The sequence below is a fragment of the Phodopus roborovskii genome, unplaced genomic scaffold (assembly GCF_943737965.1).
Source record: "Phodopus roborovskii unplaced genomic scaffold, PHOROB, whole genome shotgun sequence".
NCBI lineage: Eukaryota > Metazoa > Chordata > Mammalia > Rodentia > Cricetidae > Phodopus > Phodopus roborovskii.
In genome coordinates this window covers 2,944-127,355 of record NW_026126525.1, presented here as the reverse complement: position 1 = coordinate 127,355, position 124,412 = coordinate 2,944, and the positions used below count along the sequence as shown (strand labels likewise).

The window sequence follows — 124,412 nt, the reverse complement described above, 5'->3', positions numbered from 1 at the left end:
CCCGAATAAAATTTAATTACCCATACATTAACCTCATCCTGTGTATCTTAATCTGTGCATCTGTATCCTTGCTAGCATTTTTGTTTCCTTTTTGTTTTCTTAATGACAGCCATTGTGACTAGAGTGAAAGATTTTCAATGTGGTTCTGATTTGCATTTGTTATTAAAAAGACTGAACATTTTCCCAAGTAATTATTGGTCATTTATACTCCTTTTGTAAACTGTCTATTCATTTATCATTTATTGGTTTTATTTGTTCCTTTGCTGTTTAATTAGTTAGTCCTTTATGTATTCTGGATGTTAATCCCGGTCAGATAAAAGGTTGGCAGGATTTCTCACTCTGAGAAATTACATAGGCAGCCTCCTCACTCTGGTATTTCCTTTCTGTGCAGAGGCTTTTGATATGGCCCCACCTGTCAGTTTTTCCAATTACTTCCTGAGGTATTGGGATTTTCAGGAAGTTGCTACCAGTACCTGCATCTTAGATCCTTTCCCTGTTATTTTATTGTCTCCAAGTTTGTTAAGGTCTTTATCCCACTCCCATAGTGAACAATAGGGATCTAATGTCAGTCATCTACATGTTTGGATAAACATGTAGTACAATGTGTTAAAGAGGCCATCTTTCTCTCCTTTCTCCCTCATTTTCCCTCCCTCTCTCTAGTCCTCCTACCTTCCTTTTTTGTACATAGTGCTTTGTCTGCATGTGTCTATGTACCAAATATACACGTGTCTGCAGATGGTTGTGATCCTCTATGCGGGTGCTGGGAACTAAACCTGGGTCCTCTAGCAAAAGCTTTTAACCTCTAAGCTTTCTCTCAAGCCATGGCCATCTTTCTTACACATGCTTTGGTCGTCTCTGTTGAAAGTCAGATGCTGCAGCCATGAGAGTTGACTTCCCATCCTCATTTCTAACTCATCACCTTCATATCTGTCCATCTATGGCAGTACCAAACTGGTTTCTATATTTTGAACTCACAGCATTATCCAAAATTAAGGCCTGTGATAGATGCCTCCATCATTACTTCTTTTGTTCATAATGAATTTCATAAATGTTTAAGGCACACCAGGAAACAGTATCTTCTATACACGACTAGCCTTGCGTTCAAGCCTGCAGGCATCAAGCCAATCATAATTCGAGACTGGCTGGAGAGAGGCTCACAGCTGAGGAGCTGCTGGCAATTGCTGGCTCCTAGGGCTCTGGCCCATCAGGCTTCTCATGCTCCAGTGAATGACCTTACCTGTTGGGGGTAAAGAGGGCTAGGAGGGGGATTCAGTCAAGCAGGGTCTGGGAGGAAGTTGGCTGGGCAGGGAGGAATAAGGAGTAGATCAAAATATACATCTATCAACAAGGCAGTGGTGGCGCACGCCTTTGATTCCAGCACTCAGGAGGCAGAGGCAAGTGGATCTCTGTGATTCCAGGACAACCTGGGTCTACAGAGCAAGTTCCAGGGCAGCCAGGGCTACACAGAAATCTTCTCTCTCTCTCTCTCTCTGTCTCTCTCTCTCTGTCTCTCTTTCTCTCCTCTCTCTCTCTCTCTATATATATATATACACACACACATATACACACTCTAAAAATACACAAAAATACATTTAAAATAATTTTTAAAAGATGTCTCACCAGAGGTGAGTGCACTACTGGATCAGGGCTGATCCCTCCTAGGGTCTATGAACACATGCTGCTGAGTCATTTTCCTGAAAGCATGTACTTGTTGCATCTCTTCCAGGAAAGATGATTAACCTCAGGTTAACCGAGAGGCAGCAGAGTATGGTAAAGGTATGGCATTGAGCCGGACTGGTAGGTGCTGGAAATTATGGCTTGGCTTCTCTGTGCCTTGGTTTCCTTATCTATAAGCATGACAAGAGTTGTAGCACCTCTCCCAGGTATACACTGGTTTCTTCAAAAAGGCCACATTCAAGCTTCCAGATCGGTTCCGTTTCACTGCCTGGGCAGAGCTCTGTGATACTGTGGAGAAATGGAGTATTGTGAATTGAAACATTAGTATATGGGACTATATGGGCACTTTGGCAGCCACATACTATTGGTCTCTGACTCTAACTTAGCATTTTTGTGTTTCTATTAAGCAAAACTCCAAAGTATGTTAGATTTTACAGTCTGATCTCCATTAAAATTTTCCTTTTTGCAAGGGGCTGGGGAGGCTCACTGTTTTAGAGTAAAGCCTGTCATGGGGGGGGGGAGGCAAACTTTTGGTCATGATGTTTATTCACAGTGATAGGAAGCAAACTAAGACACAGTTCTGCTGCCCATTCTACTGCCTGGCCTTCCTGGTCCCCCCGTCCCCCGGGGGCCTTGTTACAAGCCTCCATGACCCTAAAACTCATGCACTTGGTATGCCCACAAAATCAGCACCACTTGGATGATGCCAGCTTTTGCTGTCAGCTTGAGATATACTCAGGCAACCGAGGACCATGGCTACAACAGCCTGTGTGTGGCTAAACCAGGTAAGACACTTCCCTATGTATCCCTGTTTGTTCAGGGCTTCTTTTGTATAGAAGTCTGCCAATGAAAGTTTTCCTTAGTAAACTGTGTATTTCCTACATCTTTCTATTCTGTTCATTGACATCAAATTTCACTATAAATCTGGCTAAAGGCCGTAATAGCCACTGCACATTCTGGATACAATGCTATCATGAAATCTCTTTTGACAAAAAATAAGTTGAATTCAGCATCTTAAACTGAATTTAAGACGCAAGGACATGGGCAGGAACACAGGTGGATTCTCCAGAATGTAACCAGAATAAATGGCTTGAAGGCCAGCTCTATCAGCATCTTGGTCTTCTGAGCTTCCAACAGACTCTGATCCATCTCTGCTTATTGGACTTTAGGACTCCCTAGTCCAGACTCTTGCATGTTTGTCCTTTGTCACATAAATTAGTTCTTAAGTCCTACGAATTCACAGCAGTGGCCAAAGTTCTGATGATCAGTCTTCTGTATTAGTTAACAGAAAATAATTCAATAAATAACTAATCCATTGTTTGGACCAAAACATCTGAGAGGAGAGATTTCCTTTGTTTGTTTGTTTATTTTTTGTTTTGTTTTGTTTTGTTTTTTTAGACAGGGTCTCTGTGTAGCCCTGGCTGTCTTGGAACTTGCTATGTAGACCAGGCTGGCTTTGAACTCATAGAGAGATCCACCTGTCTCTGCCTCCCAAGTGCTGGGATTAAAGGCATGTGCCACCATTTCTGGCCTAAGAAAGGATATACCTTGGTTCTGTATTAGTTACTTTTCTGTTGCTGTGATAAAATATCCTGGGAAAATTAGTGTTGTACTTCAGAAGTCTTGAAATCCCATTAAGAAAATTATGGTGATGGATGGGAGGACAAGGAGAAGGAGGGGAGAGGAGAGGAGAGGGGAAAAGGTGTGCTGGCTGGCTGATGTCAGCTTGACACACAAATTAGTTAACTGAAAGGAGGGATCCTCAGTTGAGAGGATGTCTCCATAAGATCAGGCTGTAGGCAAGCCTGCAGGACATTTTCTTAATTAGTGATTGATGGTGGAGGGCCCAGCCCACTGTGAGTGATGCCATCCCTGGGCTGGTGGTCCTGCATTCTATAAGAAAGCAGGCTGAACAAGCCATGGAGAGCAAGCCAGGAAGCAGCACCCTCCATGGCCTCTGCATCACCTCCTGCCTCCAGGTTCCTACTCTGAGTTCCTGTCCTGACTTTACTCCTTGATGGACTACGATGTGAAAGTAGCAGCCAAATGAACCCTTCCTTCCCCAAGCTGCTTTGGTCATGGTGTTTCATCACAGCAAAAGTGACCCTAACTAAGGCAGTGTCTCTCTAGAGTTACTGACTGAAAGGATCTAGTGTGTGTGTGTGTGTGGGGGGGTCTTCTATGCAGAAACAGCCTGAAATCTTAGAATGCAGAGTTCTCAAGGAGCATGAAGTCTAGTCTATACTTCCAAAACACCAATCAAGCAAAACAAAACTCCTTCCAGACAGGAAACAGCATATATCCCTTAAGAAGTAGATCACGTTTAGAGAAAGCCTTGTCTTCTTGTGTGTCCCAGGCTTGTCTCAAACAAGTGGTGGGATTAAAAGCTGGGGCCAGCATCTTCAGTTTGTGCAGTGCTGGGGACTGGACTCAAGAGTTGCATGCTAGGCAAGTAAGTACTTTGCCAGCAGAGTTCCATCTCCAACATGAATGTAGAATACTGTACCTAGAACCAGCAGAGAGAGTGTGACAAAAAAACCCAAAGGAAACATGAAAAGGATTTTGATGGTTAGTCTTTCCAACTTGGTTACATTTTATAGTGCCTGTGAGGGTGTTCCAGAGGACGAAAATTCCCCATGGGCTGTGTCCTGAGTTAAATAAAAAGCAGCAGATCACCCAAATTCATCTCTGTTTCCTGCTGAGGGTTGAAACACAACTCCCACTCCTGCACCATGATGCTCCCACCACGGACTGTCCCCTCAGACTGCAACCCTAAATAAATCCTCCTTCTTCAGTTGCTTTTGGCAGGTGTTTTTAGCCATCAAAAAGGTAACCAACATGGTTGACAACACCAAGGGAACTTTGTAACAAGTTATAGCTGCAGTCAGTGGAGCTGCAATCAGACTTGCTGATTTTGGTCATAGGTTTCTACTTCTTGCTAACTTTTCAGAAAAGGAATGAAATGACCCGGAATTTGGAATGTATTATAAAGAGGAGAAAAAAAAAAAGGTCTCTGATTATTAGCTCTAAACTTCTGGCAAACTTTTTAAACCCTGTTCTCTAATTTCTTCACCTATAAAGTTAAAATGATACTGTTGTGAGGATTAAATGACTCAACATATTCAGAACATGGGATGATAGCACACACCTATAACACTTGGGAGGCAGATGGGAAGGTTCAAGTTGGAGGATAGTCTAGGCTACATGGTGAGCTCATACCTCAAAAAGCCAAAGGCGGGAGGGGAAGCACCTATCTAAATACCATGTGTTATTCTAGATTAGAACCTGGGATAGAAAACAAAATTTATAAACAGACATTAGTGGAAAATGCAAGCCCGAATAAAGCCTGAAGCTCGTTAATACTGGCACACATCACTAATGGACTGTGGTTGTGTTAGACAACAAGTGGCTAGTGAAGGTGGCAAAGTCTTGTAAATCTAAAACAATTTCAATAAAGACAGCTCAATGGGTAAGGGTGCTTGCCAACAAGCCTAGCAACCTAAGTCTAACCCCAGGACTCACATAGTAGAAGAGCCAATGCCTGCAAGGTGTCCTCTGTTTTCCACATATATTTAAAAATACTAATTAAAAACAAATAAACCAGACCAGCATGAATTTCAACAGACTGAAAACTTGGTAGTTCAAAGAACAAATTAACAGAATGGGAAAAACTACTAATTGAATGGGAAGAATATTTGCTAAATTTGAACGACATGTATCTGACAAAGAAACTCATATACAGAATACATAAATTAGTCTTACAATTCAACAGCAAGTGGCAACCAAGGCAGGCAAATTAGTACACATATGTACTGCTGGCACTTGGGAGTTGGAAGCAGGAGAATCAAGAATTCAAGGTTGGGCCATGTGGTGGTGGCGAACGCCTTTAATCCCAGGACTTGGGAGGCAGAGGCAGGCAGGCAGATCTTTATGAGTTTGAGGCCAGCCTGTTCTACAAGAGCCAGTTCCAGGACAGTCTCCAAAGCCACAGAGAAACCCTGTCTCAAAAAAAAAAAAAAAAAAAAAAAAAAAAAAAAGCACTTGGGAGGCAGAGGCAATCGGATCTCTGTGAGTTCAAGGCCAGCCTGATCTACAGAGTTCCAGGATAGGCTCCAAAGCTACACAGAGAAACCAGAACTCTGCCTCAAAAACCAAAAATAAACAAATAAAAAGAGTTCAAGGTCATCCTCTTCTTGGAGGCCAGAACAAGGAAAGACAAAAGTCAAAAATGAGACAAACAAAAACCAAACTAAAAAAGTGTGCATGGGGGGCTGGAGAAACAGCTCAGGGGTTAAGAGCACTGGCTGGTCTTCCAGAGGACCTGGGTTCAATTCTCACCACCCACATGGCTGCTCACTACTGTATGTAACTCCACTTCTAGGGGATCTAACCCCTCAATACAGTCACTCGTGCAGGCAAAAAAAAAAAAAAAAAAAAAAAACAGCAATGCACATGAAATAAAAATTACAAAAAGAAACTGTGCATGGGTAATTGCACTAACATCACTTACCGTAGCAAAGAAATGATAACAAATGGCATGCTCATTAACTTATGAGTTGTTAAACAGAATGCGGTATGCCCACACAGTATAACAATGGAAAAGGAAAGGAACAATGGACACAAGCACAGATGAACCTTAGAGACACGGTGATGTAGCTCGTGAGACAGCTCCGTGGTTAAGAACTCTGCTGTTCTTGAAAAGGACCTGGGTTAATTCCCAGCACCACACAGGGCCGTTCACAGTCCCCTGTAAGTCCAGGTCCAGGGGATCCGATGATCTTCTGTGGGCACCTACATGCATGTGGTACACATAGGCTCAAGCAGGTACACACACCTACACACAGAACAGCTGAGACACACAAGCTGAATACCGTGTCACTCCATTTACAGGAAGCAACCAGCAGGGCCAGACCCATGGACACAGAAAGCATCGAGAGGCCCCTAGTTTGATTCCCAGTGTGATTCCCACAAGGTGGATCACAACTGTCTTTAACCTAGTCCCAGTAGATGTGACCCTGTCTTCTGGCTTCTGAGGGCACCAGGTGCAAGCTTCATACAGACATACATGCAGGCAAACCCACATACACATAAAATAAAAACTAAAAAGCAATCTTCAAAAAGAAAGCAGATTAATGATTGCTAGAGAGAGAGGGAGGAGCAGAGGAGGAGTGACTGCTAATTAGTGTGTTTGTTTTTTCCTCAAGGTGATGAAATACTTTGAAACTACATAGTAGTGATGGTTATAAAATCTGCATATAAGCTAAAAACTAAGTGATTGCACGCCTCAAAAAATTTCTGATGTGTAAAAGTGATCACAATAAAGCTATAATTTTTATAATGTACCCACATTGTTGTACAAAATAATACTAATCAGCAAAGAAAAATGCCCTGGGTTGTATATTCAGGAAAAACAAAAACGAAAACAAAACTTAACAAAATACAGTGGAAAGTCAAGTCAGATGGGACATTCAATGGGTAACTATTTACTGTGTGGCGTGGACGGACATTGGCTGTCTCCTTTTAAGGAATTCAGCCAGTAACAGCAGCTGCCATCAACCCAGGGTTTCCTTCCTGCTGAGCCTTTGGGCTATGGACTGTGGTGGGCACTTTGTCTCCATTCTCACCAGAGAGCACGTGAAGAGGAATGGGAAACTTCTCCAGTTGTGACAAACAAATAAACAACTCTGGTTTTAGAGAAATTAGTGAACCAAACAGAAGGTTGTAGGACCCAGTTAAATCAGGGTTAGGGGCTGAGAACCAGGGAAACAGCAATACCTCTCAATTCCCCAAATTCCCTTACTGGTGCTGGAAGCCCCACCTCCCCAGGACACACCTAAAACAAAACAAAACAAAACCCATTCCCACACAAAAGGGAAGGCAGTCTGCAGAAGGGAAGAAAGCAGGACCTGGCTTGAACCTTTGAACTGGCTACATGTTGACTGTGGGCCTGAATAAACTTTTTTCGTCATACGCTGTATGTTTAATGTCATAGTGCCTGACTCTAATTCCCATCACTTCACCTGACATTTTCAGTTCTGACAACAGCTCAGCCTCTTCTGCGGAGGAAGAACCCCATGGTCAGGGAAGACACGGGGTTCCAAGCACAGCAGCAGAGGCGGGGGCAGTTAGAACCTTCCAGGTGCATTTCAACTGCCACAATGCCTCCCACTCCGGAGCCTGTCATGTGTACAGAATGCACTTCCTGTAAAACAAATCAGAAACATCTCTGAAATCAGCCAGCATCTGTCCACTCTCTGCTTAGTAAGGATGGTCTGAAACAGTGGCTATCCTTGGCAATGTGGGAGCAAGGGCAGTTGTAGCCACAGCAGCAGCTTCTCTGAGGGACATCTAAGAAAGGTTCTTGGAGCCTTATACCTCCCTCAGCACACAGCAGACTTAGATACATTTCCAACACATTGGAAATACAGTAACAGACCCAATTAGGTGATATTAGCATCTACACAGTGAATGAGACACACTGTGTAGTTGCAGCTGGGACAAACTTCAGAAGAGGTCACCACCTTAAGTTGTCTGGTACTCAGTTGCTTTTTAGGGCAGTCTCCTGTAACCTAGACTGGTCTCTTGCTATGTCGTAGAGGATGACTTTGAACCTGTGAGCCTCTTCTTCCCAAGTGCTCAGAGTCTAGATTTGACTACCACATTAGTTTATGAGGTGCTGGGAACGTGGCCTAGTTACTTTTCTATTGCCTTGACAAAACACCAAGATCAAGGCAACTTATAAAGACAGCATTTAATTTGAGGGCTCACAGTTCCAGAGGGTGAATCCATGACCTCCGTGGTGGGAAGCATGGCAGCAGGCAGGCACTGTGCTGGTGCAGCAACTAAGAGCTCACATCTGATCTGCAAAGCAGAGGAAGGGAGCCAACTGGGAATGCTGTGGCTTTTGAAACCTCAAGGCCTGCTGCCAGCAACACACCTCCTCCAACAAGGCCACACCTCCTAGTCCTTCCACCAATTTCAAACCATGCATTCAAATATATGACCCCAAGGGGATCATTTTCATTCAGACCACCACAAGATGGGGCCCAGAACTTCACACATACTAGGCAAGAACTATACCAACTGAGCTGTACCCGCAGCCTGCTGGCAAACCAGATTCAACCTCTGAAATTCTGTGGAGTTAATCTTACAACATACCTCTGTATCTACCATGCCATGTGAGTGACAGGGATCTGGCCTACCTTCATCTGCTCAGCAGTGGCTTGGGCCGCATCCAGTGATCACACAGCCCAGAGGCAGGCCAGTTGTACTGGAATTTTGGGTTTTCCATTTCAGTGATGTTATTTCATCTTCCTAGAAACTGAGGTTAAAATTAACTATTCAAGTATTTCTTTAGTCCCAAAGTGCTGATTGAAGGGCACCGCACTGTGAATCTCAGAGGCAGATGGGACATTCTTCCCATTCGAGTAGATAAAGAGTTAATATGCAAACAAAGGGTTAAAGGCACTGGTTAGGCAGTATTGCAGAGAAGCTAAAGTTGAGGGCCAGTGAGGCTGGTCAGTGGGTTAAGATGGTTGATGCTAAACCTGAGGACCTGAGTTCAATTCCCAGGACCCAGAAAATGGAAGTGATTTCTGCAGGTTGTCATCTGAACTCCACATGGGTACCGTGGAATGCAGGCACCATCCCGCCAACAAATATAAAAAGCAAAAGCTGAGGACAGGTCCAGAAAGGGCTTCCGGGAGGTGAAGGACGTGTGAGCCAGCCCTGTGGGACCTGGAGGGAGACATGTTGGAATGGAAGGCCCTGGAGGGGCCACTAATTTTTCTTCTGTGGTCTGGAGGCTAGAGACAGGAGGGTCACTGGAGAGCTCCAGGTTGTAGGAGAATAAGGTAGACACAGTCAGAACATCCATCCTCCATATGCACATCAGATACACACACACACACAAATGCAGGTACATGCATGCACATGCGCACACACACAAATGTACACATGCATTCTGAGATTTGTCCAGGTTCAACCAACACAAAACTTAAGCACCAGTTTCTGAATTATTACCGCTGTTGAAGCATTAACTCATCATGTAGCTGAGTGAGTCCTTGAACTTTGTCTGCACTTCCAGAATGCTTTTACGCCTAGCTTTTCTAAACACGTTTAAAGTTTCATGAATGCTATATAAATTCTGTGACTTCAGGTTTTATTTTTCCTTCTATACGTTATTCATTTATAAGCTGACTTTACATTCTAAACACACCCAGCATTTGAGTCATTTTGGCTCAGTGTGAGAAGGTACAACCCCTGGTCATGTGTGCAGGTGGCTAAGGTCAACACCACCAGCTGGGGACCAAGTGTTCAAACAAGTGAGGCCACGGTGCACATTTTTGTCTCCAAACTGTAACATTCTGCCTCTGGCCTCCAAAGGCTCATGGTCATTTCTTAAAGAAAAACACATCCAACTCAACTTTTCCCCCCATCCCCCAAGACAGGGTTTCCCTACATAGCCTTGACTGACCTGAGACTTAATATGTAAACTAGGCTGGCCTTGAATGTGCAGCGGTTCTCCTGCCTTTACAGAAATTACAGGTGTGTGCCACTACTCATTGGCAAAAGTCCCTGGAATACTAACTCCAACACGGTTCAAGATCCAAAGTCTGTCTTTTTTTCCTTAGTGTGAGCCACTGTTAAAACAAATTACATATTTCCAACATACAATAGCATGGTGTATATTCTCAATCTAAGACAGGGGGATAAGGTCATAGCAAGGAGAGATGTGTCAAAGCAAGACCAAGACTTTGCAAGGCAAATATCAAACCTCTACCTCTGTGTCTACCATCTTGGATTTGGTGGCATCACATGGGTCCTAAGAGCTTAGGGAGAGCCCTCAACCCACCGTCCTATGGCCTAAAGTAGGCTTATCATGCATACCCAAGCTCCATTCAGCTGTTGATGGACAGCAGTTGCTGTCACCTTTTAGCCATTGTGAATGCTCTGCTGTGGACACTGTGGACTTGAGCATCTGAGTCCCTGCTCCAAGAATTTATCTACAACTGCTGGGTTGCATAGTAACATTGTTTAACTCTTTCCAAAAGTACTTAACTGTTCTTCATAGTGGTTCCAGTATAGACTCAGACTCCAATTTTTCCACACCACTGCTAACCTTTTAGTTATTTTCCTTTTCTTTTTTCAAGATGGGATTTGCCTCAAATTTCTGGGCTGCACCTTGCTTCAGAACCCTGAGAACAGGGATTGGTACATGCCTCCATGCCTAGCTCTTTTTCTTTTTGGATAGCCATCCTAACAGATGTGAAATTGTACTACTGTGGTTCACATTTTCTTTTTCACTACTAGAAACAGATTCCATTTCTCCCTGTGTCTTCAAAGGGGTATACATGCTCTTATGAGGGACTCTTGTTGAGTTTCTTCATAGGCATCTAAATCTCTAAGTATTTCTTGACCATAGTGACTTTCATTCTCTGTCCTTTGTGACAATGTCGGAAAGCCACATCCTTTATATGGCTTTAGGGACAGCCCTGACTAGGTGCTGAGGAAATGAAGAAAAAGACAACACAGAAAAGCTGGGGCCAAGTGGACTGGGCTCTTTGATGGACAACCCTCAGGGGCCTGGCAGCTCAGCATGTTTATCACATACAGTTGAACAGAGAGGCGGGCTGTTACATACAGATGAAGGACATACAAATGAATCAAGAGAAAAGCTTTAGAACAGTCTCTGTGGAGAAGCCATTGAGGCCACAAACAACTAGGGTAGGAGAGGGGGACTAGGGTGGGCATTTTCCGTATACAGTATCTGCACCCACACTTGGGTCTGGAGGAAGATTTTTGCCTCTTCCCTGAACCTCATACCACGCAGGAAGGAGCTTGACCTTTCTCTTGTGGTCTGAAGTTGGGGTCCTTGACAAGGTTGTGTCTTGCCAACAGCTCCTTTTCACTGGGGACTTCACTCAGGGTGCCCTCCACTCCACACACCTGGGGATGACCTGCCTCAACTGCAGGTGTGGGTGATACTGGCATCTAGTGGGTTGAGGCTGCGGATACTGCAAACATCTTACAGTATGCAGGGTGTCCTGCAACAAGGATCACAATCTAAATGCTAACAGTTCCTAGGTAGAGAACCATGGATTGTAACTCTTGTAAACTTCACGTATCTTCATTAAAGTGCCACAATAGCACATTGCTGCTTCTGAATTAATGAAACTGACACACATTAACACTGCAGAGGTCACGAAACACATTCTGTGTGATATTTAAAACCACATATTTGAATGTATTACTAAATCCATTGGTGATGTTTTCAATAACCTAAATTACATTTGTGATGAAAATAACTGCCACTAATAATTAAAACAAACACCATGTTCAGGAAGGAAACAAGTCTAGACATCTGGCTGTCTATGAAACTGAAAATATCTACTAGACGTCAAACTCACCCAGACTTCTTGGCACTCTGTATGTAGAGCAGATGGATATGACAACCCCACTGTGGGACAGAGACCTCAGCAGCACCAATCTTCTCTGTGGCCAAATGTTCTTCAATAGTTCTTTGACCCTCCCTTCCCTCTTAAAATGAATAATTTAAGGAATTAAAGTCTTGTAAAACAAGAAACTTTAATTATTTAAAGCAAAGGCACAAGTAAACATTTTAGGTTATCATACAGTGTTACAATAAAAAAAACAACGGTACAATGAAATACAATGAAATTTATAACTTTGCATGTCCAATGTATCTCTGTGTTTTCTCTTCTCTGAAGTGAAGAGGTATACAGATCCATGGAAGTAATGTAAAAATTTGGATTTTAAATAGCATCTACCCTACTTTCAATCACAAATTTTGACTAACCTTAGAATTAAAAAGAAATTAATTTTAAATTAATTTATAAACTTTTAAATTAATTAATAAACTTTCAGGCTAAAAACTCATTGCTTTAGTAAGGAAATTATTGATTCTACAAATGTTGGCCACCAATGTCCAATAACCACGCTAGCCATGAAAAGCTTACAAAAACATAATTGATATCCTTAATTTTTAAAAACTTTAATATTATAGTGCATTATGCAAATGGTAGATGAGGAACCAAATGACTTCTTATGATGCCAGGAGTAACATACTTCAATAGCAGCAGACGTTATTTTCAATCAAAGGCACTGGCTGGAAATGAACAAGCTGCACTGTGCTAATGGCTGGGAAAGGCTTTTTTCCAACATAAACGGCCAGATAGCTGGGATATGATGTTTCAATCAATGGGCAAATGCTGAGTATCAGCCAATTGGCCAAACAATATAAAAACAAACCAAAACAAAAAAATCCAAACAACAAGAATCAAAGTAGAAGTCGTACAAAACATTCTCTTTGGCCTCATTTTTCCATAAAAAAATGTATGCACTGATTTTGATTTTGATAAGTCAGACTTAGGGGTGGCTCAGGGGTAGAGAGCTTGCCCACCGTATGTAAAACCCTGGGTTCTATCCCCAGTAAGGGGGGGGGATTCTGTTGAAGTGCTTCTTGATCCTATTGTCTAGGCTTGCAGACTAGTCTATGTCACCTGGAGTGGCAAGGGTACCAGAAAGGTTGCTATCCCAAGACTGCAACGTTTTCTGTAATGTCATCTCATGTTTACTCCCACAAAACATCCTTCAACTCCTCAATGAAATAAAATTCATCAGTAGGACACATCCAACGCTTCAAGGTCTTCAACAGTATGTTTATATCAATTTTAATGAAATGGAGCCAGTTCAGGGCACAGTATCCTACTGAACCCTAGCACATACAAAGATTTATGTCTAAGGTGTACATGAATTAAAAAAAAAAAAAATTTAAGACAAAATGTTACTATGTTACCCAAGCTGGTGCCCTTTTCAAGTGACCTTCCTGCCTCAAGCTTCCCAAGTAGCTGGAACTGTAGGTATGCACCACTGCATCTGGCTTGACTCACAGACCTTGAATGGATGTTGCTTCTAATTTTCTACTATACAAATCAGAAGAGCATCAATGAATTGAGATTTAATGACCAGGGTTCTTTTACACCTAGTTCCAAACCAGAAGACATCCTAGGAAATTCTCTGGGCTTGCCTGTCTTTTGGTGGTGCTTGGGACTGAACACAGGGTCTTGCTATCCTTCTAGCCCCACTGAGGTTTCTTGATGAAGAGGGTCTAGGTTAAACACACACACCCACCCACCCACCCACACACACAAAAACCACACACACACACACACACACAAAGAACAAAACAGGGCTACAAGCCCTCTTCCTTCACTGGGCTACTGACAGCCTCTTGGACAACAGTACTGGACCACAATGGAGAACCTTTGGACTAGTCTCTGGCAGTGCTGTCATCGACTCTTATTGAGACTTGACTGCAAATGCTAAAGAACACTCATCTAAAGGAGATACTTAGAAAACTGATTTAAATGAAAATTATTTAAGTAACATTGCCAGAGAGCAGGGAGCTGAAAAACTCAGATAGACCTTTAGAAGTCTAGAGAGAGATCTGAATTAATAACCTGCTAAGTAACTAGCTTGTAATTATAGATAAACTTAGTGGGTGCTCCGGATGCAGAAGGCATGTTTCCAAGCTAGGCCACCCTTGCTGGGAAAGCCTAGCTCACAATGCAGCATAAGGTGTTACATAATTTTAGAAAGAAAACTACTTTTGTTTCTTCTCCATTTTGTTAAATATTTTTCTTTATGCAATATTCTGTACAAAAATGTATTTCCACACATACTACATTTTATCTTCCTCTATGGCTCAGGCTACTAACAAAAAATGACATGGAAAACATCCAGTCATCACAGGCTGGCAACCTTTCCATGGGCAAGCATTGTTTCTCAACTTACAAATAACAAGCATTCAGTTTTCTAGAGAAAAAGTATAAATACAAAGCAACAACTAAGAAGAAAGGGCTCTTATGGCTTTATCTGTCAGAAACTAGAGAATTTAAACACAATTCTCAGATTCCCCCCCCCCCCCATATATATTTGCTATGCATCTCGGAACTTACCTAGTGCTAAATCGTATTAAATAGATTAGCATGAAATAACATGTGTTGTCCTCTCTTTAATCGTGAAGCTCATTGGTCACAGATGGAATAAAGGGCTTTGCCAGTAGTGTCTGAACAGAGATCGGTCATGAGACTGCAAGTGTGGAGTGCTGAGTAAAGGTTACTACAGCAGCTACAACAGTAGTGTCTGGTCTGAGTTTAGTTTTCTTTTAACCTGCTATTTACAGAAGTCCTGTTGGAATGCTGAAAGCAGTCACTGTCAATGTTCCTCATGTAAGAGGATGTCAATGCTGGGTGACAGAGATTTATAAGTATGTACAGAAAATACATCTGCAGTTAACCTGCTACTATTCTGACTAACACACACAAGTATGATACACATAAAATTTAAAAACTGAAACAAAAAAACCTTTCAGAGCAGACAATAATTTAGAAATTATACAGAAAAAAAAAGTTGTTTGTGTTTGACAATCTTCAATGACCTGCTGAAATTTTAGGGAAGAAAAAATTATCCTCAAAACACAAGTTAAATCACCTCTATGTTTTGGTCAAATGTCTAGAGACAGCAGCCACCTTGGAAACAAATTGATAAACACAAATGTACAGTTTGTTCAATGAGGATAAAATATTGCACAAGAGCAGTTTTGTTTAAAGAAAATCCAATTTCCCATAGTCCTGAATTTTAAAATGGTTCTTACATTTAGACATAGTAGTATTTTCTAAATAAGAAAAATTAATATTTTGTAATACTGTTAGAACCCCATTTACCAATTAGCATATTCCAGTCTACCATGGCAATGGAAATTCAACAAACATTTGGCAAAGACAGTCATATGAGGCTATAAAAATCAGACATATATGTACACAGGACAGAGGGATGGCCCCCAAACTCTCTTCATGTGACTGCTGCCCTAAGGCCCTCCAGGCTGTCACAGTGACTGGCAGTTGGTCAGACAGTAGTTGAATAGGGCTCTCTTTGTGGGGGCTGTTCCTTTGGAGCCCCACTCCTTTGAGTTACTAGTAAGCCATCTTCTGTTTCACTCTCACTACCATCTGCCAACGCAGGATTCAGAGATGTAGAGCCAGGTTTTCTGTGCAAAGGAAAAGCAAGGCCACTTTCCTGTAAGGAACTATCTATAAAATCTTCATCTGATGAGTGGAACGAGTCATCATCTCCTATCAAATGGCTGACGATGTGGATTCCATCAAAAGGTGGCTGGCTGGAGAAGTTCCTCTGGCCTTTTAGGCACCTGAGCTATTGAAAACAAAATCCAGATTATTAGATATAAAAAAGAGTATAATTTGTATTCAAGGAAGATGATGTCTTGATCTTTTTACTTACCGACATAATGATTTTGAATCCATTCCAATGGAACATAACTCATTTTAACTAACTGTACTAGAAAAAAAAAAATCTATGTACTAGATTTTTATTGTTCTCACCCTACAGATTAAGAAATGGAAACTTGAGAGGAACCTGCTAAGGTTTCACAGGTATAGCAGAGTTTCAATTTCAACTAAAACTTTACTGTACTAAAGATAATATGAACTCCATTTATATATCACCTGATTTCCACACACAGCACAGACGGTCTGGCTGCATTATAAAACATACTGTTCCGTCCCTGGTTTACTCTGAGGTGAATCACAGGTGGCGTATCAGTTTGCCAGCCTATCGGCTGTATTTCTAGAAGGTACAAACTCAAAGATAACACCCATCACTATTACACACACTCTCTTGAAAGCATTTTACCATAATTCCGAAATTATAAAAATGATTCAGAAATCATTAAATTTTGGGATCGTGGGGCTGGTGATATAGCTCAGTTGGCTGAGAGCTTCCCCAGCACACACAAAGCTGTGTGTTCTACCCCCATACCACATAAGCCAGGCTTGGTGGTGCATGCACCTGGTAATCGTAGCACTGGGCAGTGGAGGCAGGAGGATCTGGAGTTTTAATGTTATTCTCAACTACATAATAAATTTGAGGCCCGCCTGCAATATATGAGACTGTCTCTAATTACAAAGGCTGACACACACTGACACTCAAGTCAAATCTGGGGCACAAATGGCCACTGTGTGTATCATTTCTGCTTCTCTCTGCTGCACTTCAGGAAGCAGGGCGGGACTGGACTCTCAAGGATGTAGTTTTTTCCCCTTTCTTCTTTAGCAACCAGACTTCTGTTCTCTCCATAGAGATTTTCAGGTAAAAAAGAAAAGGTAAAAAGCCATCTTGAGTTCAGTGTTGGGAAACTGTTAGCTCTTCTAACTCTACACTACATTCCCCCAAAGCAGAGGTTAGCTGCTTCTTTGCTTAAATTCCATCAAAGCCCACACTTAGCACAACCATGGGCACAAACACCCTTACTATATATTTGGATACTAATCTTGCCCTTGAGAATTTATGCTGCAAATATAATGTTAATTTTGACATTCTTTCATCTGTCCTGCATACTGTCTTTTTTTCCCTATTTAAAACAAAAATTTTTTTAACAAAAAAATAAAAAAAAGCAAAGCCAGGTGGTGGTTCTCTGTGAATTCAAGGCCAGCCTGGTCTACAAAGCTACACAGAGAAACTCTGTCTTGAAAAACAAACAAACAAACAAAGCAGAAGAACAAAAACAATGAAATAGCCACCAAATATCTTGAGGATTAAAGGGCATGCTAAGATACACTTCACGTTCCTACCTTCATCACTTCTACCAACATTTATCCTTGTTCTCAACAAACTCCTAGTCACTATCTTTCAAATCTTGAGATAAAGGCAATGTGAAATAGGCAGGAAGTGTTAAAACACTTTCAAAACTAACGGCTCTTAGAAAAAAAGCCATCGCAGCCTTGCCATGCTGCCTCCTGGCTCTCCTGATGAGACTTCCAGGAAGAAATTCCCTGTTTGCATGTAACAACAGAAGAAGGGACACTGGGCTGGGTACAGGAATTATCTGGCCCAGCTATTCTTTCAGCTATAAAGAAACACCCCCATCTTACAGCAAGAGAAGAAAAGTATACAGAGGGACCAGGAAACTGAAGTAACATGTTGCCCCTTGGCACAACAGAGGGAACTTAAACTCAGCACCAAATCTTCAGCAAAAAGGCACAGAACACCACAACTTCTCAGGGTGTGCTGCCCAGAGCTCCATTACAACCGCCATGCTCTGATGCAACATCCCATCTCTATATTGCAACACATGATTTATAGCTCTGAGTTTTGGGTTCAGTCAGTTAATCTCTTCCTTTCTCTTTTTTCCCCCAGATCCCTCTGAGGAAATATTATGGAACACGTGTCTTCCGTCTTTCCTGGCTGTTACAGAGGAGGGGCGTGGCAGAAGAACCACAACTTCTCAGTTGTTTGGAAAGCTGTGGTTTTCCTTTGCCCTAACAAAACGTATGTTGTAGAGCTCTGTATCAGATGATGTAACTACAGAAAATTAACAATGGGCTGAGTATTCAGTTTCTTAACATCAAAGCTGATGCCTAATGCCTCTTTGAGAACTGCTGACATACCAAACCATAAAGAAACAAAGGTAAGAGACAATGTTGTAAGATTGAAGCTGCTCCTTACCTATCTCTTGCACTAAGAAATGGGCACTGGGTTATGATGAGGAAGGCCTACACAGGGACTGTAAGTGGGCACTTGGACAGGGAATTTTGGGGTACTGAGTATGATTTCGAAAGGGCTGTATATGCACAAATCCACTGGAAGGCTTAATCATGCCCAGGAGCTTTGGTAGAAGGCCAACGATAGGCCTTCTGCAGCATGGAGGCCCTGGCCTTCTGTTGAAAACACAGTATTTGTGAACCTCTTTACCAGGCTCTCAGAAGCTAACTAAAGTTAACAGACCATCACTCTTCCCAAGAAACTGATTTTCAGTGACCCACCCCTATCTAAGGAACCAAAATTATGGAATCTGGGTTTTCCTTGTAAATGTCTCAGGAGAGCCTGATATGTTCAAAGTGTAAGAATGGCTGTGGAGTTCTGGAAGTGCAGTTCAGAGACAGGATGCTTGTCTACTATACAAGCTTTGGGTTTACTCTTGAGTGACAGGAGAATAAAGGAAAATGAATGCCACTGCAGCAGACCCTCTGTTCAAACCAAATGGGGCTGGGCCAACTAGAAGCTACTCTGGCTGAGAAGAAACTCAATGTCAGGACTTGCATTCTTCCAAACAACAAGAACCTCCTTGTCTTGGCTGACATCTCAGTGGATGCCATCTTACAATGCACAGGTAGGTTGTTGTGAGCCAAATCATACCCTGGAGGTGGGTGGGACCAGGAGCATTAAACCAGCTGTTTCCTATAGTTGTCTCTTATGGGGACACAGGCCAGGCTTGGGAATGAATGTAAAAGTGAATAACCCCTGATGCACATCTTAAGTTAAACACTGCTGCTCCAGGCTATGTGTTCCCTTTGTGTTTCTGGTCTTATCAGATGGTCTTTTGGGGCAATCAGGAAATAAAAACAACTGACGAAACTATGTTGCTCAGATAGTCCTGAACTCATGACATTCCTGCCTTTGCCAACCAAGTGCTGAGAGTCACAGGCTGAATCATGATGTCTGGCTCTATGTGTCTTGAAAAGTACAAATAGTTTAAGCAAACTATTTGGAGGCTCGCTGTCTATTAATTCTTGGATAAAAATAACAAATATCCTTATGATACCAACAGAAATGCCTTAATAGTGAAATTCCTAGGTGAAATGAGACATAAGTTTTATAGTCCCTGATCTGCTTTACAGAACTTCTGAACTTCACTAAGAAGTAGAGTGGAAATAGAGGCACCATGACTCAATTTCTAAGTAAAGGAGTCCTTCCAGAAGAGTCTCAAGACCCCAAAAGACAAGTCTCAGATAGATTATACTACAAAGGAGATCATGATCAAGGTGCCTGACTCAACTATTGGTTCTGTCACTTCTCAGTCTTTTTGTTTTTAATTGAAAGTAAGTTTTTTCATACAATATTTTCTTTTCTTGTTTTTTGAGATAGAGTTTCTCTGTGTAATAGCCCTGGCTGTTAGTATTTATCTATCTGTACTGTCTGTCATTGGGGCTCTCACAGGTTATGCCCTCAACTGTAGTCACTAAGAGCATCACCTATGTCTATTCACTGTGTTCCCTTTTAAAAGAACCCTGCCCACCTCCCATCTTTCTCTCTCTCTCTGCTCTGCCTGTCTCTCCTTTTCCTTCCCTGCCTCACCTCTCTCTCTCTCTCTCCCTCCCTTTCCTCTCTCCCATTGTTCCTGTCCTGGAACTGGCTCTATGGACCAGGCTGGCCTTGAACTCAGAGACCCCTGCCTGATGATATGCATCGCCACAGCCTGGCCCTCATACAGTATTTTCTGATCATGGTTTCCCTTCCCCCAACTTCTCCCAGATGCTCCTCACCCACCCAGTTCTAGTCCTTCCTTCTTTTTAGAAAAGAAACAGGTAAAAAAGCAGGCAAAACAGATTTAAAAAAAAAAAAAATAGAAAGCTTAAGAAGAACACACATACACTAACATAAAAACAGAAACCATAATAAACAAGCAATACACCACTAGATTAAAAAAAAAAAAAAGGTGGGATAAAGAAAATGAGACAAAAAGTCAACACAATGCCATTGAGTTCATTTTATGTTGGCCACCTATTGCTGGACATTATACTTAAGTATGGTTAATACTAATTTCTCCTTTGCAAGTAGGTGTCAACTGCAGACTGCAGCTCGGTTGGGGTGGGAGCTTATGTCCACTTCACCCTCAATGAGACCCTGTCTGGCTTGAAACTGTGCTTGTTCGTCAGTCTTAAAACTGGACAGTCAAATATTCCCAGAGATGTAAAGTCAGCATCTAGAGCAACAAAGGACACCGGTGAAAAAAGAAAGCTACATACCTACAGACATGCACACTTACAACCATTTCATTCTTGTGAGGACATGATCTACATGAGACGCTGCCAGGTGACTGCCAAAATGGTCCGCATTATGCCTTCAGTTTTATTATAAATTTATTATATAAATAACATAATAACAAAAGACAAGTTAGAAAAGAAAGCAATTCCACAGTCCATATCCTGTGATAAATTTTAACATTTTATCATATCTTTTGAGAAAGACTCATCTCCTAGTCTTGCCATCTCTCTGTGGTTGAGTGGTACCTCACATAGGAAAGCATCCTAGGGGGAAATTTGAGCCCTGCCCCTAAGGAGCCACAAGTCCTTCCCAGCACACAGCTCTTGGAGCTGCCTGGTTAGTTCTCCAGGACCTATATCGAAAAGCACAAAATCCAGCACAAAGGTTCTATCATTCTGAAGAACTCTGACTTCCATGTTTAAGCCACATGCTAGAAAGGTGCTAAGGGTTCATACCCTCGGGACCACTTAGAAATTTCGTTTCTGGTTTGCCTTAATGTTTGCCAGGCTGGTGGTCCAAGTAGATTTACAGTCTTCACCTGACTACTGACTGTAGCTGAAGAGGATCTTAACCTTTGCCTTCACAGCTGTCGAGAATCAGAAGCGCAGGACAACACAAGGCATAGCTCATGCCTTTAAGAACACAGCACTGAGGGCCTAAGGAGACAGTTCAGTACATAAAGTATGTTGCCCAAGAGTGGGGCTCTGAGTTTACACCCCTAGTACTCATGGAAAAGCTGGATGTGGTGAAGTGCATCAACAGCACAAACAAAATGGGGGGGGGTGTTAGAGACAGGAGGGTTTTTGGAGAATCACAGCGCTCCAGGCTCCATTAGAGGCCCTGTCTTAAGAAATAAAGTAGGGAGCCTGGAAGGACAGCTCAGTGGTTAAGAGGTGCTGCTCTTATAGAGAACCTGGATTGGCTCCCAGCATGCACATGGTGGCTTACAACCATTTGTAACTTTAGTTTCAGGGGTCCCAACACCCTCTTCTGGCCTCCATGGGCATGAGGATGCACATAATATACATACATATATGCAGGCAAAACACTCATACATGTAAAATAGAAATATAAAAACCCTAAATATTAAGTATGCTTCAAAGCTGACTTGCAACTTGATCTTTGACAGTGCTAAAACAGACTACCCAGGAAAATTACTGCTCACATGCAACCCAACCAACGAAACAACAAATATAACCTGATTGCTAGACAAGGGCAGTGACACAGGCCTGTAATCCCAGCCTGAACAATAGTGAGACCCTATCTCACCCAAAAAATAAAAAGCTCATTACATTAATCATTCAGCTACTGAGGACTGAGCCTAGGACCTTGTGCATGATTGAGAACATATTTATGGATAGGTCTGATATTGGAGCAACTCCAAAAAAACATGGAGTGATGGTAGTTAAACATTTATTTTATCTGTTTTTGTTCCTTAGGCTACAGTGAAGATTTTAAACTCTGTTTTGAGCAATTCACATTCCAATTTAGTAAGAGAAAGTTCACAATGTTCACAATCTACACTAAGAAGCTGGTAGGACTCTGAACTGGCCCTAACTGTATCCACTCATTCACCTTTCACATGTTAGATGCAATTACCAGAAAGCAGTCAGGTGAGCACTATCGGGGACCAAGGACACTGGTTCTTACCTGGTGTGGATATCTTCACCGTGTTATGCATTAAGAAACAGTAAAAGAAAGTAAGGCCATGTAGAATGTATGTAAATCACACTATAACAATGAATATACTTACCACTTTAAAAATCAGCAAAACTTTAGCCTTGCATTAACAATAAAGAGATCAGAATTCAGGATTTTTTTAAAGCATGGAAACCCCAACCACTTGGCAATGGGCAAAGGAGAGTGGTAAGATAAATAACCAGCAAAGAATATGGCATAAAACACTTATAGTTAATAAGAAAACAGGAAACTGTTATGTTCATAGTCTGATGAATGCAGGCTATGACAGGAAACAGCAAGTTTCTAACAGCATGATAGTAAAAATTCAAACCTAAAAACTATTGCAATCACTATAGCTATTTCACATTAAAATCACCATGGAGATTTCAGAGTAGGAAGGGGCTCAGAGATGGACAGTCTAAAGCTCCATGGGACTGTATAATCATGAAGTGTGTTTAAGTGTGTGGAAACTTGCCTCCAGTTACTCTAAAAATCAAACCACTATGTTAGGATAAATTTCTTTTGTGAAACAAATAAGTGTCCTTATTTTAGTCTTGAAGCCTCTAAATATAGACCATGACTAAACAGCAGAGAAATCTGTGCTGAGAAAATTTGATCACCTGGGTAAGTAAGTGCCCACAGGGTCAAAAGAGATAACTTGTTCTCTATGTGTTTGCTTTCTTCTAGGCACATTATAGGATATCATTAACTTGTCAAATATTAGGGTTCATTTTTGCACTTGATTTTAAAGAGACACAAGTGATGTTTTCTCAATTTTGAGTCTGAACAAAGAATTCATAAAATTAGTAAGATATTAATAAAACATATTTACAGAGCATTTTATAGATAATGATGCATATTACTTCAAGTTAAAATATCTCTCCTGTGTGTGAACAGAGATTGCATTGTACAGACAAGTACCATGTTCTGAGATTCAAAAAAGAGGAAAGAATATTGGGTATTTTGAAAGACAATCAATCCACAACAAAGTGGAAAAAGCTATCCACACACCTAAAAAAACCCCTAACCAAATGAACTTTGATCACTACTAGAGAAGGTCTGAACTATTGAAGTGAGTCATGTGACGGAGTGAACTGCAAAACAGTTGCAGTAAGTTTCCAAGACTGAGTGAGTCACATCAGATTGGAAGCTCCATCTGTGCATGTGTGTGTGTATGTCAACGTCTGTAAAGCACCCACCTGTTCTGTGCATGTGTGTGTAAGTCAATGTCTGTAAAGCACAGTCTTTTCTGTACATATGTGTTTGTATGTCAATGTCTGTAAAGCACCAGTCTTTGTAAGTTGAAATACATTTCTGTAGGTGATACACAACACCAAGAATTAACTATACGTTACACTTCATACAGGAAAGTAGAGATGAAGCTCAAAAGTCACAGAAATTGCTAAGTTATAAACACTTTACTTCCTCTGCCTAAGTTTAGATAGTTTTGTGTTTTGTCTTTTGAGACAGGGTTTCTCTGTGTAACAGCTCTGGCTGTCCTGAGCTTACGATGTAAACCAGGCTGGCCTTGAACTCAGAAACTGAAATTGGTCTGTCTCTGCCTTCTGAGTGCTAGGATTAAAGTCATGCATCACCACCACTACTGGGCCTGAATTCTTTATAAAATACTTTTAATAGTTTTCCCAGATTTCAGAATTGAAAACAAATGAAAATGGGAAATGACTTGTTGAATTTTCTTTCTTTTTTTTTCCTTCAGCATTGCCAAGCTGATCTTCCCAATTCTGCCCTCCAAGCACAGGAATTACAAGTTTATCTACCACCAGGCTCTAGTTTTTTCTTAATTATCAGCTTCTTTAAAAAGCTATATGATACAAAATATTGTCTATAAATGTTTGTTTTCATTTAAATGGACTTGGTTATATAAAATAAATTTTAAAAAAATATAAAAAGCTGTATGACAGCCAGGTGCGGTGGCTATCTTACAGCTTAGTGAGTTCCAGGACATAGTGAGTTCCAGGACAGCCAGGGCTACACAGAGAAATCCTGTCTCAAAAAAAAAATCAAAAAGGAAAAAAAACAAAAAAAACAAAAACAAACAAAAAAAAAAAACTGTATTATAAACATGACAAAGATTAAAACTAGCAACAAGCACCCAAACCAAAAGATTTCCAGAGAACGCAAACAGGAAACCAATAAAAGTGATCATCTGGAGGTCATGACTTCTTAATCATTGTAAGTCAAAACCCTAACATGCAGTACTTAAGTAGTCTAAGTTAAAACACTAAGACACTTCACTGAAACACTAAGTAACTTTAGGCTTAAAAAAGAATTGGTATAAGGAAGTCATTAAAAACACTGAACATTTAAGAAATTGAAGATTCTATGTAAAAATGTATGAAATAAAATGATTTATTCACATTCAGAAGCAGCAAAGAGCTGTGCACCAGCATGTGAAAAGGGCAAAGAGTTTGGGATCAAGAGAAACTGATCCTGTCCACTTGTTTGCAGAGAGGGAAGGGAGGGTAGCCATCTACAGAAATTGTCTGTCATATATAGGAAGCTGCAAGCAGCCCCACAGACAAGCACAGCCAGCCTACTGCTGAGCATCTTCCTGGCAGCTGATGGATCTTGATAAAATTGAAACCATTAGCAATATTCAGACAGCAGTCTAATGCTGGTGGTAATAAGGCTAGGAATATATGAGGTTCTATGTAAATTTATGACCAGTCACAGGAAATAAATCACTTCACACTTGTTTCACTCTGAACTTTTAAGGCTAGATCAAAGTACCACAAACATTTCATTTGATTTAACCTTTAGCTGAAGCACTAAAAAACACTTAAACTGTTAGCGGTATGCCCTCTTGAAGCTTTTCTTTTCTATCTGAACTGAATTATGTTAACAGAAATTGCCAAAGCCACATGATGGGTTTTTAACAGCCCATCAAATCAAGCCAGTGCACTAATGCCTAAGGAAGGACTGAGCAAACCAGGCTTCTGCAGTCAGTGACCTTGTGTCCGGAGGACGAGCCTGCACATCTGATGTCAGGGTGTCTGTCACATCAACATACAAGTCCACAGCAGGAGCTAATGAAGAGGCAAGATGATGATGCCTGCGCTGGGTCGTTAAGGGGAGACCAAGGTGCGGGTGACACGGTGAGAGGCCCAGAGGCCTTAGAATGTGTTCTGTGTTGAGAAACTACACATAGTTTGGTGGGGCTGTATCTAGGTAGGTCTTGAGAGATTAAAAAAAATAATAATAACTAAGCAGGGACTAAACTGGGAAGAATTTCAATTTATGATGACCAATGACTTGATGAAAGCTATGAGAAACCATGGAAGCAGGACAGTCATGTCATTAGATCAACATAATCATGTGTGACAGTGCTTGTGACAATATAATGTACACTTCTTTTGTGGTTTACTAGCTTGATAGTAACATGCTGGTCTTTACAGTGTCTTTGGAATTGTTTGAAGTACCTTTCTGCTATGAATTTAATTCAACCACTAATTCCTATAAGGTACTGAGGAACAAAAAATTTCCCATACTAACACAGCTAGGGTGTCAACTACATACCTGGCACTGTTGCAGGTCCCAAACTGTGTATTTAGGCAAGCATAAACAGCCTAAATAACTGCAAATTAAATGGGATATGGGATGATAAACAAAGTTAACAGAAACTCAAGACCCAAGTCTGAGGAGGACACATTTCAAATATGAAGTGCCACAGTCTCCTTCAGAAAGTCAATACACTCAAGATACATGATATAGTTATGACTCCCTTTTCAAAAGATGCACACATCTCTACACACAACACATCTGTAAACACTGTAATAGGCCCAATTCATGTACCTCAGGGAATTTCCAAAAGACAAAGAATATCAATTTTCAAGTATGGCTATTAAGTCAGTCACCTATGGTGACACACACTATAATCCAAGAACTTGGGAGAGAGGATTGTAAGTCAGAGGTCAGCCTTGGTTACACAGTGAGACTGTCTCAAGAGTAAGGAAAAAGGGGGCAGGGCTACTGCAATACAGAGACCAGCTCACATATTTGGATAGGCTTTACTATATCCATAGAGTTCTATAGCCATCACCACAACCAACCTCAGGATATTTTCATTACACAAATAAACCAACCAATCACCACACCCTCTCAACTGCCATGTCCTTGTCTTCCTTCTACCTTCTCTTCAACCTCAGGTAGCCACTGATCTACAGCTGTTTCTACAAACTTTCCTCTCCTGTGTGTATGTAAGTGGTATCACTGAATGTGTGGCCTTCTGTGACTAACATTTTTTATACTTTTTGACTGTGTTACAGCACGCATCAGTATTACATTCTTTAGTTGCCTAGTCCCCTTCTGTTATATGGATATGATATATCTGTCCAGTCATCAGCAGACAGATGTCTGATGGTTTTACTTTATGGATGCTATAAACAATACTATAAACATTCATGCACATGTGTCAGTGTGGACATTTCACTTTTCTTGGATATAAAGACAGAATTGAAATTGGTATGCAGGGGGTAAGTATGTTTAGCCTTTTAAGAAAATAAACATTACCTTCCAAAGTGTCTGTACCATTTTCTCTTTCCACTTGCTGTGTACAGAGTTCAGATTTATCCATATCCTTGTCAATGTTTATTATCTGCTTATATGTTCCTGGTTAGTATGAGTGGAAACTTACTGTAATTCTGATTTGCATTTCCTTGATGGTTAGTTATGCTGAATATATTTATTTCCCTTGTGGGTTACTGACCATTTGTGGATACTTTAGAAGATAATTCAAAGAGATTCTTTACTTGCTTAATAAGTGAGGTATTAATCTTTTTATACTGAAACTGAAAGCTTTTTTGTATATTTTATCAGACAAATTTTTACATACCATCTGTGTGTGGGGGGTATACACAGGTATGCACAAGCATGTGTATATGAAGGCCAGAGGTCAAAGTTTACCTGTTCTTTATCATCTTGTTTCTGGTGTCACATGGGAGACTACAGCTTTAACGCAAGCTGTATTTCTTTCCCCAATAACATCATGCTTCAATTGAGAAAGTCAGGTACCAGACATACTCTACAGAAAAAAGCCTCAAAACCACTCTAGACACAGACTAAGTTGCTCTAATTTAAAATATGCTTAATACATTTAAAAACCAGAAAACATATATCTGACAACAGTAGTATACTTAACATATAAAAACCTCTGAAGCTAGGCGCTGGTGTCCCGCACCTTTAGTCCCAGCACTCGGGAGACAGAGGCAGGTGGATCTTTGCGAGACCAGCCTGGTTTACAAAAGCTAGTTCCAGGACAGCCTCCAAAGCCACAGAAAAACCCTGTCTCGAAAAACCAAAAACCAAAAACCAAAAACAAACAAAAAAAAAACCCTCTGAAAACTCAACTTTGAAAAAAAAAAACAAAACAAACAACAACAACAACAACAAAAAAACAAAAATGAAAAAAAAAAAGGGGGGGGGGTTCAGAATTGGAAAAAGATGCAGACATTTCCCCTAAAGACATAAAGGCGAACTGGGCTTTTCAAAGATGATCCACTTCTTTAAGCCATGCAAGGGACACTCATGAGAACCACTGTGAATCTCAAAATCTAAGAGACCAAGGGACAACTGTAAGTTAGAGGCCAGACTGTAGTGTTTATAGTTAGCAGATGGCCTCACCCCAAAGACAGATCAAGTGTTAGGAAGAAAGCAGAAGCCTCACAGACGCCTGGTGGGATGGCAACAGTTACAGCAGTGTGACACTGCTTCAGCTGGTAATCTGGAGTTGACTTATGACCCAACAAGTCTACTATAAAATGTGTACTCAAATTGTAAAGGTCCAATCAGAAGTTTTTATGTGAATATTTATAGTACCATTATTCATGAAAGTCAAAGGGGAATAAACCAATGTTTACCATCTAGTCAGTGGATAAAGTGTGTTATTCATACTTTTGAACATTAAGGAATATAAAAGAAAGAAATACAAACACCTAGGTGTCTGGAGAAATGGCTTAGTAGTTAAGAGCACTGGTTGCTCTTCCACGGAACCCAAGTTCAATTTCCAGCAACCACATGGTAGCTCACAGCTGTCTGTAACTCCAGTTCCTGAGGATCTGACACCTTCATACCAATGCACATAAAATAAAGTTAAATTAATTATAAAAAGAAAGATACCTATTATGATATGGATAACTCTTGAAATCTTTATGCTAAGTGGAAAAAGCCAGTTACACAGGACCAAATATTACATGCTTCTATTTGTATTAAATGTCCAGCATCAAGGAACCTACACACAGAAAGGGGGAAGAGTTGGAGGTAATGAGGAGTGACTGCTAATGATTACAAGGTTTCTTTCTAGAGTGCCTGAAGCGTTCCATGACTAACTGTGATGGCTCTGTGAATGTACGGAAAGTCCACGGAACGATGAACCATACATGGGAACACTGGAGCACACACAACGATTTTGATAAAGTGATGAATTACTTAAATAAAACCAGACAGTCATTTTGAATGTGTGATTCAAACAGAGATACTGGCAGGTAGGAAGTAACTGTCTACTTGAAAAGAAGTTTCTAACTGATAAAAGAAAAATCACCAACAATGTGACCCTTCTACTTGGGGTTCTTCCCTCAACAAAAGTAAGTGATGGCTGCCTCCTTCAGCTGCCACTTCAAACAGAAAGGAGATGCTGCAGTAGGAGCTTAGAACTTTAGGCTTATTTCTTCAGGAGCTACAACTCCTGATAATGTCGTTTTTAAACATGTAAGACATATTCCGGCTCCCCCCCCCCCCCCCGCCAGGGAGCACAAAACCTCCTCCTTCGACGAGGTCAGCATCCGACTCCTCTCCATCCTGAGACCTGCAGGCTGCTCGGTGAAGATTGGGTACTTATAACCACATGACCTCATGAATGCTATCTTATCATATCACAGGTTCCTCACACTGACCACAACTTAAATCAGACAGGCAGCAGAGCAGCAGAAAGTCTGTAATACATACATGGGAAGACATTTCCAGCTGTTCTGTTTGTGGGGAGAGAAAATTTGATTATCTCATGTCCAACTGCATCTGTGAGATACTGTTCATGAAAATCACATGATTTACTGCTTTAAAGGCCATTAGCCACAGCTGGAAATTTTGAGCTTTAGTAAATCTGGAACCAGAAGTTCTGCTTCTACTAAAGGTTTACCTGACACTTGTTACTAATTTGAAAAACAAAACAAAACAAAACAAACCCCAAGCACTAGTTTACTTATTTTTAAAAAGTAACATATAAAAATTAAGTTACTTGCTAGACATGAAAGTTCATGCCTTAAATTCCAGTGCTAGAGGGGCAAAGGCAGCAGATATCCATAAATTTAAGATCTAAAATTTTAGAAAATAAAATTTAAAAAATGACTAGTCATATTCTAAAATCAAAGTTCAAGAAACCAGCCCTCTTAATCTAAGATTAGGCATCATGAAAAAATAAGTGCCAAAATAAAAATATATAAACATTGAAAAAATTTTAAGATGGGGGCTGAAGAGATGACTCAGTGGTTAAGAGCACTGGCTGCTCTTCCAGAGGTCCTGGGTTCAATCCCCAGCACCCACATGGTGGCTCACAACTGTCTGTAACTCCAGTTCCAGGGGATCCAACACAGAGAAATATATGCAGGCAAAACACTAATGTATATAAGATAAAAATAAATAAACGTTGAAAACTTTTAAACACGAAAACCCAAATGTCATGTATTAAAGGTGTTAAGTGGATAATATTAACAAAACACCTCAAATTTAAAAGATTCAAACTGGCTCTAAGACTCTGAAACTCACTTTATGGACCAAGATTTCAAAAAGAATGGAATTCAAAATTGTCTCCAAGTACAAGCAAGGACAAGGACGTAGCTGCATCTGTGGATTTCGTCTTGCTTACAGAGGCTTTGCTTGGGTTGGGGATGTAGCTCAGGGTGGACAGGGCCTACTAACACGAAGGGGGGGGTGCCCTTATCCAAGTACTTTCTATGAAGAATCTTTTCAGTTCTGTGTCAAAAACAGTAAGCAGTGACGTTCCTCTCTGAGATGCAGAGGCTCTCACTCTGATTTATCCCCCACTTTTGTACTCCTTCTACTCCTTGCTGGTCTCTTTTGTAAGCTTTTTGCCTTAAAATATTTTCAAATATATGCCTCTCTATTTGAAATGTCCTCTCCTCCCCTTTCCCTGATTTTCTATTCTTTAATATACAGCATAAGCAGCCCCAGATTGGAGAGAGGCAGAGAGACAGAGAGAAACAGAAAGACAGAAAGGACATACCCTGTGTGCAAAGAGGTCAGTGTGTGTGTGTGTGTGAGACAGAGAGAACACACACCATGTATGTAAAGAGGACTCTGTGTGTGTGTGTGTGTGTGTGTGTGTGTGTGTGTGTGAGACAGAGGGGAGGGAGGGAGGAAGGCAGAGAGAGAGAGAGAGAGAGACCGAGAGAACATACACCATGTATGTAAAGAGAACTGTGTGTGTGACAGAGGCAGAGGGAGGGGGAGGGAGAGAGAGACCAAGAGAACATATACCGTGTGTGTGTGTGCGTGTGCACGCAGGTATGCACAGAAAGACCAGAAGAGGATGTTAGCCATCTTGCTTTACCAACCTATACATTACTCCTTTGAGAAAGGATTTCTTACTGAACCTGGAGGTTGACTATTGGCCAACAAGCAACAGTAAAGTCACTCAATGCTGGCGCTATAATCGTGGGGAGTGTACCAAGGTGTTTTCAGATGTTTGTATTTCACTGTATCACAGGGAATAGCTAAGAGCAGGCAGTAGCATGGTCTCAGGGTCGCTGAAGGGCTCTCTCGCCCTCATTCCATCTGCTAAGAACTATTATAAAACTACAGCATCAAATTTTTTATAACCTAGGTTTTTTTTTGTTTGTTTGTTTTTGTTTTGTTTTGTTTTTTGGAGGTAGGTTTCACTCTGTAGTTCATGCTGGCCTGGTACTTTTGGCAATCCTGATTCAATCTCAAGTGCTAGAATAGAGTCACAGATATCAGCCACTAAACCCAAGTTCCTAAGTTTCTTTTTTTCCCCCTTTCTTGTTTGGTTATTCTTTTGGAGACCGATTCTGTAGTTCAGGCTGGCTTCAGACTCAAAGTAACCCTGTTGCCTCAGCTTCCTGAGCAATGGGATTATAAATTATGCCTGTCCCATGTTTCTTAACCCTTACACTGCCACTCCAACTGTCAGATAATTTTAGTGCCATCTCTTAAAAAAAAAAAACAAAACACTAATAAACCCTGCTTTGGTACTATACACTGGAGCATACGTTCATGTACAACTCCCCTTGCCCTGCTCTGTCAACAGGATGCTAAATCTTTTGAAGAGTTTTATTTCACCCTTTAAATGTATTAGATCCAAACTCCATAGTCTCTAAATTGGCCACTAGCTCAGATTTTATCCTACTGACTGAGTTCCTTATTTTTTTTACATTTATCTTATTATTTTATGAGGTTTTTCCATGTATGTATGTATGTATGTATGTATGTATGTATGTGCACCTTGTGCATGCCTAATTCCCTCAAAAGTCAGAAGAATGTTTGGATCCCCTGAGGCTGAAGTTACAGATAGTTGTAAGCTGCCATATGGGTAGTAGGAACTGAACCCAGGTCCTCTGAAAGACCAGTTAGTGCTCTTAACCCTGAGCTACCTCTGCAGACCTATCCTAGAAATCTTAAGAAAATCTGTATATTCCCACGAGATTTCCTTGTTTTCCCTAAGTTCTGGCACCTTTCCTCTTGTTTTTTGATTTTAAATTTTTAAATGGTCTTAGCCCCTCCCATCAGACCCAATTTTTTAAAATTCTTATGAATTAACCCCAGTTTCTAATAAGATAATACCACAGATGCATACACTTCATTAACAAGTTAAAGTACTTGTAACTTACAGCAGGAATGAAATGCACAAACACACATAACTGGGCATATCTTCTTTTCATACAAGAGAATACAAACCTGAAAATGGTTACGATAAGGCAGCCTGTGTAGAATTACAGTTTTTCCTAGAATGTAGTAAATTATACTATTTTCTGAGGCAGGGAATGAGCAGAAAGATATATAGCCCTGAATATGGGAGAAAATAGAACTATCTAGCAGAAGTTTGGCCACTAGGTAAATTATGAACTCTTTATACAGAATATATTCAACAGTTAAACTGATTTATCTAACTCATCTGCGGTTATGCTTTTACTTGTTAAGTAACAGATTTGGCTAGAAAACAACAGTTGCCTTTGTCTAGAAATTCACCTTATCTTTAAGATTTTAGGATATTCCACTAAAAAATGAGAAATGTGCAAGTTCAGTAATTTTCCTTGTTTTGGATGAAATGAAAATCCAAAGTCTGTAGAAGGGAGGGAAAGAAGTGAAGCTAGGTTTCTACTCACTGGACATGAGAAGTGGTTCTATTTAATTCAAATAGGGAACTTTCTGTATGTCAATAACATGTAAGTCACATATATCCTCAGGGTTATAGAAGGAGTGGGGTGCTGTAGATCAAGCCTTTTCAAGGGACATTTAATTTGGTCTTACATATCAACAACTATGTAATTATGAGTAAGTTCCCTCACTTCTTCACACTAGGTATCTAGTGAAACCCTACATACATTTTAAAAAACACTTCAGGCCTAAAAATACAGGAATCTTAAATCTTGGCTTTAAGTATGGCTATAGTTTGAGTTTTACATGTTTCTCAGAGGTCCATGTATTTACGGCTTGGTCTCCAGGGATGGCACTAATGGGGGGTTCTATAAAACTTTTATGAGATGGTGATAGACTGAGGATGTAACTTGCTTAGCACCCATAATGCCAAACACATATACTAAGAGGATAATGGGAAGAGAATCAGAATAGTAAGAGATAGAAAGAGCATATCCAAAAGCCAGCAAGTGCCTAAGAAAGTAATTGTGAAAGTATCCCTAAAGACATCCTAAATGTGGTACCTTGACATTCCTGGCCACAAAAAGAAGGATTCTGTTCCACCACACATTGCTGGATGATGTGCTGCCTCAACAAGGCACCAAAGAACAAGAACAGAACCAACCAATCACTGACTTGTACCTATAGATCTGCTGAGCTAAAATAATTGTTCTGTCTTTACAAGCTCACTATCCTTAGGCATTTTGTTAGTGATGGAAAGTTGACTAACCTAAATAAATTCTAAGACAGAGTGCATTGGTAGGATGCTTACACAAGGCCTGGGTTTGATTCCCAGGTCCAAACAAATAAGAATGCAAAAACAAGCATTTTATATAGTGATATTATTCTAAATAAAATTTTATACATAGTAGTAATAATTAAACTTAGTTTTAAAACTATAATACAAGTTCTAAGGTTTATAAACCACACAAAACATTTAAGGATCTTAAGGTAATTTTCACAGGTACAACCATGATTGTTTGCTCTGTTCCTGGAACTGTTTAGTCTGCTAAGAAAAACTACTTACTTGCCCTGAGGCTGGCATGAGCTCCTACACTGATCCAACGAAAGAAAGGCTAATTTTAAGGGTACACTTCTTTGCAATTAGAAGCTGCTACTCTGGGAAAACTAATCTTTTTCTATGGTAAAAAAACAAATGACAACTTATACCTTACATATGAATTTTACATATTTGTTTGCTTATTTATTTATTTATCTATCAATTATTTTTGAGGCAGAGTTTCTCTGTATTGCTTTGGAGCCTGTCCTGGAACTAGCTTTGTAGACCAGGCTGGCCTTGAACTCACAGAGAGGTGGGAGTCAGCACCACATGGCCTTTATTTTTTTTTGGGGGGGGGGATACACGTTAATTTTAAACATTAAAATTTTCTTAGAAATCAAAATTCAAGCATTAGCAGCCATCAAAACAAACAGAAAAACTTTTTTTTTTTTTTAAATCCTTATTTTTGTTTCTAGAAATGCACTGATACCACCCATGCAGTTTGTGGGTAAGGCTATTCTTGGCTACTACTTTATAAACAAGGGAACATTCTTTGAGTCCCGCTGTATCTAAAAGGAAATGAAGACTTGCAACAGAAGGAACAAAAGAGGGAAGCCAATAAGAAGGTTCAGTAGGTGAAGGTGCTTTCCATTTCCACATAAGCCTGACCACCTGAATGACCCCTGGAACCCATGTAAAAAGGTCAATGGAGAGAATCAAACAAGCACAGACTACTCTTAAGTATTCCTGCTGCTGGTTTTGTTTGTTGTTTGTTTTTCTGCTTTTTGAGGCATTACCTCATTCAGCTCAGATTATTTGGTCCTCTTACCTCCATGTCCCAAGTGCTGGGATTAAAGGTGTGCACAACCATCCCAGGCTGAATATTCTGGTTCTAAGATCACTGTCCACATGAGTCCATTCTTTGTGTCAGGGTCTTTTATGTAGCTCTGAATGGTCTTAAACTTACTTTATAGCCTAGTGACCCTCATGCCCTGGACTCATATGGTTGGGATAACAGGCAAATGTCACCATGCCCAGCCATCGTCTTTAAAATGCCTGATACTGAAAATATTCACATGCAAATGGTTTTATCATTCATTTACAAAATACATTTTAAAAATTTACTTATTCACATGTCCTTGTGTGTATCTACTCATGTGCACACAGTACAAATGTCCTTGGAAGCCAAGAAAGTGTGTCATATTCCCTGGAGCTGGCATCATAGGAGGTGGCGAGCTGACCAGTGTGGGTGCTGGGAACTCTTACTCTCTAAAGAACAGCAAGTGCTCTTAACTGAATCATTTCTACAGCTCCTTACTAGTAAATAATAATAATGATAATGATGATAATAATAATAATAATAATAATAATAATAATAATACAAGAGAATGGAACTATCAGAAAATGAAAAACTGTAAAAGTACAAAGACGTACATGGTTTTTGAATCTTAAGTTTTTTGCTTTAAAAATTCTACTTTAATAACAAAGTGAGTGTACCTATTTACATATTAAGCACTTTTAGAACATTAAAATACTTTTTGATAGATTTTTAATAGTATCTTTGGCTTGTGTACATAAAAAGAATCTTAAAACGAGTATTTAACACCTATTTTGTAAGCAAATGTCAGCAAAGGCTTTGTTTATGGATTTCCTTTATTCATTCAAATTTCTAACTGCCGACTTAGTTTGTAACAACAAAAGATTCCTGTGACGTGTGATGATGTACCATAAAAAAAGAAAAATCTGTCTCTTTTGGACATCTGCAATCATGATCCAGGACAATCACAGCTCATGTGCTAATGACCACTCCTAAGAATTCAGATATTAGAGCTAATGTCTTTGTAAAGAGAAAGCAAGCTGGTTCAAACACGTGTTTCTTGTATTCTGCTTGGGAAAAAATTAAGTGTCCAATCCACGAAGCTGAGAATGGTACCACATTGAGAAGGCATTGTCCAAGATCAGTGATAATAAAAAGGAATCATCTGACACAGTGAGTACTCAGTAAGTACAAACCATCGTGTGCTAACCACCAATGTCTCCAGACATTTATTAAAAACAGGCTGCTTCATCAAGCTCACTATGGGAAAGGGTCACAATTATAACACGGATAGTGCCATATCTGCAGAGGAAAACGACTGTGCCAAGTTTCTCTTGAGATGTCTTTCAATAAGAACAAACATCAGTCAACAAAGTGACTGTTAACCATCACATAATCAACTATGATATTAATATTCAAATGAAAATTTCTATATTGAAACTCTAAGATTTAGCCAATTCTAGCATACAAGTGTTACCAAGGTCAGATTGATTTTGGTTATGTTTTTTTAAACTATGAAGGGCTGTATTAAAGAACATAAGTAAAATGTAAAAGTGGCACAGTATTTAATCCCCTTAGAAAAGATAACAGATCTGGACAATATGTATGTCATGTATGTATGAGTGCCCAAGGAGGCCAGAGGGTATGGGATTACCTGGAAGTGGGAGTTATAGCCTGTTGCAAGCTGTATGCAAGGGTGCATGCAAAAACTGAACCCAATCCTCCACAAGACCGGTAAGTACTCTTAACCACAGAGTCATCTCTCCAGACTTTACAGTAGTTATTTAACTTGGCTCTAGCTCTTTAACAAAACATTGTACCTGAAAATAAGTTTTCTCTTCAAATTTATACAAGAAACTGCTTTCAACATCAATAGTATGCGCGTGTGCACACATGCGCACACACACACACACACACACACACACACACGCACGCACGCACGCACGCACTCCCCCTTGTGCACGCATACATAGTCAATGAAGCACACCAATAATTCCAGTATTCCAAAGCCTGAAGGAAGATGAAACTCTGAAATGAGATGACAATGCAAGACCCTGTCTCCACAGCTCAATCAATATATCCAAGTTAAATCTCACATGAACAATTTTCTGTCTTGGTGAGAAAAACATTTTCATTTTTAGTCACATTCGACAAGCAAAATTGATTCCTACTGACTGGTTCTTTTAGGCTAGCTTTAGAAATATAATTGATTTATATATAATTTTCTTAATCCAACAATTATTAGTTTTCTTGTACTTTATGGGAAACTGTTTTATTTCAGTCAGAATTTCTTATATTTTTGGTTGTGAACCTAGCCTTTAATGGCTAAGCCATCTCTCCAGCCCAAGTCAGAATTTCTTAAGAACACACTCTGGGCACGAAGTTCCCAGAGGAAGGATTTGCAGAATTTTGATGGAAATAAAACACAAGTCATTTGTTGAAAGCTTAGTTAAAGGCATACATAAGATCCTGACCTTCTCAAATACCACTATGCATAATAGTAATATTGACAGGAGCAGCCCTGACAGGTCAAAGGAAACTGAACTTCTTTCCTCTTCAGTAGGAATTCACTCTAAACTAACTACCTGCAGGAAGTTATTTCACCAAACACTCAGACTTCAACTGAAGGATGTGAGGCCAGGAAAGGGCAATGCCCACACTTGTTCCTTTGAGGTTTAGCTTCATCTAGTAGTCAAGGGGTTTCCTTTCTTCATTTTAAAAATCAAATCAAGTTTATGCTATCCTCTCAAATCTCATTACTGTGAATATTACTTTACAAATATTCAAATATTTATCAATTTAAAATAGTAAAGACCAGAAAATTGACCTAAGCTGCACTGACAAAAAGACTCTCTCCAGTCACAATAGATCAGTTTAAATTATTTAAATTAGCCTAAGAGCTAATTTAGAGTCTAATTATGAGAAATTTCAATGGCTGAATGTCAAAGATTCTAGGTGCCAGTTTAAAAAGCATTCACATACTAAGAAATCTGTTTAACTGATGTTAGGCAAGTATCCTTTTTTGCAATCTCAGTAAGAACACCGTGAAGGGGGAGAAGACTTCCCCCCACCACTCAACGGCAAACACCAGTCAGTTAGGTGTAAGGAAATTTTAATATAACTGCAGTCTATTGAGGACGTGGGCGTTTTCAGATCACAATTAAAAAAAAAAAAAAAAAAAAAAAAAAAGAAAAGAAAAGATGCCAGGAATTGATCATTTTAAGTTACTAAAAGTTTAAGAAAGACAAATCATTAATATTTGAACACACAAATCTTTGCTTAAGAAGGCAATCTTCTAAGCTGCTCTCAAGTATAACCATGAGTTTTAGACAACAGTCAGCACGAAAGGGTTGGTAATAAAGTACCACACCAAGAGAGGAAGGAAAGGAGGAAGATGTGAAGACCAACATCTACCACTCACCTCATGAGTCAGCTCTGCTATCTGGTCCTTCAGTCCCCTAACATACTGGTTACAGTCGGACCTGTTCAGCTGTCCTTGCAGCTTGCCCTCTTCTTTCTGTTTTGTGACAACAGACAGGGAAAGTCACCAGACAATTGTTACATTGTGAACACAGTGCAACAGTTTAGTCAGCTAAATTCTGATCAAATCCATTCTATTTCTCTGAAAAGTAACTCTTAATGAATTAAACAGAACATTTCTAAGAAAAAAAAATGCTAATGAATGCTGACAAAGCAGACACTTCATAAGACATACCCCTAAAATAATTAGAAGTTAATGATTGAACAGGTCCTCTGATGACAAAATTACCCTTGGGTTTCAAGACCATTTATATAATTATTTTCTTATGCAGTTGTTTCTCTACCCAAACCATAAAAGCCAGTGTCAAGTCAAAAGCTGATGAGATTACCAGTTACACTTGAAATCTTTTGAAGAAACAGAAAAAAAATCCTCCAACTCTAGAAAGGGATAATTAGCTGTGAGACATCAGGAATATGCACTGGAATATGCACTGCTTTAAAAAAAAATGCTCTTAGGACTGAAGAGATAGCTCAGCAGTTCTGAGTATGTACTGCTCTTAAAGAGGACCTGAGTTCAGTTCCCAGCATCCATGTCAGGTGGTTTACAACAGCCTGCAACTCCTACTCCAGGGGCTCTGACATACCAAGCACTCTCTCTGGTCTCTCCAGGCAACTGAACACACACACCCCCATCACTGCCTGGTTTCCACTCACTTCTCTCTCTTTCTCTCTGACACACACACACACACACACACACACACATCCACCACCAAAAACCTGCACATATACACATAACCAAAACAAACAAAAGGGTGGAGTAAGTCTTTATGGTCTCCTGATCCTAGCAGTTGCTGAGTAGAGATGGGGCCATTTTCCAAAGCCACCACTATTAGGGGAAAAGCTGCCTTTTCTTTTTCTTCTCAGTACACATCCCCCAGCTGTCCTGAAATTTACTATTGGGACTAGGCTGGCCTCAAACTCAGAGGTCTCCTGCTTTGTGTCCCCAGAGCTGAGATTAAAGGTGTGTGCCAGCATGCCTGGCCAGTTTTCATATACCATGAAAGAAAAAGTGAACTTTCTAGAAAATAGGGTCCTTAAAGAGTAAAAAACAGTTTTTAAAAATATCCCCACAAAACCTAAAATTAGGAAGCCATGTGTGGAAGCTTTAAGTATTTAGAAGCTGTTAACTAGAGGTAACTGCTGAAACTAAGTCACACCTGAGACCAAAAGAGGACTGGCTTACTTTAACGGTGGCCATTTTAACAGTTTTTAGTGTAATCTTCCTATAACAGGCTGTACAAATATATGATCCAAATGCATGGACACACAGTTATTTTTGCCATACTACAGACAGTAGCATGCTGAATAACACTCAACAGAGCATCAAGGCCCATACTATGTTTTTAGAGATTTCTACAAGCCCCTGAGAGATGCCTTAGTGTTAACTGGGTATTTACAGGCTTTTAAAGTCAGTTTTAAAACTGTCTTAAGTATTGCCCCTTCAGAATAGAGTCACATGGAAGAACACTTTCCAGTGTAGCAATCCCTTCTGCAATCTTTCAAAACCACAAAATGATGAGACCTCAGACCCCTCCTTCAGACCTCAAAAGTGTATACAAGCCCACCTTCACTTTATGCCTATATACTTTCCTCAAATATCCTTGGCAGAAAGTAGAAATAACTGTTAACTGTACCAAAAAAAAAAAAAAAAAAAAAAAAAAAAATGGGTAGCTATCTTATAGTTAGGAACCCAGTCCCCCATCCTGCTTTCTCAGTGGAAACTTTGTTGCTATGATCACTTTAACTGAACTTGGTCTTTTCCTCAAATCCTTTTACCAAATTATTCCTATACATTGACCAGCCTGGTCTACAGAGCATCACAGGAAAGTCTCCAAAGCTATATACAGAGAAACCCTGTCTTGAAAAACCAAACAGAAAAAAAAAAAAAGAGGACCCTTCACTGGACTGACTCAAATGTAACTCACACTCACAACTTAGAAACCTCAGTTTGAGCTGATGGCTAGAGAAGAGACAAAATCAGAACAGCAGAAACACTACAGCAAAATCATTTCTGAAGTCTTCTGTCTTTTTCCATTTAAGTGAAACAATAGGCCTCTTCATTTCTGACACTTTTTTGGTAAAAATAGTAGCTAATACATTAGCCCTTCTTATTTGAGGTTCTTCAGGGGAATTAAGCTCCAACACCTACAGCATCATCATATGTAAAGTTTAATAACGCTTATGACACCTGGGCTGGTACTAACCCTGTATCACCCAGTCATGAACTTATTCAGATAGTTTTCTAGAGTCAGACACACTACCGTTGCACCACAAGGCCAGCTCAGATAATTTTCTGAATGGCTTAATTCTCCTGTGGCGCTCAGGTGGAGAAAGATAGCACTTATGCAAAAGATTGTTCATTCTTTGCAATTAAGTAATCAATACAACAACCTTGTTTGTTACTTTTACTTACTTACTGACTGACTGACTGACTGACTGACTGACTGACTGACTGACTGACTGATTGATTGATTGATTGATGCAGGGTCTCTCTATGTAGAGCTCTTGCTGTTCTGGAACTCTCTCTCTATAGACCAGGCTGGTCTCAAACTCACAGAGATCAGCCTGCCTCTGCCTCCCAAACACCGAAATTGAAGGTGGCTGCCACTAGGCCCAACTGATTTCTACAACATTTTAAAGAAAGTAAAGTGGTTTCACGGGAGTTAGAGACAGCTGATGCTCTTTTGGTTGTGATTTTACATGAGAGATGATGATACAAATGGGTAGGAGATTTATGCAAAGCTCCAAGCAGAATGTGTTCTGGATTTGTTCACAGGTTTCCATCTTTACTTAACATGTTTATTTCAGTTGTTGCTAACTGTACTGGGGATGCAATATAAGGAACTCAAGAAAATGCTACATCCCTTTGTATTTACCATCCAAGCCAATGATTCTGTTCCTCAGTCTTATAATTTAGAGCTGCATCTGATTTTGATCATCCCACATTTTATACATAACACAATTTATTATTTACAATTTATGTTTATATGAACAAGTCTGTGTATGAGTATATACTCATAAGTACATGTGCCCACCAAGTCCAGAAGAGGGTGATGGACCCCCTGAAGGTGGACTTAACCCCATGTGGATGCTGGCAACAGAACTCAGGTCCCCTGCAAGAGTTGTGCGTGTTTTAAAACTTGAGGAAATCCAGACAATTTTCAGGTCATACTTCGAAAATCTGTATTCCACAAAAATTGAAAATTCAAAGGAAATGGACAAGTTTCTTGATAACTATCACTTACCAAAATTAAATCAAGAACAGACAAACAACTTAAATAGACCTATAACCCGAAATGAAATAGAAGTAGTCATCGAAAGCCTTCCAACGAAAAAAAAGTCCAGGGCCAGATGGATTCAGTGCAGAATTCTACCAGACATTCAAGGAAGAACTAATACCACTACTCCTCAAACTGTTCCACAAGATAGAAACAGAAGGTTTATTACCAAACTCTTTTTATGAGGCCACAATAACTTTGGTACCCAAACCTCACAAAGACACAACTAAGAAAGAAAACTACAGACCAATATCCCTGATGAACATCGATGCAAAAATACTCAATAAAATAATGGCAAACCGAATTCAAAAATACATCAGAGAAATCATCCACCATGATCAAGTAGGCTTCATACCTGGATTGCAGGGATGGTTTAACATACGAAAATCTATCAACGTGATCCACCATATAAACAAACTGAAAAAGAAAAACCATATGATTATCTCCCTAGATGCAGAAAAAGCCTTCGATAAAATTCAACACCCTTTCATGATAAAGGTATTAGAGAGGTCAGGGATAACAGGAACATACCTAAACATAATAAGAGCAATATACAGCAAACCAACTGCCAACATCAAACTGAATGGAGAGAAACTTAAGCCAATTCCTCTAAAATCAGGAACAAGACAAGGCTGTCCTCTCTCTCCATATCTCTTCAATATCGTACTAGAAGTTCTAGCTAATGCTATAAGACAACAAAAGGAGATCAAGGGCATCCAAATTGGAAAGGAAGAAGTCAAACTGTCTCTATTTGCAGATGATATGATAGTTTACATAAGCGACCCAATAAACTCTACCAGGGAACTCCTACAGCTGATAAACACCTTCAGCAAACTAGCAGGATACAAGATAAACTCAAAAAAATCAGTAGCCCTATTTTTTTCAGACGACAAAGAGGCAGAGAAAGAAATCAGAGAAACATCACCCTTTACAATAGCCACAAGCAACATAAAGTATCTTGGTGTAACGCTTACCAAACAAGTAAAAGATCTATATAATAAGAACTTTGTGACTCTAAAGAAAGAAATTAAAGAAGATACCAGAAAATGGAAAGACCTCCCATGCTCTTGGATAGGTAGGATAAACATAGTAAAAATGGCAATCTTACCAAAAGCAATCTACAGATTCAATGCAATCCCCATTAAAATCCCACCACAATTCTTCACCGACCTTGAAAGGATAATAATCAACTTTATATGGAAAAACAAAAGACCCAGGATAGCCAAAACAACCCTATACAATAAAAGAACATCAGGAGGCATCACCATTCCTGACTTTAAGCTCTACTACAGAGCTATAGTTCTGAAAACAGCCTGGTATTGGCATAAAAATAGACAGGTAGACCAATGGAATCGAATTGAAAATCCTGATATTAATCCACGCACCTATGAACACCTGATTTTCGACAAAACAGCTAAAATTATACAATGGGGCAAAGACAGCATCTTCAACAAATGGTGCTGGCACAATTGGATGAGGGTGTGTAGAAGACTGCAGATAGACCCATGTCTGTCGCCATGCACAAAACTCAAGTCCAAATGGATCAAAGACCTCAACATCAATCCAGCCACATTGAACCTCTTAGAAGAGAAAGTAGGAGGTACCCTTGAACAAATTGGTATAGGAGACCGCTTCTTGAACATAACTCCAGGGGCACAGACACTGAAAGAAACAATTAATAAATGGGACCTCTTCAAACTTAGAAGCTTCTGTAAGGCAAAGGACACAGTTGACAAGACCAAACGGCAGCCCACTGACTGGGAAAAGATTTTCACTAATCCTATATCCGACAAAGGGCTGATCTCCAAAATATACAAAGAACTCAAGAAACTAGTCAACAAAACACCAAATAACCCTATTAAAAAATGGGGTACAGAACTGAAGAAAGAATTCTCAATGGAGGAAATCAAAAAGGCTGAAAGACACTTAAGAAAATGCTCCACATCCTTAGCTATCAGGGAAATGCAAATCAAAACAACTTTGAGATACCATCTTACCCCTGCCAGAATGGCTAAAATTAGAAACACCAGTGATGACTTATGTTGGAGAGGATGTGGAGAAAGTGGAACACTCCTCCACTGCTGGTGGGAGTGCAAACTCATACAGCCACTTTGGAGATCAGTATGGCGGTTCCTCAGGAAAATGGGAATTAGTTTACCACAGGACCCGGCAATCCCCCTCTTAGGCATATACCCAAAGGATTCACATCAATGCAACAAAGACATCTGTTCAACTATGTTCATAGCAGCACTATTTGTAATAGCAAGAACCTGGAAGCAACCTAGATGCCCTTCAATTGAAGAATGGTTAATGAAGATGTGGCACATCTACACAATGGAATACTACTCTGCAGAAAAAAATAATGGTATCTTGAAATTCGCAGGCAAGTGGATGGCACTTGAAGAAACCATCCTGAATGAGGTAACCCAGTCACAAAAAGAGGAACACAGTATGTACTCACTCATATATGGATTTTAGACCTAGATCAAATGATCACCAGCCTATAATTCACATCACCAGAGGAACTAGGATACAAGTTGTATTCTAAGAGATTCATATAAAGTCCCTCACAGAACTGGGAAGGGACAAGTCCCCCAGACCTCAGGTATAGTGGGGGGAGGACAGCTAATGGAGAGAGAAGTAGGAGAAAATGAGAGGGAGGAGAGGAAGGCATGTGCGACCAGGAGGATTGAGCCTGGTTAGGAATGGAAAATAGGAAAGAGAGAGAGAGAGACAGAGACAGAGAGAGAGAACATAAAAGAGGGAGCCAATATTGGTTTGAAGATAAAGTTGAACACAAAGAAAGGTCGAGGGAACTACAAGACTGCTCCCAATTAACAATCTCAGCTTCCGTGGAAAGGCTATCATAAATACCCTTTCCGGAGAGTGAGATCAACAACTAACTTCTCCATGGAGTCCTCAACTAATGCCTGTTGAAAACAGGAGCAAACACCCATACATAAACACTGAGTCAAACTAGAACCCAGAAGCAGATGGAGAGGACAAGACCATGCGGTAGAAGTACATAGAGACAGCTTACCTGAACAAGGAGGAGCTAAGGGCCACTAGACTGATAGCTGGGAAGCCAACAGGGGTCTGACTCGGACCCCCTGAATATGGGTCTCAGCCAGAAGGTCTGAGCAGTCTAAGAGACCTCAGACAGTGGAGCCAGGATGTATCCCTGGTGCACAAAAGGACTTTGCAAACATATCCCCCATGGAGGGATAACTGCCTTATTCTAGAGATAGGAGAGAAGCCCTAGTCCCTACTTCACAGGACCTGTCAGATCTACATGACCCCAACTGGATGGCATTCCCCTACATATTGTATTGTGGTGGGGGGTTGGGAGGGGAGGGTGTTTAGAGTGCATGGGAGAGGGTAGAGAGGGCAAAAGGGAAGGAAGGAGGGAGGGAAGGCTTGGGGGGAGGGAGGGAGGGAGGGAGAGGGAACTGGGATCGACATGTAAAATAATAATAATAAAAAAAAAAAAAAAAAAAAAAAAAACGCTTTGACTCCAAAATTTAAGTTGAAGAACAAGTTACTGGGGAAAAGTATTTCTATTTTTGTTTCCACAGAAAATGAAAAGATGTGGATTCCTTCCAGACTAATGTGGTTTGATCACACCAGACCGCCTGAAACAGAGTACAAGCTGATCCTACATTCCAAACAGCTGGACAAAACAGCCCTACAGACTACAGCTAGGATATCTGAATCTTCTTCGAATCCCCCAAGACAGCGCCCTTTACCAGCAGGAAGTAGTTTGGAAAGAACGACGCCCAAATTCCCAAATATTGTGTATAAATGTTTGTTTTCATTTAATTGGACTTTGTTATATAAAATTAAATAAAAAATACTCTATATGCATAAAAAAAAAAAAACTTGTTATGGTCTTACACATTTCTCATTGCTCAAAATTAAAACAAATTGAAATGAACAACTTATACATAATTCAAAATTCCCAAGAATACAGTTACACATTTTGTTTTCAGCCTTCAAAATATATCCTTATATGTACAGACACATAAGAATATTTTCACATTTATAACTACAAATTCATGCTTAAAATATAAATTTAAAACATAGGTCATACTCTATGCTTACTTATTTAATATTTCATATAGATTGTGCTATTCAATATTTTGAAAACATGGCATTTGATATTATAAATGTTTAAGTTAATTACTTTTTATTCACTCTATTTTTTAAATATTTCAAAGGCACAGAACAAAAACAACATAGGAAAAGAAAAGTGACTGGAGCATGCACCACTAAACTTCAGTGTGTTACCTGGCTTCCTTATCCTAAGGTCATCCTTGGCTCTACACTAACTCTACCTTAAATTGCTATCTTCTCAAAGTAGGAAAAAGGGGAGCCAAGGGGAGTGAGCAAGCGAGAGGGGCGAGGAGAGCGAGCGAGTGAGAGAGCAGGAAGGAAGAGTACACTGGAGAAGAGGCTGTGGCAAGGGGATGGTGCTCGCTGAGATGAAGCCAGTGACAGCACAGCTCTTACAGAAGTAGCCCCCCCAATCCCAGCATCCCAAATGGCAGCAACACTAGAAGAAGCCACTGTCACCCTCAGGAGACCAACTCAGTAGCTAGCAATTGCTCATCAGGTGACTTCAGCAATCCCTTGGTGTGCGTCTAATTTTCACAACCTATCATATTTACAATCTTGATTAAATAAGAGGTGAACTTCCTTACTAAGAAGATGTGAGTCCACGTAAAATTAACACAAATAAGATGATTAACCAAAGATAAGCTCTAAGCTCCTACAGTGTGAGGAAGAAGTTGAAGAACACAGAAGGACCTCAGGTTTGAAAGGCTTCAGAATCAGCATTAACAGTCATTTATATCCACTCTTGCCTAGAGGGACACTTGCAATGCAGAAACTATTCTGACAAGACGTGGGTCAGTCAGTCTGTTTAAAACAACTGAGTCCAAAGAGATTTCACCCAAGGCAGGTGGGTATCAGGGTTTACCTAAAAATAAATGTGCTAGAACAGTTGAGTTTTCTGGAGGGAAGATAGCTTCTCTCCGGGGCTGAGCTGTCCTGTTGCGGCTCCAGCCTCCAGAGTTGTCCTAGGTGGCCTGGCTCCCCAACGAGTCAGGACAACTTTCTCTTCAGGGCTGAGCTATCCTATTGCAGCTCTAGGTAGCCTGGCTTCCTGATAAGTCAGGACACCTTTGTAGCCCCAGAGCTGTAACACTCACACTTGTTTACAATAGATACATACAAGGAGACAAAATACTCATAAAATAAAAATAAATCTAAAATAAAAAGATGGAAGGATTTTCATGAAAAACAAGAGCCATCCAAAATATATGTAAAAATTCAAATGAAAAGGATGAAAGGAGCCATCCAAATTATATACATGAACTCCCCCCTCCCAAACCAACAAAACTCCCAAACAAATGAACAAAAACACAAAGGCTGAAGATGAACCTCAGTGGTAGTGCATCTGCATAGCACATGTGAGGACCTAGGTTCAATTCTCAGTACCACAAAACCAAATAAATACCAAACAAACAATAACCGAACTAAACACACATGTCCCCTGAACTTGTACTTACTGGACAAAAGGAATTTCCAAGGGAAAAAAAACAAAGCAAAACAAACGTAATATTCAATTAATTCTAATGTACACACTGGGTAACTGAGTGTGACTTGGAAAAAGAGTAACAACTGTTAACGCATGCAGGGTGAACTGGGGGGTGGAGGGATGATTAAGTAGCTCTGATATTACCTTCAGATACTTCTCACATATCAGCAGAATACCAGTATTGCAAACAAACTTGTCAAAGAGCTATGCCTGGATATTTGGATTTAATATTCGACTTAAGGAGATATCATTGATATTTTAAAAGTGGAAACAAAAAGTCAGAAATATCTAAAATGCTACTTAATGACAAATGTATAAATGACCTACAAAGTTTTTGTTTTTAATGTTTTACAAACAGGCTTTTATTTAAATATTAGTTTAAAGCATTTTTAGTAAAGACCCTCTTTCAGTATAAAAGCAGAATATATATTCACAATATAAAATATATTAAAGAACTACATAATCTAAAAAGTATATATTAATTTAATATCACTGCTAAAAACAGTTCATTTAATTATCTAGTGTTTAAGTTTTCTTCCAAGTATTTTTATGGCTTCCTACTTTCAAGTAGTGCCATATGTTTGTTTCTGATAAGCAAGTGGAAAATGTCAGCTACACCAATAAATTTGCCAGAGACTTGCACGCTTGAGGTTTTCTTTTGGTCTAGCTGATAACAACAGATTGGCAGTTCATTGGTTTACTAAGCAAAACTAATTGATAAAGAAAGAGGCTCAGTGTATCAACACTCATGCATTCACCAAGGAGACCTTGTACCCACACTTTTTGTCAGATCATAAGTGAAGCTCCAAAGTAGTATTTGGCAAGAGGCATGGATGCACATCCCATTAGCTCTACCATGAGAACATCTACATCAGGATTTGAACTAAGCCTTAAGCCAAAGAGTCTGCAGATGAAGCTTTTAACAAAAAGGTAAACAATCATTTCATTAATAATGAGTGCTTAAGTATGCAGGAGCAAGGAATAAAGCTTACTTTGAAATGCATTAGAAAATAAGAACACTAGAATGATGGATAGATGAATACCTGATAAAGCAACAGAGAAATTAAGTAAACAAAATATTAACAGGATGGAGATAGTGACTTATGTGTGCTAATTACACAATGTCTTCATTGTCTATTTTGTATACTTTATTATAAAAGTGTACAAAATAGGTGGACTTCTTAGAAGAAAGAAATCCATCTAATACAAAACAATTTGTCCCCCTTTCCTCATACCACTTGCTAAAAAAGAATACATGGTTTACACTGTATTCCCTTTACAGTGGAGAAAAATACTTACCCTCCAAAGGTTTGTTGACTTTGCACTTAAAAACTACCTTTTGTGCTAAGCATGGTGGCCCAAGTCTATAATCCTAGCACTTGGCACCTGGAAGCAAGAGGATCATTAGTGTAAGTCCAGCCGGGTCTAAACAGACTGTCACAGGGTGGGGGTGAGAGCTGGGAGTTTAAAACAGCTCAGTGACACAGCAAATGGCTAGCATTCAGGAAGAACACTAGAGATGGATCCTGGGAACATACAACAAAATAAATAAAAATCTACATCTTATTCCAGAAATGACTACTACTTTCATTGTATTTTCCTGGGAAGTTAAAATGAAAAGCTACAAAGACTAAGTTATCCCTTTTCTAAAATGCTTGTAAACATTTATTTTCAGTTTTTGAAATATTTGCATATGCATAATGAGAAATCTTTGAGACAAAACCCAAGCCACAACATGAATGTTATTTATGTATTTTTAAAATCTCTGTACCTTGGTTTGTTTCTATGGGACCGGCAACTGAGCCTCTTGTCTTACATGTCAGAGAGCTGCCCTAACATTGGGTTAGTCCCCAGACACTTTTGTTTTCATTTTCAGACAGGATTTTCTAAATGATGCAGACTGGACCTGGCTTAATCTATGGCCTAGGCCTGGAGCTTGTGATCTTCTGCCTCAGTCTCCTCATCACACCTCACTCATATACACCTTATAAACTCACTATTCACATGTGCTGGAAATACTTTTAATTAGATTTAATACTAATTGAGACCTGTCATGAGGTCACATGTGGGATTTTCCATTGTGTCATCTTCAAAAAAGTTTCTTATTTTAGATTTTCAGATTAGAGATGTTCAACCTGTATCAAAAATGCCCAGAGTAAGAAGATACAGAGAAGGAGTATGACAGCCTACTGCAATAATAGGTTCTGAGGGCTGGGGTGCAGCTTAGGAGCTAGGTGCATGTCTAGAATACACAAGGCCTGAGCTCAAGCTTCAGAACTGTGTTTTAAGAAAAGCAACCAACTCCACACACTAAAAGAGGTTTTAATTTCTTAATTTATATAGTTCAGTCGTCATACAGGTTAAGTATCCCTGATTTTAAAAAATCTGAAACCCAAAATACTCCAAAACTGACCTCTTTAAACATGGACATGATGCTACAAGAGGGACAGTCCACTTGTAAACATATGTAACTGTGGATGGCGGAACTCTATTTGTACACAGATACAAAACTCATCTAAAATAGCAAAGAAAGCAGAGCCTACAGAACCCTGGTTAACAGCAACTGGGATCCCAAATCAAAGATTCTTGGACTGCACTCTGCTTCTAGACTTCTCAGGTATAAGGGGAAATAAATCTTTATTACTTAAGCCAATGTAGGTTGGAGTTCCTTTTAGCTGCAATAAGAAATACACTCTCTGAGTAAGTATTCTAAAGTTATTGTTAGTAACAGAATATTCTCTTTCAATCCTGTTACCAGTTTCATTTCACATTGTTTCTGTTACAGTTCCTTCTCTACAGAGGTTAGCTCAATCTTGAACTCAAAATCTCTCTTAGTTAACTCAGCTTTTGTGTGTGTGTGTGTGTGTAACCCTGGCTGGTCTGGAACTCACTCTGTACACCAGGCTGCCCTTGAACTCAGAAATCCTTCTGGCTCTGTCTCCTGAGTGCTGGGATTAAAATCAAAGACTTAACAAACAAAACAATTCTCTGCACACACAAAAGCTTCAGTGTCTGTATATATGACAGTAAATGAAGGGGACTGTCTGTCTAACTTATTACATAATGGATTTCTGCAGTTAACAGTACAACACACTGATGTATTTGGATGGTTACTTTTCTAAAATGTGATATCTGATGGTCAAGCCCTGACTGCTTGCTGGTGGCCTCAGCCACACATTCACTGATTTTATCCCGTAAGCACAGGAAGCTCTAGTCAGAGGAAGCATGAGGAAAAGACAAGGTGACAGGATCCATCGCATTCTGACAGCTTACTGGAAAAAATTAACACATGCCAGTTCACCAGAAGTGAGAAGACAAGCCCATACAGTTATATGTAAGGTCAGGCAGAGAGTAAATGTTTTAGTCACAAGTACCTTCACCTGTATCTGTTGCACACCAACATACCATTCACAATTGAAAACTAAATGTGGTGCATCAATCAATGATGATAAGAATGTTTTAAGGTGACAAGAGTTTGTACATCACAGTGCAGCAAAACTAAGAGACAGCACCAAGCTGCTTTGACAAGTGGTTGGGGAAAGCGAGTGCAGTAGTTTTTGACATAACTAAAAATACTGGAGAGCTAAGAGAAAGAAAAGACAGGCACCTCAAACTTGTTTGAGCCTAGGAATTTAGCCAGACTGATTTTTAAGATAAATTTCAATGGCCTCAAAGGCCACTCTTGTTTGTTTCTTTATCTGCTCCAATGCTGGTTAGAACTTACCCTATCTTGCCACAGGAAGGGCACTTCCTTAGACAGGAAGAGAGCTGATTTTAAAAAGCTGTATTTCAATCTACAGTTTTAAAACTCCACACAATCAGATCAACAAGTTTGGTTTTTGGGATTTTGACCCATTACTTACTAAATGATGCACCAGATAGTGTTTGCCCAGGTAACAAAAAGCTCCAAGACCAGGAGGCAAAGAACATCTGCCTGAATTTCCCCTACCTTAGTTTTCAAAAATTTCAAACCAATAGGAGCACTGAGACACAACATCTGTGTGTCCTTTGGCAATATGCAATGAACATTTGTCTCGGTCGTTTTTCATATATATATATATATATGTATATATATGCACACAGACTTTTGTGACCCACTGGACATAATAGAAGATATTAAGACATTTACTACTACATACTTTTTTATATATTGTCTGAGGATAATGAATTGTTCTATATAACCTGGCCTTCATACATTACAAATCTCTAAATTAACAGTAATTCCATAATACCATTAAACCTGTTCCTATTTCAATTTCCCTGAAAGGACTAAAAAACACCTCATTACTGTCTAGAATCGAACCAAAGTTCGTGATAACAACTAATGCTTTAGTATTTTTTAGCCTTGTTTTATCTACAACAGTCCCTCTACATTTTTAATTCTTAGTTGCTAATTTTCAAAAGAGTCTAAATAGAAACCCATGCAATATTCAGTTGAAATGGCACTCTGAACACTAAAAAAAACTCCAAATAAAATGCTGTTTAAAATCATCTTTCAAAACAAAGAGAAACCAGAGTAAACCAAATATCATGCATATCAAAAGGCTGGTTTGGAGGCTAGACATGTAGTGTATGTCTATAATCCCAGCACACAGGAGGCTGAGGCAGGATTACAAATTCCAGACTAGCCTGGGCTACTAAGTATGTTTCTGGAGAGAAATGATTGCTATGTAGAGCAGACTGATCTAGACCAGAGATTTTCCTACCCCAGTCTTCTGAATGTTGAGATTATATCCATTTGCTTCCATGCCCAAATACCAATCTTTTTGTTGTTGTTGTTGTTGTTGAGTACCTGCCATGTACAAAATTCTTATTTATGTACCTGAGGGCTTTTTATTTTGTTTTTGAGACAGGTCTTACTATACAGCCCTGGATATTCGAGAACTTGCTATGAAGAGCAGAGTGGTCTCAAAATCACAAAGATCTACTGCCTGTCTTTGCTTCCTGAGTGCTGGGGCTAAAAGTGTGATTACCATGCTGCACAACTAATTTTTTAAAAGAAGATAATTCAGAGTCCCAAGACAGCAATGGGTACAGGCATTTGCTGCCAAGCTGCAGGGTGATTTCAACCCCAGGAACCCATGTGGTTAATTAAGAGAACAGACTCGTTGCAAGCTGTCCTCTGACCTACTCATAAAGACACAGCATATATGAGTACACACTTAAACATACCTAAAATATAATGATGAGATAAAAGTAGCTGGGGGAGGGAGCAGGCTACAAAGATGATGGGGAAATCTATGAACCAATGGGAGACTCTAGGCTGAAATTTAAATAATTAAAAGGAGCCAGCCATAGAATAAATTGTGAAGCAAAGAATCAAAAATATAAAAAGTAGCAAGAGCAACAGCCTTCATATAAAAAAATGGAAACAGCTGGGCATAATGGCACACACCTTTAATCCCAGAGGCAGGTGATCTCTGAGAGTCTGGGGCCAGCCTAGTTCCAGGACAGCCAGAGCTACATAGTGCTTTCATGTCTCAATAAATAAGTACAAACAGAGGAAAAAGAAGGCAGACATTGATGGACCTAACTTGTGACAGTGAATGTGGTAAGGAAGTACCAGAGAAATAGGCAGAAACCAAACAACCCAAGGACTTTCAGATAAGAGATGGAGTATGGCAGTTTTGCTGTTAACAGTTTCCTTTGTTGCTTTTCCTTTTATTTGGAGATCATAATTCTTTCTAACAATGATTATCTTAAAGTAACTTAAATACATAAGTATTTAAAAGTTACAGCAATCAGATCACTCATACACAGTAAAAGAGACATCCTAGGCTCTATTCTTTAACAACAAGCTTTCTATTTCCCTAAGAGGCAATATTGCAACATTTTTAATGGAGTTGACTGTAAACATTTCAAATTAATTTTAGGGAAAACTCACTGTATTTATAAAATGAATATCACATGTGAATTTATTTAAGCATATATATTAGTATATATATTATATATACAAATGTACATATTTATATATATTTTTTAAATATGTTCATGTGTGCTATTAGCCATAAAAGCCAGAAAAAGGTGCTAGACCTCCTGGAGCTTTAGTTCAGGTAGAGAGATGCCCAATGAAGGTGCTGGGAATCAAACCCCAGTACTTTGGAAGAGTGGGAGATGCTTTTACTAGTGAGCCATTTCCATAGGCCCCCAAGTGCGCTCACTTTTAAATGTATCAAGTATGTATGCATATATTTAACATACATGCTCATGAAACATTTGCAGTACATTTAACACATTAAATGGTAACATACTGTCTCAATTTAATATGTCTTATACTATTTTTTCTACCTAAAAGATTTAAAAAAAAAAAAAAAAAACCTCCAGAAAATTCTGAACTCTAACCATTCTCCTGAAGGGTAAGATTACCAATTGTTAAAAACATAGTAACTTGATTCAATTTCTAACACATGTACATACAAATACAAACTATAAAAATAAAACAAAATTATGGTGTTAAAAGTAATTTAATATCTAGGCATCACACACACCAAAAAATAAAAATAAAAACATTGTGTTAAAACTAATTTTGTATCTATGCATCTACATTAAGAATTCACAAAAAGGGCTGGAGAGACGGCTCACAGGTTAAGAGCACTGGCTGCTCTTCCAGAGGAACCAGGTTCAATTCCCAGCAAACACAGGGTGGTTCACAAGCATCTGTAATAAGCTCTGGTACCCTCTTCTTATGTACAGGCAGAACACTGCATACATAATAGATAAGTAACTCTTTTTAAAAAAGAATTCACATAAAGAAAGCAAAAGGCTTGCAAAATGCTCAGCGAGTGAAAGTGTTTGCAGTGAAAGCCTGGGTTTGAGCGTGGTAGCAGGAAAGATTGACTCTACAAAGTTGTTACATGTTCTCCACATGCATGTTGTGGTATGCACACACCCACATTAACACACACCCATGCACAATAAATAAGTAAATAAGTTTTTAAAAAGAACAAAAGAAATCTAAACCAAAAAAGTATAAACAAGCCAGGTGGTGGTGCCTCATGCCTTTAATCCCAGCACTCAGGAGGCACAGATCTCTGTGAGTTCAAGGCCAGCATGAACTACATAGTGAGTGCTAGGAGAGGCTCAAAAGCTACCCAGAGAAATCCTGTCTTAAAAAACAAACAAAACAAACAAACAAACAAAACAATGTTTGGAGACTATCACGGTAGCACAAGCCTGAATTCAGCAATCAGGATGAGGCAGAAGGATCTTGAGTCCAAAACCAGCCTGGGCACGCAAAAATCAAGTCTCAAAAGGAAAAAAGAAGGCTGGAGAGATGACTCAGCAATCAAGGGCACTGTCTGCTCTTCCAGATGACTCAGGTTCAATTACCAGACTCATAGCTGCCTGTAATTCCAGTTCCAGGTTATCCAAAACACCAATGCACATTTGAAAAGGAAAAAAAAAAAAAAAAAAAAAAAAAGCCTAGTGGTGGTGGCACACATTCCTTTAATCCCAGCACTTGGGAGGCAGAGGCAGGTGTTTCAGAGTGAGTTCAAGGCCAGCCTGGTCTACAGAGTGAGTTCCAGGACAGTCAGGACAGTTACACAAAGAAAGCATGTCTCAAAACAAAACAAAAAACAAAACAACAGAAGCATCAGAGTGTGAACTTGCAGTGGTTTACTAGCATACCAGCCAATGGTTTCTAGATTACATGTATGCACTGGTCACCCCACTGGCTTTCTGCTTTCTGAGCTTTCATCAAATGTCTGACATACAATCAAATTATTCACCTGGAACATAGTTATTAAAATATCATGCATTACTTTTAGAATTTGAAATAATTGCATAATATACCTTGACATTTTAGTTATATTAATTAAAATGAAAAACACTCCTTACAAGTAAACATCATAGCCCTAAAGGAAGTAACAGAAACAATTAGTAATCTCCCCATGTTCTTTTCATAAAGATTTCAAAATAAATCTAAGGTTATACATAGGATGTGGGTTTTCTCTGGGAGTAGTACTACAGAAGGTCTGTGGTATTAGCAGGGTCATGACACAATGCAGGTTACTTAGTCTCAAATGCAAGTGTAGAGCTTCCATTTTAAAGGTATTTTATATTACAGCTGCAGATGAAAAGCTCAGCAAAAGAGGAGGGTGCAGCCACGCTCTCTCTCCGGTGAAAACCAAACTCAGCCACAGAGCACTTTCAAAAGCTGTCGCTTTACTATTTTAAATAACACTTTAATGGCTACATTATGAAACTAGGTTCAACAGTCAGGAGAGGCCCCAGCTCTGCTTACAACATGGATGGAAGTTTGAAGTTCTAATATGTTATTTTCAATTCATCTATTAAAGTAAACGGTTTTATGCACTGTAGCTGCACATGAACTGACTATAAGACAGTTGACAAGTAGCACCCCGTCAAATGAACCGAGTAATACTGAAACGTCATGAATAACCACTAAACTTTAATAAGTTATTACTGATTTATAACTCAGCCTCAAGAAAAAATTAATCAGAACAGTAAATGTGGTAAGCGGTAGCCTCTCCATGACTTCAAGGTGACTCATTTGAAACATCTAAAAACAAATCACACTAATCTCATGTACAACTGATGAATCTTCAAAACAGTTTCCTGTAATTTAAAGTCATAGACACAAAATTTGAACAGTCTTTGAACAGTCTACCTGTCACTGTGATATATTTAGTTATGTCCCTAGTCTCCTTTGGCTGTGACAGTTCCTCAGACTTTGAGTGTTTTTTTTCATGGCTTTGAGCTATATTAGCCAAGTGTCTGCAGAATGTACACAATGGAATCTGTCTGCAGGAAGAGGATCCTGTGTCATATGCAAACCCTAATAACTAAATAGCAAACAAAGATGAATAGTCCCTAAACCCGGCTTTCTTTGTTGTGACATAGTTACAAACAAGCTATTTCCAAGTTTTAAAATGCCCAAAATAAAAAAAGTTCTGAAAGACAAATATTTTATTGTTTAATTAAGTTGTTCAAAATGGAAACAATAAGTAAATATACTTTGAGGGTCAGATGGAATCTTAGCAAACAAAGCTAAGACACAGCATTTATCACTTGCAGTGCAGCTATTAATTTAGGAAGTTGGAAATATCAATTACAAAGCTTTATGGTAAATTCCATGGTTCAGTATCATCATTGTAATCACACACAATTAAAAGCATTAATATTTTAAAGGTGATAGTAAAGACCTTATCACTTCCTTTCCATCTCTGTCAAAAGTGCACACTGCTCTAGGCACACTGATTTAAACCCAGATCCCACATTCACTGTCAGAACAGAATTCTGAGTGGGCGTTTTCTAAGCCCTCAGTGGTTGGGGTATTGCCCATCTGAGGCATCCCTAGAGGTTATCTGTTGGGCAAACTAGCAAAAGTGGGTAAATGCTACAAAATACCAGGAAAAGGACCTAGGCTGGATCTGAGTAGAACCATCCTGTTTTAAATGAATAGTTTCCATTATCTGTAACAAAGCAATACAAACTTAAAGGCTCACTTAGTATACTGTTTTTAAGGGGGTGTTTTCTTTTGTTTTGTTTTTTGATAAACCAACATGCTTCTTTTTTTAATGACCTATTCCTCAACTAACTGAGCTAAAATGAACTTTTCTATGATTTGTCCCACTACTTGAAAAGTAAAGATAGTTCTGTATAGTGTTAATGTAGAAACAGAGTTCAGGCAACATTTGGATCAACAGAGTGTAGTAAAGAGACCAGTAACAAGAGGAATGTTGGTTTCTGACCATTTCCCACCAATTTAATGACTGTGCACACTCACAAGCTAATTCTGAATGAGGTTTGGGTTAAGCATCTTATTAGGCTAAATGTTATCTGGTTGATCCCTCATACACTCAAATCCTTTATTGACTTTCCACATTACTCAGAGAAAAGCCAAAGTTCTTAGGTTCCATGTAACAGGTCCTATTTGTTTCTCAGACTTCCTCTTTCTCCCCACCCTACTCCCCTAGAGACTACTCACACAGCCTCCTTACTCAGGATAGGCCCTCATCCTTACCCTGTGAATGCTCTGACCAAATCTACACATCTTACTTTGTTTCTTATTATATTTAAGTGTGTGTGTGTGTGTGTGTATGTGTGTGTGTGTGTGTGTGTGTGTGTGTGTGTGTGTGTGTGTGTGTCTGCAGGTAAGTGCAGGTGCCCATGAAGGTCAGAGGTGTCAAGAGACTGAACTTGGGTCCTCTGGAAAAGCAGCAAGTGTTTAACACTAAGCTCTTGAGTCCTGCATACATTACTTTAAATCCTTCCGTATTTAATGTCCTTTCTAGTGAACCTACCCTAGTCATATTCTCAATATCTTCTTTTTCATATGGCATTTATCTTCTAAACTGCATACTGTGTGATTCACTCTTTCTATTCATCTAAGTTTTTTGTCTACATTAAGCTAAAGGAAGAGAAATTTTTGTATCCTGTTTGCTAATCCAGATAGTGATTTGAATACTGACAGGCACATCATAAACACTCCATAATCTTGGCTGAACTGAAGCCAATACCCCACTTAAATTCATAACTTAACCTGTTTTCACATGTACCACTTTTAAATGGAATCAACATTTAAGATCAAACCTGGTATTTCAAAAATAAACTGTTACGCTCACAGCAAGCTTAATACACTGATGACCGAGATGGCCAGAGATTAGAGAAACCCTGAGTGAAGCAGGAAGACTGTGGGGCACTGCAGCTTAAGCACAATGTATGCCAGAGGAAAAAGACAAGAGCTACAACAACTGTCCTGATAGGGGGAAGAAACAGGAAAACTTTAAGTAGTGAGCAATCATAATTGAAGGAGTTATTACAGGAAACAGTCAATCTACTATGAAAAAAATTTTAACTGCCCTAAAAGTATGTTCTAATACTAAAAAAAAATAATAATAATTTTTTAACTTACAAGAACTAAGTGTGGGTTCCCTTATAAATATCAATTCACTTTAAAATCTTTTATATATTGAGATTCTTCAACTATAAAGATATTAGCAATTCCTGTCTTATATGGTTGCTATGAAGATTAAACTACAGAATATACTAAGGAGTCAAGAACACTGGTGAACATGTACTGTGCCCAGCAGTATGAGCTACTAGTACTTTTGTTATTGGTGTGCTAGAATAGTTAAAGCTGCCAGTATGAATTCTACTTCCAAGTACAATAAATCCAGACACAAAACACTGAAACTGGGCATTACACTTTACAGAAATTAACTTGTTTAGCTCAAGGAATCAAACACCTCCCTCTGTTCTGCTGGCACTGGCATGCACACATAGACACACAAACACTTAAACAGGGAAAAAAAACAAAAACAAAAACAAAAAAACCCACCAAGGATTGGGCTGCCTGACATGGAGGCATGGGGATGCTTAGTTCTAATCACAATCTGGGGTTTTTGAGAGCCTATCTCAAAATGAACAAATAAACGTCTCAGAAAAATAGATGTGTTTAACCTGATTTAACAATATACAAAGCATACACATATGGAAACTTTACACAGTACTCCATAAACATAATTCAGCTGTGGTTGTATGTATCTAATAAGAATAAATATAACTTAAACCTATAATAATTAATGGTTTAAAAGACAAAGCAACTTAAAACACAGTAATCCATAAGAGTGCTGAGGGCTGAAGAGAGGGCTCAGCAGTTCAAAGCACTTAATATTTTGCAGAACTGGTTGCACTCAGTGCCTAGAACTCAATCAGATGGGTCTCAGCCTCCCTTAACTCTAGTCCCAGGGCATCATCAGACATGCAGTGTATGTCCACACACAGAACCAAAATACTCATGCACAAAACCTGTTATTTAGAGAAAAGGTTAGGCCCAGACTTGCTGCTGCACACATGTCAGCCCACCTGCTTGGGAGGCTAAGGTGGGAGAAACACAAGCGGGAGGGGCATAATGGAAAACTCAGAGCTTAGACCACTGTAACTTCATGACAGACTGACTGTATAGAATGCACATGGCCCTGGGGTGAACCCTTAGCACTAAAAAACCAAATACATAAAAGAGCTTTATCTGAGGAAGTAACAAGAGACTTGAATGAAGTGACATAACTACATAATGACTGCCCAAAGATTAAAATGACATACATGATACACTGATTTCTTAAACCAGATGCCATTTTAGAATTCAACATCGGATTTTTTGGGGGGAGGGGGAGGGTTTCCAGACAGGCTTTGGAGCCTGTCCTAGAACTTGTTCTGTAGACCAGGCTGGCCTTGAACTCACAGAGATCCTCTTCCTATCTCTGCCTTCCAAATCCTGGGATTAAAGTCATGCACAACCAACGCCCAGCTTAACATTTGATTTTTATAGACAGAAAATATATTGCTCTCAAATTAACACTGTGGCAGAATAGTGACTAGGCTACCAATAAACAATCATCATTCAGAAATGTAGGTAGTAATACATTTTAAAAACAGTTCCATGAGCTGGGGGTGGGTGGGAGGGAGTTGGCAGCACATGCCTTTAATCCCAGCACTTGGTAGGCAGAGCCAGACCAATCTCTGAATTAGAGGCCAGCCTGGTCTACAGAGCTAGTTCCAGGACAGGCTCCAAAGCAATACAGAGAAACCCTGTCTCAAAAAAGCAGAAAAAGAAAGAAAAAAAGAAAAACAATCAACAATAAAACAGTTCCAGGAAAGTTCAAATTCAACTAAACCAAAACAGCTCCTTCAAAAGTAGGAGCAGTATTATAAACAATTATATATGCCATGATGTCAAATAATAAGATTCAGGTGGGCTCAAGGGCTCCACAGTGGCTAAGAATCTTTGAAAATAAATTCAATAAATGTTAGCCTCATAGGTATGTGTGTGTGCGTATACACACACATATGTATATATTTTAAACTCTTTATAAAATGTCAGAGAATTTATTAACATAAGTATTTCTTCCTCTATTTCCTCTACCTATGTTTACAAAAATTAGTTTTAATAATTATATTAAAAAGCAGGTTTTAATTATAAGAATAACTGATTATGTATTATATAATCCAAAACTTAACTGCATGTTATATAATAATAAGGTTTATTACATGGAGAATTTGAGAGAATTTAGTTTGTGAGAAATTAACAAATGCCAACCCTGGTGATACACACCTTTAATCCCAGCACTCTAGAACCAGAGGCAAGAGATCTCTGTGAGTTTCAGGTTAGCCAAGACTACATAACATCAACTGGAAACATTAATTGATGGAAAAATACAAAATAGAGAGTCTTAGTCCCCCCACAATGGAACTTAAAACTGATTTGACATATTTCCACAACTGTGAATGTTCTAAAATATATTATATAACTGAAAAAGGAGTTTCATATGTAAATAAAAATAATCTTTTTTAGGAGGTTTTTACCCCTTTAAGATATATCTCTATATAGCAGCTCATGCTGGCCTTGAACTTTTAATCTTCATGACTCTCTAGAAAGTGCTAGAATTGCTGCCTATCTGTGAATCTTAATCTACAGTAAATAAATAAATACATTAAATTAGTATCTGTGGATCTTAATCTACATTAAATAAACAATTTACTCAAAATATTCTTCCTGAGTGAATTAACAGCAAATCAGATCAAGGGCACACAGGCCTCAGTCCTGGAAGACAACAGTATACAGCAGGGCACAGCAACCGGGAAGAACTCAAAAGCCCCAGAACAGCACTTTGGCATATAGGTGAGAGATAAAGGTGGAAACTGAGTTTGAGGAATAGTAAAATGACAAGGATCTCATGCCAAAGAGTTCTGATATGATTGGCAGTTAAACACCGCCAAAAAAAAAAAAAAAAAAAAAAAAAAGATTTTAGAAAGGCTGTGCTGGTAACTGCTAGAGAGTTATCTACAGTGGAGGATGGAAAAAGACTGGCTGGGAGAATTCTGACTACTTCAGACAAGACAGTCAGTAGATGAACTAAGGATGGGTAGGGGGAAAAGAAATGCTAGAAAAGGGCCAAAAGGAGGTTTGTTTGTTCTGCTTTCTGTAGCACTAGTCCACCCAGCAGGTAAAGACAGTGGCAGGGAAGTAACTTAGGGTGTAAAACAATGTTACTTGAACACCTTTACACATGCATGTTTGGCAAGCATTATAGATGGTAAGAAAGAAACACCTGAAGTTATTCCAGGCTGAAAATGTGCTAACAAATGGTCTAGTCATCAAGACTCAAGATACAAAGAAACAGAAGTGCTGTGGAATAATCCTCCATAAACTGTGAATATATATTACTCTCATTGGTTAATAAAGAACTGACTGGCAGGTTGCAAGGCAGGAAGTATAGATGGGACAACCAAATTAAGGATGCTGAGATGAAGAAGGGAGGAGTCAGAGGAGACACCAACAGGCACAGAGGAAGCAGGATGTGTAGAAGTAATAAGCCATGAGCCATGTGGCAGAGCACAGATAACAAACATGGTTAATTTAAAATGTAAGAGCTAGCTAGTATCAAGCCTGAGTTACTGGCTGAGTGTTCACAATCAATATTAAGTTTCTAATTGATGATTTGGGAGCACCTGCTGGCAAAGGAAAGCTCTGCCCACACAAAAGCTTTGGGGTAGAATAGAATAGGAAAACATCTAATTTCGTCGAAATCAGACGTAGATGAGTGGATAAAGATGTCAATGTATACAATGGAATGCTACTTAGCCTTTAAAAGGATGGGAGTTGTGCTAGCTGTGATTGAAGTCTGCAATCCTAGTACTCAGAAATCAGAAGCAAGAGGATCATGGGTTACAGGACAGCCTGAGCCATATAAACTTCTAGGCTAGTCTGAGCAACACAGTAACATGCTGCCTAGAAAACCAAAAACAAATAACAAAAAGAAATCTTGTCATTTGTGACATGGAGAAACCAATGTGCTCACTTATACTAAAATCTAAGAAATCCAACCTTATAGCAAAGTAACAGTACAATGATTACCAAGGATTTGGCACAGCAAGTTAGAGAAAAGTTTAAGAATACATAGTGCCAAAGCCTGACTACAATCTCCTGCTTTAGCCTCCTCAAGAGATTGGAGTACTATTTGCCACCATGTCTGACACACATTCACTTTTAAAAATCTAAATTTTGTTTTTAAAGTACAAGCACAAGTGCAGAAATATGATGAAGTGCTACTCAAAGTGAACTTATTATACTGTTAACAAAAGCAAAAACCAAGTTCTGTGCTAAGACTTTGGACTTCAGAAAAATAAGCTTTTATACAACAAAAAACATTATCAACAAAGAAAAAGGGTTATCTTTGGTGCTGAGATAATCTTTTTGTACACTATGTGAAGATAGTCTGTTTACCTCACCTGCCTAAGGCACCTTCTGATTGGTTTAATAAAGAACTGAACAGCCAATAGCTAGGCAGGAAAGGATAGGTGAGCTTTCTGGAGAGAGAGGCACTCTGAGAAAGAATCTGCAACAGGAGACTTGCCAGTCAGATGCAAAAGCAGTTGGGTGTATGTTACTGAGGAGAGGTAATAAGCCACATGACAAACTGCAGATTAATATAAATAGGTTAATTAAATTTGTAAGAGCTAGTTAACAAGCCTTAGCTAAGGCCAAGCTTTCATAATTAATAAAAAAGTCTCCATGTCATTATTTGGGAGCACAAAAAAGACCTGTTACACCTTGGTAACAGAAAGACAACTCAGCAGTTAGGAGCAAGGGTTGCTCTGGCAGAGGGACCCAAGTTCTGTTTCCAGAACCTATGTGGTGGCTAGCAACCACCTGTAGCGATCTGACACCCTCTTGTGGCTTCTGTGTGCATTACATACACATCGTGCATATAAGGTAGGTCACATACCCATATACATAAAATAAAAAATAAATCTTAGAAAGAACCCACAGGAGAAAATATTTATAAACCACATTATTTGACATGGGATTGCTACTGAGAACACACAAGTACCTTGTACATTTCATCACTGAGAAAATAAACAGATTCAAAGGTGGACAAAGCCTGAATGGACTTTTCTCTAAAGATAATACATAAATGCTAAGTATCAGGTAAAGGGATGCCTAGTACTACTACCCACTGGGAAACCACCAATCAGAGGAAGGAGGTGATAGCACCTAAAACAAGCTTCCAAGCTCCTGAAAATCAGTTAGTAGTGGTGAAGGTATGGAAAAAGTAGAATTCTTGTGCTCTGAAGGAAGGAATATAAAATGGTACATTTTACAGGAAATAACATTGTACCTCCACAAAAAGTTACCCAGAATTATTGTTCGACGCAGTATTTCTACATGATGCATAGGGATTCTTGTAGTTATTTACACATCTCCGATCACAGAAGCATTGTTCACAACAGCCCAGGCAGCTAAATGATGAGTGGATAATAATAGCCTACACACATGCAATGAAGGACACATGGTAACTTTAAAAGGGAAAGAAATTACAACATATACTACATGAATGAACCTTAAAAACTTCATGCTAAGTGAAATCAGCCTGTCACAAAAAGGACATATGTTTCACGGTTCCCAATAGAATGTACCTGGAGGGGTCAAATTCACAGAGGTAAGATGCTAAATGGTGAGTGCCATGAATATGTCTGGAAGCGTATGGTGCTGGTGGCCATACAACAGCATAAGTACTCTAATATCATAGAGTTGTAACTATTAAACATTTTTATGCTATGTATAAATAAAAACACACCTGAGGGCTGAGATTTCTCCGTAGGTAGAACATTTACCACCCAAGTGAGAAGTCCCAAGTTCAAGTCCTCAGCACCCATGTTAAGTGTCAGCTGAGCGTGGCAGGCAGGCAGAGAGGCAGGAGACAAGGTGTCCCTGGAGCAGGCTCGCTAGCAAGACATTCAACATCAACCCCTGTCCTCCACAGTCACCAGGAGGCAGATACCAACACACAGCAAGCAGGTCTGGTACACAGGGAGGGAACCACACCATACCTGGATTTCAAGCTCAGCAATGTGCTGCTGCAGTTCAGCCACAGCGGCTATGCTATCAGCTTCCCGGAGTCTCACAGCCATGACTTCCTCCTTGTTCTACAGCACCAATAAAACATAGTGATAAACCGGCAGAGTTTGGAACTGAGATTTTTCAGATTGTATGAAATATTAAGGTGCATAAACTGCACTAATATTACTCAGCTGTGTCTGAGACAGCACCTATAAGGAAGCAGTCAGCTATAAACATCCATACCCAAAAGGACAAAAAACAATTTACACATGGTCTTCTATCAGTTCAAATCAGGTGTTGCCTCCAAATGAACCTGTGTGAAATTTATGAAAAAAAAAAAATCTTTGGGATTCAGAGTGTTTGGATGAAACTGGGAATTATGGGCTTATAATATTTTAAGTGAAAACATTCAAACTCATTTATAGAGTAAAAATAATGTTAATACAGATAATATTCAGACACTTTATAAAAATGAAAAATAAAATGAACTTTATTGGTTACTCATCAACAAATCCTAAGCTTTAATCATATAAAACTTAGAGAAAACAAATCTAATTTATGTATATAAAGGACCGGCTTCTTTGAAAAAATTACAGTTATTACTGAATTATTGCACTCTAACAGAGAAATGTGACAACTACTAGGTGCTAGAATAACAATTAGTACACTAATATTAACTACCAGGATCTACAAAAAGTGGCCAAGAGGGCTGAAGCAATTTAGAGCTCACACATAAGGGGGCATCAGAGTTAGTATCCTCGGAACATTTTACAAGGTACTAATGAACAAATAAAACCTAAGTGGAAATCTCATATCAGTCTGCCGAGTCCTCTACTGTATGAGTCTTTATTCATTACTTAGAAAAATTCAAAACAAGCATCTTCATGGCCAAGTTAAACAGACACTTCAAAAGAACATTTTATTTTGTTAACAGGTGCTAAGACTATTAAATTCAGAAATACTGCTATCAAAATGTTTAAAGAAAACTGACATTCGTATGAGAAAGATTACATTTAGTTCTCTACTACAAGCAAATCACAAGGATGACAAGGACAACAGTATGGCAAATCATATGGGTATAACCTCATTGTGTACCCCTTTGTTTTTAAATTAGTCCAGTTCTACCTTTTAAAAGGGTCAATTCTTGAGTTAATACAATTGTCAGTACTGCCTACAGATTTCTTCAGTCTAAATTCTAATAGACATGAATATTTATTAGGATGTAATTTCATCTCTGGATTTTAGTGATACTGATAAACCACTCAAGCTTCACTCTTGGTTTGTAATGACACCAGAGGAAGCTGATGGAATTACAGCTTTATATGTGCTCTCAGAGAACCAAAAAGGCTTGCATACATGAAGGGCATGGCAACTACTAAAGCAACTCTGCTCTTACAGCACCCCAGCTTCCCACCAGTGATCTATTCTAAGACTCGGACTACACACATCTCTTTAGTTATTCTCACACATATTTATGTAGTCCTGTCTTCTACCTGATGCCCACCATCTGTCCCTCTTATTAGCTAAAGCTATTACATGTTCCTTTCATGAAAAAAAATTCAATTTATTTCAAATACTTGTAGTGATCTTTGAACAAAAAGCTTCATGTAACACAAATGATTAAAAGAATGGAAATTGTACTCATTTTTCTTAATCTACCTATACATACACATTCCTCTTTATCTCTCTGTCACCTAGAAAGCATATTAGCACTAACTGCTTCAACCTCTCCAATCACCTGCATTTCCAGGTAGATCATCACAAAGAAACATCGGAAAACCACACTAGTCAACACCACAATAAGACACAAACTTAATCAAGTCTAAGGTGAAAAATGAAGTGTCTTTCCTGCAATTCACCTTCTGAACAAGATAACCTAACCTTGTCTGAAAATTTAAGCTACATGTGGTACAGCCTGTGATCCCAGCAATGAGAGGCAAACAGAATAGAATCAATGAGATTTTGAGGTCAGTTTAGTCTACACAGCAAGCTCCAGGATAGTCAAGGTCATACATTAAAGGCCTGTCTCAAAAAGACAAAATCATGATAAATCTATGAAAGGCATCATTACACTTACCTTGCATTCAATCTCTGCCTGCCTGCGCTTTGCCTCACTTAACTGGGTAAGCAATCCTTTGTTCTTCACAGAAAGAGAATGTACCTTCTCCTGCAGACTGGTCACCTCTTGTTCTGCTCTCCGAAGTTGGTTACTATTGATCTGGTTCTAATGGGAAATACAAATAGACTCACTATAGATAAAAGACTGGACATTTTCAATAAATTTTTATCTGTAAATCTTACACTTTAACAGCCTTATAAAATATTATTTAAAATGTTTATTAAAAATGTAAAAAATATATAAAAACAAATCCTCAGTCTAGCATGCAGCACATATAATTCCAGTACTAGGGAGGTTGAGGAAGGAGGATCAGTAAGAGTTCAAGGACAGCCTGGGCTACACTGTGAACCTCAGGACAGCCCACACTACACACAGCAAGACAATGTCTCAAATATAAACATTTAAAACAAAAAAACTGAATTCTCTAAAAGAATATTAAATTCTTAATCAGCATAACAGTCAGACATGGTGGCACACATCTGTAATCCCAGTATTTGGAAGGTGGAGGCAGGAGGACCTAGAGTTCTAGGCTAGCTTTGTCTCTGTAATACAGAACATGAGGTTAGCCTACACTCATGAGACCCTGCTTCAAAACACTAGAAATACTTAAAGAAACAAAAATTTAAACCTAAATACACCATTTATGCAAAATAATATATAAGCTATGAAGACCTTCACACATGACCAAGGCAGGTATTTCTGAAACACTGGGATACACGTTGAGGAGATGACACAAACCTGAACACACCATCCACTGTGTCCTATATCCCCAGAGCCTAGTATGGCTTCTTCCCAAGAATGCAGAGTGGGATCCCTGCTTTATTTTCTGAGATAGGGTCTCACTGCATAACTCATGCTAGTGCTCCTGCTTCAGGGTCTTTGCTTGGCCACAGACTGCTTTCAAGTCTGGCTTTGCCCCTTGATGATTAAGAAAGCAACATCTCCAAGTCTCTAGTTTTCTTGCCCATATGAAAATCTTTACTGTTTTTTACTTGGATGTCTCCAGGACCAAATGAGATGATACATGAACAGCATATATGTGGCAAGATCTCTGAGAACGTGTGTTCTCCAATCTTGGGCAAGTTATTTAATCCTATCTTATTTCAGCATACTGGAAAATAGGTAGACATGATTGCTGGCCTCCTGGCTGTGTTAGAAAGATTAGATTATACAAGGAAGTCATATGGCAGAAAGATGTCTACAGGCACAATAAATGCTCAGTTGCCACTATCATCTGATTCACTCTATCTCTTTCTGTGAAAAATGGCACTGCCTCCAGTTTTAATGGGGAATAAAGTGGTTAATTCCACATATATGCTCCAAAACTTTCTTCCACTACCAAATTTCTTCACTTTTTCGTATCTTCTGATCACACTCAGAAGAATATTTATCAAGACCATCACCTACCATTACCTATGAGTCTATTCTTTCTCGGTTCACTTAATGAATTCTGACTACAAATTAAATGGACTTTATAGTACTGAGTTCAAAATGTCCCTCAACCTTTGCCTTACGTGCTACAACTGAAACAAATAACTATGCCTCAAATGGATATTCCTTCAATATAGCTGCAAAGAATCTCAAGATGAAAATGCTTCCCAAAACTAAATATAAAACCACATTTCAAGACTTAACTGTGGATTAAAAACAGTGACCCCCCCCCAAAAAAAGACAAGAGTATAGTTTAAGAATTCCTCATAAGGAAATTATATGAGGACTTTACATAAAATAAATGCTTAAAATTATTAAAAAGTGCTGGGCATTGTGGCACATGAATTTAATCCCAACACTTGGGTAGTAGAGGCAGGTGGATCTCTGTGAGTTTGAGGCCAGTCTAGTCTACAGAGTTACACAGAGAAAACCTGTCTTTTAGGGAAAACCTGTCTTTTAGGGAAAAAAAAGAAGAAGGAAGAAGGAGAAGGAGGAGGAGAAGAAAAAGAAGCAACAGCAGCAGCAGCAGCATTAGGCAAAAAAGAAATTAGTAGGAGAAACATCCAGAAGTGCCACAACGGGGCACACCCATCATCTTAGCACTTGATAGGCTCAGTCAGGAGGAGGAGCCTGCAGTACACAGAACTATTTTAAAACGAGAGTAGGGAGAAGAGGGACGAGTGAATTTGGTCAAAATACCTGTTACCATTTTTTGAGCTAGTGCCTTGCTAGTAGCCTGGGTTAGTCTGAAAACTCACAACCTTCCCACTTTTCCCTGCTGAGTGTTGTAATTATAGCTATGTGTCATTATGCTTGACTAAATTTTGCAAATTTTAAGAACTAATCCAATAAAATTTCTAAAGATCAATATAACTGCTGAAATTAATAATTCAATGAGGGACTGGATAGATGGCTTAGTAGGTTAAATGCTTGTCATGTATGACCACGAAGACTTGAGCTTACATCCAAGTAAAGACAGGGCATGGTGGCACATATGTAACCCCAATACTGGGGAGCTAATGGCAAGGGAGGACAGAGATTAGCTAACTTCTAGAGCTTGTTGGCATCTGGTCTAGCCAACAGGTGAGCCCTAGGTCTAAAGTCAGACCTACACCAACATGGAGTATAATATAGACACTCAAAGTCAACCACCATCCTCCATATTCACATCCAAACATATATAAACATGTACCCCCCTCTCTCTCACTCACACACACACAGAGAAGTCACCCAAAGTCAACCACCAGCCCCCACATGCATGCCCAAATACGTACAAACATGTCTCACACACACACACACACACACACACACACACACACACACACACAGTATGAAATACAACATTAGGCATACTGGAAGAGTTCATAAGACACAGTAAATAAAAAAAAGATGATCCAAAATTTCAGAACAAAATGTTTTTTTTAAAAACTGTGGTAAGATATGTTAATATTTGAGAAAATTTTACCCTTCCCCCAACAAAAAAAATATGAGTCTCAATTAGCTCAATTAGGGTTTCTATTTCTGTGAAGAGACACCATGATTATGACAACTTTTATAAAAGAAAACATTTAATTGGAGCTCACTTATAGTTCAGAGGTTTATTACGTTATTACCATGGTGGAAAGCAAGGCAGTGCAGGCAGACATGGTGCTGGAGAAGGAGCTGAGAGTTCTACATCTTGACTCACAACAGGAAGTGGTCTCCGAGACACTGGGCATGGCTTGAGCATATACAAGACTTCAAAGTCCACCTCCACAGTGACACGCTTCCTAGAACAAGGCCACACCCATTCCAACAAAGCCATACCTCTTAATTGTGCCACTCCCTATGAGCTTATTTGGGGCCAATTACAATCAAATGACTGCATGAGTAAGGCCTGGCTGTGTAAGGCTGTAATCCTGGCTACTCGGGGTATACACAACAAAGGTTGGTCAGAGTCTTAGAAATATATGGGCTGGAGGTAAGGGGGAAGCAGCTGATAGAGGAAAAAGTACTGACTTTACCTATCTCTTCCGAGGAAAGGAAGCTTTATCTGGCACAGGACTAGCATACTACTGTCTTTGGAAGAAGAGGAGGTAATATGTTCTGGACTGAGGACTACAACCATTGGTAGGCAGAAGCATTACAAGGCCAAACACCTCTGCTACAAAAGAAATGAAGGCTATACCAGAAAATGAGAAATAACCTTGCCCCTCCAACTCCCAGCAACAAGTAACATAGAATACTGCTGGAAATAGTCCCAATTCCGGGGTGTAATGCAGAGTGCAGGCATGGAGTTTCTGAGAAAAGTCCTCTGGGAAACCAGACATGTGGTGATGTTCTGTTTATGATCTAATAAAACTTGCCTGAAAATCAGAATGCGAAGCCAGGCAGTGGTGGTACACACCTTTAATCCCAGCAGCCACACTAGTTAGCCATAGAAACTGGGCAGTATTAGTGTATGTCTTTAACCCCAGTGCTAGAGAGGTATATAAGACAGGAGCAGGGTCTCATGAGGCATTCAGTCTCCAGTCACAATGAGGATTTGTGGAGACAGGATCGCCCTTTCCATCTAAGGTAGAGGTAAGAACTAGTGGTTGGCTGCTTTGCTTTTCTGATCTTCAATTTGAACCTCAATATTTGTCTCTGGGTTTTTATTATTTGTGCTACACAGCCCTCATTCTGAAAATGAGGTATTGCCAAAGGGATCTGAACCCTGTGGTGCACTGTACACAACCACAGAGCAAACCTCAGCTCAGCACATCTGACTGTATTAACTCAACTCTGCCACATGAAAGGCCCGCCAGGAGGAAATGTGGACCCATTTCTAGGCATCAAATCTACTTACCTTAGTTACTGCCCTATACAAGATACTTAATTGCTGCTATCCCCTGCCCTGTGCAATGACTATCTTTTTCAAGACAGCCAGTCTTTTTTGGTGTCTATTTGTTGGGGCAGATAATGAAAATTGATGCAAAAACTTGCAAAGCATTTAAAAATGCAAGGAAAAAATAAGAAATGTAACAAGAGACAAAACAATACACAGAAGCAGTCTTGCATCGGACACAGAAATTGAATTATCTCACAGGGAACTCAGCATAGTTATGAGAGGTAAGGGAAAGTGAGGTGTGTGCACAGCCATATCACCAATGCAATCAGGAAAAGGAGAACCCAGAAAAACACCTGCAAATGGAAAGCGTGTCTGAATTTTAAAATTGGAGAAGTAGATGTCAACAAGGTGGCTCAGAGGTTCAGAGTGCATGTCACTATTCCAGTGGACCCACACCGGGTGGCTCACAGTCACCTGTAACTACAGCTCCAAGGGATCCCATGCCTCTGGCCTCCAAGAGTACCTGTGCTCACATGCACATACCCATACACATATAGACGATTAAAGAAAACCTTGAAACTTGGAGAAATAAATTCTTCCTTAAATAACAAAAGACAAAGAAAATCATTTTGTGCAGAGGTGCACAAAAAGTCTTCAAAAACAGGTGTGACAATACCAACCCTGAATCTCAGTAACTGGGAGGCAGGAGGATGTCTGTGAGCTAAATGCCAGCCTGTTCTCCATATCAAGTATCAAGTTCCAGGATAGCCAGGGATGCATAAGAGACCCTGTCTCAAAAGGCCAAAAAAAAAAAAAAAAAAAAAAAGTGCATTTCACTAGGGCAAGCAACCAATTAAGACAAAATTATTCACATAATAGATATGACAATAATTGTTTAAAGGTGAGGAAGGTCAGAGAACAATGCCAGAGTTAATATGTATGAATTCAAAGCAGACAATCTGTTGCCTCTAACTCAACATTTATTTTTTGAAGGCAACGCTAATTAAAGATGCTTATTGTAAAACACAAAGCAACCACTAAGGATCTGCTTAAAGAGACAATAAACAAGTCACCTATGAAGATAAAGTCAAACCAAATAAATCCAAGACATAAAGAAAAGTAAGAAATAAAAGACTCAACAGACAGGAATTAAATAAAACAGAACCACACAATATAGACTTAGCAGGGTAATTATAAGAAACTGTGAAGTCATATTTTTGTAGTTTTATTAAGATAAAGCTCATTTCTAAAACCACCTCAAGTATACATTGAATGTAGTTGTTTTTAGCATATTCTGCATTTAAAAAACAAACGAACAAACAAAATTAGCCAGGTGGTGGTGACGCACGCCTTTAGTCACAGCCTGGTCTACAAGAGCTAGTTCCAGGACAGGCTCCAAAACCACAGAGAAAACCAAAAAATAAAAAATTAAAATAAATAAATGAATAAATAAATAAGCCACTTGTCAAACTCAATGTACCTATGTTTATCAGAAATGTGTGCACAAGTAAAGTAGAAAGACAAAAAGTAAGGCAATTATAGTGTAGTTTAAATTATAAGTACCCCAAACTTTTTCCAAAAACAGGAATGCATTTTGAGTGTTTCTGTGCATATGCTCTATGTCACATAGCTCTTTTAGTGCTTTGAAAATTCTACCTCAGTGTAACTGCTTTGCTTTTACAGTCATGTATTTTGTTCTACTCATTCAAAAATCACTATTCTGACAAGAGTTCCAAATGTGATCCAGACTGCAACAGTGTCCACAGCACAGAGGAAGAGAGAAGACCACACTCAATAAAGTCTTGGATAAAACACAAACATACCCATGAATGTTCAGAACAGAACTATTTGTGACATAAAATGTACATGTAACAAGAGGACAGCTGTCAGTAAACTGGAGTATACTCCACAGTCAAAGTTCGGAGAGTGTATTCAATGGAGGAATTGAAATTACACGCACCAACATGAACAAATCTCTGGACAGTGACCACATGTGTACTCAAGAGAATATTGCAGCCAATTATATGCCACTACCATTGTACCACAGCTTTATTTTTTTGACTTTTCCAAAATTGTTTTACATAAAACTTCATGATTACTACTAGTTCAAGGTCTAGCATTCACAATCCAGTGACTCATAGGAAAATCTAGCACAAGTCACAGCTACTAGTCCAGCACACTTTGAAACATAAATCCTATAGCAAGCCATTCCCCAAATTACTTAGCTATAGGTAAATGCCCTCTCTTGTGTGGGGTAGCAACTTCTCTCTCACTCTAAACTTAGATTCAGTTTCTGAGTCATATTTAATACATGTGTGATGCCTGACTGATTAGCTATCCATTCTTTAATGGCTGCACATGGCTTCAGATTTCAAAGGTCCTCCCAACCTCTTCTGGAACTTGACTCACCACCCCTCAGGTATATATACAAATATACATGTATATGTGTATAAATTTTGTTCATAAAAGTAAAACTTCCCGCAGGGTGGTAGTGGAGCATGTCTTTAATCCCAGAATTTGGGAGGCAGAGGCAGGTGGATCTCTATGAGTTAGAGGCCAGCCTGTTCTACAGAGCGAGTTCCAGGACAGCCAAGGCTACACTTAGTATAACTATCTCAGAAAACCAAATAAATAAATAAATAAATAAATAAATAAATAAATAAATAAATAAAGCAAGCTTTATACTATAAAATCTTATTTCTGCTTCTCAAAATTTTAGCATCTCCCATATTTTTAAATTTACTTTCAATAAAACTTTATTGAATTTCAATAAAACTTTTTTAGAAAGTAACTGGATGATATGAGACCAGATATGTTTATCCTAAAAACAATGCATATTCATATTAGCATACCTGGAATTAGCATACCATGGAATCACCATATTTGTTTACTAGAATTCAGAATGAGACATGAGTAAACTATGCCCCCTACAGACTGAATAAAATACTCTGAAAATCAGTAATATGCACTGTTGTCCTTCCCTATATATCCATGAATTCAAACTGCTAAGAAATGAAATTTCTTTGATTGTATCTGTACTGTACATGTGCAGACTTCTCTTGTAATTATTCCCTAAATAACCAAGTGTAACAATTATTTCTATTGCTTCCTTGCTATGTTATGCATTGTATCTAGGGATGGTTTGAAGTATACTAGACAATGTAGGCTACACACACAAATAATAATAAACCATTTTATTTAAGGAACTTGGGCATCTGAAGAGTCTAAAGTCTGAACCATGGATCCTACAGGACAACTTTATGTGAACTACAACTCACACAAACGTAATTCATAAAAGCCAAATTTACCTTTACAATGCAAACAAATTTTGTCAGTAAAACAATCTGCACATCTTAGTGCACATACATTTAAGACTGGATGTAACACAGAGAAGGGACCCCAGGAGATTATTCCAGACTTACATTTTAAACTTATTATTCAGAGTTACACTACACAACTTGAAAGGGAAAATGCACATTACAGTTGATACTTGTGATGCTCCACTGGAAACGTATGGGGACAGTTTTACAGAAATGTATAAAGACAGAGAAGAGCATCTGAGGGGGTGGAGGACAGGTGCTACTAAGCACCTTATGATGCACAGACTAGCTACATAAAACAAAGAACTTCTAGCCCAAATGTTACTTATTCAGGTAGAGGAACATTGCTCTACATAAATTTCCCTTCTTAATTTGTGCAATAAGGCAATACTAATAAACCCAAATGGAGTCTGTCTTGCTTTATGTTATTGAATGGTCAAAGCAGAGATTAAACCTCTGGGGGGAAAATGTGTATGCCTATAATCCCAGCACTGGGAAGGTTGGGACAGGTTTGTCACTACTTTGAGACTAATCCAGGCTACAGAGTGAGTAACAAGCCAGCCAGGGACATTGCACTCCTTGAGAAGAAAAAAAGAAAAAGAAGAAAAGAAGGGAGAAGGGGAGGAAGAAGGGGGAAGGGGAAGAAGAAGGGGGAAGGGGAGGAAGAAGGGGGGAAGGGGAGGAAGAAGGGGGAAGGGGAAGGGGGAGGAAGAAGGGGAAGGGGAGAGAAGGAGAAGGGGGAGAAGGGGGGGTAAGAAAAGAAGAGGAGGGGAGAAAAACACAAAACAAAGCTAAAACAAAATAGGGCTGGGACAATGGCTATGAGCAAGAGTGCCTGGTGAACAAGCATGAAGGCCTGAGGTTGGATCATCAGCACTCATGTAAAGGTGGGCTCACATTTGAACCTAGAGCTGGGGTGTTGCAGACACAGGCAGAAAGATTATTGGAGCTTGCTGGCCAGCTAGCTTAATTGTAAAAAATGGTAAGTTGCTAGCATTGCAGGGTCGATGACAGACCCCATCAAGAGAGTAAGAGCAGGGGACTTTAGCTTTCTTCATGAGGACTAGAAAACTGCTTTCTTGACTTTACCTTTCACCTTAATTCTAAGGATGACACCACATGAAATTTTTGACTCACTTACCACCCCTAAACACAATAGCATGCAATTTCAATTTCCATTTAAAGCGTAGATTTTCACTCTTTGTAATTTTATAGCATCTCTTCAATGTTGAGAAAACCGCTGTGTAAGTCTCTGACCTAGTGCTACTTTCGGTCCAATCTGGCTGGCCCATCATACCTGTGTCTCCATCTCCATCATCCGTTGCTTCATTTCCCTTATTTCTGCCTGTGTTTCTGCTTCCCTAAGGCGAATGCTCATCAGCTCATCCTGTAACTCATTCACAGTATTTTTCTTGAGTGGATCTTTCCATCTTCCAGAAGTTCGAGCTAAATGACGCTAAAGCATAAAACATTGTATTGCAACAAATACTTTAACAAAATAGGAGTTAACTTTTATAGAGCATGTATTTAAGCACTGTCCAAGATCATTTTATTTGTTTGAGAGAAGCTTTGGCTTTGTATTCCTAGCAGGCTTTGGGCTTATGATCATCCTGCCTCACTCAGCCTCATTAAGTGCTAGGATTCCAGATACACATCTCCAGGCCCGGCTTAACTCATTCTTTGTTGTAGCTGTTAGGAGGGCTGCATAGCACACATGGAGGTTGGAGGACAACCTCCCAGAGTCTGTTCTCTTCCACCTTGTGAGTCCAAGGGACCCAATTCAAATTCTCAGCCTTGGTCATGAGGCCTTGTAGCAAGTGTCCCCTTCCATTTACTGATGTCACAGGCCCCTCAAAGACTAATTTCAGTTTTTACTAGATGTCTCTTCCTATCCTCAGTTCAAGCCAAGATCACCACTCTGAAACAGCAGTTTTCAAAACTCCAATCTCTTCTTATGTGTTGCTACATTTTGTTCTTTATCAAATTTCCCTTACAAGTAGACAAATTTGCGGGAATATATCTAAAGGGTCATTTATTTTGTGAGAAGCATTTTCAAAAGAAGTCAGAAATTACAAATATACACTGGTGTCCCCCTTCAGCTGTTTCACACTTCCCAGCAATGCACCTAATAGCAAAGCACATCTTTGTTTGCTACATGAACAGAGTTCCTAGCTGTTCTGTAAGATCCACCTGTATAACATAGGTCAGTTTTCATGCAGTGGCAACAGCTAGCACAGACTGACAACTGATCAAAGTGATAGAATGTTCAGTCATAAACAAGCCGCCTGTGTCACACACAGTCCCCACCTCAAGGCTCAGGGACCATTGTGGGAGAGGGGATGGAAAGGCTCTAAGAGCCAATGGGGAAGGAAGTCCAGGACAAAACAGTGTCTTCTGGACATGACGGAACCTTCGGACTCATAAACTCTCAGCAGCTGTGGTTGCCTGAACAAGATCAAGCCAGTCAACATTCCAGCAAGAAGAGGACAGGCTTTTGGGCTCCCACCCATAACTAAAGAGCTGGACACAGGAATTAAGCCTCTGGTAAATAAATCATGCTCAAATGGTTGACTCCATACCCATGAGTATATGGGCAGCACTGACTAGAGTAGTGAGTTTAAAAGAAAAAAATGAGGATCTAAAGTTGGGAGGGAAGGTAAACTGTATATCTGGGATGATTTATGGGAGGCATGAGGGTCAATATAATCAAAATACATTGTATGAGTTATGACATTCTCAAAGGATAAAAATATATTTAATAAAAATGAAAAGTTTTGTACTATAGAAGAGGAATAGGTCTTTACAGCTCACTAGGAAAAGGTGAACACTGCAGAAGTTCAAAGCAATAAAAAAAATATGATCTGGTTTCAATGGGTGGTGGTAGCACACACCTTTAATCCCAGCACTTCGGAAGGCAGAGGCAAGCAGATCTCCTTGAGTTCAAGGCTACCTTGGTCTACAGAGTGAGTGAATTCCAGGACAGGCTCCAAAACTACAGAGAAACCTTATCTCTAAAAAAAATTAAATTTAAAACAAACAAACAAAAAAAAAAAAAAAAAACATGATCTGGTTTCCATTTCATCTTTTGCTTTACTTTGAGAATTATATAAAGCAAACCTTAAATGTACTTACAAATTGTAAATGTTCTCAATTGTGACACTAAGCAAGATTTTTTTTTTCATTACCTACTGTTGATCACCAGGTATTTCAAATCCACACAAACTAAGTACTTTGGTTTTAGTTCCTCTTGGAAAAGCACAAGTGTGACGTACTTGCCAGTGTTCTTCTAGATCTCTGACTTGCTGTCGGAGTTCCTTCAAACCCACAATGGCTTCAGCTTCTCTCAGTTTCACAGCGATGAGCTCCTCCTGAAGCCTTGCGATGTTATTCTCATCAGGGAATGAGTTGTTCTTCTAAAGTCAGGGAAAAGTTCAGCTTTCTTTTAAAACTTACCACACGTTTTAAAAAGCTAGTTTTGTATGCCTGTGTGTGCATGCACACATCTGTGGAGATTGGAAGATAACCTACAGGGTTAGTTCTCCCTTCCACCATATGGGCTCTGGGGACCAAATTCATCTCTATTTGTGTCCTTTTTTTTGTTTTGTTTTATTTTGGTTTTTGAGACAGGGTTTCTCTGTGGAGCTTTGGAGCCTGTCCTGAAATTCACTCTGTACACCAGGCTGGCCTGGAACTCACAGACATCCACCTGTCTCTGCCTCCCAAGTGCTGGGATTAAAGTTGTACGCCACTACCGCTCAGCTCTTTATTTATATCCTTAAATATGGAAATTTGTATGAAAGTAACCAGGAAGAACTGGCATTCTTAATTGAAGAAGACATCAGAAGATGAAAAGATCTCCCATGTTCATGGACTGGTAGGATTAACAGCAAAAATAGCATCCTACCAAAAACAGCCCAGATTCAATGCAATACGCATAAAAATTCCAACACAATTTTTCAAAGAAATTGAAAAACCAATCTTCAAGTTTATATGGAAACACAAAAATCCCAGAATAGCTAAAAGCAATACTGACTAATAAAGTAGTGCTAGATGTATCAACACCCCATTTTTAAGTTATACCGCAGAGCTGTGGTAACACTCTGACTGAAGAAGAGGAAAACAGCCTAACTCACTGACACAGGAAGGGATTCTTTCAATCAGCAGCCCTAAAGCCACTGTTACTTTCTGCCTTTAGACAGGGTCTCCTGTATACCAGGCTGTGCTTGAACTGCTGCCTCTACACCCCGAGTGCTGGGAGCTGGGACCTGAAACCAGGACCTCATGCCTCCTAGGCAACCACTCACCAATGACCAACTAGTGACATTTCCTTATCTGCTGATCAGTAACTAACATACAGTTCCTACATGTAAAAATCATGAGGTCTAATTCAGTTCTTCAGCAGGAACTTAACAAGTGTCTAGCATGGCTCCCATTAGGAATGGAAAGACGTAGATAGTATCTGTGCAGTCTTGCTTACCTTCTCTATATCCAACACCTTATCCTGCATCTCCTTCAGTGCACACTGAGACTCAGCCTCGCTCAGTCTGGCTTGGACCAATTCCTTTTCCAGCTGCAGCACAAACTCTTCACTGTAGGTGGAGCTGCATTTATGCTAAAGGTTAGAGACACATACTGAAATTTTATGGAAACACAAACACATAAATACAGGAAAAATAATGAAATCATAGAATGTGGGTATTATGGGCAACTAAAAAGTAAAATTCCATCTACTCAGTATGCCAAATTATTTCCTTTTCCCCAAACAAATGAGTTTAGAAATGAGGGGAGGGATGGAAGAGAGAGAGGGAGGGAAGAAGAAGGAAGGGGGGGAGGAAGGGAGGAAGAGAGGAAGGGAGGAAGAGAGGAAGGGAGGAAGGGAGGAAGGAAGGAGGGAGGGAGGGAGGGAGGGAGGGAGGGAGGGAGGGAAGGAAGGAAGGAAGGAAGGAAGGAAGGAAGGAAGGAAAAGCCTAGTCCTGGTATCTCTAGGGATGACCGTGTAATGGGTTTTGGTAACAAGCTATTCCACACCTCAATCTGGTTCATACAAAGCACCTGTCTTTTTTCTGTCCATCTCTCAAGATACTAAGGATTTGTTCTCATTCTACAGACTATACAGTAACCATTAGCCTCACATGGTCACTGAGTACTGATGTGTGCCTAATCTTTGCCAAGTCTGGTTATAAACAAAAGACACAAACTGGTTTTCAGGGCAAGTCCCTTGCGTTAAATACCCAGCACCAAGGCCAAAAGAATAAAATGAAATAAGCAAATAAAATAACTTGATGTTTTTTACAGTGATGGCATGTTGAAATATTATTTAAAATTGAGGTAAACAAAAAACATTAACTTCCTCTTTACCCTTTGCAGTATGCACAGTACAGTATCTTAAGACTGTTTATGTAGCTCAGCTAACAGGCTACTGAAGCAAAATACGTTTTAATGCATTCAAAGTGAAAAAATGGCACACCAAATAAGGTGAAATATCTTAAACACAAGTAACCAAATTGTATTTGCTTTAGAAATGTCAATTTCTTAAAAATATCTGCATGGATTAGCATAAGAAGAGAAAAAAAGCAGATGCTACACAAAGACAAAATCACCAAGGTAGGGCTTCTTCCCTTTCCCTCTTTACTCCCCTGGCATTCACATGCCAATGAGGCCATTTGCAATTTCTCAAAGCCCATTCCATATAAAAGCTGCAATACAAACAGACAGACAGTAATCGCTGAGGGTGTTGATGCATACCCTAATTTTTATGCTCCCATTTTACTCAAATGTCCACCTAGCAATTTAGAGCTACTTCTAAAATGATGTTTTTACTTATTCCCAAGACAAAGTATATAATAGTGCATGTAAATACAAAATTAAATAGTAAGACAGTCTTACAAATGTGACATTTGTAAGCATCTGGAAGAAATAAACAATTACAAAATGCAGAGTAGTTCAAAATAGGTTTCTGTAACAAAAATGCATATTCTGATATCCAGTACACGGCCCCCAAAAATGCTTACAACCAACCATCCCTACCCATGTGTCCAAAATGGCTGCAGGTTTTTTGCTGATTTCAGTTTAAATCCATTGGGCACAGCCACAACACATCTATAACTGGTTTCAGTTTAAACCTATGGGACACAGTATACATGCCTATAATTGATTTCAGTTTAAATCTGTCGGGCATAGTGGCACGCATCTATAACTGATTTCAGTTCAAATCTATGGAGCATAGCAGCACACGCCTATAACTGAAGCAGTTGGGAAACTGAGAGAGAATTAGAAACTCAAAGCTAGTTTGGGCTACAGTGAATTCGGGTCACTATGTGCAACTTAGTAAGACTATATATCAAGACAAAAAGTGAAAAGACAAAAGGAGATACGCTAGCTGGATAAACCACATGTCCAGCATGAATGAGTCTTACATTCAAATCACAGTTCTATCAAAAACTACCTATCGTTTCAATGATTTCCTTCTAATACCTAAAAAATTACATAAATTCTTTAAAATTAAAATTTATCTTATTTTTAATTATTAGTATGACAAAGAAATGTTAAGAAAACAAATATCACACTGTAGCGACCTCTTATTTGTTAGTTAAAATGAAAGACAAATATATATAAATATAAACATTTAACCTTTAGATTGAAGTGAAAATTATTTTTAGAAAGATTACATTTTAAGTTTACATGTATGTATATATGTATGTATGTATGTATGTCTAAGAATATATGACATGCATGCATGCCCTCACAGACCAGAAGAGGACATCATTTTATTTAAAAAAAAAAATCCACTAGATAGTCAAGTATGAGAAATTTCTATGTGCTATTGTGTAGCACCATTAATACAGGACTCAGAAACAGATACTGGGGTTCAAGTTTCAAGCTGAAAATCAGAGAAGCAAAGCAGCCAAGCCAGTAGATCAGCCTAAATAGCTGATCCTGTCTCCACAAATCCTCAGAGGTAAAAGCTCTCAGTTCTTGTCCCTTCCTACCTTTTATTCCTTTCTCCACCCACCCACATCAATCCTGTCTCCACCTCCCTAGTGCTAGGATTAAAGGCATGCGATCCCAGGTGCTGAGATCACCTTTGTGTGAGCTGCTTCTTTTAGGACTGGATCAATTTCATGTAGTCAGTGTGGCCTTGAACTAACAGAGATCCATCTCCCTCTTAATACTGAGCCCTGAGACTAAAGGTGTGCACCACCACTGCCCAAATAGCTAGTATGGCTGCTGGGATTAAAGTTGTGTATCACCACTGCCTGACACGGCTGGCTTTGCTCTCTGAATCCTCAGACAAGCTTTAATAAATCACAAACAATATACCATCATACTACTGAATATATTCTCTCAAATAAATTATTTAAGAAATTCACAACTTCCAATAATAAACAAGCAAAAGACAACCCTTACACTTTAAAATTTAAGTAAGTATAACATCATTATACCAGTTGCATTAACTATTAAAGAGTATATGAAATATTGAATAAACAAAAGTCTATGAACCTAGAGTGATATAAAAGAGCTTTAGTAAGAGGGTGGGAGGGACAAAAGAGGTTAAAAGAGGCAAGACAATGAAATAACTAACTTCACACAGATCCATGGATGTCCAAACATTTCAATAAAAGACAATGAACACTGACAGATGGACCCCACACACACACACAACAGTGGGCTTCACAGCCGTGTCAGTCCCAAATAACACACAGAGAGGCTGTATTAGATATAAAGCTGTTGTCCTGTACTAGTGTTTTTTTTTTTTTTAAATTGGCAATCTAAGTATTTCCATGTGGTCTTATCTTACCTGAGAGAGGGTCCGAGTTCTGCTCTCTATATCCTACATTTTGATTCTCTTCCAACCTCTTCCCGAATCCTCCTTGTCTCCTAGTCCTGCCTATCTTGCTTTCCTATTGGCCAACAGGACTTTATTCATTAACCAATAAGAGAAACCTATTTACAGAATGATATCCCCCATCAACAACACAAAGATGGAAAGTTTTACAAATATGTAAATGCATTAAGCAATTTTTTCTTGATATTATTTTCTAAGTTAAAACTATTATTTACATATTAGTTACACTGAATTAGGCATTAAGTAACCCATAAATTTAAATGTGACGTACACAGAAGGATATGTGGAGGGTATATGTTACTATGTGAGGATTTTGAGCAGCCACAGATTTAAGTGTACTTCCTAGAATCAATCAGCCTAAAGATACCAAGAAACGGCTGTAGTTAGCTGTAGTTATTTGGTACAAATGTATTTCCAATAGACTGCTTAACAATTGCAAAGCTGAAGCCACATCTTTACAAGGGAAGCTACAGTAACCAACCTAAGCCTGTTAACCAAATCTGTTACTGGGCTAGGGCATAACTCACTTTCTGATTAAAAAGAGGACAAATTCTACAACGATTTCTTTCATCTAAATATCTAAGTCAATATAGTTTATAAAAAGTACAATGACAGCCGGGTGTTGATGGCTCACACCTTTAATCTCAGTACTCGGGAGGCAGAGGCGGTCGGATCTCTGTGAGTTCAAGGCCAGCCTGGTCTACACTGGAACAGCTAGGGCTGTTACACAGAGAAACCCTGTCTTGAAAAACCAAAATAAAAAGTACAATGATACTCTGGAGAAGAATCAGAAAAATTCAGAATATGAAATAAAACAATTGAGCTCTATTTGCAAAAAGTCACTGTTACTCTTGATACTGGTTACTGTTTCTCCCCTCTTTAGTCATTATAGACAGACAGAGGCCTATTAGCTTCACTGATCAATGCTGACTCAGATGCTCTGGACTTGGATTGGTATAGTTCGTTCTCTCTCTCTCTCTCTCTCTCTCTCTCTCTCTCTCTCTCTCTCTCTCTCTCTCTCTGTCTCCTTCTCACTCTCTCATCCCCCTCTCTGTTTGGTTTAAGTTCAATTTGCTCTCATATACCTATATTCTTAAGGGAAAAATAAATTAGTGATTAAACTTAGTACCTCTCATAACCCAAGCATTGTTTTAAATTTCCCTATTAGGCACTATAGTAGACAGAGTATATTCTAGTTTCCTTTCAGATCCCCTCTCGACTCCTATGGAAAAAATATATTAATTTCCAACAATTTGAGAATTTTTCAGGTGTCTCCAGGTGTCATTACTTTAGTGTATTTTGCTGTTGTCTGATACTGTTTTATAAATGCCCATTGATTCAATATGGCAACAGTACTGTTCAGAGTTCCTATTCTATAATGATGTATCACCTACTGGCCTTTACCAATTACTGAGATGGAGTATTTAAAGACTATACCTGTTTTGGGGCTTATGAGATGGCTCACTGGTTAAGAGGACCTGAGTTCAATTCCCAGTAACCACATCTGGAAGTTCACATCTGCCTCTAACAGCAGCTCCAGAAGCCCTCTTCTGGCCTCTGTGAACACTGCACATGTATTCAAACCTACTCACAGTCACAGACAGTACATATAATTAAAAACAAAATTGTAAGGCCTACAACTGTGAGTTTGTTCATATCAACTGTTTCATCAGTTAAGAATCAAAACCCTCTACTGGTAGGAACACTGAATGCTATATATTCCTACATATACTCACTCTTAAGTGAGATCATTACAGTTGCTATTGTGGACAGTCCTGATACCATTTGATTCTTAAATCTACTCTGATACAGATGCTTTAACTTTCCATCCTTAACTTAGTTACTGTTCTGTTGCTGTAAAGAGACACCATGACCAAGGCAATGTATAGAAGAAAGCATTTAATTAGGGGTTGCTAACATACAGAAGAATGCATTTAATTGAGGGTTGCCTACAGTTGTAACATATAGAAGGAAGCATTTAATTGGGGGTACCTACAGATGAAAAGTGTGACTCCATGGTCATCTTGGAGGGAAGCATGGGGGTGGGTAGGGGCGGGCACAGCTCTGGAGCAGCAGCTGAGAGCTTACCATCAGTCAGCAAGATAGAGATAAAGAGACTGGGCCTGGCTTAGGTTTAAAATCTCAAAGCCCACAACCCTTGCCAATCTTCCTCCCATAAGGCCACACCTCCTAAATACTTTAAAGAATCCACCATTCAAATGTATGAGGTCATTCTCATTCGAACACCACACCAGCATTTCAATTAGCACACTGTGCCTAAACTTGCTCCGTCTTTAACGCCTGAAAATTCAGTGGGCAAGAGTCACTCTCAGCTGTCAAGTCTATTAAGCCTGCTCTTTCCAGATTTCTGCAACTGAGCCCACCACACTCATCTTCAAGGGCCAACTGCTGGAGGTCAGACCCCAAGTGTCCCTCAAAGAAAAGGACATGGAGGTTATGAAACCTTTAGGAAATGGGGTGGGAGAGGGGGGTACACTAGGGGTATGTCCTTGAAAGAGACACTCTCTGCTTCTTGGCTTCCTATATCTTGAGTTCTCGTCCTGGTCCAAAGAAACAGGTCCAATTAACTAAGAGGTGAAACCATGACCTAAATAAACTTCCTCCCTGAGAGCTCATTTGGTCCACCTGATCTGTCACACAACCTGAAAGTTATATAGATACACTGTATTCCTAGTCTGTGAACATAAAATCTGTCCTCCTGCATAACAAACAGAATTGCCCTATTCGAATATCATCCTGAAATCACATAAAAGCTTGACAGTGTAATAGTCCCAATAACCACCAATCAGTGAAAATCCAGACACTCAAATTCTTACCTTCTCTATTTCTCAAATGCCTTGGGGGCTATAATCCCACAGCCCTTGGACTGGTGACCTGTTGCTGCTCCCTCCTCAGCTCCAGACCCCTCATCTAATCTAAAGGGACACACACACTCCTTATTAAGATACATCCAAGGCCAGCCTCAAGAGAGTTTCCACCTACTTCCTTCTGATCAACCCTGATCACCCTGCTGCTCCAGCACAAGAACTCTGTGTGCTCCTGTAAGCACATCTTGTTTTTTGTTTTAATTAGCCAGTGTTTGCAGTTGAACTGGAATCAGATGGTTGTGAGCTGCTGTGTGAGCACTGGAATCAAACCTGGGTCCTCTGTAAAGAGCAACAAGTGTTTTAACCACCAAGCCACCTCTCAAGTCCTGCTTGTCAGTCATACTTACCATAGCCACACACGTTTTTTGTAAGTTTTTTCACAACAGTAAGCTCATTTGTTTCTTATTTAAGGAGTACAGTTTAAAACCCTGAGAAATTTTTATAAACAACGGTACTATTACTAACAATGAAAATACACTCGATACCACTGAACCACACTTACTTAAATGGTAAATTACATGTTATATTTTATCACAATAAAAAAATCATAAAAATATAAATAAAAGTAAATGGATATGCTAACTAAAAAAAACTAGACATGTCTATCTTACAATTCCACTTACAGAAAATCCTAGGAAAGTCCCAAGTATTCAGGCACAGGTTGCTAGGTTGAGGATAGAGAATTAACTGTACCACAAGGACATTATGAAAGTGATAGAAATTGCCATTTTTATTGTGGTAGTTACACAATCCCTCTACATTTAAAACACATCCAATTACATACTTAAATTTCACAAATTATGTGGGGGGGGGGGGAATGACTTTAAATGGTCCAGCTCTACTTAAATTATTTCTGAAACCAAACAAAAGTACATTGACTATCAGAGGTCACTATTAGCAAAATAGGACTAAAGCCTAGTTCCGTATATAAAACCTAAAGGTCTTTATATCACATAAAATGCAAGAATGGCAGGAGTAGAAAGTGGTAGTAAAAAGCTGCATTAAAAATTCACTATCTCCAGCTGGAATATGGATTTTAAACACTAACTGTGAGAGTTCAAACACTCAAAAAGTTGTATTTAAGGGAACACTATAACCAAAATATGTAGCAAAACACTGTACTCACCTCCGTCACTAACATGTCTACTACTCTGTAATTCACTTTTGTTGAAATTGAAACAGTAAGACTCTGATTCTGTCAATTCAAATCTTACACTTTTGTCATACATGGCATTGATAACATACATAAATATCTGATTTAATTCGAAGGGTAGGGCTATCAATTTTTTGAAATAATCTTTCACTTTCTTGTAAATAGAAATTAAATGTTCGTAATATTTAACATAGAATTAATATTGGTTTATCATCTAAAACACTGGCTCCATTTTTTAAATAATTCAAGTACAAAGTTCTTGAACATACTATACATATGGACAGCCTAATATGAAGCACTGAGCACAGTATCAGCGACAAAGTTCTTCAATACCTTCATGCAGGAAAATTAGTAGTCTCTTGATATATTTAATCATTTACTTTACTATTTTCATCTTAATTTCTGTCTTGACTGGAAAAAGGTCCATTAATAACTTATCAAATAACTTATGGAAATGCACTATAACTACAGAATATATTCACCAATATCTACAGAAATAACATTTTTCTGTCTTGACACAATTAGCTTTTACTAAGCCATAAAATGGATTTCTTAGAATTCTTAGTGAAGCATAAGCAAGGCCACATTATCAAACCTAACATTCACTTACTGCTTTCTGTGAGAAATGCATGTTTCTACATTAAAGCTGCTGTATTTCTCATTTTCTGAAAATGCATTTTCTACTATTTCCACAACCATTCTGTAAGGCATTTTAATATCTGAGATAATACGACTTGAACTTGGATGTTCACTCAAGGCTAAGCTACTACATTTCACTCATTTTGCACACCCTCCTAGTTTCACATCCATGACCTACAATTTACTACACCCTCACAGGTTTCAGCTATTAACTGTCTTCTATGTCTTGTAGCTTAACTGTGTCAAAGCTGCAGCTGATGCTAATGCAAGCAAGGTAACGTACTTTCCTTCCAAACAGAGACACTGCACTGACAAATCATGCCCTTTTCACTATTAAGAACTATTTTTCTTAACAACTATTCTTAACAAACTATTGCGGTCATTTCAGTAATACTTTAACATATTCATTTTTCTTAACTAATAGAAAAAAATACATTATTTCCGGTTTCATTGCTCTTTTCCTTTCTAGTCTTCTCACTCTTGAATACAGATAATGATGTTTCTTAATTTTGTTGAATAACAGTAATGCCCATTCATACACCACCATTGCCCAGCAGTAATTTATATTATTGAAGAATTAAGAATTACTCCCCTGCTGGGGACTGGTAACTCACGCCTTTAATCCCAGCACTAGCGAAGCAGAGGCAGGCAGATCTCTGTGTGTTTGAGACCAGTCTGATCTACAGATCAAGTTCCAGGACAGGTTCCAAAACTACACAGAGAAATGGTGTCTCGAAAAACCAAAAAAAAAAAAAAAAAAAATTTTTACTCCCCCTATTTGACAACTTTCCTCCTCTTCAAGTAAACGAAAGCATGTACTTTAACTCATAATTCAATGTTGTGATATTTCTATGTCTAAGCTAGAATATTTCACAAAATATAAGCTGTCAACACCATGAGCGTTTTAAACACACATTCTAAATGCTGAGTAATAGCCGCTTTATAGTGATCAAGAATTACTTGCTGTCAGGATTACCTATGAAAGAGGTATCTAAAAATCTAAACAGCAGCTGCATATGGCTTGTTTTCTATGACTTAGGATATAACATAAAAGAAAATATTATCTATTTCTAACAAAGCCACAAACAAAAAAGAAAGAACAGGAATCTCTGTGGCCACAAAAGAACTCTTGAGTTTCAGAGTACACGGGGAGGTTTTAACAGTTCTCCTAAAGCTGTGCCTCACACATGTGGCCTAAGGGAGGTGAAGAGGGCTCCGACTCCTTACCCCGTGATGCCGGTGCCGGAGCTCCCTGATGGTGCTTTCAGCCTGCTCCAGCTTAGCGCTGGCCTCATCACTCTGCTGTCTGATGGTGGCCAACTCCCGTCTTATGAGGTAGTTTTCCTCAGCCTCCTGGGCTCTTGTCACTTGTCCCTTAGGACATAATTTTTTGTGTGTGTATAAAGCAATTTAGAATAGATTTAAGAAAGACTGCCTTTGTGAAGTTTGGTTACTTCTTGACATGTTTAAAAACAAAAAACACCTCAGAGAACAGAATAGCCTAAGTAATTATTAACTAGGAGCTTGTTATTTTGCTCTAGCAAATCTGAGGAAACTAAATGAAATTTTCATGTGACAGTCTTAAGAACAATTCTTTTAGTCGATAAAAAAAAATGTGATTCATGCAATATTACTGAGTTGTACATGCAGGGCTAAAATGTTCAATGAACAGTGGTTAATGTCACAGAATCCACTGTTTGCCATTTGAAATAAATACTTTAAAAATAAGGTTAGCTTTAAAACGTGCAGGGATAGGCATCCAATTAATGGTAATACATTTATCAAAACATTAAGTATACATCCATATGCCAGCCCAAAGAATTATTTCTAAGAAAATGCATGTAAAATTGCATGCATTAAGTATGAATTTCTAAGTTTAGGATTTCCTTTAGTGGTTAGTGAAAACAAAAAAAAAAAAAAAAAAAAAAGATAAACTATACCTGTATCAATCTATCTGCCAAGGAAGCACTTTCCTACAAAAGGAAAAATTTAGATAGAAATATAAAAGACAGAAAATCAAAGTGATAAAATTAGGAATAAGAGGAAGCATCCACACCCAAATTCCATCTACATTTCATCGCTATTGAAAATGGACATTTAACTTAAAACTCTTTTAATAAGTGTTTTTTATTTCTAACTTTTAAAAAACAAATATCAAAATAGGGGCAAATTACAGATAATCATGTCTCTTAGAGATATATCTTTCATTACTTGGGACAAACAAGTATTTTCTTCTTGAAAATATACCTTTAAATCTTTATTTCAGTCAAGTCATATCATCAAACCACTTCCATAAAGGGAGGAAGAGATCTGAGTCAGCAATATACCACTCATAAAACGCAGCAGTAACTGGATACAACATGAGCATCCAAGAGAAAAGGCAAGAAAGATAATAACAGAAACTCCTAAGTTCAACTTAAATTCTTAACATATTTCAGGATGTACACTTTTGGTTCAAGAATTCAACTAAGACTTCAGTACTTAGATAATTCTAAATGCAAAAAAAAAAAAAGAAGAAGAAGAAGAAGAAGAAGAAGAAGAGGAGGAGGAGGAGGAGGAAGAGGAGGAGGAGGAGGAGGAGAAGAAGAGGGCCCTATGCCAGTGAAAAACAGGTTATTTTTCGGTCTAGACACAAAACCAAACTATATCTTCCTAGATCTTCTTTATGACTCTGAAGCCTCCCATGAAATAATACTTTCCCTGTGAAAATATATAACTCTAATAATGAAAATCATTTAAGTTGCATATTTTACTACAAGCTGGGTATTTGGTGGAAGCAGGGATAATACAAATTAAAAAGACTTAATAAGCTCATTATGTGCATAAAAAATAATCACCAAAAAGTAAAACTGCCTTACAAGTCACTGCAATCCAATCTCACAATAGGAACTATATTTCATCTGGGATACAGGATCTGCTACTGCACCATCAATTAGACCTGTGATAAATATCTTGTCCTTGTGCATGACTTGGTATACAGTGTCTGCAATCATCACATCAATAGACCTGTGCTAAATATTTTGTCCTTGGTGCACCACTATTTAATATAAAATCATGGAGGTTTCTAGAATAAAGGACAAATAACCCAACTGCCCCCCCCCTTCTAGTTATTTCTTTCTTGGATATTAACCTATAAAGTTTCAGAAAATTTTAAGTATACTTGGTAATATCTTGGGGGCAGATTCACACCAACTTCCTTTCAATCTTTAGCTTTAAAAGAGTTTCTGAATTCAGCTCTTTTCAATTAAGTAGATTGTTGGTTGGCTGTTTTGTTTTTGAGACAAACAAGCATTCAACAGAAACTTGCAATAAATATTTTACTTACTTTTTCTAATGTTTCAATGCGCTGTTTTAAAAGCCTATTTTCTGTGCGTAACCTCTGCCAAGAAAAAGAAAAAAATGTTTGTTTGCAAGCATTTGAGAGAAAAAAAAAAAAAAACAGATCCCTAAGTCAAAGTGTTGATAATGCACTACCTTATGGGCTGGAGAGGTGGTTCTGAGGTTAAGAGCACTAGCTGCTCTTCTGGAGGACCCTGGGTCAGTTCCCAGCATCCACATGGCAGCCCACAACTGTCTATAACTCCAGTTCCAGGAGATCCGACACCCTCACACAGACATACAGGCAAGCAAAACACTAAGGAATAATTAAGGAATGATTGTGACGAACTGTTACATTATCACATGTTGAACTATCAAAGGCTTAGCACAGATAAATGGCAAAGGAAACAATCCCATTTGTCATGGCAGCTATGACTAAACATTAAATGTAATACATAAGTAGCCTTTGTTTTCTCCATTTATAATGGCTTATACTATTTATCTTAATTTTATGTGTATGAGGGTCTTGTCTGAATATCTGTGCACCACCTATGTGCAGTGCCCAAGGAGAGTGCTAGATCCTCTTGGAAATGAAGTTACAGACAGCTGTGAGCCACTATACAGCCTCCCTAATAATCTTATTTTAACAACCTTTGTCTCCTACAGAGCCTAATGATATAACTGGTATTCAAAAATTAGTTGAACAAAGAACAAACTTCAAATATGCATGTTCGTAGATTAAATGTCAAATTATTGTTAAACTATACCAGTTTCCATTCATATTACAAATACCACTGTACAAAAAGCCTTACAATCCAAACATTCAAAAGCATCTACCGTGAGTTGTTTCTAATTGAGAAAATTAAAAACTCGAATTACTAGTATTTTCTTATATAAAAAAATCTTATTTTTAAAAAAAATGTACATTTGGCCAGGCAGTGGTGGTACACATTTTTAATCCCAGAGACAGAGACAGAGACAAACAGATCTCTGTGAGTTCAAGGCTAGCCTGGTCTACACAGTGAGTTCCAGGACAGGACAGCTAGGGCTGTTACACAGAGAAACCCTGTCTTGAAAAACCAAAATACAAAAAGTACATTTATGTAATTGGTTAAATTCTAGACTCTCTAATACTTATCAAGTTACTATAAGTGTTAAATCTAAATAATTCCACTTTGACAGCTAATCTCTTTATATATTCCATCAATATAATTCATTAATCCCATAAATTATTCCTGAATTTGTGTGTGTGTGTGTGTGTGTGTGTGTGTGTGTGTGTGTGTGTGTGTGTGGGGTATATATCCACATGCAGGATGCATGGTGCCCTGCTCTCCCTCTCTCTGCCTTATTCCCTTGAGACAAGACCTTTTTACTGAATCTGGGGTGAAGCTGACAGTCAGCAGGACCCAGGGCTCCTCCCTGACTTTTCCCCTCCACATCCCTGGGGTTGGGTTGTAGGTGCACACGACGTTGTCCAATTTTTACAAGGGTGGTTGCTGGAAATTCAAACTCAGATCCCCATGCCTTATGCAGCAAGTGCTGTTACCCACTGAACTGCCTTACCACACCATTTCTGAACTGTCTCATCCATGTTCTTTCCAATTGGTCAGCTCTCACACTTCAAACCCTTTACTATTCTGTATTAATTTCTTCCAGAGCTCAGCCCACCTTTCAATTCTAACTTCCTGTGACTCTCTTCTAGAAATGTCTTTTCAGCCCACCTTTCAATTCTAACTTCCTGTGACTCTCTTCTAGAAATGTCTTTCTCAGGGAATTCTTCCACCAGTCCAATCTGCTATTTCTCCAATGAGACTTAAGTATACAGTTTATACTATACACAAAAGCTGCAGTTTGGAGAAATAAACTCAATTTTCACATCTTATTAAGAGAGTGGGGTTTTCTTGTTCTGTTCTCTAAAACACAGTTAAGAGCTGAGAAAACAAATAACAGTGTGAAGAGAAATGTTTCTTACTTATTTCTTGGCAACTCCAACTATGTGCAGTATAGCAGCTGCCAGAAATTACAAAACTGTTGAAAGTCTAGAAAGAGAACCTCCCCCACCCACCCACCCCACCCACCCACCCACACAGTGTTCTCAAAGTTTTCCCAATCACATATTAATAAAAGGTAATATGCTGTTTATCTTTAAAAAATTTAGACTGTTAAATTCTAACCAGACAACAGTATAAAATTACAACAGACATTATACTAAAGTGAAATTTAGAATAGTCACCTGAATTTCCATCTCCCCCCCACTGTAAATGTTTTATTTTACTACAAATTTATATTCCCTCTAAACAAAAAAACAAAAAAGAAACACCTAACCAAATGTCTCAATACTGTCTTTAAGTAATTTGTGTGATAAGGCTTCATAATTAGCTGACAGGTAAGGCTAATACATAGTATCCACTTCAGTGTTACTTTATGTATATAGATGTTCTGTCTGCATGTACATCTGTGCGCCAAAAGAGGGCATCAGACTGCAGTTATAGACAGTTGTGAGCCACAATGTGGGTGTTGGGAATTGAATTCAGGACTTCTGGAAGAGCAAGTGCTACTTAACTGCTGAGCTATCTCCCCAGCCCCTCAAGGTTACTGTTTTGTTTGTTTTGTTTTTTGAGACAGGATTTCTCTGTAGCTTTTGAACCTGGTCTGAAATTTGCTCTGTATGTAGACCAGACTGGCCTTGAACTCGGAGATCTGCATGCCTCTGCCTCCCAAGTGCTGGGATTAAATGTCTGAGCCACTGACACTACCACTTGGTTAAAGTTACTGTTTTAAGCTTCAATTTTTTCTTTTCTTTTAGACTACTATGCACCCTACTTTATTATCTGATAAAGGTGGATCAGTGGATAGCTCACTGGAAAGGTGCTTAACAGTAAGCCAAAGACCTGAGTTTGATACCCTGTACCCATAGTGTGGAAGAAAGAAACTGACTCCCATGGGTTATCCTTTGACCTCAATGTGTGTGTTATGAGACACATGCATGCACAGGAACACACATAAACACAAATAATAAATACATGTTGGATTTTTAATCTAATTTAAAAGAAGGTAATTTCTTCAATTCTTGGGTTATCTTTCTCAAAACCCATGTACTCTTCTGAACTCCATGGGCACCAGGCACACATGTGGTATGCATACACACACACACACACACACACACACACACACACACACACACACACACACACACCCCCCCCAAAGCTATTCTTTAATTCTGAAAACATAGAGATTAAGTCACTGGCTAATGATCTTTCTGTGGATGCCACTTTGATTCTATATTTACATAACTTAATTTGTGTGAAACCTCTTTGAGAACAAGAATTGTTCATAAAATTATGAATAAATTAACATGGTGAAATACAAGATGGCCCCCATCCTCCAAACCTGAATTTGCAGTTTCCAGTGTGTTACACACTAACAACCCACATTGTACACCCATTGGTCAGGACCAAAGACTTCCCCTTTCAGTGGGCTCCAGTGTAGGGCATAACATTACTCGTGGCCCCAAAAGCAAAGCAAACTATGGAACAGCAATTTAGTGACAATCAAGGTGGAGGAGGAGACCCACAGGGTTTTCTTTATGAAAGTGTGCAGACTTCCATTAGTAAGGGCTAGATGACAGCAATGCAAATAAGGCATTTAGAAAAAGGGAGAAAGCAGACATGAGGTAGTTCACACAGGGAGCAGGAGAATCATCACTCAGGAGGCTTCTGAGGAAAACTAACCCTGAAGCCCTTTAGAGCCAGGAGGGTGAAGTAGAGTTAGAGCCAGGCTCGTTAACACTTAATGGTTACCATCTGATGTCAAATCCAAACACACCCAAAAGGGTTTTAAAGGGGGTAAAGAGATTAATTAAATGCTGTTGTAAGTCAGCAGCTAGCAGCATTTGTTCCTCTTTTTGCACCCACATAGCAGCTCACAACAATCATTAAATCCAGCACCAGGGCCTCCAACACCCTTCTCTGATCCAAGGCCATCAGGTATGCAGTAGGTGCACAAACACGTGCAAACAAAACATTCACACACATAAATATTTTTTGTTTGTTTGTTTCAAAACAGGGTTTCTCTGTGGCTTTGGAGCCTGTCCTGGAACTAGCTCTTGTAGACCGGTCTCCAACTCACAGAGATCCGCCTGCCTCTGCCTCCTGAGTGCTGGGAATAAAGGCATCCTCCACCACCTCCACCACCACCACCACCACCACCACCACCACCACCACCACCACCATCATCACCACCACCACCACCCAGCCTAAATAAATCCTTTTTAAAAAGTTATTTTGTGGGGTGGAGAAATAACAAGGAACTTGCTGCCAGGTCTGATAATGCAAATTTAATCCCTGGGACCCACAGAGAAGAGGGAAAGAATCCAATCCCATGAAGCTGTCTCTCTGGCCAGTAAATAAGTAGCATTTTGGTTTTTGTTGGGTTTTTTTTTTTTTTTTTGTGTGTGTTTTTGTTTTTTTGAGACAGAGTTTCTCTGTTTAGCCCTGGCTGTCCCGGAACTCACTCTCTAGACCAGACTGGCCTCTGCCTCCTGCGTGCTAGGATTAAAGGCGTGTGCCAACCTCTGCCAGGCACACAATAACATTTCTTTGAGTTGCTTGATTTTTGGCCTTCCAGAGATTGCATGTAAAGAGATTAGATACTGGATCAGCCAATCAGAATGCATAATTTACTATTCCCACCCTGCAGCATCAGAACATCCAACTTCTAAACTCCAACTGTGAGAGCACCAGCAGTTCTCAAGAATTCTTTGTCAGTAAAGGCACTTGCCACTATGCCTGATGGTCTGAGTTTAAGCCCTGGGGCAGACATGGTAAAAGGAAGAGAACCAACTACAAGTCACTCACTAGTACACTGTGATATGTATGTGCTCGTGCACACAGTCAAACAAAAACAGTACACAAGTGCAGTAAGAAGGAGCACTGTCTGGCTTTGCCAGGCCTGGGGGCAAATGCCTATAGTCTCAACACCTGGGAGGTGGAGGCAGCAGGGCTAGCGGTCATCAAGGCCATCCTCTCTCAAATAAACAGAAGTTCTAGGCTGTTTTGAAACTTTGGGGAAATGTATATGAGTTTACTGTACTGAGCTGGCATTGTACTGATATTAACAGTTACACTGATCTAAAGATGCCAAACTTTTTTTTCTACTGGTACAGGTTAACTCACTGTACAAGATATGTACAACCTTACCCACATTATTATAGAATCTAGTATTTTCTAAATTACAAAGGAATTTCTTGGCTTACAAGAGGTACAAATAAGAATTTCAGAGTACAAAGAATATATTTATTCGTCCTCCAAATTGAAAATCTGTTTTCCTGAGGGTAATTCAAAAATGTAAACTTCATTTAAAGAAGAAAAATTTGCACTGGCCAAGGGAAACTGCTATGCCACACCAGGACAATTAGTTCATAAATGACTTGTCCTATGTGGTCTGGCTCAGATGGCTCTTTCTCTAGACTTCAGTACACAATTAATTACCTTCTCTGCAAGTTCTACAAAAATGTTTAAGCAGAATGCAATTTCTGTGGGCTGGTTTTCTCTTAAAGAGGAACAAGGACAGAGAGCTGTTTTTCTCACACCCGAGGAACACAGAGTGCAAGCAGTCACACTGTTCTGCTTGCAACTACAGGAGGAGCCAGAAAACACAAATTTCATTCTAACATCTACTATCAAATTCCTGACTTAAAGAATTGTATCTCAAAAACACTGAAATGCTTACTTTAATTTCAACTTGCTCCTCCATTTCTTTTGTCTTTATTGTAGTGTATTCTTTTTCAAGTCTAAAAAGAGAAAGTTAAAGGTGTATTTTCATTCAAAAGTAATTAAATTATTTAACGTAAAAGGACATATTAACATAAAACACAATTTCTTTACTTTTCCTCAAGGTATAAGTTGAAATAACTTATATGAGAAAAAAATAACAGAGTAGACACAGGGCAATTGAGGAAATGTCAGGACAAGGGGAAATGTAGGACCACTGCATGTGATGCAATCCACAGCAAAAACATCCTGACATACACACTGCACATATGACATCATTGTTAAGCGGTCAAAGTCCTACAGCGAGGGAAACAGACAACTTTATTTTATAACAATGGACATGAGATATAAGTGAATATGGCATCACAGTTTCTGTACTTGCTTTATAATTTCTAAGGAAAATAAATATAGCAAAGTATTAACAATTGCTAAAAATTAGATACAAATGTGGATATTTATCATTCTAATCTATTTTTCTGTTCCTAGTTGAAAAAAAGATAGTTAAAATATGACATGAAGCTAAGCTAATGACTACAAACTATTCATTTAGAGTTAAACTTCATAAAAAGCAGGATGGAGAGACTTTTAAGTCAAAACTTAGTGAAAATTGACTTTGTTAGAGCAAAGAAAGTAAAATAAAGCTTAAGGCCAGGTATGGTGGCACACACCCAAGAGGAACAAGCAGAACAGCAGGCTACTCAGTAAGGCCATGTCACAAATAAGACAAAGAGGGGGCTGGTAAGATGGCTTTGTGGGCAAAGGCACCAGCCAAACCTGATGACCTATTTGTGAGTGCAAACACACAGAATAAATAAATGTAATAAAACATTATACAGGCGTTAAAGACAAAATACAGAAGAATAACTAATAGATCAAGGACTTGGAGGAAATGGAAATATCTCTGTGCTGAGAATTAGTATTATAAAGGAACAAAAAAATTCATTTAGAAAAGGAGAGGAAGCCAGAAAAGGTGATACACACCTTTAATCCTATTATGTGGGAGGTTAAGAAGGACTGCCAGAGTTCTAGGCCAGCCTGAGCTACAAAATGGAGACACTGTCTCAAAAGAACAAGCATTCTGCTACTACAAGCATTGCTGCAGTTCAGAACCATAGAAGCTCCAGTGACCTGAATTTTAACTATGTCTTTAGGCTAGAATCATTTAAGTATTAATTAGAAGCTAGAAAAGAAGAATAATAGCTGTAATTCTTAATTAACATACTAACTTTATTTTTAAGAGAAAAAAATATTAAGCCAGGAACTGACATTGACTATCTTGAACTTTCTTTTTTTTTAGTAAAATTATACCACACAAAGCTTTTCCAGGAAATAACAATAAAAAGATGAGAATCTCAACCTCTGATCAGCACTACTGGCTGTACAGTGCTTAAGTAGCACTGGGAAGGAGCTGAGAGGAAAACCGTGTCAGTGGCCAGAACCACTAACTGTGTTTCTTTAGTAAACAGCATGTTAGGCTTGGAGAGTATGTACTCAGCATGCTCAATCCCTCTGTTCATTGCCTAGTAAATATTAAAAAGAACAGAACACTTACACACATATGCATGCCAAAATCCTAACTCCCATCAGAATGGGAAGGAAGGAGGGATTTTAAAAGTAGTGTACAGTGGTTCTATATATCACTACTGAAAGAAGGATGATTGTCTAACATTACCTTTGTTGTACTGAAGCTAATACTATTAAGTAAGGTAAAATCTAATAGCATAAGGAGGAAAAAATATGGTGTTTTTCACAAAAATGCTTCCCATGTCTGATGGGGGATGTCCTTCTGTATATATGTTTCTCTTATTGGTTGATGAATAAAACACGGTTTGGCTAATAGAGGCAGGAAGATAGGCAGGACTAGGAGAATTCTGGGAAAGGTAGTCAGAGAGAGCCTGCCAAAAGGAGACACCGTGTAGAAGAGGAAGGAGTAACAGGTCCAGACCCTTCTCCAGTGAGATAAGACTTAGATTAATAGAAATGGATTAATAATTAAGACAGAGATAAACAATAAGAAGACCTTGCCATTGGCCAACAGGTTTATAATTAATATAGTCTCTGTGTGTTCATTTGGGGCTGAAAAGGGCAGCGGGACCTGGTGGGACAAGAGACCCCTACCAACACATGTCCACTGACTTACTACATGCTTCAATAAGCTCCATAGTACAAGATACCATTCAACATACTTACTTTTTCATTTTTTTTGAGTTGTACTTGACTTGGTAAGCTGACTGAATTAATTTGTCTGGGCCACCATCAAACTGATGTGGAATGACCTTCTGAAAATGCTAAGAAATAACAAATGAAAAGCAAAATTATTACTATAAATGATTTATAGCTAAATTTATAGCAAATCTAGAAACATACAAGAAATCATGAACTGATTTACCTGTAACATTCCTTCCATGTCAAGTTGCATTAAATCTGCCTGATTCATTTGAAGGAAGTGCTAATCCTACTCGAAACACAATTTCTAAACCCTGATGAAACAAATAAAATAAAGCCACATTTATTTACACTTCCATCAGCAAAAACTAATCATTCAAAATAATACCAAGGTAAGCATTTGAGGATCTAAACTAAGAACTGGCAAACATTTTCTGTAAAGAGTCAGAGAACAAACATTTTAGACTTAACAGCCCACCTGCCCCTTCACAACTATAGTTGTGCCCTATAGTAGACACAAACACATGCACTAATAGGCAGGACAGTGTTCCAAGGAAACAAATGAGAAGACAGCTTTGATATGGAAACCACAGAGCTAAGTAAGTGAATTGCTGTTTTCTAACTTCAGTCCAAACTAAATTAGATAAATCATATAAACTGATCCTTCCAAGAAGTAACTAACATTATTATGTTCAGACAACAGAGGAGAAGGATCCTCTGTTAGCCATTTATAACTAAAGTACAATAGGAAAGCTTACACAAAATACATACAGCTTTATTATAGGGATTATAAGCCTTATTATTTGGGAAACAGATGTGCTGCAACAGTATTAACTGTGTGGGATAATTTACTTCTCATTTACTCTCACTGCATCATTCAAAGGTGATAAAGAGGATAAATTTGGTGAGAAGATCCAAAACGTAACTGTGGTGCTATTTTGTTTATAACCTAACAAATGACACTTGCCTTAAGGTCCAAGTTGCAAAGCTAGCCAGATAAATTAGCCATAGAGGCCAGGTAGTAGTAGCTCACACCTTTAATCACAGCACTTGGGAGGCAGAGGCAGACAAATCTGTTAGTTCAAGGCCACCCTGGGCTACACAAAATTGATCCAATCTAAAAGAGAAATAAAGCCAAGCAGCAGTGGCTCAGATCTTTAATCCCAGTATCTGGGAGTCACATACCTTTAATCTCAGCACTAAGGAAGTGTAGAAAGGAAGAAATATGGACAGGATCACCCCTTTAGTCTGAGCATCAGTAGAGGTAAGAACTCTAATGGCTGGCCACTCTACTTCTCTGATCCTTCAGCTTTCAGCTTTCACCCCCGATAGCTGACTCCCAAGTTTTTACTATTAAGACCAATTAGAATTCGTGCTACACTTAACTGTATATATTTGAATGCTGGATACAGGCCCAAGTACTTGTAATATCTACAGTCAGGCTACTCAAAACCCATGGCAACCTCAGCTTCCTCATCTATCATCCAACAAATGGGGATATTACAAGAACCTACCCATTACAGTTGTTGTAAGGGTTTAAGTGAGGTTAATTCATGGAAGCAGAGCAGTGGGGACAAAGGCAGCTCCCGAGTTTCTCCTTACATTGCCCTGCTCTTATTAACACAATGGCTCCTTTATTCTGTTTTTATTCCTCATCTGCTCATTAGCTTACCTCAGACATAAAGATATCAAATACCCTTGTTGCAATGGGTAGTGGGAAGGTTGTAAGGAAGATAGTCAGAAACCAGGATGATGCATACATTGATGTGTGGAAACTCTGAGATTGAAAATGTACAAAGAGCTCTGGAAGGTGCTCCTAGAAAGAGAAAAAAATATCTAAAATACAATAAAATTGAATATTTCAAGCTAGATTCTTGGTAGGTAAGCCTATAGCAAACACAAAGAAGAACTAGAGTAACAGAAAGACTCAAATACAGAAATTGAAACTTTGTCATTAACAGCAAAGGACAAAGAAGTGACCTGGAGTTGGAACTTGAGGTACATCTTAACATTTGATTTACTAATAAAAACTAAATCATAGCCAAATTAAACTTAAATCAAATATCATCCAACCAGTGTTGAACAGCAAAGTAATAAAGAGTTTATTTCTTTTTACTTTGTTGATGGGTATAGTTGTCCAATATCATCTATATTTTTAATTAACTATAGTATTTCTTTTCTAAACAGAAGAAATGCCATGCCAAAAACTTTCAAGTACCATATACCATCAGTCACCCATCTTTACCTCCTACAAAGTAGGAAAAATACAAGGTCTTTAACAATGTCTTAACTAACAGCACCAAGAATTTAAGGTTTATATCAACAAACAAAACCACTATTTAGGGGAAAAAAATTATCACATGATATATTTTGATTTTCTTAAAATGTAAAAACATTTTCATATCCTATTCTTTATACAACATGGTATTTCATGTTCCAGAGAAGGGTGACTCTGATAACTGCTTCTCATGCCAGCTAAAATATTGATCCATACGCTTCCCTAATAACTGGAATGTAAATAAAGATGAATACTCCTTCCTTCCTACTTAAGGATAGATAGTACAGTAAGGCTATTTATTTTTAAATTAAATTTTAAAAAAATTAAATCCAAAAAAGTAAAATTTTTCAAAAATGTCTTCAACAAGCATGATGCCACACACCTTTAGTCCCAGCACTCAAGAGGTAAAAGCAGGCAGATAGATCTCTGTGAGCTTATATTCTAAGCCAGCCAAGGCTACATAGTGAAACCCTGTCTTAAAAAAACAAAAACTGATGGGAGATGTCACTCTGTAAATATGTTTCTCGTATTGGTTAATGAATAAAGCACTGTTGGCCAATAGGAAAGCAAGATAGGTGAGACTAGGAGACGAGGAGGAGAGAGGAAGAAGTAGGGAAGAGAGTCAACATGAAGAATGGAGAGAGTAGAACGCCAGACCCTCTCCCTGGTAAGATAAGACCACGTGGAAATATTTAAATTAATAGAAATGGGTTAATATTTAAGACAGAGCTAGCCAATAAGAAATGACAGTAACAGGCTAACAGCATTATATCTAATACAGCGTCTCTGTGTGTTATTTGGGGCTGGAGCACTCTGGGACCAGGTGGGCGGAAAAACATACTCATACCAGCAGGGAAAACATACTCCTAACAAAACACTAAATGATTTGTACTTGACTCTGATTGTAGTCTTCCTCTTCTCTCCACCTTTACACCTTTATGTGTAAGCTTCTGAACCTGAGGCTGGTCACATAAAATTTATGGATACATGTTAAAAAAAAAAATTATCAGATGGGGGTGGGAACAAGATAAAAAGAGAAAGGAAGGAAGGAAGGAAGGAAGGAAGGAAGGAAGGAAGGAAGGGTATGACAGTCTCAACAGTAAGTGAACTGGCTTCCTACACAAGCTCTGAGCTTTTAATAGGAACAGCAAAAAGTGGATGGAAGCAGCAGCACCTAAGTTACAGCACATGTGAGGCCAATGTTTAATATTTGGATAACAAAGTCCAGACTATGGCGAACAAGTCATCATGGATTTAAAACACTACTTTTTCAACTGCTGCTATGCCTTTTATTTTATGTGTTTAAGTTTTTTGCCTGCAAGTATCTATGTGCACTGTGTGTGCCTAGTGCCCATACAGATCAGAAGAAGCCACCGTATCCCCTAGGAGTTACAAATGTTTGTAAGCCACCACGTAGGTGCTGGGAACTGACCTAGGTTCTCTACAAGAGCAGCAAAGGTGCTTTTAACCACCGAACTTCTAGGATTCTGACACAAAATTTGCTGACATTCAGAAAGGGGGGCAGAAAAGTTAAAGTGAACTTTTACCTGTATCATGCATTCAAACTGGTACATGCAAAGGCCCAATTCTGCCATGCTTGGTTTAAAGAGTTCCCGAAGTCTGTAGTCTTGCATTAATTTAACAAAGACACAAAAAGCCTCCTCTTCTGGCATCTGTTTTAAGAAGAAGAAAATAGTAACACAGTTCAGCATTTCATGATACACAAATAAGCCAAATCATACTATGAACAAGTACCACTCAATAACAAATACTGTTTTTCTTTTTTCTTTAATGTTTATGTGTTTGTGTGTACAAGTATTCATAGAGGCCAGAGATCAACCCGGTGCTATTTCTTGAGCTCCATACATCCTATTTTCTTGAGACAGGGTCTCTCAGAGCCATGGGCTCTGACTAGCGTTGGGATTGCACACACACACACCAGCACACTTAGCTCTTGTACATGGATTCTGGACACTGAACCTGTCAGCCCTATGAATAGTGTTTTCACTGGCTACAGAGTAATGTATAAAGTGCACTGGAATTAGAACCAGGATGTTCTAGACTTCCATTCTGAGAATCAGACAATGACTCTTGCAAACTCTGAGACCAACTGTCTCAATCTGTCTGATTTATTAACTTAATCAACATATATGTGTGTGTATACATATACATATACACATATATATGACCATATATGTGACCATATATGTGACCACATATATGTGACCATACCCCCTGAATTGAACCTGTATCATCTAACCAACATTTACAGCTAGATACTGTTCTCTTTCTAAATACAAAAACAACAGCAACAAAAAACATATAAACTTTACTCTCAAGGAACTTAAACTTTCTAGAGATAAATAGGTAATATACAGACAAATCATATTTACATCAGTGGTGATGAATGCTAAGGAATCAATTAGAATAAGGGAACTCTGGGGAGACAAACTGCTATTTATATAAGTCAGGAATGGAACTTCAATGAAGTAAATTTTAAACAAACAAGAGAATGAAATTAGGGAACACTGAGGAAAAAACAATCCTGGAAGACAGAGTGTACAAAGGCCCTAAAATGGAACAAGATCCCTGTGGTGTCTAATGAGAACAGCCCCCATAGGGTCACAGATTTGAATGCTTGGTCCCAGTTAGCAGACTATCTGTAAAGGACTTGGAGATGTGGGCCTGCTGGGAGGAGGTACAGCTTTGTTGGATGAATTCACTGATGATGGGCTTTTAGGATTCAAAAGCTCACACCAGATCCTGTCTGTCTGTCTGTCTGTCTGTCTGTCTGTCTGTCTCTCTCTCTCTCTCTCTCTCTCTCTCTCTGGTGTGTGTGTGTGTGTGTGTGTGTGTGTGTGTTTCTCTGTCTCTATCTCTGTCTCTTTTTCCTCCCCCTGTCCAATTTCATCCACTCCATCTCTCCCCCCCCTTCCTCCTCCTCCCTCTTCACCCTCATCCCCACTTGTGAATCAGAATAAGCTCTCAGCTACTGCTCCAGAACCATGCCTATCTGCCTGCCTGTTGGCACACTCCCCACCATGATAGTTATGGACTCACTCTCTGAAACTGCAAGCCCTCATTTAAATGCTTTCTCTATAAGCCACATTGGTCATGGTGCCTCTTCACAACAATAGAAAAGTAACTAAGACAGACCTTAAGATGCTGGCATGCTTGGTCAGCAAGCAGGAGACCACTAAGATACAAGTCAAGTTATCCCCATGAATAAAAGTAAAACCTACACAAGAAATAATTAGCAGATTGTAGTGAGATATTCACCTTGTCCGCACCTGTGGCATAGACCATGCCCACTGGAGGTGGAGACAGGGCCTGGCGTGACCTGGGGGAACTAAGGCTGAGGAGGGGCTCCCAAAGCTCTCTTGCTTGCAAGACAGGAGTACATCTGGAGGCATCCTTGGGACCAGGAACCTGCTGGTGTTCATCTGTCTATGTTGTGAGTTATTTCTCCCTGAATAAACATCTATTCAGCCTATTTGTTTCTCCTGATCCTTATTAAACATCAATGGCAAATAATAAAAAATTAATCAGATTAAATGTATCCCTTTTTAAAGGGTCATGAGTAAAGGAGTTATAAAGAAGAAAAAAATTAAACCAAACACATAAGTTTTGGAAGCCATTCTATTATTTTTTACTTTTACCTTAAAGTAGCTACAAAGCTCTGGCAATTCTGAACAGAAATGGTACACGATGTAAATACCAAAAGAACTTCTACCTTTTAAAATTATCTGTAATTGGGTTTTAAAAGTATAAATCACTAGAAAATATCCAGTGAGAAAATAATTTAAAAGGCATTCAAAATATTTAGGCAATAGCACCTACATGGCTAGATAACTTTCCCAAAAATAATAGTTTTCTAATCTTCATTTAGTCTGTGAATGCATTTCAAAAAAGATCTCTCAGTATCTCTTATTGAAAACAGTTGGAAAATGACAAAATACATTTTCCCCATGCTCAACATGGCCATGGACAGCAGGTAAACGTGCATGTTCTTTCTCTGTGCTAACACAGCCACAGGTGTACTGTGGAGACCAATCCTATTAACTCAAGACCTAAAATCCCACTGACTTCTCCAGTCACTGTAAGAAGCCCAAGACCTCAGAATTCTCCATCCTATACAGTTCTCTTAATCCCCTCCTCTGCCTCTACTTCCAAACTCCCCATTCTATGCTCAATCTCATTCTTTAAGCTGAACTACACTATACCTTAGGGTAACTGTTTTCCATCTCACCACTTCAAGGAGCAGGACTGAGCAAAGCATCACTTCAGGATCACTCACAGAATGAACCTTGCTACCTTAAAACCCCACCAACCAATGCTACCCATCTGCTCCTCCACAAACTTCAATGAAGCTTCCACAAACTTCAGGGTCCACTTTCATTGAGATAACTTTCTAGCTTTTGACTCCCTTTTCTCCAGTGAGCCTGGCAGACAGTTACTATCTCAGGCTCTACAACCATGCCAAAGGCTGAAACCTGTTTTCTACTTCTTGTGTGGCTATTTCTCCAGGACTAAAATATCCTCTTGTAGAGAAGCAGGAGTCTCATGAAACAAGAAACTCAGCAGGCTCGAGGCCACTTATACTGAGGTTGTGTAGTACAATGGGAGCAAAAGATGACTTTGGTGGTGCAGTTGCTTCGCAGGAGACTTGGGTATAGCAGCTGTACAAGCTCTGCAAGAGCTGTTGGGGGGGGAGGCTGTTCTCTAGAACCTAGAGTCTAGATTCTTAGCAAAAATGAATACTGTTATTTTGAAGTTAATATGAAAGAAAAGAAACAGATTTGCAGCAAAAATCACTAGATTGATTATTATATCTGACTTAACAGTAAAAAGATCTGCTAGTGACAACCATTTATAAATCAGAATGATCAGAACTTTGTGGACGCTCTACATACATCACAGCCCAAACTTATCTAACATGGAAAACCACCCGCAATAACCACTCCAAGCACGGTGAGTGGTAGTCAGTCAGTTTATGGACCAGTATGCTCTGAAAGGAGGAATGGAAGCCAGGGCTAAAATGAGAGGAGGCCGGGTGCTCAGCATGCATGAGACCCTGGGCTCATCCCTGGCACTGAGTGAAAGACAAAAATGAGGAGGATGGGGTAAAAGGGGAATCCCTGACACAGGGCTTTAAAAGTCAGATAGTGAGGAAACTGAAGAAAAATGCCAGGGAACAGAGTTTGATGCTGCTCTGCTTTCGTCTACTCAGAATGGACAAAAGCCACTCTAGTTTTACTGTATGGCCTCACACTCGCCAAACACCATTCCAGGCTTACACCTGCATAAAGCTAGCAATAAAAGCGCACAGGCTGAGTGTAGAACTGAGATGAAAAACTACAGCCAGCACAACTCAAATCAAACCATTTTTCAGGACTAAAATTCTGAGACTATATAAAAAGTAAAATAGAATAAGGAAATTTTCAGCAAGGCTAAAGAAATGGTTGTATATCCCATATCCCATTACCCTTTCCAACTTCAGTTTGTCCTGCCCCTAAATTGTGAGAAATCAGTCAATGCTAATGTCGTATCACTAGACAGTAAAGGTAGCTGAGTAATATAACTTTAGTATAACAAGCCTGTAGCTAAATGATAATACACACACACACACACACACACCTCCAAACATGCACATAACATAAATAAGATATTATATGAAAACTTTATTCTTACCATACTTGGTTGGGAAAAGATTACTCCCCGTTAAATGCTAACAAATGAAATTTAAAAACAGGTAAAAGTTTTTATAGAATATCTTGGTACAACTGTATATATTAAAAATTAAAGATGAGGTTGGAAAGATGGTTCAGCAGTTGTTAAGATCCCATACTAGTTTGGTCTCCAGCAACTCACAATTGCATGTAACTCCAGCTCCAGGAAGATCAATACCCACTTCCAGCCTCTACAGGCACTACAGTCATGTGCACAACCCCCCCCCCACACACACACACATAATTAAAAATAAAAATACAATCTTCAAAAACATAAGAGGTAGAAGTTGGGGGAGCTGGCAAGATGGCGCAGCAGGTAAAGGTACTTGCCAAGACCAATGGCCAGAATTTCATTCCTGGAGTCCATATGGTAAATGAGAATCAACTCCTACAAGCTGTGACTGACCTACATGCACATGGCCACACACAGTCTATGTAAAAAGTATTTGTAACTCTTTTTTCAAGTTAGGGAGCTGGGCCTGCAGCTCAGAGATATAGCATATAATCTCCAAAACAGAAGGAAGGAGACGAACACAGGGAGAATGAAGGAGGGTTACAAGAGCTAAAATTTCATTTGGTGGCAAGACAGTATTACCATGTCATTTTACTTTCAAAGTGCAAAAGTAAATTACTATGTACATTATGTTTAGGGAGAGAATACAAATCTGCTTAACTTGAAGAAACCAAAGATTTTTTCAATTCTCTAACTGAGTTTAAGAAGCATAGACAGTTACTACTTACATGCATTAACTCACCTGCATAAGCAACAATCCAACTATAAATGCACTGCCTTGACAGTAACCAACCTCACGATCCACCAAGGAGTATGCCTAAAAAGTAAACCATGGTGTTCAAAATACTTCAATATGTACATTGTACCTTCCTTCTCCAAAACCTAAAATTGGTGAGACAGTTAAAAGTCCATTTATTTGTTTAGAAAAGCTCTTGCTTACTTGTTGTAGATGTTATTCTATAAATGTTTAAAAAGCAAAAGGTTTATTACATAAAACTTGACAATTTTCCAAGAACAAAGTGGCAGCTCCTAAGGACAAAGAAAATTTACTGACAGGTAACTGATAGAGACAAACATAGTGCAGGTAGGATAAACAACAAAATTCAAATAACTTTAGAAATTGGTATCTTGCAGAGGTAGATGGGAGAAAAAGAAACTATGAAAACGCAATATTAAAAATGCAACAATAAATGTTAAAGGGCTGAGCACACTTAACAAATGGGGGCATTACCAAAGATCATGAAGCTGCTATAGAATGAATGATCCACTCTCATAAAGAACCCTGCAGTGGTCACTGAGAGTAGATTATTGTCAAGTAATGCTAAATAATGTGATGAATTTTCTAATTAGTTCTCCAAACTACTGACAATGAAGCATGAGAACCATGAACCTGATTATTATGACGGGAATTTATACTTCACTATGGAATCATGTGATTTCAACCTCTGACAAATTAATTTCACTTCAAAAAAATGAATGAGCTTACCTTCATTACATTAAATAAGACCTCCTGTCCAAGACTATCTTTTTCCTTAAAAAAATTGTGTTCTGGGTAAGTTCTAGCAATGTCTCTTCGAATCAATTTTTCACAAGGTGAAGTCATCTTCAGAAGTTCTGAATACTGGTCCTTAATTGGCATACTCTGTGCATCACATAAAAGTTGCCAAACTATTGCTCTGAAGTGGTGGGGTATCCCTTTACGAACCAGCTCCTAAAAGTAAAAGGAGAACAAAACTTTCAAATGTTGCATACCTTACTATCCAAGCATTCTGGGGAGGGGAGTGTTTAAAAAAATGGAAAAATGTATCAAATTTATAATTTATAAAGCTTGTTTATTAATAAACTGTGAAATTCTTTAAAGAAGTAGCTGGAGAGATGGCTTAGCGGTTAAGAGCACTGGCTGTTCTTCCAGAGGACCTGAGTTTAATTCCCAACACCTACATGGCAGCTCACAACAACAGGCCTCTTCTGGCCTACAGGCAGAACAATGAATTACATAATAAATAAACATTTTGTTTGTTTGTTTGTTTGTTTGTTTCAAGACAGGGTTTCTCTGTGTTGTTACAGCCCTGGCTGTCCTGAAACTCACTTTGTAGACCAGGCTATCCTCAAACTATAAATAAATAAATCTTAAAAAAAAAAAAAGAAAGAAAAAAGAGGAGAAAAAGAGAGAGGAGGAAGAAAGAGAAAGAAAGAAAGAAAGAAAGAAAGAAAGAAAGAAAGAAAGTTCTAAGCCGCCACATGTCTCTTATCTTCTCAAACCGACATCCCTCAAAAGCCAATCATGGACCAGGTAATGCAGTTTGTTGAGCCAAGTCCGCAGTTCGTTAAGGACTTAATTCCACTGGTTAAAAGATGCACCAAACTCAATAGAGAAGAATTCCAGAAGACTGCCATGGCCACAGCCATAGGATTTGCTATCATGGGATTCATTGGCTTCTTTATGAAATTGATTCATATTCCTATTAATAACATAACTGTGGGTGGCTGATTGCTCTCTCTTCATGGGAACTAGTGAGCAAATGAGGATGTGAGAAGCTCATGAAGTAAAAAGTAGCTTGGATACTTTGTGGGTTTTGTTTTTGGTTTTGGTTTTTTTTTTTTTTTTTTTTTTTTTTTTTTCCCCTTCCTTTCCCTAAGAGGTTTTCTATTTCTAAATTAAAATAATTTCAAAATAAACATTTTTTCCATGACAAAAAAAAAGAAGGAAGGAAGGAAGGGAGGGAGGGAGGAAGGAAGGAAGGAAGGAAAGAAGGAAGGCTTTAAAGAAGTCTAAGAGATGGCCCTGGATAAACTGTCATTTCACTGAGAATGTGGCCTTTAAGGTCTTAAAGGCCTGACATACCACATCACTATACCCACAATATTCAAAGGACTGCTAAAGGGAAAAGGCAAAATACTAATACAGAATGTCAAGATTTCATTAACAAAATGGGAGTTTAATTTCTAAAAATAATTTTTAACTGAGAATTTCTAAGTTTTCAGGACAACCCACAAACTAAAACTTCAATCAGGCATAGATGATGAAGACATAAAAAGCCAACCTGTTCATAACATAACTCAGAAATTACAAGAATCCTGTGTTTTCCTAACGCTCTACTAATCCATGCCTGATACTCTGGGGTTGACAAAAAGAATGTGGCAAACAGTACAAATACCTTCACTTGCTTTTCTTTCTTCTTGCGCATCATCCCATTCATTTACAATTCTTCCCCAAAGAATCCAAGAGTCTTCTTCCAGGTGACTGAGGTTGCTGGAGGCTGAGGAACTTGACACAAGAGAGGAGCCACTGTTTCTTCTTGACCCATTTACAGATCTTAAAGACTTGCTATCAGTCTCTATCAGTCTAAAACAGAATTAAAATTGTTTAAGGCACCATCTCACATGGTACTAGATGAAGTGGGGATTGCACTTAAAGCTTCACTACAATAACTAGTCTTCAAGACATGGGTTGGTTGGTTGGTTGGTTGGTTGGTTGGTTGGTTGGTTGGTTGGTTGGTTGGTTTTTCTAAATAGGGTTTCTCTGTTTAGCTATGGCTATCCTGGAAATCACTCTGTAGACCAGGCATCTCACTCTTGATTACATTAAAGGCAGACGCCACCATGCTGGCTTTCAGATACAGTTTTAACAATTTTTGTTGGCTGAAATCATCAACTGTGTACTTTTTCACTATTCATAGCAGTTTCAAAACCTGAATTAGGAAGGTGCATTTTAGTTCTATCAGCCCCATTATAATTTGTATTCAATTCCACTGAAAATAAAAAGAATCCAGTAAGAAGGCTAAGAGGATAAAGGTGCTTGCTGCCAAGCCTGACAACCTGAGCTCAATCCCCAGTGCACAAATGGAAGGAGAAAACTGACTCCATGTGTTCTCCTGATTCCACACCTGCTGCTTTCACACACACACACACACACACGTATATAGATACACACACACACATAAACACACATGTATATAGATACACACATATACACACACAAAACAGACATACACATACATATACACACACATAACCACACAGACACACACACATATATAAATACACACACACACACATATAGAGAGAGACACATATATATACACATATACACACACATATATACACACTCAGAGCATACACACTTATACATATATACATACATATGTATATATGTACATGTACACACACACACAAAATACTTTTTTAAAAACAAAATCTACATTTTTGTCCTCTACCACCAGTCCTTGGCAAGAGGTGAGTCTGGGCCCAATCCGGGCCCCTTACACCCTCCCCCGGGAACTCCCTGGGTTGGCCCTGGATCCCCCTGCTCCTGTGTCCTGTCCCCATCGAGAGCACTCTTGGAGCTCTGATACACCCCCACCCACCTCCACCATGAGCCTGCCCTCCCCCTACCCTGAGCCCTACCCAGCCCACTGTCCCACTGCTCTGGTTGAGCACTGGGACAGAGGGTGGAGCCAACAGTACATACAACTTCAGGGGACTTCTGGGAGCAGCTCTGAACACAGGAGACCCTCTCTGACCCCCAGCGCCAGTCCGGGGCCCCTCCCAGAGATCCGCCTATCTCTGAGGGACCACTCTGAGTTCCAGCTGAGATCCTGCTGGCAGGATCCTTGACCCCCCATCACAGGGCCTCTGCTAAAGAAGCCTCAGCTGGAGAGTGCCAGGCCCAGGATAGATCTGCCTATAGGCACAAGGAACATCCAGAGTCCTGGCCTGCATTATCTTTGACCCCCCCCCATCGCCAGTCTTCTACTGGAGCCTGATCGCTGACCCCCATCCCCGGACCCCTGCCTGTGGAGAGACCTCCTAGAGAGTTTGGACCACCCAGAGGTACAGATATCAACCTCTGACCCACATAAGACCACCGGGGAACTACCATAGAGAGGGGAGAGACCCCCACCAACACCTACTGGAAGAAGCTATGGAAAGATGGCAATACAAGAAAAAACCTCACAACAGAAAGACAACCATGACACCACCAGAATCTAGGGAATCTACACCAACTAGACCGGAACACAACAACAAAGCAGAGGAAGCAGAAGGGAATGACTTAAAAGTTATCATCATAAAAATGATAGAGGCCCTCAAAGAAGATGTGAGAAAATCCCTTAAAGAAATGGAAGAAAAAACAAAAAGTTGAAGACATAAAAAATTTCTTGAGGAAAGTAAAGAAAGTACAGAAAGCCAAGAAAAAACAATTAAGCAGGTGAAGGAAACGGTTCAAGACTTGAAAACTGAAATAGAGAAAATAAAGGCAACACAAACCGAAGGAATGCTGGAAATAGAAAAACTGGGCAAAAAAATCGGGAACTACAGATGCAAGCATAACCAATAGAATTCAAGAGATGGAAGAGAGAATCTCAGGCACGGAAGATAAACTAGAAGAAATAGATTCATCGACCAAAGAAAATCATAAATCCAACAAATCGTAAATACAAAACATCCAGAAAATGTGGGACACTGTGAAAAGGCAAAACCTAAGAATAATAGGCATAGACGAAGGTGAGGAAGCCCGGCTCAAAGGTGCCGAAAACATATTCAACAAAATCATCGAGGAAAACTCCCAATCTGAAGAAGGACATGCCCATGAAAGTACAAGAAACATACAGAACACCAAATAGGCTGGACCAAAGAAAAAGACCCCTCGACATATAATAATCAAAACACCTAGCATACAGAATAAAGAAAGAATATTAAGAGCAGCAAAGGAAAAAGGACAGGTAACATATAAAGGCAGACCTATCAAAATTACACCTGACTTCTCAAGGCCAGAACCCTCAAGGCCAGAAGGTCCTGGATAGATGTTCTACAAGTACTAAGAGAACACGGATGCAACCCAGCAAAACTCTCAATCACTATAGATGGAGAAAACAAGATATTTAATGACAAAACCAGATTTTCCCAATACGTATCTACAAATCCAGCCCTACAGAAAGTATTGGAAGGAAAACTCCAACCCAAGGAAGTTAACTACGCCCACAAAGACAAAGCAACAGATAATCTAACTACACCAGAAACCAAGAGTAAAGCAAGACAAATATATTCATAATACCACTGCCAACAACAAACCTAAAACAAACAAGCATTAACAATCAATGGTCCTTACTCACCCTCAACATTAATGGTCTTAACTCACCTATAAAAAGACTCAGGCTAACAGAATGGATACGAAGACAGAATCCATCCTTCTGCTACATACAAGACACACATCTAAGCTTCAAAGATAGACATTACCTCAGGGTAAAGGGTTGGGAAAATTTATTCCAATCAAATAGAACCAAGAAGCAAGCAGGTATGGCTATGCTAATATCTAACAAGTTAGACTTCAAACCAAAATTAATCAAGAGATGAAGACGGTCATTTCATATTCATCGCAGGAGAAATCCATCAACACAAAGTCTCAGTTCTGAACATCTATGCCCCTAATACAAAGGCACCCACATTCATAAAAGAAACGCTACTAAAACTCAAAGCTCACATAAAACCTCACACACTTATAGTGGGAGACTTCAACACACCACTCTCAACACTAGACAGGACCACCAATCAGAAACTCAACAAAGAAACAAAAGAACTAACAAGTTATGTCTCAACTGGGTTTAACAGACATCTATAGAACATTCCATCCAAACACAAAAGAATATACCTTCTTCTCTGCTCCACATGGAACCTTCCCTAATATCGACCACATACTAGGTGGCATAACAAACCTCAACAGATACAAGATAATTGGAATAGTCTCCAGTATCATATCAGACCACCATGTTTTAAAATTGGAATTCAACAAAACAAATCGCAGAAAACCTGCAAACTCATGGAAACTGAACAGTGTGAAATTGCACCACACCATAGTCAAAGAAGAAATAAAGAAATTAAGGACTTTCTAATATTCAACGAGAATGAGAACACAACATACCCGAACTTATGGGACACCTTGAAAGCAGTGCTACGAGGAAGTTCTTTGCACTAAGTGCCCATATGAAGAAAACAGAGGATAGTCACATAAGAGAATTAACAGCACAACTGACAGCCTTAGAACAAAAAGAAGCAAACTCACCCCGGAGGAGTAGATGCCAGGAAATAATCAACTTGAGGGCTGAAATCAACAAAATAGAAACCAGGAAAACAATACCAAAAAAAAAAAAAAAAAATCAATGCAACAAAGAGTTGGGTTTTTGAGATAATCAACAAAATAGGCAAACCTTTATCCAAACTAACGAAAAAGCAGAGAGAGAACATGCAAATTAACAAAATCAAAAACGAAAAGGGGAACATAACAACGGACACAGAGGAAATCCAGACAATTTTCAGGTCATGACTTTGAAAACCTGTATTCCACAAAATTTGAAAATTCAAAGGAAATAGACAAATTTCTGGATAACTATCACTTACCAAAATTAAAAGAACAGACATACAACTTAAATACACCTATAACATGCAATAAAATAGAAGCAGTCATCGAAAGCCTTCCAAACAAAAAAAGCCCAGGGCCAGATGGCTTTAATGCAGAATTCTACAAGACATTCAAGGAAGAACTAATACCAATACTCCTCAAATTGTTCCACAAAATAGAAACAGAAGGTTCATTGCAAAACTCTTTTTCGAGGCCACAATAACCTTGGTACCCAAGCCTCACAAAGACAAAACTACAGACCAATATCCCTGATGAACATCGATGCAAAAATACTCAATAAAATACTGGCAAACTGAATTCAAGAATACATCAGAGAAATCATCTACCATGACCAAGTAGGCTTCATCCCTGGATTGCAGGGATGGTTTAACATATGAAAATCTATCAACGTGATCCACCATATAAACAAACTGAAAAAGAAAAACCATATGATCATCTCCCTAGATGCTGAAAAAGCCTTCAACAAAATTCAACGCCCTTTCATGAGGTCTTGGAGAGGTCAGGAATAACAGGAACATACCTAAACATAGTAACAGCAATATACTGCAAACCAACTGCCAACATCAAACTGAGTGGAGAGAAGCTTAAGGCAATTCCTCTAAAATCAGGAACAAGACAAGGCTGCCCTCTCTCTCCATATCTCTTCAATATCATACTAGTAGTTCTAGCTAAAGCTATAAGACAACAAAAGGAGATCAAGGAGGAAAGGAAGAAGTCAAACTGTCTCTATTTGATAGTTTACATAAGCGACCCAATAAACTCTACCAGGGAACTCCTACAGCTGATAAACACCTTCAGCAAACTAGCAGGATACAAGATAAACTCAAAAAAATCAGTAGCCCTACTTTATTCAGATGACAAAGAGGCGGAGAAAAAAATCAGAGAAACATCACCCTTTATAATAGCCACAAGCGACATAAAGTATCTTGGGGTAACACTTACCAAACAAGTGAAAGACCTATATAATAACTTTGTGGCTCTAGAGAAAGAAATCAAAGAAGATACCAGAAAATGGAAGATCTCCCATGCTCTTGGATAGGTAGGATAAACATAGTAAAAATGGCAATCTTGCCAAAAGCAATCTACAGATTCAATGCAATCCCCATTAAAATCCCACCACAATCCTTCACTGACCTTGAAAGGATAATAATCAACTTTATATGGAAAAACAAAAGACCCAGGATAGCCAAAACAACCCTATACAATAAAAGAACTTCAGGAGGCATCACCATTCCTGACTTCAAGCTCTACTACAGAGCTATAGTTCTGAAAACAGCCTGGTATTGGCACAAAAATAGACAGGTAAACCAATGGAATTGAAAATCCTGATATTAACCCACACACCTATGAACACCTGATTTTCGACAAAACAGCTAAAATACAGTGGGGGCGAGGAAAGCAACTTCAACAAATGGTGCTGGCACAATTTGATGATGGTGTGTAGAAGACTACAGATAGACCCATGTCTATTGCCATACAAAAAACTCAAGTCCAAATGTATCAAAGACCTCAACATAAATCCAGCCACACTGAACTTCTTAGAAGAGAAAGTAGGAGGTACCCTTGAACAAACTGGTATAAGAGACCACTTCCTGAACATAACCCCAGGAGCACAGACACTGATAGCAACAATTAATAAATGGGACCTCCTCAAACTTAGAAGCTTCTGTAAGGCAAAGGACACAGTCGACAAGACCAAATGGCAGCCCACAGACTGGGAAAAGATTTTCACCAATCCTATATCCGACAAAGAACTGATCTCTAAAATATACAAAGAACTCAAAAAACTAGTCAACAAAACACCAAATAACCCTATTAAAAAATGGGATACAGAACTGAAGAAAGAATTCTCAATAGGGGAAATCAAAAAGGCTGAAAGACACTTAATAAAGTGCTCAACATCCTAAGCTATCAGGGAAATGAAAATCAAAACAACTTACTCCTGCCAGAATGGCTAAAATTAGAAACACCAATGACAACTCATACTGGAGAGAATGTGGAGAAAGGGAACACTCCTCCACTGCTGGTGGGAGTGCAAACTCATGCAGCCATTTTGGAGATCGGTATGGCGGTTCCTCAGGAAAATGGGAATTAGTTTACCACAGGACCCGGCAATCCCCCTCTTAGGCATATACCCAAATGATCCACATCCATGCAATAAAGACATCTGTTCACCTATGTTCATAGCAGCATTATTTGTAATACCAAGAACCTGGAAGCAACCTAGATGCCCCTCAATTGAAGAATGGATAAAAGAAGATGTGGCACATCTACACAATGGAATACTACTCTGCAGAAAAAAATAATGGAATCTTGAAATTCGCAGGCAAGTGGATGGCACTTGAAGAAACCATCCTGAATGAGATAACCCAGTCACAAAAAGAGGAACATAGTATGTACTCACTCATATATGGATTTTAGACCTAGAGCAAAGGATCACCAGCCTATAATTCATACCACCAGAGGAACTAGGATACAAGGTACATTCTAAGAGATTCATATAAAGTCTCTCACAGAAGGGGGAAGGGACAAGTCCCCCAGAGTACAGAGGAAGTGGAGGGGCGGTGAATGGAGAGAAGTAGGAGAAAGAGAGGGGGAGGAGAGGGAAACGTGTGACTAGGAAGATTGAGAGATTGAGTCAGGGTAGGAATAGAAGACAGGAAAAAGGGAGGGGAAGAGGGAGAGAGAGGGAGAGGGGAGAGAGAACATAAAAGAGGGATCCAATATTGGTTTGAAGAGAAAAGTGAACCTAAAGAAAGGTCTAGAGACCTACAAGACTGCTGCCAACTAACAATTTGAGCATCCGTGGAAAGGCTACCGTAAATGCCCTTCCTGGATAGTGAGATCAACAACTAACTTGTCCATGGAGCCCTTATCTAATACCTGTTGGAAACAGAAGCAAACACCCATACCTAAACACTGAGTTGAACTAGAATCCAGATGCAGACGGAGAGGACAAGACCAGGTTGCAGAAACACATAGAGACAGCTGACCTAAATGAACAAGGAGGAGCTAACGGGCCCCCAGACTGATAGCTGGGAATCCAGCATGGGACTAACTCAGACCCCCTGAACATGGGTCTCAGCCAGAAGGACTGAGCAGTCTAAGGAACCTCAGACAGTGGAACCAGGATATATCCCTGGTGCACAAAGGACCCTGAGAACACATTCCCCATGGAGGGGAGATAAGTCCTAGTCCCTACTTCAAATGACCTGACAGATCTACATGACCCCACCTGGATGGCATTGCCCTACATGTGGAATTGGGGTGGGGGATGGGAGGGTGGTCAGGATGCATGTGAGGGAGAAGAGAGGGTAAAAGGGAGGAGGGAGGAGAGGGAACTGGGATCAACATGTAAAATAATAAATTAGAAAAAAAAAAAAAAAAAAGAATCTAATGGAGCCCAGCACAATGTAGCATTTCAGAAAGGACCCAGCTGCTCAGGAGGCTAGGAAACTTAAAACTCTCTTAACCAAGAGTTTTAAGACCAGCGTGTGATGGGAGATGTCATTCTGCAAATATGTTTGTCTTATTGGTTAATGAATAAAGCACTGTTGGCCAATAGGAAAGCAAGATAGGCGGGACTAGGAGACTAGGAGGAAAGAGGAAGGAGTAGGGAGGAGATTCCATAGAGCAGAACGCCAGCAACTCTCTCCTCCGGTAAGATGATTCCACGTGGAAATACTTAGATTAATAGAAATGTGTTGATTTTTAAGACAGGGCTAGCCGATAAGAAACACTAGTAACAGGCCAATAGCTTTATATCTTATACAGTGTCTCTGTGTGTTATTTGGGGCTGGTGCAGTAGTGGGACCAGACCAGCAGGAAAAAGCTACTCAAAACAAGTGTGGGCAACACAAATGAAAAAAACCTCATCTTGAAAACCAATCAAGGACCAATGAAATGGCTCAAAAGGTAAAGGTACTTGCTGATGTCCTGAGTTTAATTCCTGGGACTCACATGGTAGAAAGAGAGAATTAATTCCCACAAGTTGTTTTCTGGTCTCCACACATATTCCCCCTCCTCCAATAAATAAAAAAAATAAAAATGTAAAGTGCTTTAAATTCAAATGAGGAAAATGGGGGTGGGGCTCCAAAGGAAAAAAAATATACATCTGTAAAAATTCAACAGAATCTATAGATTTACTAATCCTTAAATCCTATCAAGTTTACACTGTGACCAGACCTAAAAGCTAATGATTAATCAAACCCTTCTTTTTTTCCTGTTCTACACATGTAAACAAAGTATTTATATATAGAGATATAAGTAAGTTGTAGGATATTAATATAAGGTATGTTACTTTTGTTTATGATCTGAAACATTTTTTAATGATGCAAAGATGTGTTTGATTAAATAAAATTCATCTGTGGTCAGGAGGCTGGGTCAGCAACTAGCTGACAGGAAGTTATAGGGAGGAAGCAGGCAAAGAAAGTTTATAAAGAGGGCAAGAAAAAACAGGGAGGACTTTTTGAGAAACTCTAGGAGGAGAGCTGCTTGTTATTCAGCCTCTAGGGGAAGCAGGATTCTACCTCAACCTTTGAATCTTGAGTTCCTTAGTGAAAAAAGAAATTTAAGTAAGTATCATTAGTAGCTTTGAAAGAGTTGGTGCCTGAGGGAACAGAATTCACTCAGGCTTCAGCTCTTGTGGCCTTGTCTTGTGGTGGAGCTGCAGCTGCTCTGAATAGGATGGCTGTAACATTAAAGGCTGAAGAGAAACAACATCCTACCAAAAGCAATCCCCAGATTCAAAGCAATCCCCATCAAAATTCCAACACACAATTCTTCACAGAAATTCAAAACACAATTTTCACAAATTACACAAATGGGAACAAGAAGTCAGCAGGTATAGCGATTTTAATATCTGACAAAATAAGACTTCAAAACTAAACCAATCAGAAGTGATAGGGAAGGGCACTACATTCTCAAAAGAAAACTACACCAAGAGAATATTGTAATTCTAAATATATATACACCAAATACAAGGGCATTCAAGTTCATAAAGAAATACTACTACAGCTAAAATCACATATTAACATTGAGTAAACTTCAATATCCAATTCTCACCAATAGGTCATCCAGACATAAACTAAACAGAGATGATGGAGTTTAATAACATCATAAATTAAATATACTTAGCAGATTGTTACAAAACATTTCACCCCAATACCAAAGAATATGCTTTCTTCTCAGCAGCCCATGGGACATTCTCCAAAACTGAACACACACTTAGATACAAAGCAAGCCTCAACAGAAAAAAGAAAACTGAAATAACACCCTATATCCTACTGGACTACTGCAGACTAAAAATGGATAGCAAGAACAGAAAGTATGGGGCTGGAGAGATGGCTCAGTGATTAAGAGCACTGGCTGTTCTTCCAGAGGTCCTGAGTTCAAGTCCAGGCAACCACATGGTAGCTCACAACCATCCATAATGAGATCTGTGGCCCTCTCCTAGCCTGAAGCCATACGTGCAGGCAGAACACTATACATAATAAATAAATCTTTAAAAAAAAAAAAAAAAGTATACAAACTCATGGAAACTGCCCTACTCACTACTGAAAAATGGATCAAGGCAGAGATCAAAAACGAAATTTAAAATGTTCAAAAACTGAATAAAAATGAAAACACAACATACACAATACTATGTAGGGATGTAATCAAGACAGTCTAAGAGACAAGCTTCATAACACGAACTGCCTTCCTTTATAAAAAAAAAAAAAAAAAAAAAAGGAAAGATCTAACATTAGCAATCTAGTAGCAACTTAGAAAACTCTACAACAGAAAGAAGAAATAACACCCAAAGAATAGACAGCAAAGAATAGTCAAACTCAGAGCTGAAATCGTCCAATTAAAAACAAATAAACTGACTTTAAAACTCTGAACTCCACCAAATTGCAAAATCTACAAGAAATGGATAATTTTCTCCATATAGACAACCTACCAACATTAAATCAAGAACAGATATCCAATTTAAACAAATTTATAACCCCTAGTGAGATAGAAGCAGTCATTTAAATTCTATCAACCAAAAAAAAAGCCCAGATGGTTTCAGTGCAGAATTTTACCAAACTTTCAAAGAAGAATTAACCCCAATATTCCTCAAATTATTGCATAAAGGGAAACAGAAGAAATGTTGCCCAATTCTTTTTATGATACCTAAATCACATAAAGAAAATTACAGATCAATTTCCCTTAAGAACATAGATGCAAAATTCTCAATAAAGTACTGGCAAACTAAATCTAAGAACATATATATTTAAAAGATCATTTACGATTATCAAGTAGGCTTCATCACAGACATGCAGAGATGACTAAATACATATAAATCAGTAAATGAAATCCACCACATAAACGGACTAAAAGGCCTCCGACAAAAATCCAACATTCCTTCATGGCAAAAGCCCTGGAAAGAGTGTGGATACAAATGACATAACACAATAAAGGCAATCAACTTAAATGAAGAGAAACTCAAAGTATTTGCACTAAAATCAGGAACAAGATAAGGCTGTCCGTTCTCTCCATGCCTCTGCAAGAAAGTACTTGTAAGTCTTAGCTAGAGCAATTAGTCAACTGAAGAGCATAAATAGGAAAAGAAAAAGTCAAAGCATCTTTATTGGACAATGATATGATTTGATATGCAAGTGATCCTAAAAACTACCAGTTTCAGCAAACTAGCAGAATACAAAATGAACACACAAAAAATCAGAAGCATTCCCATATACAAATAACAGACTAAGAAGAAATCAGGAAAACAGTACCCTCACAACAACCTCAAAAAATAAATACATAAATATCCTTGCAATAACTCTAACTATGCATGTGGAAGCCTTTTATAATGAAAACATTTAAGACATTAGAGAAGTCAAAGAAGATATCATATGATGGCCAGATCTCCAACATTCATTGACCAGCAAAATTAATATAGTGAAAATGGCCACCCTCCCAAAAACAATCTACAGATTGAATGCAATCCCCATCAAAACCCCAACACAATTCTTCACAGAAATTGAAAACACAATTTTCACAACTGATCAACAGAATCAAACTGAAGACCCAGACATAAGTCCGCACACCTATGGACACCCAATTCTTGACAAAGAAACAAGAAATTCACACTGAAGACATAGCATCTTCATCAAATGGTGCTGGTCAAACTAGATGGCTGTATAGTTAGTTACCTACACAAAAATCTACTCCAAATAGAACCAGGATATATAGTTATAGAGAGACAGTTGAGGGGAATGTAAACAAAGAATTACATGTGGATCAATTAGTGGAATAAAGGAGGAAATGTTGGGGAAGGACACTAACATTAAGGGCCATTTGAAGAGTCATATAGAAACCTTTAGATGCTACTCAAAAGAATTTACTTATCTATTTATTTATTGGTTAGTATGGAAATCTAACTGAAGTGTCCCAACTAAATATCCTCTGACACCAAATCAAACTACCAGTGCCAGGAACGGGTTACATTTAGTTGAGTCACTACTCCATGAGACTAGTGGCCTGCCTGCATAAAATGCTAGTGCAGTAGTAGCACAAACATTGTGGACATAACCACTATTGGATTGGATTAAAGACTCACTCCCTGAGATGGAACCCATGCCCGACACTGTTTGGGTGGCCAAGAACCTATTACTAGATAAGCCATGAGCCTATAGGAAAGCCAAACACTATTGTTCTGCTAAAGTAGCATAGCAAAATGATTCCTAACAACATTCTGCTATACACACAGATAAGTGTCTCACTCATATCGTGGTTTAATAAGAATTAGGAAAAACAGGCTGAATAGATGTTTATTCAGGGAGAAATAACTTACAACAGAGACAGATGAACACCAACAGGTTCTGGTCCCAGGGATGCCTCCAGATGCTCTCTGCCCGTCCTACAAGCAAGAGAGCACTACAGGCCCCTTCCCTAGACCTAGTTCCCTTAGGTCCGACTGTCCCTGTCCCCACCCCCAATGGGCGTGGTCAGTGCCACACTCAGCCATTATTAGAGAGGCTTTCTTTCTCTTGCAGTAGGTGGGGAACTAATACAGAGTCCTACAACTGGACAGTGTGCAAAGACTGAGAGACACTGGAACACTCAGTCCTAAATGGGACATCTGCATCGAACCCCTCTGCTCAGGGCTCAGAGACTGAGGAAGAGGAGGCAGAAAGACTGTAAGAACACAGGGGAGGAAGACACCGAGGAAACAAGGTCTTCTAGACTCAAAAGGTGTGGTGCACATGTCAACTCAGAGACCGTGGCAGCACAGAGTCTACAATTGTCCAAGTCAGATAAGGTCCCAGTGCTGAGAGGGCAGGGTGAACACATCTACAATCCCTAACATAGAAGCTATCTCCAACTGACAACCACTTGCAAAGGAAAAATGAGTTTTCTACGATGGAGTCACTGGGTACATAAACCACACTTAAGGGCAGGGCCCACAATCAGCAGTAGAGCAGCCAATTCAGAACCAACTTATGGTGTTTTTACGGATTTTTGTTTTTAAACTGGTCTTTTACTTGGGTATTATGGTTTCCAATTTTGTGTTATTGTAGGTTTTATTTCTGTATCTGTGTTTCTTGTGCTTTTTAGTTTTTGCTGTTATTTATTCTGGTTTGTTTCTTCTTTTTTACTTGCCTTTTGTTCCTTAAACTAAGAGGGAAAACATTCGGAATGTAAATAGAGACCTGTCTTTTGTCACTGTAAGCTTTCCAAAATGTGTTTAAAATGTGAACTACTTAGTGAAAGATTATTTTGGTACCCTTTATAAAGAAAGAGATGTAAGCATTTATCTGCTTTCTCAAGTTTCTGGTATATTCTAGAAATTTTTGGAATAATCTTTAAAACTCTAAAATCAAAAATTAAAAAGTGAAAGAAGTCCTTCTATCTGAGATTTGAAACATTTGTCTTTTCAGTCATCAGTAGTTGTTCAAAGTGAACCAGAGGTATTGCGTGGTATCCTGGTGACAGCTGCATCATGACAGCATAGTACAACATATTACGAATCTGTGATGTGGTATGTTACAAAACAAACAATCATATCGTCCCTGATGCACTGTCACCTTCCCTGGCTGTCCCCTTCCGCGTGGGTCTGTAGTAGCAGGCACAGACCGTGGCACGAGCCCACGGGCCGGGCACGGGCTCCGGCGGAGGGATCTGCGGCGGAAGAAGAGCGCTTCTGCGGCAGCACAAGAAGGGCGGCTCAGGGTGATGTGCCAACCGTGTGAAGACGGACACTGTGTCCACGGTGGCTGGCCCGGGAGGGAGCTGAGTGGGCCTCGGCCCCCTGTGCATCCTGCCAGGGCCAGGCCAGAGGCGCCCACCTCCTCTTCTGCAGCTGATCCACAACCAACGAGGCTGCCTCAGCCCCTGCCTCGTCCGCCAGGGCCTACCACGGCAGCCTCCCAGCATGGCTCTTAAGAGAATCCACAAGGAACTGAACGACCTGGCGCAGGATCCCCCAGCCCAGTGTTCAGCGGGCCCCGTCGGGGAAGACATGTTCCACTGGCAAGCTACAATCATGGGGCCCAATGACAGTCCCTACCAGGGTGGGGCCTTTACTGACAATTGACTTCCCAACAGAGTATCCCTTTAAACCCCTAAGGTTGAATTTACAACAAGATTTATCATCAAATGTTAACAATAGAGCAGCATTTGTCTTGATATTCTTCGCTCACAGTGGTCTCCAGCACTAACCATCTCCAAAGTGCTTCTGTCCATCAGTTCTCTGCTGTGTGACCCCAATCCAGGCCACCCCCTAGTGCCTGAGATCGCTCAGATCTACAAAACAGACAGGGACAAGTACAACAGAACAGCTCGGGAATGGACGCAGAAGCATGCCATGTGACCAAAGAGATTATTGGCTATCCTCTACAAATAAAGCTAGGGGAACTCTGAAAGTCCTTCTGACTCCCATCTGACTGCTATGAGCCCACACCGTACCCGTTTCATCCCTTCCTGGCGCACCTTTGTTCACCTGATCCGGTACAGCTGCAAGTTGTCCGCACCAGAAATACTTACTGTCCTAGCACAGGAGTGCTCTCGAGGCATAACCAAGATGTGAGATTAAAGTTTTCCTAACTGACTTAAATGTAACCGGTGTGAAGGGGTGGTGGGTGCCCTACACTGCTTAGAAGGGAGAAAGCCCCACAAATCTGCTGGAGTTTGTGGGATTGCTTTTAAGTGGAAGCCATTTAAATTTTTAAAGTTATGAAAAGTTAGGTGACCATGAAAGTGTCTGTACTCATTTTATTCCATAACACCTAGAACTTAGATGAGCATTAGAGCCAACCAGATTAAACCCAACCCACCTGTACTTTAAGGTCTAACTGGTTAAGAAAAATAGATTGATGCTATTAGTCCATAAGGTGTGACTGGCTTTGTTCCCAAATCCTTTATACCTCCCTGACTCTTCAACCGCCTTTCTCTCCACATTCTTTAGTTTATTTGTGATTTCTCAGTACATACTTCACTAATAGCTCTTATTTTTCTTATGTTAACTGTTTAACCCATTTGGATATAAGAGTAAAAACTCCATTTGATGAAAAATAACATGTATAAAAGACCCAATGATTCCTCTGGGGCTTGTACATTCAATAATGATTAATCTGTGTAATAAACCAACTGTTCCAGCCATTATTTTTGTGTGAACAGGTTTTATTACTTGAAGAACCTTGTTTGGCTGAAATTAGTAGATTTTTCACTCAGCCTTATTCATTTAAATTTGTCACATTTTTCAAATATGAAAGGATTTCAGTTTATAGTTTAAAAGATACCTTAAAAGCAATTTTAGCCAGGCATTGTAGCACACACCTTTAATCACAGCACTCTGAAGACAGAAACAAGTGTATCTCTTTGAGTTCAAGGCCAGCCTGGTGGTCTACAGAGTGTATCCCAGGACACAGAGATATACCCTGTCTCCAAAAAAAAGAGGGGGGAGGGGTTATTAAATATGATAGAGAAATAAACTTAAAGGGCTATGAAATAATATACAACCTCCCAGGAATAAAACTTAAATAAGAAACTTTCTTTATGAAACTAAGCTGTATTATACCAAAACCTTGTGAAACTCTTTGGTACACATATAAAACAAAAAAACATTACTATTACTGAGTTAAAGAGTACCTTTGACCAAACTTAGAAAACACCATCATACAGCAAGTCATTTACATAATGCACTTTTACAGGATGTTAATCCAATTTCAAATTGTGTGTGTATACAGCGTGTGTGTGTGTGTGTGTGTGTAGTTTTCCCTCATCCATACTCTAGTAAAACAATATTTGAAACATGTCAACTGTGTTTGTCTGAAACCAGTCTTCAGCCATGTAGATGTTCTCTAGACAACAGATTCTTTAAAATGAATCTTTACTCATGAAGCATAATTTGATGCACGTTCATTAAGTACCTGATTAGACAGCTTACATATTTATTGGATACTCTGAACAGCTGTAAATTAGTCCTAATTTAACCATATAATTAAATAGATCCAACATACTGTTTCATAGTTAAATAATTTGTTTTCTCTTAATGTGACCAATAAAAGGTTTGGGCAGGAAGCTTGTTAGCATGATCTAACAGCCTTAGGACACTCAAAAGAAAAGCATTGCTTGGTTTGGGGTTTTTGTTTTTTGTTTTTGTTTGGTGTGTGAGAGTGTAGGGAGGACAGCTCCACATGCTTTAACTGCCTCTACAGACCTTCCAGTGGGACAGGAAGGACAACTAAAAAAAACAACAATAATCCTCACTTACTAACAGACATACAAATGCATGTATACATGCACAAGTATCTTTTTAACCAAAG

General features: G+C 39.1%; 1 protein-coding gene and 1 pseudogene across 1 annotated transcript; one reads left to right on the top strand and one right to left on the bottom strand.

Moving 5' to 3' along the window:
- Positions 1–15,081: 15,081 nt before the first annotated feature.
- Positions 15,082–121,905, bottom strand: Evi5 (ecotropic viral integration site 5). Its single transcript, XM_051198281.1, is given in 21 exon segments — positions 15,082–15,912; positions 37,861–37,956; positions 63,714–63,809; positions 65,801–65,947; positions 74,700–74,858; positions 76,675–76,815; positions 77,880–78,014; positions 87,156–87,302; positions 87,869–87,901; positions 89,254–89,307; positions 94,977–95,037; positions 97,208–97,305; positions 97,407–97,460; positions 97,462–97,497; positions 98,856–98,999; positions 101,009–101,134; positions 105,946–106,020; positions 106,690–106,914; positions 108,362–108,389; positions 108,391–108,553; positions 121,674–121,905. Coding segments are annotated over 21 exon segments (2,556 nt in total). The 3' UTR covers positions 15,082–15,606.
- LOC127232268 (ubiquitin-conjugating enzyme E2 D2B-like) lies at positions 121,841–122,458 on the top strand (annotated as a pseudogene).
- The last annotated feature ends 1,954 nt before the right edge of the window (positions 122,459–124,412 follow it).